Source organism: Ursus maritimus (assembly GCF_017311325.1).
Source record: "Ursus maritimus isolate PB19 chromosome X unlocalized genomic scaffold, ASM1731132v1 scaffold_X1, whole genome shotgun sequence".
NCBI lineage: Eukaryota > Metazoa > Chordata > Mammalia > Carnivora > Ursidae > Ursus > Ursus maritimus.
Genome location: NW_024423319.1, coordinates 92,323,162 through 92,467,340, shown reverse-complemented (window position 1 = coordinate 92,467,340; position 144,179 = coordinate 92,323,162). Strand labels below are relative to the sequence as shown.

Genomic DNA, 144,179 nt, shown 5'->3' with positions numbered 1-144,179 from the left:
GAGCAAGACTGCTTAGGTTTGAATTTTAGCTCTGCTAGTTGAATGATTTCTGGGAAACTATTTAGCATCTTTGCGTATCTGTTTTCTCATCTGTAAAATGAAGATAATAAGAGTATTTACCTAATAGAATTGTTAGAATGAAGTGATTAGTGCTTATAAGGTATTTATACTAGTCCCTGGCATGAAGTAAAAGTAAAATAATTTTTTTTTATCATAAAAGAGATGAGCTGGAGGAGATTTTATCATCCAGTTTCCTTAGGCAAGAAATCAAAATATTTTGGGGAGAAAAACAACAAAATCATTCAGGATCTCTGGGGATTGTAGATGGTAATAATCACATCACACGTGCTATGAATGATGGGCCATAATATTCTGACAATTCTGAGTACTAAACTAGATATAAATACGTATCGAAAGTCCTCAATTTCTGACCAAACATCTGGTACACTGGCAGATGTTCAAGTGAGATTTTGTACCAGTAAGGTCTTAGTCACTAGAACTTTAAAATGTATTTTACAGTATTAGGGTGTCATTCTGGTAACATCGATAGAACCGGTTTTGCTAAAGTGAGCTAAGTAGGGGTTTGAACTATGTTTTCTATTTGGCATTTTGCCAGCATAGGGAAGGAAACTATTTTCTGAAACGACTTCATTGCAATAATGAATGAGTAGTCTTTTTGCCTTTTAAAAATGTAATCTAATAAACATTGAGTGCCTAGTAAGTATAGTAGTAGTGCATCTAGATGTATTTCAGTGAATATTTTTATCGCGGTATAGAAGGTATACGGAAAATTACACTCATCATGTGGGTGAAGCTTGATGAATTATCACAGCTATAAGTAAATGCACCCATGCAGCCCTCCGACCCGGTTAAGAAACAGAAGAGTACCTGCACTCCCCAAAGCCTCCCTTATACCCCTTCTCAATCACTTTCCCAAGCCTCCTTCCCAAAAGGTAATCACTAACAGAAAGCAAACTTCTAACATCACAGATTATCTTTTCCTGTTTTTAAAAAATCCAGTTAATAGAATCAGGCCTAGCTTCTTTCATCTGACACTGTCTTTGTGAGAGTTATTTATGTTGTGCTTGTGGCACAAGTTTGTTCTGTGGCGCAGTTGTGTAGCATTCCATTGTATGAATATACCGCAAGGAACTGATACATTCTTCTCTTTAGATTATTGCCAGATTGGGATTATTAGGAATAATGCTGTAAGAAGACCCTAGTGCGTGTGTTTTAGTATATATACATATGCAGTTCTGTCACGCCTGCACTCAGGAGTAGAATTGCTGGGCCTTAGGGAGTGCCTTTGTTCAGCTTCAGTAGAAACCGCAAAAGTGGTCGTACCATGTTTACATCCGCACAAGCCGTGTATAAGAGTTCCAATGGCCAACACTTGGTTTTAATTGGTATATAGTAGTGTCTCATTTTAGTTTGAATTTGCATTTCCTGATGACTAATGAGCTTGAATTCCTCTTCACATCTTTAGTGGACATTTTGGGGTGTGTGTGTGTGTGTGTGTGTGTGTGATGTGATTGTTCAGGTCTTTTTGCCCATTATAAAAATTGAGTTGTATTTATCCTTTTGGTCCCTGTTCAGACCTTCCTGTATCTTCATGCTTCCTTCCATGTGGGATCAATTTCATTGGACCCAAAATATCACCTTTATTATTTTCTTTAGAGCAAGTCTGCTGGTGACAAATTCCCTCATTTTTGTTTTGTCATAAGATGTCTTTCTTTTACCTTCACCTTTAGGCGTTGTTTTCTTCCCACTTTGAGATGCTTATTCCTTTGTCTTCTGGCTTCCACTATTTCTTTCTTTCTTTTTTAAAGATTTTTATTTTATTTATTTGACATAGAGAGAGACAGCCAGCGAGAGAGGGAATACAGTCAGGGGGAGTGGGAGAGGAAGAAGCAGGCTCCTAGCAGAGGAGCCTGATGTGGGGCTCGATCCCAGGACTCTGGGATCATGCCCTGAGCCGAAGGCAGACGCTTAAGGACTGAGCCACCCAGGCACCCCTGGCTTCTATTATTTCTGTTGAGATGCTTGATGTCCTTGTTACTTCTTTGAAGTTAATCTGTTTGTTTGCTTGAGTGCTTTTTAAGGTTTGTACTTTGACTTTAGTGTTCAGCAATTTTAACATGATATGCTTAGTGTAGTTTTTGTATTTATCCTATTGGGGGTTTAGTTTTATATTTCAGCAGCTCGGGAAAATTATTAGCCTTCATTTCTTTAAATATTGCTTCTGACCCATTCTTTTTCTTTTTTCTCTTTCTCCCCACCCTCTGACGTTTTCGCTTTCCTGTAAGTCTCTCATCCTCTTTGTTTCTCCATTTTCTTCTGACTTGCCTTCTGCCTGGTACTAATTATCTTTATAGCTATTTGTAATCTGTTAAACCTGCTTGTTGATTTTTAAATTGTACTTCCTGTATTTTTCAGTTCTATATTTTTCAGTTTAGTTTTTGAAATAGTTTCCAGTCTCTGGCAAATTCTCCATCTTCTCATATAATTTTGTGAATGTATTAATTCAGATATTTTTAAGTCCAAGTCAGGTAATTCCAATATTTATATCTCTTATTGGTCTGTTTTTATCATCTGTTTTCATTCTTGGGTTTTGATCATTTCTTGGTTTTGTTGCTGGCATGCCAACTTATTTTTAATTAAATATCAGTTATTTGTATTAGAAATAGAGATGATTTGAGGCTCTGGATGAATTATCTTTCTCCAGGAAGATTTAACTTTTTTTTTTTTTGAGAGAGCTAGTGGGGGTAGGGGGTTGGGCGGGGAGGGGCAAAGGGAGAGGGAGAGAGAACCTTAAGCAGGCTCGATGTCTAGTGCAGAGCTCATCTTGGGGCTCGATCCCACTGCCCGAGACCATGACCTGAGCCGAAATCAAGAGTCAGACTGAGCCACCCAGGCGCCCCCAGGAAGATTTAACTTTTGTTTATAGCAGGTAATTGGATTAGATACAAATGAACGTGATTCACTTACAACTTGGGTTGGTTGAATTCTGTACTTCATTCTTTGTGAGGGCTGATCTGTTTCTGGTCACCTATACTCCTAGCATCTAGTCTTTTGGGTTCCCACAAGAAAGCTTTGGGTATATACCAGCACCGTTATAGGGCCACAATGTCAGTATTTGCTCCCACACCCACGAGCTTTGAGACACTGCTGAAAGCTGTGTTCAGAGTCCTAGTCTCATAGTACCCGCTGTCATATGGGCAAATATCTTGAGGGGAAAAGCTGCTTCAGAATTTTTCTTGGGTCTTTTCTTTGAGATCTTGGCGCCAGAAGTACTCACTGCTTTGGTAGTTATCTGATGCCTTTGAGTGGATGTTTTTCCCGTTGTTCTTGGCAGAAATATTAGACCAAAACAAACTAATCTACCATTGCCAGCATGAAAATCCTCTTTTTGCTTTTTGATGTCCTTTTTTTAAGGAAATTAAAAAAGCATGAAAAGATAGAATTGTGCTTTTTTTAAAATGCTCATTGATGGCTCTGGGTAAGGCTAATATATTGTTCTTAAATTAGTCTGTGCAGATCTGGCCTTTGAATTTTCCCAAACTCTTCGGGATACATACGGGACAGTGTGAAATCTATTATGAGTTTGTTCTACAGTTAGGAACGAAAAGCAACTAAGGAAGATAGACAAATGACCAATAAGCACATGAAAAGATGTTTGGCATCATTAGTCACCAGGAAAATGTAAATCAAAATCACAATGAGATACTACTTCTCACCCATTAGGATGGCTAGAATCAAAAAAGTTAATAATAATAAAAATTCAAGTCAATAATAACAAACATTGGCAAGGATGTGGAGAAATTGGAACCTTCCTACACTGCTGATGGAAATATAAAATGGTGCAGTTGCTTTGGAAAACAGTGTGGCAGTTCCTCAACAATTAAATATAAAGTTATCATATAACCCACCATATGATAGACTGAAGAGAACATATTTGTACATGAATGTTCATAAGAGCACTACTCACAATAACTAGAAATGATGGAAATTTACATCAGTCGATGAATGAATTAAAAAATGTAGTATACCCATACAATGGAATATCATTTAACCATAAAAACGAACGAAGGACTGATACATGCTACAATATAGATGAACGTTGAAAACATTATGCTAAGTGTAGGAAACCAGTCACAAAAGACACATATTACACGATTTCATTCACATGAAAGCCCGAAATTGGGAAATCTATGGAGACAGAAAGTAGATTAGCGGTGCTTAGAGCCGAGTAGGGGAAGGGGCTTGGCTAACGGGCACTGGGTTTCTTTTTGAAGTGATAATAATGTACTAAATTTGACTCTGGCGATGGTTGCACATATCTGTGAATGGACTTTTAAAAAAACCCCACTGAATTGTACACTTTAGATCATGAGTTGTACGGTGTGCGACTTATATCTCAATAAAGCCTTTAAAATAAAGAACCAAAGCAGTATTTGTGGGAGCAGCTGGGGAGGGAGGGTGGCGGACGCGGATACAAGCTCATGGCGGTGACGAGCTCTCTCCTCAGCCTCTTGATGGACAGTTTGGTGACCGGTTGTCAGGGCCTGGGGTGGAATTAGAACAGCACACTGGACAAAAAATAATAAAGTAGAACACTGGGTTCTAGAATAAGTGGTCAGGGGTCGCTCCCAGGAGTAAGCTATGGAATCCTGCAAGAACAGTGATCTAGATAAGTGGCCAGGAAAACCCAGCGCTGCCAAGATCGTCCAGAATGGTCTGGCTTCTGGCTGGGCCCCACGCGCTGCAGCGGTGCTTAGCTTCCTTAGTCCCGCCTGTGGTCAGAGCATAGCGTACTGTTCCTACATCTCCCTGTTTTGCAGGCCTCTCGTGTACCTCAAAGAGAATTTTTTTTTTCAGAACGTAGACTTGAATCTCAAAGACATTTTCTAATTTGGAGCCGACCTCAGGAAATGTTGGAAACAGGTGCCACTTCTTGATTGAGAAAGGCACGTAGAAGCAGATGTATTTGCATAGGAAGCCCATAAGCGCAGAAATCACCCTCTGGTAAGGGGCTTTGAGAATTCGCTTTGCTCACTTCAATTATAAGTCTGTGAGAGAGCTGGAGCTTAAACTCCATATTCAGCGCTGAAAAAAAGGCTTTTCACAGGTTGTGCAATTTTAATTCATTTATTCATTCATTCATTCAGCATACTGTATCCATTACCTGCTTTGTGCCAGTCACTGTGCCAGGTGCTGGTGAAAAAAATCTGTATGAAACAGTGGCTACACCTAGGAGATCGTGCCAAACCCAAGATACGAAGTGATGGAGTAAAAGTCTGCGTAGGTGCTGGCTGCGAGATCTCCGTAGAGGGGCGGTTAATGGAGCTCGGAAGAGTGAATGTAGTCAAATAAAGGCTGAGGAAAGGCATCATTGGCGACTTAACACTTTAACTGAACCTGGAAGAACAAGTAGGGTTTATCCAGGCAAGGAGAAAAGAAAGACTGCTGGCAGAGAAAGACATGAGTTAGGACCCTGTGGCAAGCACCGTACGAGACTTAACAAGTGATAGAACCAGGGAGGCAAGAGGAAAAGAACTTGCGGCAGTACTCCTCAAACTGTAGTGGTCGTACAAGTCCCCTGGAAAATCCTGTTAAAATACAGATTCTGATTCGCCAGGTCTGAGGCGGAGCACGTCTGGCAAGTTCCCAGCGTCCATGCTGCTGCTCCATGAGCCACGCAGGGCAGCAACAGTTCAGAGATCTACTTGGCCGTGAGGGGAGGGGAAGGTGAAAAGTCCTCCTGAATACATAGATTTCTGGATAGGGTGACCTGGGGTGATGGGGTCATGGGCTGTTAAGAGGAAACATGAGAGGAGTTTTCAGAAAAAGAAGTTTTGTTCTGTTTGTGGTTTTGTTTTGTTGTTTGTTTTGTTTTGAGGCACCTGTAAGATATCTAGGAAGAGAAATCTAGTAGGCCCTTGGATAGAAGGAGACCATAAAACCATGGTTCCTGAGTGGAAGAGAAAATGATGGGGCTATGAATGAAGTTGAGAAGAGGCTGCAAGGAGAGCGAGAGGGTGATTAGGAGCAAACAGTGTGGTCACTTCTACAGGAAAAGTTTCAGGAAGGTGCGAGTAAGCAACATCCCATGTGACAGGGAGATCAGGAAGGACCCAGACCAGAGTCCAGACGGCAAGGAGTTGAGAATTAGAGTGAGTGTTTCGATTAGAGATAACCCAAGAGGATTGACTGCAAAGTGTCAAGGAGAGTGGAGTAGTAGAGAGAAGTTCAGGGTGAAGGAGGGGTCCTTCCTCTCTCCCGCACCCTACTCTTCCTTCCCTTCCCTCCCTTCCTTCCGCCCTTCCTCTCTTCTTCCTTCCTTCCTTTTAGCATTATTATTATAGCAATTTTGCAGCAGGCGAAAAGATTGAAAAGCTATTATAACGAGCCACCCATATCCACCACACAGCTTCTACAATTATGTTGGTTTTTGCAAGTGAAGAATGGTTTTTTAGAAGCAGCTGACTTAGGCATATTCATAAGCTCAAGAAACAGAGCCAAGATAGAGGGAACAGCTGCAATTTTAGAAGAGAAAGACGATAATTGATGGAGCAAGGTTTCTGAGAAGGAGGCAAGCGGTGGAGTGCAGTACCGGCGTAGAGCTTGGCTCCAGACAGTAAGGAAAGCACTTCTCAGCTACTGAGTTGGAAGAAAGAGTTAAAAAGTACTGCCCTTCAGAAATCTGGTTAAAGGGATCCCCGGGTGGCTCAGTCAGTGAAGCGTCTGCCTTTGGCTCAGGTCATGATCGCAGGGTCCTGGGATCGAGTCTCACGTGGGACTCCTTGCTCAGTGGGGAGCCTGCTTCTCCCTCTGCCTGCTGCTCCCCCTGCTTGGGCTCTCTCTCTCTCTCTCTTTCTGGCAAATAAATAACTAAAATCTTAAAAAAAAAAATCTGCTTGAAATTCCAGTTTTCGGAAGCTTCTTGTGCTGACCCTTTCAGTTGCCCTCTGCCACCATATACCTTCAGGGTGCCTCGGTTCCTTCCTTGAAGTCATTCACTAATTTTTTGGGAAGTATCTGTTCCACGTAAACATTTTGTAAGTTTAGTCATTTTATTTGAAGACCCAGTGTCCATGGAGAGTGGTCACATCACAGAGAACAGCCATCTACCGTCTTCCATCTGGGCAGCAGCCTCTGTTACCTCTGCAAAGCAAGAGAGCAGCTGTTCCTCTCCTCCTGCGTATAGAATTCCCCTCCTAAGAGGAATCCTGGGGAATAAAATATTCTTCATCACTTAACATAGAGATTCAGTTTTTGGTGTCAAGTCAGGAAATGAGTAAATTCATGCCTAATAACAACTTGTTTCTCTGTGAAATAGAGAAAGAGTTTGTTTGGAAGGAGGTGATTTGGCGGGAATTGAGTGGGAAGAAGCTTTATAAGTGTGGCAAGAGTTTGGAATAGTGCCAAAGCCTTCTATTCAGCTTTACCTAAGGTGATGTCTTCCTTCTAATAAAAGATGAGAGTGGCAAAATGCCACCCCCCCACACGCATAGAAAATGAGAATAGGATTCTTAAGGGAAGTGAGACTTCTATGACGTGCCACTTAAATGGGCAGGACTGCCAACAGATCCCATTTTGTGTTGACTGTGGGAAGATAAGGTTGGGAAGTGGCATCAGCGAACTTTTTTCCATTTAAGTCTGAATAAGTAGGTATTTGCATGAGCGTCAGCCTAGCCATTCATCAGGTAACAGCTTAATTCAAGAGGTAGAAATGTGCGTTCCAAGCATTTTGAACAAGCTTCTCATCTTCCAAGTGCATCTCTCTTCTTGGACCTCTTTCTATCTGTGACATTTTGCAGTGAGCACCCAACAGTGGGAGTGACGATTGAAGTCAGTGATTTTATGACAATTTTTTCGCATTCTCAGAAGGCTTCAGGGGGCATCAACTGGGTAATCATTGGCTCATTCTCTTCGTAGAGAAATAAATGCAATTTGGAAATAATTGATCTAACAAGAGAAAAATGGGTAAATGCTTAAAAAATCGTTTGGGTCATTGCACTGTTGAAAGTAATAAATAATTTGAAGTACCAAAAATATAACAATATAAATATTGTATGTGTATGAATACACAATTGACATTTTAATTACTTATGCTTAGCTCATCTTCTGCATATGAAGTATTTTTCTTATAGTGGGGAGAAAACAGAAGGACTAAAAGAAAAAGATTCAATGTTAGATCCTTAGGGTGTAGAAATTTGTAAAAATAGAAAATATATAAAGCATATAAAAATACATCACTGATATGTACTGCTTTGCAACGCTCCACTGCGTTAGCCTCTCAGGAAAAATAATTCAGTCCAGTTGCTGCCCAGTCTACTCCCGTGATAGTGTTTCTATCTTTTAAATTCGATCAGTAGATGACAGTCTTTCCAGTGAATGAATTTGATGATTTAAATCCGTGCCAAAAGACTATAAAAAAAAGTCGATGCTTTGAGTAAAGTTGAGCTTTCCCCGGGCAAATAAGTACCAAGGCTTCAGAGCTTTTATGTCCACCAAATATAGATGTTTTTCCATTGATTGATTTAGAACTTAAATAAGGAAAAAACCCTTTATTCCCATGCATTTTAAGTCATACATTTCGGTAGCAACAATTATGTTATATGGACATTGCACCTTATGAAGCAGACATGGAAGGTATTAACGTCTCAGTTTTATGGGTGAGAAAAGAGAACCCAAAGAGATCACCATTTCCCTAGTGTGGCCTGGTGGGATAAGACTAAAACCAGAGCCAGACTCTTGGTTCCTAACCCCAAGCCCTGCCTCCAGTCTCTCCTTGCTCCAGTATTTGGAGGTGGTGCCGGCCTGTTGTAAGGGATTGTATTTCAGTTTCGACCACACAGCTTGTATTCATGGCTTGGCGGCACATTTCTGAGATAGTAGCTCACAGCCACAGTGTTGTGCTCTCGTACACGGTACCATGTCCCATTTATTATTTTTTTTTGAGATTTTATTATTTATTTGAGAGAGACAGAGAGAGAACAGAGGGAGGGTGAGACGGAGAAACAGACTCCCCGCTGAGCAGAGAGCCCAAATCATCCCCAGCCCAGGACCCTGAAATCATGACCTGAGCCAAAGGCAGACGCTTCACCGACTGAGCCACCCAGGCGCCCCACCATGTCCCATTTTAAATGAGCCGTATCTTGTCCCTCCCCCACGCCAAACTTCTGCTTGGTATAAATTGAATAAACCCATTAACCATAGGTCATTTTAAGAAATAAGCAGCTCGAGTTGAGACTTCTTGAAACACTAAGGCCTTTCAGCCCAAGACAGGATTGTCATTAATGGTGAGGTTCTCGTTTCTTCAGCAGTGCGCAGTATCGGCTTAAGTGTAACTAAGAGTAAAGGAAAGGGAGCGTTCCGTAGTTGGGATACAAGTTGCAAAGGTCACGCAGATATAGAGGAACGCGGTGAGCTATTTGTTATCGAGACCTTTCTGTTTATGTACCTACCGCTGGCATACGTGGAGAGGCACCAAGACAGAACATCAGACTTGGTTATTCTTGACTCCGCAGGAGCTTTTAAGCTAAGTGAGGAAACAGAACACACCATGTGAAGTACCTTACGTATTCCGACAGAGCAAGATGGCATTAGGAAGGCGTTTCAATCTGAGCTGACCCTGAAGCAGACCGAGACAAGGCTTTGAGTGCTTGTGTTTAGAGGAGGGTGTAAGGAGCCTGGGAGGAGGGACTAAGACAAGGCAGGCAAGGCGGCCAACAGAGGGTGCGTGATTGGACGGCCGTCAGCACGGGTGACTGGAAAGTAGCCCTGCGAGGAAACACTGGTAAATAGGAGAGGACACACGCCTTGGAGTTATGCTGCCCAAGGTGTCGGGGAGCCAGGGTAGTTCTGTTCTCGCTCTTATCAGGGCTAGACTAGGGTATGGAGGGCTCTCCCAGGGACACGGATTCTCTGGCCCGTAAGCCTCCCCCGCCCCTGGGCACAGCAGCCTTTCGAAGCCCGAGAAAAAGCCCTGAGGCACAGTGGGCGGATACGGACTGCTGGAAGTCAGCCTGTGAACAGAAAAGAGAGCGGTCCAAGGAAGAGGGGTAAGGAACGCCAGATTGTCTGTGAGAGCCGGATTCTTGGTGCAGGTGAGACTCGACAGTGCTCTTTCTCTCCTCTCCCCAGGTCTCTTCATGGTCCTATCCCTGTTGTCCATTGTGTACGGAGCCCTGCGCTGCAACATCCTAGCCATCAAGATCAAGTACGATGAATACGATGTCAAAGTGAAGCCTCTGGCCTATGTGTGTATCTTCCTCTGGAGGAGCTTCGAGATTGCCACTCGAGTCATTGTCCTGGTCCTCTTTACCTCCGTCCTGAAGGCCTGGGTGGTAATGGTTGTCCTCATCAACTTCTTCAGCTTCTTCCTCTATCCCTGGATCCTCTTCTGGTGCAGTGGCTCCCCATTCCCCGAGAACATCGAGAAGGCCCTCAGTCGGGTGGGCACCACGATTGTGCTGTGCTTCCTCACCTTACTCTATGCCGGGATCAATATGTTCTGCTGGTCGGCTGTGCAGCTGAAAATCAACAACCCTGACCTCATCAGCAAGTCCCAGAACTGGTACCGGCTCCTGGTGTACTACATGCTGAGATTCATTGAGAACGCCTTCCTCCTGCTCATGTGGTATCTTTACAAGACCGACATCTATATGTACGTGTGCGCGCCTCTGTTGATCCTGCAGTTGCTCATTGGCTACTGCACGGCCATCCTGTTCATGCTTGTGTTCTATCAGTTCTTCCACCCTTGCAAAAAGCTCTTTTCCTCCAGTGTTTCTGAAGGCTTTCAAGAGTGGCTGAAGTGTGTTTGCTGTGACTGCAGGCAGCAGAAATCCCGTGAGTCTGCAGGCAAGACGGATCTAAGGTCAAGCGAAGACAGAGATGAGACACCTTCTAGTAGTAAAATAAGTTCTTTGCCCAGCCAGATTTTGAATACTGATGAGCTCTGCTCTGCTTAATAGGACCTGAGTCTCTCAGCGTTCAGACATACTGGTTTCTGGGTTGATCCTTGTTCTTCATACAAGTGATGGGCCCTGCACAGTTAACAGAGAGGGAAGTTAGCTCCCAACTCCTTGTGAGTTGCTCCCCTTTAGAGAGCTCTTGGGCACGTGGCAACTATGGAGAGAAGCCAAGGAAACCCCTGAGCGTTGGAGGGGAACCCAAAGTACCACCGTTTGTAGTTGACCTTGTTCTCCCAGGCATTACTGGCCTTTTCACTGACAAGGTCCCCATGATATCTGAGTTGGGCTGGTTAGACCCATCAGGTAGAATGCGGATAGGACCTTTCTTGTTTTCTAGGTTTTTTTGAACTGCTGGTGTAGGTAGCCTCTTGGTTTTTTTTTTTGTTTTTTGTTTTTTTTTTGTCTGAGCATAGCTTTCATCCAAGAGCTGTCCTCATGACCATAGAAGGTTACTGCGGTTTTGTCATCAGCAATATCATTCCTGTCAGAGTTTTCAGAGAGGGCTGTTCAAGTTTGCTTTTTGAATAGACAGGTATTCCACTTTCTCTCATTAGGGCTCTTTGTACATAACCAGCTGTAGCCACCTTGGCTTGCTATCTCTGACTGGTTCGAAAGTCTAGACTTGGAAACTTTATTTCCAAGGATCCATGGATGCAAAATTGAATTCTGAATTTGGCTATGGAAGCCCTAGAATTTTAGGAAAGTTGTGTTCTTTCAGTGTGTTCAAGAAATTCTAGATTGAGAGGGTTGTTAAAATATCAAAATGATGTAGACTTTTATAAGCAGAAATCTTACCTTCTTGGGGTGGTTGAAGATAGATGAATCTGCTGGAAGGTAGGTTTAAACCTCTTCAAGGTTCAGTCCCATCCTACAATTCTGGGAACTCTCTAGTTGAATTTGCTAGGATTTGCCTTCTTAACAAAGAAGAAAATAAAACTCATAGTCTTCTCTTCCCCTCTTCTTCCTTGCCTGTCAGAGAAGTTTTAGACAAGAGTTACATTGGTTAAGTTTTTCTAGAAAACTCCTCAGAAATCTCTCAACCAGGCCTAACTATATAGGGCATTTTACTTTTCGTTATTTGAAGGAAAAGGGTCTCCTCTCCCAAGTTAGATATTGACTTCAGAAACTTTTAAATTATACAAAGAGATGAAATGACCAGAGGATTTTTGTTTTTAACTGAATGTACTTTGATTTGGCATGATTATGAGTTTTTTAAATGGTATCTCCAATTTTATGCTCCTATGCTCTCCTGTCTCCAGTATAATTTCTCCTTTAATCTCGAACCATATTCGTTTCATTAAAGAATTGTATAGCATATCCTCAGTTGTCTCGGAAAAATGTCTGGGTCTAGTGCCATTATGTCTACCATAAAAACCTTGATAATGAAATATCTGGAAATAGGTGACCTGTCACTGACTAGGCTGGACATTGCAGGGCAGTCAGGGTTGATGGTCTAAGGACCCCTGATGGCTGGACTTTCTGACCCACCCATTTTCTAATAGGCAGTCTGTTAGGAGACAGGTTACACATGGTGAGTCTGAGCAGGAACCGTGGTCGGAATTCGACAGGGATGGAGGGACGGATACATCCAACCTTGGTTTGGAAGCCTGTCTCAAGAACCGTTACAAAATCTGAGCCTTCAAATGTATTTTAAATCATTTTAATATAGAAGATAGCTAAGCATCTTAAATGACCCCAAACCAAACTAACAGTGATGGTCTGTCAGGCTCCCATAACCCAATTATAAGCCACATTTATAAGGACAAAGGGGTTTGCTAACTGAATTGGACATTTTGTCATTTTTAACCCTTGATAGACAGATATCCCTGCTCTGGGACCCTGTGTGTCCATTCACTTTGAGAGAGAGAAACCACTGGTTGTTTTTCTGTATGGTAAAAATTTAAGTCATGGTGAACTCTGAGAATTTTTGTTTTAAAATTATTTATATTATACCTCTGAAATGATAAAGTGATAGTTCAGACTGCAGAGCTAGGTTGCCCTAAAGACAAGCAAACAAGCAAATTCCCTCATGTGTTGAGAGTTAAAGTGTTTTTCCTGATAATTCCAATTTTTAAAACTCTCCGTGCTTTGTCTAATTAATTGCATGCCGTAACTTGTCATGACAGCTGCTCCAACGGAATCCTGATCATTTAACTCAATGGAGGTGAAGTATTTCATCAAAATATGTTGAAATAAGATCATCAAACACATTTAGGCTTTGTCTCTTCATTACCGGAGACAGCACAGTGTAGAGACTGGCACCTCCCCGTGTAGCCCCACAAGTTAGTTAATTGTTGTATGCCTCAGTTTCTTCACCCACCAAATTTGGATGATATACTTGTCCGGCCTACCTCACAAGGTTGTTGGTTGAAAGATCAAATTAAATAATAGATGTGAAAATGCTGTGAAAATATTTTAAAGTGCCATGCATATTTAAGGAGTTGTTAGCATAGTTATTCAAGTCCATAAACAGGTTGTTACTATGTGTTTACTGTTAGAAAAGAAACAAGCAGTATCATCCACAGGCATGTCTTGAGTGAATACGTTGGCCTTTGACCTTAGGGAAGGGCAAGTGTAAATGGTCTTTATTCTTGGAGAGAACTCAGCAGTTGCCCTTTGTCTTGCCATCGGTTGCTTACAAAAATTAGCACCCAAACACATGATACTTGGAGGAAGAAAACCCATTGAAATCTGAGAAATTGCTTTTGGTGATCATGAGTTTATCATTTTTGTATCTTTCATCTTTCATGAAGGACATAGTAGCTAGTGTCTTTTGACTGTTGTGCTTTACAAGTTGAATGCCTGATCTTGTTAGACTTTAATTGAATGTGGGTTTAATCTTTTCAGTCTTGTAAATGGGAAAATAAACATTAAAATTGTCAAATACAGCATTTCCTTGGCAACCAGCTTAGAACACTAGAGCTGTAGTTATGAGTGTTCTGTGTCAGTACTTCTCAGTCAATAAACTGTGGATGTGAGCTTTTGCAGGCTGCTGCTATGCAGCCATTAACTCTAATAAATACTGTTTATGTTTCTTCGTATAATAAATTAATTTTTCAGTTTCCCCTTGTGTTTCATTCCTTATACAGTCCTTTCCTGGCTTTTTGATGTCAGGGACTATTTTAAAAACAGAAATTTGAAAATGGTTTCATCGTGATTAGTTATGGTTTTGTCACCTCACCTGGAAATTCCTTCTGCAGGCTGGGAAATTTGAGAGTGCTAGGACCGTGACTTCCAAGACACCAACAGTTCATGGAACCCTCTCTGTTTTATAAGCATTTATTCCATCTGTTGAAGCTGCACTGCTGGATACTAAGATTCTGCTCAGCTGTCTGTTGATTGCTGTGTGTGATACCAAAAAAAGAGAGGCAATACAAATCTCTTCTAGACAAACACAAAAGGTATACTGATTCAGAAATACAAACGGGTGACTTAACATAAATAATCAAATGTAAATGACAATCCATTTACAAACTATCCATTGATAGTTTCGGTAGAAAAACTATCAGTTATTGAAGGGGTCATTTCAGAGCGTGAGACAGATGTGGATTGAGTAATTCCTTTTCTTCTGAAGATGGCCTGCAATTTGGAAAGACTTAGCTGTAGGTTAAATCTTTTCAAAGAGAGCTCTTGGCGTTCAGTCAACCCCTTGAGAAAACTGAATGTCAACAAGTATAGTGTTTAAGTAGGTCAACCTAAAATTACTTTATTTGGTGTTTGTAAATGTTTCATTTTGAAATGATTTCAAACTAAGAGAAAAGCCTCAAGAACACTGCAAGGGATTCCTTTATATTTGTCCCTAGGTCCACCTATTAACTTTGCCCTTTTTTTCTGAAATACTTCAATGTGTGTTTCCTAAGAGCAAAGGCATAGTACAATGACCGAAGTTAGGAAATTTAGCACGGACACAATACTAGTTACCTAATCTGGCGTCCACAGTCCATTTAACAATGGTGCCAATCACTTCGTTTGTTTTCACAAAGCTTCCCCAGTGATGTGAATNNNTCCTCTTCTGGGGGGGGGGGTCTCTTTATTTAAAGTTATGAGTAAGTTTTAACTTCTCTGTGAACACTGGGACGTGTTATCAGTACTGATGAATAGCTTAAAACCATACATTTGGGATGTTTACTGTTAAACTGAGTAATTTTTTCAGGGATGTGTCCATGTTAGGCATCAAGTTTTGCTGCTTAGTATGTGAGCCTGTAGTTTATTCCCCTCCCCCACCCCACCGTGATAGTTCTGTTTTACAGTGTTTAGGCCCAAGTTTGTAAAGATGAGGAAGGAGATGAGGGAAATATATGTGATTCCTCTAGGGCCATATTCCTCTGGGTGCCCCCCTTCCAGGAGACTATATGCTCTATGCATATCTTTCCAAATGGTAAAGAGCTCAGAAATGTCAACTCTAAACTGTAATTAAACGAGTGACATTTTGAACCTTTTTTTTTCCCCCCAGAAAAAGGCACTTCATAGCAGCAGAGATTTATACAGAGCTGGGATTTCAGAAACATCCCCAATCCTGTCATTCCCTGCACACAACAAACCCTATCAGGCTAGGCGCTTACCCTGCTAAGAAGGTGTGTCTGTTGCAAAAGCCTGCCCTAGGGAATGCCCCTCTCCTCCTGTCACCCCCTTTGCATGGTTGTTTCTCTGGATGTGATAAGGCTGGGGCGGGCAGAAGCAGTGTCGGTTTCGGGGGTTTCAGGAGCCAGAGCGTCTGTGGAATATATAGCGGTATATGCCACAGCACTTTCCTGCAGCGGGCTATCCGGAACCCTCCCAGCTGGACTCCCCTGCAGCCTGCACCCCAGCGTGACACGGTCTGCCTCCTCCCAAGGACAGATTCATCCAGTTAGATCTTGAGATTCTGCCTGTGCTTCTGCTCCCTCCCTGCCTCCCATCCTGAATTAATTCTTTCTCTCTGAATGATGGGTTCCTGATTGAAACCTGATTAGCCTGCTTCCTCGAGCCCTGGGAATATCATCCCCCTTAGACATCTGCATTATGCATACTGGTTTCGTTTCCTATCAGTCAGCTTCCTGTTTTAATTACCTACGCTGTACAGTTCATGAGTCAGGTTTTCAGGAGCGATAGCACTCAAGAAACCCAACAGGATTTAGGAAAGCCTATTTTGGAGCGGTGCTGAAAAACCATCCCTGCCAGCACCCCGTGCAGAGGACCATGGTTTCCTGGTGTCACCTTCTTGTAACAAGGTGACTGTAAGTAAGCGGAGTGGCAGAATTTTCTAGCACAACGTGCCCAGCCGTAGGGCTGCAGACCTTTAAGAATTGGGCAGGCATTGCCCTCCTCTACACTAATGAGAGATGTTTGCACGCTAACTAGAGATGTCTGGCACACACTTGTGTGGTTAATTTTCAAACCATTGGGGCTGCTGTTGGCAGTGATAGCACAGGGCTGATTAAATGTGTTGCTGTATTTAAAGTAACTTTGTCATCATCCCCCCAGCCACTACCATGAACAGGTATTAAAAATTCAACTGTCCTGTGGGAGGTGACCTTAAAAGACCTCCTTTGTAACTGGAAATGTCGGGAATTACTACCCTAGAAAGTTGTTTGGGGTTTTTTGTTGTTGTTGTTTTGGTTTGGTTTGGTTTGGTTTGGTTTTGCTCTGCTGGAATATTTTCTCAAGTATACTTATGCTCTTTTCTTTTGGAAATGAAGCTTGTTCACATGCAGATCACTTGGCTTCTCTCATTTGCAGCTTGATTCAGGAGATGAGAAAATAGTTTTAGTTTTAAAATGTAATGTGAATGTTCTACCTTCACAAATTATCCACCTTCACACAAAGTATGTTATCAAGGTGAAATGTGTTTACACTTTCAAAGCACTAATAGGTGTATATGTTAGCAGAATAATCATCACAATGATGGACTGATTTCTGTGCGTTCTTCAGTTTCACCTCCCAAGTCACCTCCTTGGACTTATTAGGAATTATATCAAGGTACCTTCAGCTACAATTTGTAGAACACCTGATTAAAAATGGTTTTTAAACAATAGGATTTTGATATCTGACCTAACAAGAAGTTTGGAGAGAGGTGGTTCTAGATTCCAATGGGCCCAACAGCCTCAGGCCCCAGAGGCTTTCCAGCTTCCCTTCTGCTGTCTGCAACTTGTCACTTCACCTTCACGCTTGCCTCCTTCATTGCAAGACGGCAACCTGAGTCGCAGGCTTCACATTCACACAACCGAGTCCAGAAGTAGAAAGGGGATTTCCCTTTGGGTAGCTCTATTAGTTCTGGAGAAAAAACTTTCCTAGAAGCCCCCCAGCACCTACAACAGAACTTCCCCCATTTCTTCCTGGCTGGGCTTGAGTCACATCCCCACCTCTAAAGCTTTCTCCGGCGAGGAGAGTGCAATTGCCACGCTTTCCTAGACCACCGCACGCACTCTGCGTTCACCCCCGGAGGCTTGCAAAGGGGCCACCACCCATTAGCTTTTGGGAGGACGAATACCCATAAAAACAGGGTTCTGCTAACAACAGCAAGTGGGGGAAATAGCCATTTGCTGGGCAACCTGCAGTGGCTCTTTTTAAATTGAAGTATAATTAGCATGAAATGTTATAGTAGTTTCACGGTTACAACACATGGATTCAACAATTCTGTTCAACGCTCAATACTACTCACGATCTGTCACCGTGCAATAGTATTGACTGTATTCCCTGCGCTGTACTCTTCATCTACATGACTTGATTTTATAACTGGATGTTTGTACCTCCTAATCCCCTTTATTTCTCCCATCCCCCCACCCGCCTCTCCTCTGGCAACCACCAGTTTGTTCTCTGTATTTGACAGTCTGTTTCCGCTTGCTTGTTCATTTGTTTTGTTTTTTAGGTCCCATGTATAAGTGAAATCATATGGTATTTGTCTTTCTCTAATTTATTCCACTTGGTATAATGCCCTCTAGGTCCATCCATGTTGTCACAAATGGCAAGATCTCACTCTTTTTATGGCCAGGTACTATTTCATTGTATATATGCCACATCTTCTTTATCCATTCATCTATCAGTGGTCACTCGGGTCACTTCCATATCTTGGCTATTGTAAATAATGCTGCAATATATATGGGTACAGATAACTTTTAGAATTAGTGCTTTCATTTTCTTTGGGTAAATATGCAGGAGTGGAATTACTGGGTCATATGGTATTTCTATTTTAAATTTCTGAGCAATCTCCACGCTCTTTTTCCCAGTGGCTGCACCAATTTACAGCCCCACTAACAGTGCACAAGTGTTCTTTTTCCTCCACATCCTCACCATCACTTGTTATTTCTTGTCTTTTCGATTCTGATCATTCTGACAGGTGTGAGGTGGTATCTCATTGTGGTTTTGATTTGCATTTCCCTGGTGATGAGTGATGTTGTGCATCTTTTCATGTGTCTGTTGGCCACGTGTATGTCTTCTTTGGAAAAATGTCTATTCCAGTCCTTGCCCATTTTTTAACTGGATTTTTTTTTTTTTGGTGTTCAGTTGTGTAAGTTCTCGTTGACATTTTTGAAAATCGAGACTCAGCTACGCTGATGAATTGGGGAAGAATGCAAAAGCTCCCTATCCCCTCTTTCCAAAAAGAAAAATCCTGTACTTATCTCCTCTTGCATTATGTGTCCCTGGTTAAGAAGCTCTCTGGGAGAAGTCATGTATTGAATAAATAGTGACGAATACACCCGGTTATTCCGTGAGGGTGCCTACTAGTGGGGTTGTCTCAGTGTCATAAGATTGAAATCATGGAGCTGTGGGCCTCTAGAAGGAGTAGGAAGAAAACCTCTCCTCAGCTTGGGAGAATCAGGGACCCCAGGGGTTCAGTGGGGAGAGCCAGATATTCATTCATTAGTTGCAACATATATGGAGTGCTCCTGTGTGCCGGACGCTGCCCTAGGCACTGAGTGTGGACCGGTGAGCAAGAAACTCATCTGGTTTTCAGAACTCATTGTCTATTTGAAGAGACCGATATCCAACCTGATGACTTCAATGCACGGAGGTCAGAGTTATGATAGCGGTGTACCTAGGAGGTCCTAGGGGCAGAGATGAGGAGTCCAGATCTGGTCTTGGAGGTTCAGACGAGGTACAAAGAGAGAGTGACATAAAATCTCAGACCAGGGGTAAATTTACCCTGAAGTCTATAAAGCTTAAGCCTCAGGCCCCCCAGTGAATGCTGGGAGGTGTAGCATGTTCTGGGTGGGCAGGAGAAGTCAGGGAGCAATGGAAAAGCATATCTACTAAGCATTTCTGCCACATTGTCTGAAGAGAGCACAGAAGGAAGGGACCTGAATCTCCAAGTAATTTGCTGTGATTCCTGTTTCATTCTGAATGTTCTTTCATGTTGTACCAAATTTGAAATTAATCTTTTTTCATGCTTTTTTTTGATTGTTTTTCAAAGCCTCTCCCCAGACCAAATCATCTGTTTTGGGCACCATAAAATTTGGATCTGCCCTGCTTGAGATCTGAATCACGAGGAGGCATTTGCCTGATGAAGGCACTGGAAAGAATGTTCCTGGTAAAAGGGACATCACATGGAAAAGCCTGGTATCAGTACAAAGGACATTTATAAGCAGCAAAACAGCCATAGGTCTGTGTTGCTGGGACATAGGAGAGAGGTGAGCGGCAGAAGGGAAGATAGTGTTGACATGAGCCAGGCCTACGCTAAGTGTCCTGTGCACATGGTCACTTCTATTCGTCACCCTCCGATGCAGCAGTTACTACAGTTATGTCCGTTCTGTAGAAGAGAAAGCTGAGACTAGTGAGCTAAAGGAACTTTCCTCTGATAGCACAGAAATTAGCGGGATTGGGGTTCAAGCCCAACGAGGTCTGGTGCCAAAGCCCAAGTGTTTAATTCCTACACTCTCGTGGCTCCTAAATTGTGCCCAATTTGTAGATGTGGTTAGGTCTGGCAGATGGCAGAGACTGAGGGAAGAAGCAAGCCTAGTGGCGTTTCCTGGGATATCCTGGTACGAAGGAGCAGGAACACGTGTACGGCAGCCCTTACTTAGTAGGGAGGACTTGCTCCTGCCAGGATGCCCTCCACAATCCCAGCACTGGAGCTGTGCTCTGAAGGGCCATGAGGGGGTCACTGGCCTGGAATCATGAGGGTCCCAGAGGAAAGAACTCTGGGGTTGAAATCCCATTCTTCTACAATATTCGTGCTCAGGGCCACTCTCCTCTTTTCCTGGAAAAACAGATAGGACATACCGAAGTCCAGCTGATGAATTAGAGCACACCTGAGCCTAGAACCTGGTTTATCAAGTCTTGGTTCTTTGTTCTTTGGAACCAAAAAGGTTACCACTATTTAAATAGATCGATTAGAAAAAAATTTTTTCAATCTGATATTTTAGGAGGGAGACTATTAAGTGCTTGCATTGCGGCGGAAGGCAGTTGGATCAAGGGGTCATAGTTCCATGGCATTTGATGGTGTCAGGCCAGGGAACAAGAAATACTTCAACTTCTACCCAGACCATTCACCTCTTTCTTCAAAGTCCCCGAGGACAGTGTTTCCCGGGAGAAGAAAGGAAGACATTTCATTATCTCCTCCAACCCTGATGCGGAACTCTAGTTAGCTGCTCTGACACATCTGGAAAGATCCTTCTCCCCACAGTAGAAACGTTTTAAGTAGCTGCAATGTTTAACCGCAGGCCGTGTATTTCCTCTCACTGCCAATACTCAACTCTTAGAATTACAAGGCCGAACAGCTCAGTCACCTGTAAAGCATTTCATGTGCGCGAATCCTGGCCCAGAAATCTGACCAATTGGCTCTGGACATCTTAAATTACAGAGTGGCTCCCAGGCGTTGCCGAAGGAGGCAGAGTGGTCTTCAGCGGCCGGGCTGACGTATCTCTAGTACCATGGGTTACAGGGCAGGGGAGAAAAAGATCCTAATTCTCCTGCCTGAACGCTGACATCACTTCTTAGGTCTCGAAACTCCTTGGGATTGCTTTACATTCCTCTCCCACCTGAATTCATTCTCTGCTTCCTCTGGAGAACTGATTCTGAAGGGAAGGGATGAGCAAGGTTTCTACTAGGTCCCAAAGAACTACTAAAGGCAAGGTGGGATCTGTACCTGACAGGGGTACCTGGGATTATAGGAGGAAACAAACATTACGTTCTCGGGCCCCGATATCGTTGACAAGTTTCCAAAGGGAAATACACTTTATGCTAAAATGTCATCTCCTTAGATAGCACTCTGATAAGGCATCCAATGCTCGTGGCCACCCGATGTCTACACCAGCATTGACCAGGATTAGCAGCCTCTAGCTAGGTGTAACTACTGAGCGCTGAAAATGTTCCTAGTCTGAACTGAGATTTGTCCTAAGTATAAGGGAGACACATCAGATTTCCAAGACTTAGTACAAAGAAGAATGGAAAATATCTTATTAATAATTTTTATATTTTGTTACATGCTGAGATGATAGCATTTTTGGATATATTGGGCTAAATAAAATGTCTTAAAATTGATTTCATCTCTTTCTAGTTATTTTTAGGATGTGTCTATTATGAAATTTTCAATGTCATATGTGGCTGGCACTTGTGGTTCGTGTTATATTGGACAATGTTGCTGTGGACATTTGGATAGATACATTGAAGACCTGCTTTTCTACGATGAATGCTAAGCGCACCAGAAAAATGCCGGATCAGCCAGGTCTGCTCCTTGGTTGGCATTTTCCTCCCCTGTGTGAGTAAAATTGTATTTACAGTAAGAACAGGTACTCCTCACTATTATTTCTGTATTCAAAGAGAGTGCCCTGAGCAATGGGGAAAATGTTTTTCTATAGAGCAGTTCTCAAACTTGGCTGTCCATTAGCATCACCTGGGGGGCTTTTAAAAATTCCGAAGTCAGGCTACACCCAGACTAATTAAATGGTAATGTCTGGGAGTGGGACCCAGAGATCAGGGTTGTTTTTTTTTTTTTTCTCCATTCCCTAGGTGATTACAATGTACCTGGGCTCTCCAGTATTCCAGAAATCTTACTTTATAAGCAGAGGTAGGTGTCTGGGGCTTAAACAGGTGAATCTTTCATTAGATATATGTGTCTAAAGGTAGCGAAATCACTGATTTCCCCACACTGTGCTCAGATGTCCGAATAAAATGTATCTTTTTAATAGAATGGATCTGAACTTCCTCATGATTCCCAATCCCCATTTGGCACACACACACACACACACACACACACTACCCACAAAACCTTGCTAAGCTTGGCTTCTCTGCTAAATTAAAGTTTCTTTGAACTAGCTGCACATGTTAGACTTAAAATGCTCTCTTTCAGAATGCCCGCCCTGCCCTCCTCCTTTACTAAGATGGCAGCACCCATGTGTGTGGGAGAAAGACTGTGTGACTTCATGGCAGAGGACCCTGTGGTCTGAGGCTGGTCTTGAGGCCAGGTCAGCCAGTGTTAGCTCACACCTGGGCCCTACACATTCTGCTGGAGTCTGCAGCTGCGGGGGGCGGGGGGCTGTCCTCTGTTTGCTTCCTCGGCCTTCCTTGGCTCGCTGTGAGCTGCAGACGCCAGAGCCCATACCATTCCCTCCTTTGGGCCCAGGCACTGGGCTGTTCCCTTCTCTGGGGCAGCATTCTCCCATTCTACCTGCCCCAGGCTGAAAGAGTGTCCTCTGTGCTCTCCAAGAGCAGGGTGGCCCCCGCCCTCTAGGATTTGCTTTTGACGTGCTCAGTGAGAGCCAAAGGAACTTAGAAAACGGTTGTCTCTCACAACAAAGCCTGACTTTCAAGATCATATCTTCGACTCAAAAAATCTTTTTTGCCAAGTTCAAATGGAAACACTCTGCCTTCCTCTCCCCAGTTCTAGCCCATATTACATCCCTTAATCCCCCCATCCCAAGCAGATGCTGCCTCAGGGTGACTAGGGACAGGGTCAGCCGCCTGGAATGCAAAATGGAAAAGTCCATTAATATGCATCTCAAGATATAGTTATTATTCTTACCACAATTATATAGGAACAGCTTACTAAGTGCCAGGCCCTCTTCTATGGGCTTTACACGAATCAGAATCATCTTAATCCTGGTGACAACTTAATGAGGAAACAGGCATAGAGAGGTTAAGTAACTTGCCCAAAGTCGCACAGCTGGCAAGGTCAACCAGGGATTTGAATCTAGGCTGGCTCCAGAGTCCATGCTCTTAACCACCCTAGCTCTTCTTTCCCTCCACCGACCCCTTCCCCTCTGCGGCTCTTCATTTCTCTTCTTGGGAGACACAAAGGTGACAAACTGCGAGGAAGCATTCTTTCCACATGGGAGACCCGAGAGAGCTCTCTACTGAAATGCCTCCTGGGAGGAGTTGGAGTACAATATTTGAAAAGGAAATGAACGCTTGGGAAGGCAACTTCAACTGTATTTACTATCAACCAGTAAAGCGCCCCCTCCCCACAGTATTTAATCTGTCTCTGAATCCTTTGCTTCAGGCCCTTTTGAATTCCAGACACTTCCATTAACCTAGAGTTGTTTATTATGCAACGCTCCCGTCCCCACTCTGGGAACTCACTCATTACCGCCTTCTGATTTCTCCCGGCCATCACCGATACTTGGCCCTACACAATTTACAACATGTTTTGATGCGATTATATGTTGCTTTCTGGTTGCGTCCTCCATGCGCAGTTTACTTCCTCACCTTGACTGGGAACTCCTGGGGGGGGGGCGTTCTACATCAGACTCGCAGCCCCCCCTCCCCGCAATGTAGGAAGTGCGGAGTACTAGTTCAGTAAATTTGCGGAGTGATTCACTTGCAAAAAGGTAAATTATCTCTGTGACTTCGTTGTTATTTCAGCTCCTTTCCCTGCTTGCTTACTCTTAACATCTTTGAAAGTCACGTGCCATCTCTGGGTTCCTTTGTATTTCAAATATATGCAGTGGGCTCTGTGCTGAACTGCTAGCGTTGAAGTGTTAGCGCTGCCCGCATTCATCCCTCTGTGCCTCGGTTTCCACACCTGTAAAATCAGGATACAGTTGTACTATGTCATAAGGTTGACATTCAACCTTAGACTAGCGCCTGGCGTGTTGTGAATATGCAATACATGTCCGCTGTACAAAAATAGATGCATTTTCTTCATTTACTTTTTAATGCCACTTCTGCCAGCCTCGGGTTTCTAGACCCCGCATCTACCCTCCCGTGGTGAAACACGGTATTTTGAATATTTTACGGTTTCTATTCATTCACCCGATTCCTCACATTTCCGAACGGACTCCTCGGCTGACACGTGCACCTTGGCCACCAGGTGGCGGTGTTTGTTCAGCCAGGTACAAAGCGATGGCAGTCCCCTTAACACTGGAGCCCAGCCTGAGCTTAGCCTTCTCTTTTGGAAGTCACACACCTAATTTTTCTCCCTCCGTGTCCTGTGATGGGCTGTTCCTTTCCTTCTGCTTCTTTTCCCTTGGACTGCTTGACCCGCCTGTGTTCTACATCTAACCACCTCCTCAAATATGCACCTTGTAGACGGTGGCCGTGAAGAGACATGGTTGAGGCTGGCATACCAGCTAGCAAGGTGCCTACCAGAAATAATGCTTTCAAAAAGAGCTGCTTTTGAAAATTCTGGAAAATTCAATAGTAAGTCATCAAATATTCAATCAGTAAAGGGGCAGGAAAGGCAAATGCTCAGCCGGTCTCTCCACTCCAAACTCAGCACTCCATTCCAAGCCCACAGCAGGCTAAGATGGCCAATCATGACATCTGTTGTCATCCTGACACTTGCCATGACTTCAGGGTCCTTGTCAGCACAGCTCTCCAGGAAGTTTCCAGTACACAACAGGCCAGCAGGACAAACCCACGTTTGCCGTCCTAGGTAGGGCAAGTTTCTGGGTTTGAGGGTGTATACGTGCAGTTCCCAGGCATTACATCCTGCCCTTAGGGCCTCTGCCTAGACCTCTCCAAATGATGTTCCATTTCTCTTTCCCAATATGAGAACAATAGCAAAGCATTCGTAACAGCAACGATCACCAATGAGCCCATTCTCTGTGCAAGGCATTAAGTAAGTCACATGCGTCATCTCATTTCATCTTCAAAACAGGGCTGAGAAGTAGCAGCTACACATGTGGAAACCATGGTTGAGGTTAAACGATCGGTCTAAGGGGCGTCTGGGTGGCTCAGTGGGTTAAGTGTCTGACTCTTGATTTCGGCTCACGTCATGATCTCAGGGTCATGGGATCTAGCCCCTTTTCAGGTTCCGTACTCAGCAGGGAGTCTGCTTGGGACTCTCTCTCCCTCTTCCTCTGCCCCTCTCCCCCCAAATAAATAAAATAAATCTTTTAAAAAATTTGCCTAAGTCATGCAGCCAGGAAGTGGAAGAGCCAGAGTTGAGTTCAGGCCATCTGACTTGAAAACCCTTGCTCTTAACCTCCCACTCCCTTGAGGGCCTCCAACACATCACATGTTCTTGCTTCCGCGGCCAAAAGTAGAACAATGCCTGCCATCACCCTTGTGCCCACCCCACACCCACACTTGCCAGATGTCACTCTCCCTCACCACCCGTGGCTCACAGCTCTGCAGAAAAATCAGAGTTGGCAACTTGGCCTGCCACTCCAGAAAGGCTGTGCTCCTTTACCCTGGGGTCCCATCTCCAGCAAGCTGGGAAAGAGTCCCTATAATCCGCACATAGGCAAGTTAACACAATGGCAACAGGTGGTTGGGCATAAGGTGAGGGAGGTGACACTCACGATCTGCAGTGCGGAAGGAGGCCAGGTGAACTTGGAAATATGGGGAAAACATAAAGGGCGGCTTGCAAGGAGGCATGCCAATTCAGGGCTAGGGTTTGGCCTCTCTGAGTAAGCCAGTCATTCCCCCACACCCTGGGGAAGGGCTAGCTCCTGAAACGGCCCATAAAGAAATAAAGAAATTATCCTCCAAGTGGCTGCTGAGGTGAGGGAAGGGGTCAGCCCTTCCATAGCCTGGGTGAGGTAGGTTGACACACCATTTCTGAGACATGATGCCTTGGACGAAGGTTGGCGACGGATTCCGCATGCCTGCTGCTGTAGTCTTGTGCTGCATTTACCTCCCCGTTCTGATGAAGAAGACGGGAAGAAACAGGTTGCCATGCTAGTGCTGGTTCACTGCATGGTGCTTTATTGGCCTGAAAAATGAGTAGTGGAAGGCTTGTTCTGGAAGGGCCCACTAGCCTAGTGTTGCCATCCATATCTTTTGTAACTTACATTCCAGACTTCTTTTACCTGTGGCTTGCAAACCACCAAGGGATCCCCAAATCAATTTAGAGGGGACCACAGTCAGAATTTTTTTTTAAAAAAGGGAAATAGATTAGAATTGAATACACAGGAAAATAGAAAAGTGCATTGCACCTATCACGTCAATTACTCTCTTGGGGAATTTTTGTTTCCATTCTATACATTTATGAGTATACTGAGTCGCAACATAAAATGTGTTCTTATTGTGACTGTGGTCAGAAATGTTTGTAAATCTCTTAACCCAAGTCTCACCTTGACAGAGTGGAAAATCCTCCTTTTTTTCAGAGAAGGATAGTATTTGTAATAGTCAGACACTGGACACAACTCAAATAGCCACCAATGCTAGAAAAGAAAAATAAATTGTGGTGTAATTATACAAAGGGAATTTTATATATACAGCAAAGAAAGCGAATGAACTATAGCTATCTGTAACAAAATGGATGAATCTTACTAATGTTCTTTTGAACATAAAAACATGAGACAATGCCTACTTTACGATTCAGTTTATGTGAAATTTTTAGAAGGCAAAATTAAACTCTGTGACTTAACCCATAGGTGGTAAAAGCATGAAGGAAAATGATAATTGCATGAAGTCAGGCACCTGGTTACCTCTGAAGGGAAGACAGTTAGACTTGAATCAGGAAGGGGTAGACCAAGTGAGGGTTACCAGAGTACTGATGATGTTCCATTTCTTAAACCTGGTGGTGCTTACATGGGTGTTCACTTCAAAATTATTAGTTAAATTGTACATTGATTTTTTAAAAGATTTTATTTATTTAATTGAGAGAGAAAGCACAAGTGGGGAGGGGGCAGAGGGAGAGGGGCAGGAGGGCAGAGAGAAGCCCAATGAGGGGCTCGATCCCAGGACCCTGAGATCATGACCTGAGCCAAAGGCAGACACCTAACCGACTGAGTCGCCCAGGAGCCCCTGTACATTGATGTTATATGCACTTCCAGATATGCATCTTTCATGATTTTTAAAGAGATTTTCAAAAATGATCAAATTGGTACCTTCAAAATCTACATTTTCATTAGTTTCTGTAAAACATCTTGTCAGTGAAAGGTTCACAGAAGCAATGATACAGTTAAATTATGCCAGGGCCCATTAGTGTCGTCCAATAGAAATGTCAGCGATAATGGAGGTGTTCTACAACCGTACTCCCCAATACGGAAACCACTAACTACGTATAGCTATTGAGCACCTGAAATCTGGCTAGTGCCACTGAGAGATCCAATTTTAAATTTTATTTAAATTTAATTGTTTTAAATCCAAAGACCCACATGTGGCCAGTGGCTACCATATTGGGCAGTACTGGTCTAGACCCCTTTGCTTGGTATTACCGGAAGTACTAATGCTTTGTCTTTAGACCACCCTAAATTTGAATCCTACCTCTTTGACTACCATCATGAGACTTTAGATGAGGTACCACATTTTTCTAATCCTCAACACACTGATTTGTAGAATGGGAACGAGAAGAAATACTTCTTTTTTTTTAATGTTTTTTTATTACATTATGTTAGTCACCATACAGTACATCCCTGGTTTCTGATGCAAGGTTCGATGATTCATTAGTTGTGTATAACACGCAGTGCACCATGCAATACATGCCCTCCTTACTACCCATCACCAGCCTATCCCATTCCCCCACCCCCCTCCCCTCTGAAGCCCTCAGTTTGTTTCTCAGAGTACATAGTCTCTCATGCTTCATTCCCCCTTCTGATTACCCCCCTTTCTTTATCTCTTTCTTCCCCTACCGATCTTCCTAGTTCTTATGTTCCATAGATGAGAGAAATCATATGATAATTGCCTTTCTCTGCTTGACTTATTTCACTTAGCATTATCTCCTCCAGTGCCGTCCATGTTGCAGCAAATGTTGAGAACTCGTTCTTTCTGATAGCTGAGTAGTATTCCATTGTATATATGGACCACAGCTTCTTAATCCAGTCATCTGTTGAAGGGCATCTTGGCTCCTTCCACGATTTAGCTATTGTGGACAATGCTGCTATGAACATTGGGGTGCATATGGCCCTTCTCTTCACTACGTCTGTATCTTTGGGGTAAATACCCAGTAGTGCAATGGCTGGGTCATAGGGTAGCTCAATTTTTAACTTTTTAAGGGACCTCCACACTGTTTTCCAGAGTGGCTGCACCAACCTGCATTCCCAACAACAATGTAGGAGGGATCCCCTTTCTCCACATCCTCTCCAACAATTGTTGTTTCTTGCCTTGTCTATTTTTGCCATTCTAACTGGCGTAAGGTGGTATCTCAGTGTGGTTTTGATTTGAATTTCCTTGATGGCTAATGATTTTGAACATTTTTTCATGTGTCTGTTAGCCATTTGTATGTCTTCATTGGAAAAGTGTCTGTTCATATCTTCTGCCCATTTTTTGATTTGTTTATTTGTTTCTCGTGTATTGAGTTTGAGAAGTTCTTTGTAGATCTTGGATACCAGTCCTTTATCTGTAGTGTCATTTGCAAATATATTCTCCCATTTCGTGGGCTGCCTCTTAGTTTTTCTGACCGTTTCCTTGGCTGTGCAGAAACTTTTAATCTTGATGAAGTCCCATAAATTCATTTTATCTTTTGTTTCTCTTGCCTTTGGGGATGTGTCATGAAAAAGGTTCCTTTGGCCGATGTCGTAGAGGTTGCTGCCTATGTTCTCCTCTAGAATTTTGATGGATTCCTGTCTTACATCGAGGTCTTTCATCCATTTGGAGTTTATTTTTGTGTTCTCTATCTGTTCCATTGGTCTATGTGTCTATTTTTTGTGCCAGTACCATGCTGTCTTTGTGATCACAGCTTTGTAGTACAGCTCGAAATCCGGCATTGTGATGCCCCCAGCTTTGTTTTTCCTTTTCAACAGTTCCTTGGAGATTCGGGGCCTTTTCTGGTTCCATACAAACTTAAGGACTATTTGTTCCAGTTCCTTGAAAAATGTCATTGGTATTTTGATTGGGATAGCATTGAAAGTGTAGATTGCTCTGGGTAGCATGGACATTTTAACTATTAATTCTTCTCCAATCCATGAGCATGGAATATTTTTCCATCGTTTTGTGTCTTCCTCAATGTCTTTCAAGAGTGATTTATAGTTTCTAGAATATAGACCCTTTACGTCTCTGGTTAAGTTAATTCCAAGGTAACGTATGGTTTTTGGTGCTGTTGTAAATGGGATGGATTCCCTAATTTCTCTTTCTTCAGTCTCATTATTCGTGTATAGAAATGCAACTGATTTCTGAGCATTGATTTTGTACCCTGCCACATTACTGAATTGCTCTATAACTTCTAATAGTTTGGGAGTGGATTCTTTTGGGTTTTCCATATAGAGTATCATGTCATCTGTGAAGAGAGACAGTTTGACTTCTTCTTTGCTTCTTAATCTTGATGTGAGCACTGTATTGAATTAATGAATGTAGACCACCTATCACAGACCCTGCCAGTAGTTGATGGTCAAGCAGTGTTGTTTTCCTTCCCACATCTATGTGGCCATCTTGAAATTGTGTGACCTTCAAATAAGGAGTGGGTGAGAGAATTCAGATAATGTGGTGCAATCGACTTCTCACCTCTGACAGCCGTTCTTAGCACCCTCCTTGGAGGGCAGCAGCACCGTCATTGAAGCTCTTTGGCAGAACTTCTTTCAGAGCTCCAACTCCAAAGAAACATGTCTACCCACGTTTCCAAGAAGAAATGTGTTCAAACACCAGCCCAGATCTTAAATGCAGAGAGAGAGACCACCGGCTCACGTGATTTGTTTTGTTTTGTCTTGTTTTGTTTTGTTTTTTAGACTCAACAGTTTATAAATTTTATCTGTATGGAGCAGGATGCATTATTTATTTCTTCCCTCAGTGAATAATTTTTCAAGGTTTTCCCCTTTTGGTATGAATATTATATTAGTAGTAGTAGTACATGTTACTGAAACTTAGTTCATATCGTCTCAACATTTTTACTTTTGTGGGTTTCTAACGTGTCTTAAAATATGACCAGAAGCCTTGACAAATTCGTAGTGTTTTAAAATAGAATTCTCATTTACTAATGATATGGGATGAATTGTGTCCCTCTCCAAATTCCTGTGTTGAAGTGCTAACCCCCAGGACCTCAGAATGTGACAGCATTTGGAGATAAAGTCTTTAATGAGGCAATTAAGTTAAAATTAAGCCATTAGGGTGGGCCCCAGTCTAGTATGACTGGTGTCCTTATAAGAAGAGACTAGAACACAGGGACGCATGGAGGGAAGAGGCTGTGAAGACAAAGGAAATGATGGCGACCCATAAGCCAAGGAAAGAGGCTTCAGAATGAAACGGACTCTGCCAGCACTTTGACCTTGGACTTCTAGCCTCCAGAACTGTGAGACAGTACATCACTGTTGTCTAAGCCCCCCAGTCTGTGGTATTTTGTTATGGCCACCTAATACAACAGCCCTTCCTCCCATGAGGCTTCACAGTTTATACATACTCGGCCTGAAATTTTTTATCCCATATCTCAATTGTTGCAGTTTCTATTAAAATGGTCTGGTGGTTGAAATTGATTGCACATTTCTGTGTGAGCCAATAATGTGAGGCAAGTCTTTAAAAGGGTAGCACAATTGGCCAGAGATTGCACCACAGACATGCTATCTTTAAAACATAGGAAGTCAAGATCCCCCTTCACCCTTGACTAGTCAGACGAGGCCTAGAACATTTTTCTCAGTTCTGTGCACCACATTTATAAGGGAGGTCAAACGCATGCATCATTGAGCACTGTGCTGTGTGCATTGTTGCCCTTTTTTATCCCCTCAACCAATGAAGTGGGTATTAATACCCCTCTTCCATTTTTCAGATGAGGAAGCAGAGAGTAAGAAAGGTGAAATAGGTTGACTGAGGTCATACAGCTTTACATAGAGGGTCTGGATTCAAACGAAGTCTATGCAATTTCATTAACCCCTTTGCTACTAGAGGAGGGCCTTCATTCTGGGTGACTCACTGGATTCAGAACCCTGCCTCACTCTTCCTTTGCCTCCTCATTCAGAAATCTTCATCCCCCCCCCACTTCACCCACCCTGTCTCATAGCCATGCTCTGAGCCTGGTCATCTCTCAGAGGTATGCCACCTCTAAAGTTTCCATCTCGGACATGACCCCTTGGATCACCACTTTCTGCTTCTCTCTCTTCTTCATTCACTCACACCCGAGGTGACTATCTCAACCTCATCAAAACCTTTGGTTTCTCTTTGATTCTTTGACTTTGCCTCCCTCCTGTGTGTTCACTTCCTGGTGTTCTACCCATCTTAGACTCTATCATCCATCACTTCAGTGTTCTCTTGCACACGTCCTGAACTCCCTCACACACTGTCCTTCTGTACCCCCTGTCAGGCAAAACCCAACCAAGATCGCCTCAACCGCCTTCTTCCTCTACACTTGCACATAAGTTGGGAAGGAGAGCTACGAAAATTACCCCAGATTCATAGCACTGCTGATATCAGGGCCAGCTGGGTTCTTAACTCTGTCTTGAATCAGTTTCTCCTCTGCAGCCGAGCCCTACGTCTGAACAGCAGACACAAAACTTGAAAGCTTTCTTCATTTTCCTGATATGTCCATTAACCACTTCATTTTCAACAGAAAACCCTTCCTGTTCTTTCACAAAGAAAATGGAAACCACAAAGAGGAAGTCCCTTGAGCCCCTGCCACCAGCCCTACAGACCTTTTTGCATCTGCACCTCCTTTTACAAGAGAAGAACCCCTCCCCTTCCTGCCTAAGGCTCCTTCCATTTCCTTCCTTCCAAGTACTCAGGAAACTTGTTCTATCAATGATCCTCCGTGTGTAGCTCCTTCCCGTTGTCCTAGCTCGTTCTCAACAACACTTACGAGCTCTTAATTAAAAACAAAATGAAAACCAGATCTCACTGGTGTCCACATTTCTTCCTGATTCCAGCCATGCTCTCTCTTCCCTATCAAAGCCAGCCATTTTCAGGTGACTCCGATCCTTCATCTGAGCCCGTTGACATCTGGCTCCCCTGAGATCACCTCTGTCTACTGGTCACGCTCTCTATTGAAACCTCTTACTGAGGTCACTGATAACTTACACTTGTTGCTAAATCTGGGGTCACTCACTGGTCTGTATTGTACCTAATCCTTGGCATCCAATGACTAGTACCTGAAACTCTAGTGGCTGCCAAGCCCCACAGTTGCAGGTTTGCCCTGTCTTCTCTGACTGCTTTTCCTCTTCTCCATTTCAGACTCATCCTCTTCTGCTAGCCTTCAACCCAAAGTCTCCAGGGAATATCTGCCCTAGGCCTCCTTTCTTACTGCTGTATTTTCCTATGGCCTTGTTTACTTTCTACTTACGTTTGACACTCACACCTGTCTCCAGCCACACCTCATTAATGAGTTCCATATTTATACATTCAACTAACCAGCCAATGGGTCCCCTTGGAAATTTCTCCTTCCCAACCCACCTAAATTCAATCCTCTACAAAACTGAATTCATTACCCTTCTCCGTATAATGGTTTTCTTCCTGGCCATTTTCCCCATACGGCATTACTGTTAACCCAGCTGCCCAAACCCGAAACCAGAGGTCAGACTTGACTCCTTCCTGTTCCTCAGTCTCATCCAACTAATTCCTCAGTCAACAAATCCTGTCAATATTGCTTCTGAACTTTTCATTTCTCTCCCTTGCCATTCTCCCTAGTCTATTCAGGTCTAATTCACATCACTACCGTCTCTCACAGTGGTAGGATAGTGTCTGTTTGCTGTATTGTTTGAGAATATCCAATTCTGCTGTAGAAGACAAGAAAACAAACGGGACAGGTGAAACTCATACGATGTGTTAAGCAGAGATCAGTGTCTGAGTCAGCTCGGGCTGCCGTAACAAAGTACCATAGACTGGGTAGCTTTACTAATAGCAATTTATTCTCTCACAGTTCAGGGAACTGAAAGTGTGAGATCAGGGTGCCAGGATGATTGAATTCTGGTAAGGCCTCTCTACCTGGCTTGTAGATGGCTGCGTTCTTGCTGTGTCTTCACATGGCCTTTCCTTGGGGTGCGCGCATGTGTGCGTGTGCGTGTGTATGTGTGTAGAAAAAGAGAGCTCCCTTTCTCTTCCTCTTTTTACAAGGACACGAATCCTATCAGATTAGGGTCCCACTTGCATGATCTCATTTACCCTTAAGTATCTCCTAAAAGTCCTATCTCCAAATATGCTCACACAGGGGCTAGGAGCTGCAACATATGAATTTTGGGGTGACAACATTCTGTCCAAAACAATGAGTAAGTTATTAACCTGGAAGGCATGTGAGATAAGTAAAGTAAGTGTGGAATATGTGTATGAACCTAGGTAGAAAAGAATGGAAAGAACAAGGAAACACTAGTAGTCATGATATAGATGATAAATATATGTGAGCTACTTGAGGCATACTGTTTTACATGAGGATGATGAGGGATTCCATATTCGTGAAGTGTTAACGTTGGCCACTCACTGGTGACACCTGCCTGGTCCCATCTCTCAGAGGAAGTGTGTGCCATTGGTCCTAGGCACTTTCTGTCTGTGGACCCCTGACTCAAACCTCAAGTCTAGTGCTCACAGCGACACCGTCAGCAGGGCAGGCTGACACAGCAAGAGACAGACATTCCAGGATTCCGGAAGTGTGGGCCTTCTGCTTGCTTGCATCCTGTGCACAACGTGTAAACCTACCTCATCTCTTTCCCCTTGCCATTTGCTGTGTGTTTTAAAGTTTCTCTGATAAACTATGTCAATCAAGCCTTTTCATGTGGTCTGTGGGTCTTTTCTGTGATCTCTGGGACAGTTTGGCTAGTAGGGTACTTGGAAGCCACTATTAAAATGGTTTCCCACATGACGGGTGGGTTGCGTTAATAGCCTCCATTCCTCACCCCTCCCTATGTGCACGCCCTTTGTAATGTGACTTTACAGTTCCTCTCAAGAAGGGAGGGAATGTATTTTCCTGCCCTTTGAAATTGAGCTCAACCATGTGCTTTGCCCGATGGGATGTTGGCAGGCATGACGCTAACAGAGGCTTGAAAGAGCACTTTTCTGCTTGGGCTTGCTCTCCGGCACCTCTTCCATCTCTAGGAGAAGGACGTGCCCATATTTTCCCACTCCCTAGGTGAAGGGTAAAAACCACAGGGTGTGGAGTCAAGGCCGGCCAAACGCAGTCTAGATCAGCTGACTCCCAACTCGCCCAGTCTCGATTAGTCATCTGTCAACTGACCCACATACTCGCAAGAAATAATACCGGAGGCTGTTTTAAGCCACTAAGTTTGGGATATTTCCGATTTGCACACTCGCCAAGACAAATTCTGGAGCCTCCTAACTTTTATTTGTGTCTACAGTGCTCCTTCCCAATCCATTTCTTATGGAAGTCATAGTTCTCTTCTAAGACGCGAATCAGATCATCTTATTCCCCTTCTTAAACCTTTCAGTGCGTCCTGTCTTTATCTTTAGGATAAATTATAAACTCCTGTATAATCTGGCCCCAGCTCATTCATCTACCAGCCTCGTTTTTGACATTCCCCTCCACTCTCTGTTAATTTCAAATACATTGAGCTATCTGCAGATCCTTGACTGAGCCACGTTCTCTGTTGCTCTAGGCCTTTGAGCGTGTTGTTTTCTCTACAGGAGGCATATATTAGTTTCTTAGAACTTCCATCACAAAATGCCACAGATCAAGTGGTTTAAACAACAAGAATGTATTGTCTCACCGGTAGGTAGAATTCTAAAACAAGTTGTCAGCAAGTCCCTGCTACCTCTGAAACCTGGAGGAGAATCCTTCCTTGCCTCTTCCTAGCTTTTAGTAGTTGCTGGCAATTCTTGGCATTCCTTGGTTTGCAGCTGTTAACACTTCTTCTCCCCTCATGTCTTCACATACCAGTCATATTGGATGAAGCGTCCATCCCACACCTGTATGACCTTATTTTTCCTTTTCTGTAGCTTTATTGAGATATAATTGACAAATAACATCGTGTAAGTTTAAGGTATACAACATGATGATTTGAGACACGTATATATTGCCAAATGATTACTACGATAAAGTTGGTTAACACCTCCGTCACTTCACATAACTAACGTTTCTTTTTTGTGGTAAGAACATTAAAGATCTAGTTTTGTAGCAACTTTCAAGCATACAACACAGTATCATTAACTACAGTCACTGTGCTTCACATTAGATCCCCAGAATTTACTCATCTTACATCTGGAAGTTTGTACCCTTTGACCAACATCTTCTCATTTCTCCCAACCCCTAGTCTCTGGCAACCACCATTTTACTCTTTCTGTGAGCTAGACTTTTTGTGATTTCACGTATAAGTAAGATTAGACAGTATTGGTCTTTCTGTGTCTGGTTTATTTCACTTAGCGTAATGCCTTCCAGATTCATTCATGTTGTTGCAAGTTGTAAGATTTCTTTCTTTTTTTACGGATGAATACGTTTTCTTTATCTATTCATCTGGGCCATACTTTCTTCATACCTTCTTGTTTCTATGCGTGCCTTGTAATTTTTCGTTGAAAACTGGATATTTTGAGAATTATGGTATGGTGACTTAGATTCTCCCTTATTCCAGGATTTGTTGCTTGCTATGGGTCACAGTTGTTTGTTTAGTGACTTTCCTAGACTGCCTTTGTAAAGAATGTATTCTTTGCCATGAGTGGTATATAACTTCTCTTTCCTTTAACACACTGGTCAGCTAGTTATTTGACTGAGTTTTCCTTAAATACCTGAAGCCGAATTGAAAAAGAAAGAAAAAAAGGAAGGAAGGAAGGAAGGAAGGAAGGAAGGAAGGAAGGAAGGAAGGAAGGAAGGAAGAGAGAGAGAGAAAAATATACTCTCCAGGTCCCTTAAGATTGGCTCTGTGTCGGGGCAGTCCTTCAATCCTTAGCCAGGCCATTTCCAGCTCTGCCTTGGCCTTCACTTCCTACTTGCTCACAGCCTAAAGATCAGCCAGAGGTGGAAGCTTATGGTTCTCTTAGGTCTTTTCTGAGCATGTATCCTGCCCTGGATGCGTGCATGCATGGCCTTCTAGTTTCCCCAGTCTACACAGCAGGTTGTCAAAACCCTTATTCCCCAAAGAATCTCACACTCCAGCTTCTTCTGCCAGGCTGTCAGTGTATCTTTTGTTTGCCCTAAGTCTTATGTTTTTGCCCCAGGTGACAGTGGATTTCCTTCCAATGTCTTTGAGGGAGGACCTTTGCTTAGGCACCTCACCTTGAAAGAGCTCCGATTTAGGGGAAACAAAGTGCTTATGTCCCTCAAGGAACCCCCAGATAGGTCAAAACAGACAAACGTTCTTCCTCAGGAGCAAGGTCTGCTCTCGTCCCACTACAAACAAGTACCTGCAAAGGGAATGCAGCCTGCTGTCCTCAAGACCACTGCCACACGGGGGAAGTGGATTGGACAAGGGAAAGTGAATATGCCACAAAGCTCTCCTCCTATGTTTTAGTGGCCGTTCTCTTAGTTAAGCATTTGCTCCGTTGCTAGAAATCTTTCATTATCTTCCAGAGTTCAGATAAGGTTTATCCTGTCCGGTTTTCCCAGATTTTCCAATGATTCTGGGCATGGACAAGCCCCTGGATTTACTTACTTGCCTATATTAATCTTCTCAGGCTGCCATAAGAAAACATTCCAGACCGAATGGCTAAAATAATTGAAATGTATCTTGTCGCAGTTCTCAAGGCTAGAAGTCTCAGATCAAGGGGCCATCATGGTTGATTTCTAGTGAAGCCTCTTTTCCTGGCTTGTAGATGGCTGCTTTCTAGCTCTGCCCTCCCGTGGCCTCTTCTCTGTGCCCATGCAGAGAAAGAAAGAAGTCTCTGGTGTCTCTTCCTCTTTTTATGAGGACACCGTCCTATCAGATTAGGGCCCTACCCTTACAAACTCTTTTAACCTTAATGGCCTCCCTAATGGCTCTATCTCCGAATATGGTCGCATTGGGGGTTAGGACTTCAACATACGAATTTTGGAGGGACACAATTCAGTCCATAATACCATCATTTTTGCTGAGTTCATCCCTGACTTTATTATTGTTTTTCAATAAAATAAAAAGCTTTTTGGGGTGCTGGGTGGCTCAGCTGGTTAAGCATCGAACTCTTGGTTCGGCTCAGGTGGTGGTCTTGGGGTCATGAGATCGAGCCCCACGTCGGGCTCTGTGCACAGCACAGAGTCTGCTGAGACTCTCTCCCTCTCCCTGTGCTCCTCCCCCACCTCAAATAAATAAATAAATCTTTCTTTTTATTTTGTTTTTAAAAAAGCTTTTCTGGTAATGATTTGTTCCCTGCCCCCTGGAAAATTTTATTTTAAGGCTACTTGCAAGGAGTTTGGGGAAGTTTGGGAGACCTAGTATTTGTTGTTTTCATCCTCTGTATTGGAAGGCAGCAGAGAAGGAAGTTGAGCAAATCTTTGGGGTAGTCAAAAACAATGCCTGTTAATGCTGGTATTTAACAGACTAAATCACCCTGCAGAAATGTGAAGTGGATACAGCCAGGGAGTACCTCATTTTGACTCTGAGCTTGCATTACTCATGGTGCCCCTTTGATTTCAGCTGTTTCATTAACGATAACAATTTTACGCAGTCACCTGAGACCCAAGCATTGCTTATCATTGGGCCGTATTGCTAGAGAGTTTATGAGAGTTTTGGCATCTATATTCATATGTGTACCATATTTCCATGTACACTGCTGTTTTTGAAGAGCAAGTTTCATTATTAAGCCAGATCAATAGTTATAAATTTGAATCACACTCACAGGACTGAGTTATCCAATTATATACATATGGATATAGATATTTAAATTTCAAAGGCAATTGAAGAAATTTTAAATGTCATTCCTAGTCTTCAAATCCATTTTTAAAATTGTGGTTTCATTTCCACCAAACTGTCTGCCTTTGTTCAAAATTGTTAATCCACTGAACCCAGGGAGGTTTAGAACGGGAAATGAGTGTGGTCTCTGATTTATATTAAAGTCTGTCTTCAGTCTGAATATCTTCACTTCCTTGAACTGACAGCAATATTCACATTTTTAGCCTGTAGTTTCAAGTTCAGTGCGTGCAGATGTCTTCCCATGTTGGTGAGAAAATAAAATCTTATGATTCATTTGAGCCCTTGTTGGTTGAGTTTTGTAGACTTCTTTAATTACTGAGGTCTCAGACTCAAGAAAGAATTTTGGTAAATTTCACAAATGACCACAAATTAATAATCTCACTGCATTAAATTAAAATAAATGTATTTATTATCTGCTTAATTTTTTTTTACACGTGGTCCCTAAATTAGCAGAGTTTGAAAGTGCACACACAGGAAAATTCTCGTTCTTAATCTGCCTCATCTGCAATGGATGACTTTACCTCGCTAAATGAGAAGTTCTTCTCTCAATGATTGTTGCAGTAAGGGGTGGCACACCAACCCTCTCCTTTGGACTTGAATAAACCTTTGAAACATGCATATATATATTTACCATTTACTGTATGTGATTCCATAAGTGGCGAAAGAACACTGCTTTCCTGTGTGCAATCAAGTTCTCCAGGGTTCTGCAGTCGTCTTCTCTTTAATATGCAAATCACTACAAACCAAACCCCAGAGAATGCCTGCGAGTCCAGTGTGTTTTCCCAAATATTTCTGGGGATTTTTCAGCTGTTGGTAACCTCCTGGTTGTCTCCTGCTGCTCCTGGGGGGTCATCTCTGATCATCTCATCAGAACTTCTCCCTGCTGTCTCAGCCCCTTCTAGCCTGCTTCAGCCATGGCCAGCATCTGCCTTATCCTCCGGGATGACCATTAATTCAAGCTGATGCTATGTTGTGCTGTTAATCACACAAACAGCACGAAAGAATTACAGTATAGGAAAGGGAAAACCAGCCGTCATTATTGTGTGCCCCTGTTCTCTAAGATCGTCACCATGAGCAGGAAAGCCCCTCATTGGCCATGTTCTCTCTTGGGCCAGACATTTTGTCCTGTTCTGGGGCCTAGTCATCATTTCGGTGAGAACCACTTGTATCCACCAAGACTTTCTCTTTCATAATCTCCAGTGTAAACTTGAAATCACCTAACACTGTAAGTTTCTCCACGCAAGAATGTCACCCTTTCATTTTACTGTGCTGAGCAGTTCAGCTCTTTCCCGACTACACCTCTGACACCTAGACCAAGCAGTGCCTTTGAGTTACCAAAAAGCCCATCAAAGCGTCTTCCCCAGCAAAAGAGCAGCATCTTGCCAAAATGTATTCTGCCCCCAACCACCAGAGAAATCTGTACACGCTGAAGACAGCTTCGAATGTCGGGCTTTAAAAAACTTTTTATCTTAAAATAATTTCAAGCATGCAGAAGAATGACCAGGATAGTACAAAGAAATCCAGTATGTACTTGACCCAAATTTATCAACTATTTGTATTTTATCACATTTACAGTATTCTTGTCTCTCCATATTATTTTTTTCTGAACCACTTCGGCCTAAATTGCCTACATTTAGTCTTAAACACTTTTGTGTGCATTTCCTAAGAGCAAGGCCATCACCAGGAATACGACAAACCAATGTCACGTGCACACACCACTTCTAGGAGATTCCTGCCCAAAATGCATAACCTGAATCTAGTCATGAACAAACATCAGACACACCTCCAATGACAGACCTCCTACAAGATAACCAGTCTGCATTCTTCCAATGTATCAATGTCATGAAAGAAAAGAAAAGGGGAGAAACTAGTCCAGATTAAAAGACATGGAAGATACATGACAACTGGATCCCATGCATGATCTTTGATTGGATCCTGGGCTAGAACAAAAAGAAAATGTTGGTACTTGTACTGTGGTTTTGTGTGCTAACAGATCTTTGCATGTGACTACATGTGTTTTGCGAAAAACATCTTCAGTTTCTCACTAGCAAGCAGGTAGACCCTATTAGTTAGTTTTGTTAGGCCAAACATTATTTGCTGAAAGTATTGAGGGAGCTAGACCCCAGGGTCATGTGAAATGCATACACCTTTCCTGTTACACGGCCGGTACTCCTAGGAGAGCTGACTCTTGAATCCCTCAGCTAACACTTAACTTACAGGTTGCCATCTTCACAAGGATGAGCCTTTGCTAACCGCCCAGCGTGGAACTGTGGGGGAGCTCACATACATTCTGGGGCAGGGAAAAGTGATGGAGAAGACACAGAGACAGAGCTTTCCTCCTTCATTCAGGTCCAGGTAAAATATGCAGAAACTGGTTGTAGGGACCTAACACTTATTGTTCAACAAACTTCCTCGGGCTTCTTGGGCTGAGCTGGCTGGTTGTGCGTGCGTGTGGTTACTGCAGGAACCTGTCAGTGACACTTAGGCTGTCAAAAGGGGACAGGAGACCAAGGACGAGTCTATCGGTCTTGTGACAAAGAATTATATTACATGTTGCAAACAAAAGCAGGATAGCAGTGTTCAAGTCGGGGCCTTGGGTGGCAGCTGGTACTCATGAAATGATTTTATTATTTCTGATGAAGCCCTAACATTACAAAATGGTTCTGGTGGCTCAAATAAGCAGCAGTGCCACAGACTTCCCCGATTTCAATCTCGGCTCTGGCATCAAGCAGCCATGCGACTCTGGGCAAGCTACTTTATCTCCCTGGGGCTCTCATCTCTCATCTGTAAAATGGTGTATGAGTTTCCTATTGCTGCTGTAACAAATTACCCAAAGCCAACTGGCTCACGAGAGCGCAAATTTTTTTTTTTTATAGTTCTGGAGGTCAGAAGTCTGAAATCAGTTTCAGTGGGTGAAAAGCAAGGTTATCAACGGGTTTGTATTTCTTCTAGAAACTCTAGGAGAGAATCCATTTCCCTGTCTTTTGCAGATTCTAGAGCAGCATTCCTTGGCTGATGGCCCCTTCCTCCATCTTCAAAGTCAGCAGCATAGCATCTTCTCTTCTCTGATCTCTGCTCCATTCCTCACATCCTCTCTCTATGCCTCTGAGCCTCCTGTAAGGGACCTTTGTGATTACATTGGGCCCACCCAGAATAATCCATGCTAATGTCCCCATCTCAAAGTCTTTAATCACATCTACAAAGTCCTTTGAACCACATAAGGTAATGTAGTCACAGGTTCCGGGGATTAGTACTGTTGGGGAATGTGATCAAAACAGACGTGACCGCTAATCGACCCGTGAGTTGTTCCTGAGCACTTGAGGGCTCCTCACCCCTTGCTCTGTCCTTGGACTGTGGGTTCTAGTTGCCTTGCCCGCTCCCAGCGGCTGCTCCAAGGACAGAGCCTTGAGATGGTGATGCGATGTTGAAAACACTTGCACAGTATACATGAGTGAGCCCAGTTAAGGTATCTTTCTATACACTTTTAAGATTTGGAGGTCAAGTGTGGGAACCTATTCCTCTCGCTGCCACCCAAGGCAAGCCCCGTATGTAAGTTCCTTTTGCTATTATTAAAATGACCACTTACTGACACCGACACTGTGTGGCTGCCTCTTCTGCCTCTCCCTGACCTCTGCCTACAGGGGCCGGTTTCAGATTACACCAAGAACACTCCGAGAGAGGGTTGTGAACCTACAAGTACCTAAACATCTTTGGTGGGGGGGGGACCCATATTCATCATACTACAAATGGATATGATAATTTTACATACCTGCAGGGTGTTTATGAAAAATAAATGAGGTAAATCACATAAGGCACTTGGCATGTATAAAATGCTTTACAAAGCTGTTATGAAGACCAAGATAAATCTGTGAACATTGATTTTTTTCAAGAAAGACAAAGAAAATAGCCAATTGACTATAGGAGGCATACTGAAAAGTTTCAAATTCAGATCAATGATTAGTGAGAGAAGCTATGTGAGCTTCCCTCATTTTCTTCCTTATTCTGATCAATTAATGTATGCAAGTCACATTTAACTTAGAGTTAAAAATTTAAATCTTCATCACCAGACACACTAGCTTTCTATTAAATGAAATGCCAGTTAGAAATCATGTCCTTAATGCCTTCAATTACTTATCTGACTAAATGTCTCTTATTTTCTCCCTCGAACAGGGGCTAGAACATGTGAATCCCCTTCTAGCAGCTGTATTCAACTTTCACTAACCTGTGGTTGCGGAGCAGAAGTGGGTTTCATTATGCCATGCTTTAGTAGGAACCCTTCTAGGTAGAAGTGGTGGAAAGTCAACTCACACTGTTTTTTAAAAGCAGGAAGTGGTAGCGGTGGGAATTAATGGCTTATGTAACTGGGTTTGATACTATAATGTGGCCACCAGGTCGAACGTCAGGAACAAAAGCTTTACTCCCCTGCTGTCAGCACCTACAGCACCAATTGTTTCAGTGAAGACGGCCATCTTGTGGCAGAGCATTCAGGGTCATCCGGGCTTCAGATCTCCCCACAGGGTTGCTGAGGCTTTGCTGTGACCACACACTGATAATTCAACTTCCCCTTCTGCCCACCCCTGCTTTCTTATTTTTCCTTCCTTTCCACAGGTGTTTACCTCCAAAGGCACTCTCTAATAAAAGTCCTGAACGCTAATCTCCAGCCTAGGAAACCCACTCTGTAAGAGTAACTAAGATGTCCAAGTGTCCCAGGCAGATCAGACCTGAGAATTCAAACATTGTCGTCGTATCTGTCTCCAAACCTCTCCACTCTTCCCTAGCTTCTGATTCGATTTTGTTTGTGTCGGCATAATTCTCATGCAACTTCTTAGCACAAGACAGTAGAGAGAGTCTATGGCAGCAGCCAGCATACATCATTCACAAAGATAGAAAAGTTTCACCCTCTGTACTCCAGAGTCCCTAATGACTCTTTCCTCAGGCAAAGAACTCTAAATGGCCTTCTTTGGATGGAGAACCCACCCCTGGGACAAACACTGTGTCCAGGGAGATGAAATCCTCTCACTGGTCATCCTTAGGCAAAGAAAGTGGGGCCACATCACTCATAGAAGCATACAGAGAGGGAGCATGGCAGTTCTTGAAAGAACAGCATACACAGCTGAGAAAAAAGGAACAGAAATCAAGGTGCCTGGGTGGCTCAGTCGGTTAAACACCGGATTTTGGCTCAGGTCATGATCTCAGGGTTGTGAAATCGAGCCCTGCCTCTAGCTCCACACTGGGCGTCCAATCTGCTTAAGATTCTCTCTCTCTCTGTCTCCCTCTGCCTGTCTCCACCCTGTGCCCCTCCACCCCTGCCACCCCCTCCATGCTGTCACTCTCTCTCTCAAAAAAAAAAAAAAAAAAAAAAAAGGAACAGAAATCCATTTCTGCTCATCACCAGGAACAAAACACATTGGAAATCTTGGTGTGGTAACACACCTCCCTTTCTTCAGCAATTTCACACATATTTCTGGGAATAAATTAGGAGGCTAATTTAATTTGAAAAATCAAGAAGGAATTATACTTGGGATGCACAGTCAGGAAATTTCCTGGAGACTTGGGTCTGCTTATCTCCCTTTTTTTCTCAGCCAGAGGTGTCTAGGATTTCAGTTACATCTGAGGGTGTTACTCATGACTGCCTCCTGGGAGGGTGAGTACTGCCTTCTGTTCACCACAGTCTGGCTTGACACTAAGAGCTTAGCAAACTGTGGAAGCCAAAGCGGCTGGGAGAAGATACAGAGGTTCAATTTTCTTTATTCTCCATGTCCAGTCAATCCCAGTCAACCATTACCTTTTGCTTTTTCATCAAGCCCTCTGTCTTTCCAAGTGCTTGAACAGTGTTCTCAAAATGGAAGGTATTTCCGTAAAAGAAAGCTTTTACTCTTTTTTGCAACTGATCTCTCTTCTTCCAGCTGTGAAATTGATTGAGGTCCTTAAGGCTCTCAGGAAATCACTACTCACAGCCCTGTGATTACTTTTACAAAGGGGGGATGAAAACAATGGGAGGGAATGGTTGATTACCCACGGAAAATATTCTTTCTCTTTTGCGTTTTCTCTCAACTCATGGAGGGAGGGGAAGGGAGTTGGAAAACGGTCAAGAAACAGGTTTATGTGAAACAAAGAGCATTATTTCTTAGCATATGAATATTCATGGTCCCCTTGGCATTGCCTCCCCAGCAGAGCACAGGCATCAGGACGTCGATGAGAAAATGTGGGAGAGGCTTGAAGATGTCCATGGGATAAAGGAAGATGAAGCGGCAGGCTGGGGAGGAGATGGGGGGAGGAGTAGAGAGGAGAAGATTTCGGTACGTTTCACAGAGCTCGATGGAGCTGCAGTTTGCAGAACCCTCGCCCCTCACCCCCGTGGAGGAGCCTGAGCGGGGCAGAGAGGGGGAGAGCAGATGTTTAAGCTGATTTATTCCTCCTTGCCTCACTTCTTTAATTACGTGAGAAAATGAGTACATGCCTCAATTATATTTTGTGTATCAGGCAAAGTCCAGGCAGGAAAACAAACTACATTTTATTTATTTTATTAAAAAAATTTTTTTTAAATTTATTTGACAGAGAGATAGAGCCAGCGAGCACAAGCAGAGGGAATGGCAGGGAAGGGCAGAGGGAGAGGGAGAAGCAGACTCCCCGCGGAGCAGGGAGCCTTATGCAGGGCTCGATCCCAGGACCCCTGGATCATGACCGAAGCCGAAGGCAGACGCTTCACAGGCTGAGCCACCCAGGCACCCCCAAAGCACTCCATTTTAACACAGGGAATTTCATCCTAGGAATTTGCTGCATGGATGACGGGAAAGTGCAGAATCCCCCACACGGGTGTGGAGGCAACAGAAGATGAACAACTACAGGAAGTGGTTGCCGCCCTCTGGGTTGCAGGGGCAGGGGAGGAGGTGGTAAGACTCACACCCAGAAGGCAGGGCCATCTGGCAGGAGCCAGAACTGCCGCGGGGGCCATGGTCCCCAGGAGCTCAAGCTCTAGAGGGAGAGGCTGACTGGTGGGAGCTGGAGGCTTCGTGGAAAGGCAGCCACTTCAGAGATGCTGCTTGAAGCAGAGAGCTGGGGAGAGAAACACCCTGGCTTCTCTCCTGCTCCTCATCGTCCCATTTGGCTGACCATACCACAAGCCGGAGGGCCAAGGAGCCCGGCAAATGCAATTCTCGCTGAAACGGAGCAGAGCAAGGAAAGGTGGGGAGTAGATCTCCGAGCAAAGGGGCAGATAACAGGCGCACGTTTTCATTGTCTGCTTCTTTGAACTCACCTCCGTGTGGAATGGAACCATGAAGCCGTCCGGCCTTTATGTGGGTTACTCATGATCCAAGAGCAATGGAGAAGGTCACGGTTTAATACCTTCCCTTAAATATTAAGTGAAAAATAATATTACTTGACAAATTGTCCTAATTCCGTGGGCTGTCTCAAGTAGTTCCGAAATAAACAGCCACCAAAACGGGCCACGCTTCTCCTCGTGTCGGTGCTCTCACTCCCGCTTGGCCCTGCTATTTCTGCTTTCACCTCTTCATTAACTACAGCGGTTGTACAACCACCCGTGTGTGATTAGTCAGCTTTCATCTCATCCTGGAGTTACCATCCTACCCTCCTGTCTCTTTCGTGTCCTGAAGACAGAGTAGTAGTCAGGGGAAAAAAATGTGAAATCTGGCTTTGGCATCGGCCACATCTGATGGACGTCTGTTTTGAGCCTGTGTACGTACCTAGCCTAGAGGATGTCATGTCTTCCCAGGAATACTATAGTCATCCAAACATTTTGCTATATTTGTTATATTTTTATTTCCTGTAGTTGTATTTGAAGTGATTTTGGATGAGGTTGACACAGTTAGGCCTTTTGGTTTTTTGGGTTTTTTTCTGGTATCTGGTTAGAAGTATAGCCAAAGTGCTTGGATTTCAAATCCCAACTTTACTATTTCCTAATTGCATGACGGTGGCCAAGTAACTTAAGTACTCTGGGTCTCAATTTCCTCATCTGTAAGTGTAATCATAGTAATAAAAACTACTTTCAGGGCACCTGGCTGGCTCAGTTGGTAGAGTGTGTGACCCTTGATCTCGGGGTTGTGAGTTCAAACCCCACGGTGGGTGTAGAGATTATTTAAAAATAAAATCTTTATGAATCACTGAATTCTACTCCAGAAACCAATATTGCACTGTTAACTGACAAAATTTAAATAAAAAATTAAAAAATCTTATTAAATAAACTACTTTATAAGGGTTGAATTGTTAGAATCAAGTGAATTTATTTGTACACTTAATTTAATATATGTGTGTATGTGTTTACACAGACAGATATGTATCAATTCTTATGGAAATATGTTTGTATATGTATGCATATGTATATATGTGTATGCACACACACATATGTATCTTAGAAAATTGGCACGATGTAAGCATGCTATAAATATCAACCATCATTATTGTTATTATTCTTCTCAGCAAGACTATAAAATGCTGCTCAGCCTGGCAAAAGATATTTAGTGATTTTTATCCAGCACAAAGTCATGGCTAGTTGAGTGACTTTTAAAAAAATTGCTACTTAATAACTGATTAGTCAAAAAGTTAAGTCCATGTGTAAAATATATCCCATCATTGGACTGTTATTTGTCTCTCAGTTGTAGAAAACAGACCCTTTTTCTGCAGCTTTTTTTGTGGTTTAAAGATTTAAAGTTCTTATGGAAATAAGATTTTCAGTTGACCAATGATTAGCTAATTTCTGATAATAGAAAAGGAAACTGATTGCCCCAAGCCTGCTGTTTTCATTTCCTCATGGGAAGAAGAAGCAGAGCAGAGAAGAAAGGCAGACACAAGGCACTGAACCTCTGTCACCATGGGGAACTGGATTGAGAATGAGGGGCTCTCCATCTTTGTCGTTGTAAGTACCAATGAGAGAGAAATGATAAATTTTCAAACTTGTCTGGGTTCTCCGGGAAACTAAAATATGGCAAAACTGTTTGTTTGTTTGTTTGTTTGTTTTGTTTCTTTGAGAAATTGTATTGAAACTGATTTACTGTGTGAACACACGTCTATCTGTAAGTGGGACTGAGTGCACTCTTCCAAACTTATTAATGGAAAGAATGTATCTGGGGGCTCACTTCACCTGCTTTATTTCTTGAGTCTTTGGGAGTACTAAATCAGCCAGCATTTCACAGAGTGGGTAGAAGACATTTCATGCTAATGACCTCTAAGTTGTTTATTAATATTTACTCAGAGGTAAATTCTCTACCTTTTATGTGCTTATACCATTTAAAAATGGGCATTCGTAATTTTACACCATTGTCCAAATAACAGGTACAAGACTGGCTTATGTATGGGAAATGGCCTTTATTTCAGTGATTACACCAAAAATAATTGAAAAAGTACCTTTTTTTTCTCTGAGGTAACTTGAGTTGTTTACAAGGTTTATAAAAATTCAAGGGAAGGAAATTGAAATAAACTAGACTCATAGATACAGTGGATATATTATATATATTATATGTGACTATATATATAAATCAATCTAATCTATCTTGAGAAACAATTTTTGGAAGTAAAGATGGGCTAATTTTCATGTTAATCTCTTTAGTTTTTTAACCATAACAAGGATCAACTATTATTTTAAGATGGCAGTCTCAGGAAAGCAATCACGGACAATTGGGAAGATAGAAATGTGATTTATAAATAGCCTTTCCAAATAGCCAATGAAAGTATTGTACTGATGTTAAAAAGAACACTTGTGAGTAGAATTTTTGAAAGATTTTATCATGAAGTAAATATTGAGTCTTTGAGGTGTAGACATGGAGAGGAATTGGGGGCACAAATAAAGGAAAAACAAGAAATATTGTGTCATTAAAAAATTATGCCAAACCAACATTCTAATGCAATATAGGATTCTTCTGAGGACTCAGAGCTGTTAGCTTGATTTCTTATCACAATTTTGAAAACAGATTACTCCTATAGAAAACAAGTTCATATTATACTTTTGGCTCCTACCACAGTTTTCCCCAGGAGATGACCCCCTCCTAAATTGCACACACATATGCTTGACAGTAAAGACACAGTCTGGAAAGCAAGAGTAAGAGTAACAAGGTTAGGGAATGGAGAAGTTGCTTTAATACCTTCTTCTTCATAAAGAGATCGTTCTCGAGCACCTATGAACCTTTAATGGTGTTAAGGCACAGGTAAGAAAAGATCACTATGGAGCTGAAGGTTCGAGACTGGGCAGTGCCACCACTTGATGCAGTCAGTGCTTGGGATGAAATGAGCAGTCAAAAGGTAGAAGGGTCACTTTAAAAAAAAAATCCCATGCCCCTCACCCCCTCGTTCATGTTCAATAGTCCCTCTTTCAGAAGTTAAGCGAAACTTACCAAATAGAGTTAAAGGCTTGACGTTTTAGCTGATGTGACTCCCACTAGCTGGGGGAGGGGAGTGCTGTGTGCTGGAGGGAGGTGATGGCACCCGTGAGAGTAAAACACAGTGTCTTATGGGCGCAGGGGACTGCACAGTAACCTATTCCTTTCCCTTCACTTTTTGAGAAGACTCACCTGCTACTATCCATCTATCTAAGGTTAAGAAGAAAAGGGGAGGAAAACAACAGAGGGGAGATAGATAGATAATAACCTGGCATCCTGCCAGTAGTAGAACAATCATGGGGGACAAGGCAAGGTAGAAAGGTGAGACACAAAGTGTAGTGGCACTGTTGTAAGAAAGAGCTGACTTGCAGCCAGTTACACCCAGATGTGTAACCACCTTTGTTGAAGGCTCGACTGGGGAAGTCCTGACCCTAGTCTGACTCCAATCTTATGTGAAATCTACCCATTGAAATGTGGAAACTTCACGCAACTATTTCTCTTTTTGCAGCTGGTATGGCTGGGGTTGAATGTCTTCCTCTTTATCAAGTTCTACGATGTCTATAACCATAAGCCTAGGTACATGTACAGTCAGAAACTTCTTGGGGTAAGTATAAGTTCCATCTCTTACAATACTGACTGGCTTACATTTCTTTTTTTTTTCTTTTCTTTTTTTTTTTCTGGCTTACATTTCTAATCAAAGATTCTGGTTCATATTCCTTTCAACCCTTTAAATAAATATTCTGACCAACCCACACACCACCATTAGCCTTGTTCCCTCCGTTGCAACCACCTGGGCAAGAGTCTTTAGGCCTTCCGGTGTGAGACAAACGAAAGTGTGTCAGAGAGTCCCAGCAGCATCTGTCCCCTCCCAAGAACTACTGTGCCACTGTTTAACTTAAAGAAGAAATCTAATGCCAACCCTGGAGTGGCAGGCAAAGTTGGAGAGATCGATCTAAGGGTGACACAGGTGGGACAAGTGAGACTTTCTGTATTCTTTAAATCATCTGGTTCCTGACAACTTTGGCGCATGGAGAGCCCTGCTCCTAGTGACATGTTGTGAAACAACCTTCAGGAAATAAGCCTCTCCCTCCAGATGGAGCCTTTGAGGAACTTGCCCCAGGGTCACATTCATTGACTGGGCCAGCAGAATGAAGGCCCCCAACTTTTCTTGGGTCCATTAGCGTTCTTGATTTCCTTGAGCTGCCAAGACTCTTCTTCATGACAAATGAAAATAATCACAATGACACCTGCCCCCACAGGATATCGTTTGTTACATCATGCTGAAACCGTGAATTCATGGCTTAACACTAATTATAATATGTATTATATATCATATGTATAAATAGTTATAATACACAATAATACTGCACTATTATAATTACTGAGAAGGATGATTTCCCTTGGCTTTCCCTTCCAAAATATGCAACTTCTTCAGGTGTTAGAAAGAATAATTATAATGCCAAAGCATTACATCAGACCAACTTAAGTTACTGCTGAAGTGAGTCTAAGAACTAAGAAAGTCTTCTTTAGAAAGCCCCAGTTTCTATACTGAACTCTATTTAATGATACACATGCTTACGTATTTAGGGGGAAGTGAACTGAGGTCTGCAATGCATCAAAAATAAGATGTACAGATGGATGGCTGGAGGGATGGGTAGATGGATGGACAGATATGTGATGGCAGAATCTGGGAGATGGGAAGACAGTTGTTCATTGAGAAATTATTTCAAATTGTCTTTACATTTGAAAATTTTCATAGTAAAATGTGGGGGTGGGAGAGAAGGGCCAGATTAAAACAAAGGATCCCAGCAGGCCCTCAAGGCAGACTCTTGGTTCTGAAGGCCCTTCCTTCTCAGATAACTTGACGTCTCTGGTGGGCCTCATGCTGGGAACCTTGGAGAAGTGGTGGAAGGGTGTTCTGTGCTCACAGGAGTTACCTGCTTCCTATCTCGCATCTTCCAGTTTGCGCTGCCATTGGCCAGGGCCCCTGCAGCCTGCCTGAATTTCAACTGCATGCTGATTCTGCTGCCAGTCTGTCGAAATCTGCTCTCCTTCCTCAGGGGTTCCAGCGCGGTAAGAGCAAACATGTACAAAGTTGACACTTCTCAAAATTGTCAAAGGTCATCAAACTAAATGTCCTTCCTAAGGAAAAGCAGACTAATGGTTTGTGAGGATTCCAACCTCTGTCCAATATTTGTGAACCAAGCAATGTCCAATTCTCCATTTTATTTCTATATTAGTTGTTGATGGAGCTCCTTGGGGCAACCATTTAACTTGGAACAGATATTTTTTTAAAAAAACCGATCAACCTACACCTCAAGAAGAGCCATAAAACACTTGTGTGCACGCACACGCGTGCACACACACATCAGACATACATAATATAATATATTAATGGACTTTATTAGGCTGACATGGGATTTGGGAATTAATCCTACAGCACCATGTTTTTCAAAATGTTTCAGTCAGAGAAAATCTCTTCGTGGATAACATCCCAAACAGGTGGAATCAATGAGCGATGAGTCATAGTATAATGAGGGTGACTAAGAGGTATTGAGTCCATGGAATTGAGGAGTTCGGAGCTTTCTAAATGCCCAGGGCTTTTTTTTTTTTTACCTTCATTTCAACAATTTGGTGAACCACTAAATGTACTGTGCTAGAAGAAAGAAAATATTATGTAAGAAGAAACTTTGTAATCTATAAAATGGCATATGAATTTCTTATTGCTGTTATCTTACAAAGATGAGAAACAAGGAACTTAGAACCTACTTAGATCTGTGTACTCAAATAAATACTATGCAAAGCAAAATCTGATGGGTCCCACAAAACATTAGAAATAAGGGGCTATGAGGAACCAAAGAAGGGGGGATTGGGAATGAAGGTAGGGCAGGGAATGAAGAAAGGCTTCTTCGAAAAGGTGGCATGAATTATGGGCATATAAGGATCAAACAAGCCACTAGGCAATGTAAATAAGAGAGAAAGACATTCTACATGGAGAAAATGGGATGGGCCAACACAAATAGTGAGGAAATTATATTCTTGAAAGCCCCATGGAAGTGTGACATGTGGCTTCTCTTTGGATTTGTTTGCCGTTCCTCATCCCACCAAAGAGGGTAGCTTGGAAAAGTTAGAGATTGATGTCTTGGTGAGACCCATTCTAGTGGATCACGAGTAACTACTATCTTCTGTTTTCCTTCTTAATAAAATGTATATGTTTTATATTAACTAGCTTTAAAAAAATCGATTAAGTAGAGATAGTTTATAGACGACAGCCGTGAGCAATCTACCTTGATGGGGGATGTAGGGATTGTCAAGGGCAGGTGTCTGAGGTAAAGCTGCAGAGGACAGCTGGAACTTGGCTAGTAAACTAGGACCTTAAATGTATAGCTGAGAAGTTAATACTTAATTTGGCAGTTGTGGAATATTTGGGGGAAGGAAAGTGATCTTAACTGTCAATCACAAGTAGAATTCGCCTTGAACTCTGCCTTACTTTTCCTACTCTCATTAAATTTACCAGTTGATTTATGAATATAGGATTAGCGGGATACAACTAACAGTAGAACACTGATGACAAGGGTTTCTAAATCACCTTCTCAATCTAAGAAACCGCAGAGGTAAAATTCCATTTGATTTAAAGTTTTAGCAATGAGCCACGTGTAAAGTACAAGGCCTGGCATATGGTAGGTGCCCAACAAACATTTGCTAAACGAAGCTCATGTATGGTAGCTTTTTGTTTTTAGGAAGGCACGATTTTTTTTTTAAGCCTTCCCCTCTATGCCCTGTTTGAATACTTTCTATTTAGAGGAAGTAAACCCTGAGAAACAGGCAGCGTTTTCACCAGGATGGCTGGTTAAGAAATCCTTGTTACCGCCCAGGCCCAAATTGCACTGACGTTGAGCGGCCATGCCCCGTGAAGAGCACATGTTGTAATGGCCGCTTTCGGGCTTCCTGTGGCCCAGGAGGGAAGATCTTCATGAGGGTCTTTAAAGATAGGGACGAAATAAGGCTGCTCTTCACATTGCAGAGAGGTTCTGCTAATCGGAGAGATCTGTATGTAAGAGAATATATATATTTTTTAATTAGCAGCAAGCAACATTCTTTTAGAGACGGGGAGTGTCCCTCCTTCCGGATTTCCCAACCTGAAATGTGAACTTGGCAAACGAAACTTCTTTTCTGACTGGGATTAAAATGAGTGACCATGCTGTGACCAAGGCTGGAAATCCAAATAGCTGCCCCCTACTGAGTCTTCATAGAGCTCACCTCATAAAAGCTGCACGTCAAGTCAGTCAGATGGGGCTGAAATGAAATGGCAATGTTGGAATTCAAACCCAGCTCTTTGTGCCCCCAGAGCCCATTCACTTTCCTACATGCCACCTAAACTCAAAACTGTCTTCTTGTCATATGACGGTCTTAAAAAGTCTATCATATATGTGAATGTTGGGACATGATTGCTATAACTTCAAGGATTTGTTAGTACGATGTCGTGCACACTACACAGTCGTAGAACTTTCATTCACTTTCTAGTGGTCTTAATCAGTTAGACTTTGCTTTATAATCTATCTGATTATTTGGAGAAATGAAGCCCCAGTATTGGCCCACCCCAGGGAAGGTAAAGGTAAAGGCTCCCAGCCTACTTTTTGAGGGGAATGGGGAAGGATGGGGCCTAGCATGCAGAAGTCCCTAAGGAAGACTTAATAACCCCACCTTGCCATGCAGAAACTAAATTCTAATTGGATGGGAGGCCTAGTCTTCAGATCAGAAAGAAAAAGTAAGGTGAGAGAGTCAGCTCTTATCTGTAACCTTATATAGTCTGAGAGTCAGAGGCCCTCAGTGTGGCTCTATGTCTAACCACATGGTCTAGGGAAGTCTCTTGGACTTCCTGTCTCATGTGGTTTTTTTTCTTTGTAGCTGAAAAGCAGGTGAGACAATGCAACTGTAAGAATGAATATAACATTTTCAAAGTATATTAATTGACTAAGCTGTCAACTGCTGAGTTGTCAGTCAACAAACATTTGTTGAGTGCCAACTATATGTTAAGTACTGGGGACGCATGGTGAGTAAAGAGTAACATATGGATGGGCCATGAGCTCAAGGAGCTTAGAGTTTTGTGGAAAAGATAGAGAAGAAACATGAGACTTCAAAGTTATAAACAATGCTATACAAATAAGGTGAAGTTCTTACTTATCACATATCCTACTGCCACCAGGTTTGGACATTACTGTCAACTTCTTTGCCTGAGTTTTATAGATCCAAGGGTGGCTTTTGTAATTTCTCCCAACTTGCATATAAACATCTAATTTAAGTGAATTCATAGCATGTGTGGTGAGGCCAGGTGTACATAAAATAGAACTTTTTAAGTTTCTGTAACAGTCATGTTACAGAAACTCATGTTATACCCCATTAAATATACACTCCTTTTTAGTTCCATTTCTCACTTGAAAAAAAAATTTTTTTTAGGGCACCTGGGTGGCTCAGTGGGTTGAGCATCCAACTCTTGATTTCGACTCAGATCATGATCCCAGGGTCCTGGGATCAAGCCCCACATTGGGCTCCCTGCTCAGCAAGGAGTCTTCTTGTCCCTTTCCCTCTGCACCTCCCCCTGCTCTCCCTCTCTCTCTCTTTCCTAAATAAATAAAATCTTAAAAATTTTTTTTTTCTCTTGCAGTTTGAATGCAGCATAGAAATTTGCTGAGATGACTCAATAATCTCCCTTACATTTGAAGCTTAGCTTAGTGAGATCGGGCTAGGTTCTAGATGACAGTAACAGAGAAACTTCCCTTTAGGAGTCAATGGCAAAAGGGGTAGTTCAGTGAAGAAACCATGGGACATGATGGCAGCTTGGGTAATTAGGAGGTAGCTGGCAATAACTCAGAAGCAATTTAAAAGCATAAAAATGGTCTCTGTGTGATGAGGAGGAACAAACAAGCCCTAGGCAGTCACAGGCAGCAAAGCCCTTCCTTCCCACCCCACCAACCAGCTGCCTTGCTCCCATTTCAGGAAATGGTGAGGAAATTGTACTTGGAAGCCCCATATAAACATGACTTTGACTTCTCTTTGGATTTTTTTTTGTGGGGGGGGGCATCCTGAGCATAGCATAGAGGGCAGCTGGGGAAAATTAGGGATTGGTGCCTTGGTGAGATCCATTCCAATGACCCAATGGTGACTAATGGCCTCTGTTTTTCCTTTTTGCGAGATGTACATGTTTCATATTAACTAGCTTTTAAAAAAATTACCTATTAAGATCAGAGTATTATTTCTCAAGCACATCTCTCCATTGTTCTGGCATTCGATTTCTTTTTCTCTCTCTGCTGCTCAAGTTGATGGGAGCATCAGAATCTGTTCCATATTTTTGATGATCTATATTGATGATGGTAAGGGTAGAGCTATGGAGACACTGTAGAGGCCACATCAAAACCATATTCCTTTTCTTCAAATTCAGCATGCAGGAGGCAGTGTATTTTCCCCTGAAATTTCAAAACAGTTTGTCAGAAGTAGAAAAGAAAACAGTGTGGCAAGTATAGATATATGGGTAAATACATCTCTATAGGTTTAGAATAATCATCTTAGGTTCTAGAACAGTGAAAATGTAATTCATTTAACCAGATAATTGTGAAGGGATTTTTTTTTAAAAAGATTTATTTACTTATTTTAGAGAGAGAGAAAAAGAGAGAGAGTGCATGGAGTGGGGGAAGGGCAGAGGGAGAGGGCAAGAGAAACTTGAGCAGACTCCACATTAAGCATGGAGCCTGATGTGGGGCTCGATCTCACGTCCCTGAGAGCAGGGCCTGAACCACACCAAGAGTTGGACACCTAACCGACTGTACCACGCAGGTGCCCCAGGAGATATTTTTTTTAAGCATATGATATATTGCTCTGCATATAGGAAGCTTACTTTCTAGCTGGGGAGCCAAGCCATACTAGCTGAAAAGTTGAATAATGATACAAAAAACCCTCAAATATTTATTAAACACTTCTTAGTGAATCTAGGAAACAGACCTATGAGAGAAGAACAACGATAAACACATAGGTGAGCAAGTTAGAAACGGAGCATACTGCTCGAAGTCACACAGCTAGGTGGTAGGGCTGAGATCCAACACATGTATAACTGATGGCAAGTTTGGCAGAACTTTCCCTCCAAAATGTAATTCAGTACTGATTTCTGATCCTACTGTTCCCATTCTCTCAGTCTTAGGACTCCAACTGTGTTCCATCACTCCAATAAGGACTATATTAATTATCTGTGGCTGTGTATGAAATTTCCACAAATTCAGTGGCTTAAAAACAACCCCAGTTTATGAGCTCACAGTTCTGCCAGTGAGAAGTCCAGCATCCTGTGTTTGGTTGGGTTCTCTGCTCAGCAGATTACAAGGCTGAAATCAAGGTGCTAGGTGGGCTGAATTCTCAAATGAAAACTCTGGGTAAAAACGTTCCAAACTCAGTCTTGTTGGCAAAATTCAGTTCCTTGCAGTTGTGGGACTGAGGGTCCTGTCTCCTTGCTGACAGCCATTCAGGGGCTGCTCTCAGATCCTGAAAGTCCCTGTATTCCTTCCATGTGGCCTCCTCCATGTTCAAGCTGGCAACATTGCACCAAATACTTCTTGTGCCTTGAATCTCTGAGTTCTTCATTTTCTGAGTTCTGTACCCAGATTTAAAGGGCTATGTGATTGGCTCAGGCCCACCCAGATAATCTTTCTCTTAAGGTCAGCTTGGGACTTTCATTACCTCTGCAAAGTTCCTTTTGCCATATAATGTAACAAACTCATAGGAATGACATCCCATTATATTCACAGTTCAGGTCCCACCCGCACTCAAAGGGAGGAGATTATATAAGATTATTAGGGATCACCTTTGAATTCTGCCTACCACAAGGACTCCGAGAAACTATGGAGGAACCTAGCAATTGGGAAGCAGGAAAAAGATATTTCCTTAAAATTGTAAAGAATACAAAGTAGAACAATGTACAGCATTTGAAATAACCAGAAAAGACGACAAAGCTATATAAGAATCCAAAGAAAATTTTTCACCAACAGAAATGTAAACTAAGTGATTTCAAACAGGAAACCCTTATTTTGAGAGCCTGAGTCACTGCCCACCTCCACCAATGGACACTTAGTTGTAGCTGATGCTGTTGGTGTTTCACTCATGTTCCCTCCACACTTATGGTTCCACAGCACATGGGGTAGCTGCCTTCTGCAAGCCCCACTCATTCTCTGCCCGAGAATTTTCCTTCAGCCCTCTCCTGGGGCAAGCCTGAAATGCCAGGGAGTTGATGCCCTGGGACCAGCCCTTGACCTGTGCCTGATGGGAGTCGAGGGATGAATTCCTAAGCTTTCTAACCCCTCAGGTAAAAAGATGAGAAGAGAAAAGAAAGCCTCTGGAGCACTTTCTCTCTCTCTCAGAGTCTTCTAATCAAAGAGACCACGGTATGATATGACATGATATGATATGATATGATATGATATGATATGATATATGATATGATATGATATATGATAGTGGTAGCTGATCTGATAATACACCCTTCATTGATTGCCTTCTCTTCCCAGTCTCACTTCCCCTAACCTTGTTTTCTGTGATCACCTTGCAGTTGAGTACTTAACACTTAAACTCTTGTCTTGGGTTTTTTTAGACATGTAGAATAATAGTGACTATATCTTCGTATTTGGTTTGGTGGAAAAGGGTATGTACCTTAAAGACAAATAGACTTGGATCCCAGCCAATATGAGATTTAGCTTTAATTTTTTTTTAATCTGTAGAATGAGTTCAACAATCCTTATCTTGTTGCCACTGAATGAGGTAATGATTATGGGTAGACTGCCTGGCTCACAGAAAGCATTCAATAAAGCCTAATTCTTTCTTCCTTTGTCTGGAATCCTCTGTGTATTCCTTACTAGTAGTTCTGCAGTCCCGGGAATCTGCTCTCATGGTCCTATGCTCTCTGTAGATGTAGCTGACTGAGAGATAGTGAAGTAAGCACAATTTCCCACACAACTACATTTTTTCCCTATAAAATCAGAATATTTTATTAAAAATAACTAAGCCACAGGGCGCCTAGGTGGCTCAATCGGTTAAGCATCTGATTCTTGATACCAGTTCAGGTCTCGATCTCAGGGTCGTGAGTTCAAGCCCCATGTTGGGCTCCATGCTGGGTGTGGAGCCTACTTAAAAAATAAGTAAGTCAGATATTAAACACCCCTAGATTAAGTTGAATATGTTTAGAGCCAGATACTTGTAATACCTAAGATTTTTCTGGGGGGCACTTGGTTCTCCTTAACAGCTCTCTGTGTCTCTATGGCAGTACGTTTAGACTTGGGAACAAGGTAGCCAGGGCAAGCATTTGACCAGTTTTCAGGAGGACAAAGCTTTGATTCAACCATAAAGCAGAGTTTGTTTTTTTTTCTACTTTGGGCATTGACCTGAATCAAGATTCAAATCCACATTTTTTTTCCCATTTATTCATTTATTTATTTTTATTTTTATGTTCAATTAGCCAGCAAAATCCACACCTTCTAACATGTATCAGTAGGACAGTCACACTTGAGTACTGACCAAAAGACTATTTTTAATGTCAAGGTAATCATACAAGGTATGAAAATATCATAATATTGACATTCTGGCATCAGATAGCCTGGGTTTAAATCCCAACTCTGCCACTTATTAACTATGTGACCTAAGGCAAGGTAAACTCTCCACACGTTTTTCCCTAACCTGTTGCACAGTGATAATAATGGTACCTCCCTGCTAGGACTGATGCAAAAATGAAGAGTCAGAATGCATGTAAAACACTTAAAACAGCTCCTTGCACAAGCTCTTTGTAAATATTAGCTATTGTTCTTTTTGCTATTAATATTTGGTTAATGATATCTCCTCGTGATGTTGTCTCTGTCAACAGAGGCCAGTGGACAATTTTTTCTCCTCCCACAGTGTATGTCTTAGAAGGGTGTTGTTCTAAAACTATTCACTTGTTCTAGAACTCTTCACTTGTCTGTGTCCCCATTAGACTTTCAGGGTCGTGTGAAATGCATAGACCTTTCCTGTTACACGGCCAGTATTCCTAGGAGAGCTGACTCTTGAATCTCTCACCTGACTAACACTTAACTTACGGGTTGCCATCTTCACAAGGATGAGCCTTTGCTAACCGCCCAGCGTGGAGCTGTGGGGGAGCTCACATACATTCTGGGGCAGGGAAAAGTGATGGAGAAGACACAGAGACAGAGCTTTCCTCCTTCATTCAGGTCCAGGTAAAATATGCAGAAACTGGTTGTAGGGACCTAACACTTATTGTTCAACAAACTTCCTCGGGCTTCTTGGGCTGAGCTGGCTGGTTGTGCGTGCGTGTGGTTACTGCAGGAACCTGTCAGGTAGGCCACTCACTGGCTGTTTGACCTTGGGAAGATGACTACAAGTATCTGAGCCTCGGTGTTCTCACCTATCGAATGCATAGAATGACACTGGTTTTAGGGTGGTCATGACAAGTAAGATGATACGTTTCTACTGCCTAGCACACAGAAAACCTTCTTGTTAACAATTACTATTTTGTTCTTTTCCCTTTAATCCAAAGTGCTGTTCTACAAGAATTCGAAGACAACTGGACAGGAACCTCACCTTTCATAAAATGGTGGCATGGATGATTGCACTTCACACCGGTAAGTTTATTAAGAGACTTGAGATTGCAAAGAAAACTTGGAACCAGAGAGTTCCCTCTATTCCTAGATACCTTTTATTTTTAGAAGAGATCAGCCTTTTTAGGTAGATTAGGTGGTGATTGGATATGTTGTATTTTTTTAATTTATTTTTTAACTGAAGTATACTTAACATACAATATTATATTGATTTCAGGTGTACGACATAGTGATTCGACAATGACATACATTATAAAATGCTCACCACAATAAATGTAGTTGTCAGCTGTCACCACACAAAGTCAGTACAGTATTATTGGCTATCTTCCCTATGCTGTACTTTACATCCCTATGAGTTATTTGTTTTATAGCTGGAAGTTTATATCTCTTAATCTCCTTTAGCTATTTTGCCCATCCCCTCACCCCCAACCCCTCTAACAGCCATCAGTTTGTTCTTTGTATTTATGAGTCTGTTTCTGTTTTGTTTGGTTTGGTTGGTTTGGTTTTTAGATTCTACATATAAGTGAAACCATATGGTATTTGTGTTTCTTTTTTTCATGTAGCATAATACCCTCTAAGTCCATCCATGTTGTTGCAAATGGCAAGGTTTCATTCTTTTTTATGGCTGAGTAATACCCAATTATATGTGTGTGTATATATTTAGGTTGCTTCCATATCTTGGCCATTGTAAATAATGCTGCTATAAACATGGGGGTGCATATATCTTTTTTTCAAATTAGCGTTTTCATTTTCTTTGGGTAGAATTACTGAATCATATGGTATTTCGTTTTTTAGTTTTTTGAGGCAACTCCATAGTGTTTTCCATAGTGGCTGCACCAATTTACATTCCCACCGAGATATGTTGTACTTTTTGAATGAATTATGTTAAAAAAAATATTCACCACACTTTCTTCCATCCCAATATTAGCATTTATTCCTTCAAGTCTTAAAACTTTTTTATCTTGGGCTTTTCGGACAAAATCCCAGTGTCTTCACCGTTTTCCACGCTTTTTAATATAAAAAAAAGTTAGTCCACAACTAAGAGCTTTTATTTATCCATTAAAAAAAATACTAGGGTTGAACATGTAGATTTGTGAATTTCTTGCAGTAACCCTATGGGGGCCACAACCCATAAGTTGAGAAGATATCTTAAGGGTAAGATAGCCCTTATCAGCTAAGCATCTTCTTTATTATGATTGCTATTATATATCTAATAGGTATATATATGTATATATGTATTCTATATTATGTGTTATTATTATAATTATTAAAGTGGTGGTGTTGGCACAAGGCGTGTATCTGGGACCCTTATCGAATCTTCACTAATTCACTTAACAAGTAAGTGATGTGCTGGGTAATAGGCATGCACACATGCACAGTGATGAACAAAAGAGACTTTTATTCTGCCCTTAAAGAGTTTCCCCATAATTTGAGTAAAATAGGCTTAGATTACAGGTGTTTAACTGGGTTTCTCTTCTATGCAGGCTTTCTGAGCCGTGGCGAGCAAAATGGTTCAAAAGGAAAATGCATGACAAAATCTTATTAGAAAGCAACATGGCATAATGGTTAGGAGCAAAGATTCGAGTACCAGATTGCTTGGATTTGATTTTGAACTCTGCTGCTTCCTAGACTGGTGATCTTGGACAGGATATTAAAGCAATCTATGCCTCAGTTTCCTCATCTGCAGGATAGATGATGTGAATAGTACCTGCATCATTGCCTCCATATAAGCATTACGTAATTACAAAGCACTTATAACAGTTCTTGGCACCCAGTAAGTTGTACGTAAGTGCTTGTTAAGTAAGGAATGCAATTTTCAAGAAGATATTCACTCTTATGGCCCTTGGTTTATATCAGCTCGATAAAATGTTGTTATCTCTGTAGAGTCATGTCAGAGTCCAGTGAATGGGCCAGCCAAAGGCATACATTACATGAGAGTCTTCTTGTTTGAACATAAATATATCAGGGGGAGAGAGACAATGGGAGCACACCAAAATATCCTCCGAGCCCATGGTTGTTTTGTAGAATCTCAGAACTTGACTGGATCTTTAGGACAGTGTCGTTTAACATCTTCATTTTATAAATGAGGAAACCAAGACCAGAGGGGTCAAGTGATTTGCATATGATCACACGAGTAGAGAATAGCTTACCTACTAGAGTTCTAATATTGTCCCTCTGGGCTGGAGACCCAGTTCTTGTTTCCAAGTGTCCTGGGCCATCCTGTGTCTCCCTGTATCTTATCACAGAGTCGGGGGCTATAGGCAGAAACCCAGCTTACACGAAAATTGTCCACACCCTTCACCTTGTTTGTTTCTCTTCTCTGTCCTTTTTAGCGATTCATACCATTGCCCATCTGTTTAATGTGGAGTGGTGTGTGAACGCGCGAGTCAATAGTTCTGATAACCTTTCAGTAGCACTCTCTAACCTTGAAGACAAACCTGGTGAAACTTACCTCAACTTTGCTCGAGCAAAAATCCCGGTAAGTCTATTTCCAGATTCAGATGGTCCCTAGGCCGTTAAAACTGAGGACTAGATTTCAGTGAGTGAAGAACTCTACTTGGGCAGAACACCAACAATGGTAAAAGGTGACGATCAGTGGGCCAAGTCTGTAGTTTCTAAGAATGTGGGTACAGAGAAAAAGTCTTCCACACTTCTGATCCCATGTGTGGAGGGTCTCTAGATGTTTTTCAGTTCCTTAGGCTCACCTGTGAAATCTGGAGTAACTCAGGCTCACCCATGACAATGCCCACCATCAAAGAAAGACAAGAACACACATCTAGTCAAACAAAGTTGAGTTTCTTACTTACTGCAGCAAAAGAGGCCAAGCACCATGAGAAAGTCTGGGACGTTCCAGGAAGGTGTTCACAGAGGCGCATTATAGGACATGGACCTGCATTAGGTGGTTTTGGAGGGGTTTAAGGAAGCAAGGATTTGCTCTGCATCAGGTATGATCAGGAATTGGAGGTCTTTCTAGGATTGGGTATCTTAGCAGCAGTCACCTGTGTTGTTGTCTTGGCTCTGACATAATTCCGGAGTGGTCTTGTTTTTGTCTCACTCCCTCACAGTCATGGAACGACCTCGTCTGATGTGAGTGTTCTATGAAATTGTTTATGTGAATTAGGGAGCACTCCAGCCTCGGTGTTAGTACCAGGCCAGCCACCAGCTGACAGCTGACAGAGGTGTTTTTCTTCTTTCTTGCCTACAACATCTGAGGGGTGGCCTCTGTCTGCTGATTATCATCCCATGGGAAGCCCCGTGCACTGGGAGTAACTCCGTGGGCTTCCGGGGGCAGCTGTTTGGGGTAGCCACAACAAAGACTGCTTCCCTTCCAGAAGTTGTTAGAGCTTCCTACACTCACAGGGAGAAGCTTCGAGTCATCTTCATGTGCCCAATAGCTTGCGAGCATGGCTAAGTCACATAAGTATACACTGAATTCCAAACGTGTTTCCTCGTGTTTAGAAAAGATGAGAAGAAAAGCCCCTTAACGTTGCAGAAATAATTCTCCTCAGACTAACATGGAAACAATTCGCATAAAAGAAAACAGAAATTCCTTTTCTGTAACTTCTGGGATAATTTTTCTTTCATGTTGTTCATTGTTCGTACAATGATCGAAGGAAGGCAATGTGAACATACCAGGTGAGCCGACGCTGTCATGCTCTGCCTGGATCTCTTTGGACCCCTTGTACCCTGTCTGTGCTCCCCACTCCACCTTTCTGTGTTTTCACTTTCAATTTCTGGTACCTGCGTTTCTTCCTCAGAGGACCACCCTGGGGCTATCGGAGTCCCTTTGCCCACAAGCTCAGAGATCTGGAAGGGCCTGGATGCCTACCTCTTTGTGGGCAGCCGTGAGGCAATAGCTGATGGGTGCAGGCCATGAAAGCCCAGCTTCCTTGCCTTGAGTCAGGATGAACTGTGAGGTGTGACCTACCCTCCACAGTTCCTTCGCCGCATCAGGCGGAAGCTACCTTCTCTAAAGACTTGACCTGAGTTCGCCCTCTTGTTTGACTTGTTCTTTCCTGTCCTATTGCCCATCTTCTTACCAGGTTCTTCTGCAGCACACCTTTTTAAAATCACTTGCTCATGAATGCTTATCTCAAGGTCTGTCTGCTTCAGGGGAGCCCAGCCTAAGATAGGAGGCATGTCCAGAATACATTTGCCGACTAAACACCGTGGCCCTTTCCAAACCGAAGGGAGAAGGAGCCTCAGACCTTTTTAGGACATCTTATAGTTGGCTCATGTGCTTTAACTGATACTCCCTTTGGGGCGCCTGGGTGGCGCATTCATCAAGCGTCTGCCTTCGGCTCAGGGAGTGATCCCGGAGTTCTGGGATCGAGCCCCGCGTCGGGCTCCCTGCTCTGCTGGGAGCCTGCTTCTTCCTCTCCCACTCGCCCTGCTTGTGTTCCCTCTCTCGCTGGCCGTCTCTCCCTCTCTGTCAAATAAATAAATAAAATCTTTAAAAAAATTGGTACTCCCTTAGAACTATTTCAATGTATTAGTTAGTACTTCCTATGACCTCTCGACCATGTAAGACAGTTTTAAATTGAGAAATATCTGTTCCAAGTTTACCTCACTCTGTGAGGGATGGTTAGGGTTATCGAAAAGGGGAATGAAAATACCTCTTGGACTATATGCCAGACACTTTATAAATAGGTAGTCTTGCATTTGAGAGCCTACGAGTAATGTGTGTGTGTGTTTTGCAGAATCCTGAAGGAGGCCTGTATGTGGCCGTGACCCGGTTGGCGGGCATCACCGGTATCGTGATCACCCTGTGCCTCATATTAATTATCACTTCCTCCACCAAAACCATCCGGAGGTCTTACTTTGAAGTGTTTTGGTACACACACCATCTTTTTGTGATCTTCTTCATCGGTCTCGCCATCCACGGAGCTGAGTGAGTGTTTAATCTCTGAGGGCAAGTATTTTAAATCCTTTCGTCTCCAGGCGTGATGCTGTTAGAGGCACAGTGACCTCCTCGTCTGTGTGTGGTCAGCCTGTCTGCGGAAGGAATATGAAGAGACATCAGAGGCCAGCTGGATAGAGACCACTCAGCAGCATTTTAGTTTCTTGCACCCGATTCATAGCTATGATTTCTGCAGTAATTTAACAATAGCTATGATTAATGCAGTTAATTCTAGCAAGCTTGAAAAATACACCAACTTTTGAGCACCTCTGTAAGTGTGTAAACCATGTTAAGGGTGCTGGAGAGGTTACGGATGTCTGCAGTGGTGTTTCTCTTGGCTTAATCACTAGTAAATTAGACAAACTTCCAAACTAGAGGGGCTAATGATTAATCAGGTGAAAGGGTTTGCTGTAGTTCAGTAAGCTTTGATTCAAGCTGGATATTTATTGATTTCCTACTGTGTATGAGGACTGATCTCCGGCATGGTGGGGAATCCTGGAAGGAAAAACACATGGTTATTGCCTTCCAGCCTTCTAATACAATAAAGGTAAGAGCTCAATTCTATTGAGCACTCGTTATAGACATGAAATGTCTCTTTTAGGTAGAGATACTCTTACATTCCCATTTCCTGGGGAAATTGTAGACAAGGAAACAAGCTAACAAAGGTAAACCATGCAGCCCAAGTCACCGAGTTCGTGAGTGGCATAGCTGGGATTGGGGCCCAGGTGATCTAAGCCAGGCTGTGGCAAAGACTCCCCTAGAGACTCAGAGTGCCTGCATATATAGTCGGGACAGCTCGTCTTACGGGGAATCCTGTTGAATACCAGATTTCCTTTTTATGCTGTTTCACACCAGCTGATTCTCCCACCTGCACACAAAAGGAGGCCTGGGGAAGTTCCCTGGTGGGTTTGGGACTCCACATAACTAAGCCTGAAGAGAGCGCATGCTCAAAGCTCGATGAGTCTGCTGGGAGCCAAGTTGGCCTAGAGATGACTAAGGCCTGAGTGTGAAAAGGGGAAGGGTGGGAAGAAGCAGCGTTGGGCAACTACTTATATGCATTCTTGATTGACTTGCTGGCTCTGACCCCTGATCGACTCTTTCTAAGCACTGAAAAAAATCTGTGTAGGCAAAGAATCTCTTGACTCTCTTAAAGCAATTGAGTGTCTTTAAGTGGTATTTGGTCATAACCCAGGTGTTTCAGAGGATCCTAGAGACAAAAACTGAATCTCTTCCCCTCTCTAGCTTAGTAATCCCACCACTTTATGCTTGTACAGTTTCACAGCTTTGCCCCACTCTCCATCTGAAGAGAATCTGCTACTTACACTGCTTGGCTGATGGCCCACACTCTCATGGCCAAGGCAGCAGCTGAACTGGGATTAAAATCCAGGTTTTCTGACTTCTGGTCCTGGCTGTGAGTAGAGGGGAGAATCCAATTTTGTTTTCTCTCCCTTACTCCCCAAGTGAACTTGGGCCTTAGGAATTTTGACAATTATCATTTGTTGGACTCTTACTTTATGTTGGCATATTTTATGCATCAGGCCAATTGGTCACTAAAATAGGCCTTTAATTAGGTATTATTATACTTATTTTACAGCTGAAGAAACCAGGGCTTAGAAGAAGTTAAATAACTTGCCCAAGGCCACCAAACTAGCAAGGGGTGGACCTGGGATTTGAAACCAAGGCTGTCTGACACAGGCTCAAAATTGTTTTCTCCAAATCATTCTGCTTCTAAGTTACTAGTTTCTCTAAGTCTCGGTGTTCTCATATGTCAGATGGGGTTGCCAATACTTACCATTCAGGCTTGTTATGAACGTCCACCGAGATAATTTGTGTAGAGTAACTTTCCCCAGGCCTGGCACATAATAGATGCTCAATATCTGGTAACTCTCTGCCTCAAGACCTAGGGATAGAAAAGGATGGTTACAGCCATGAATTAAAGCATTCACAGAATATGCCAAGTGGCACAAGAAATTTTAGGTCCCCCATACAACTCTTACAAAGGGGGCCTTCTGTGTCTCTTCTTAGTGTATTTTTTGAAGACCCTGCCATTTATGTTCTTTGAGGTCAGGACCATGACTTACCTGACTTTGTGCCCCGCTTCCTCTGTTCCTACTAAACCCACATTGTCTTGTGTGTGTCAGCAGTTGCTCAATTGAAATGTATAGAATTGAAATGAATGGGCTCTGAGCGCTTCAAAGGACACACCGTTAGTGTTGGTATCTGTGAGAATGTTGTAATCTCCACAAAGTCTCCTTAAATTGATTTCAACCCTTTTGGTTTAATTTAGACAATTTTGGAACAACAATTGAAGCACTTGGACTAAGCCTCGGAGTTACTGTGTGTGATGGTATGGGCTGTCAACCACACAGCGGTGCCTGTCCATAGGGTGTAAAATGAGCCCATGCTTTGCTGGCCAAGCTCTTTGCTTCTAGGACTGTCCTCTCAGAGAGAGCAACTTTTTGTAATTTGCACAAAACCACCGTATGGGTGCGCGGCTGCTCTGTTAGATCTGCAGTTTTCCTGTTTTTGTTTGTTTATAAATGAAAATGATACTCGAAACAGAAGCACAAATGCTCCCTTTAAGAAAACATGTATTGGAGGGGTGCCTGGGTGGCGCAGTCATTAAGCGTCTGCCTTCGGCTCGGGGCGTGATCCCGGCGTTGTGGGATCGAGCCCCACGTCAGGCTCTTCAGCTAGGGGCCTGCTTCTTCCTCTCCCACTCCCCCTGCTTGTGTTCCCTCTCTCGCTGCCTGTCTCTCTCTCTGTCAAATGAATAAATAAAATCTTTATAAAAAAAAGAAAACATGAATTGGTGATCCAAAACTTACATATTCTTTGTGCCATTGTACATATTTTTTTTTCTATTGCTGAAGAAGACATATCTTCTTTCCCCTCCTCAAATCTACTCAGAGGGGTCAATAAGATATTCCTGTTAAGTGGAAAGTGGAGGATCTGTACTAGAATACTTGAAATATGCCCAGAATCTCAAAAAACTAAGAACTTAATATCTTGCTACTAAATGGTCTGGACTTATATTTCCTCCCTAGGAAAATTGTTCGCGGGCAGACAGCAGAGAGTTTAAAGGTACACAACCCTGAAATATGTGGCAAAGACCCCTCAGCTTGGGGAAAACCAGAAGGATGCCCAATCCCACAGTTCTCTGGGAACCCTCCTATGGTAGGTACAGTTCATTGTTACTATTACAATTTCATTACCAACAATCTTCCAACCGTGTCTAAGAAATATGTACAAATGTCATAGAGCTGTCCATTATGAATGCCATGGAACTGTTAGAATGTTATAAGTATCTACTTTTTTCTGCTATACTTATGGTCTAGAATTATTTCTTGAAAGGTAAGGATTGCATTGGTCTATTATGAACATCCTGATGTAAAACTTGGAAAAGCATTGTTTTTGAAAGTGCTACTGGGGTTCAAGAAATCCCATCTCTTCTCTTCTGAATGTGAGAGCCACAATTATATCAGTTAATAATTTCAGAGGGATTCCATTCTGAGCTGAGTTGGATAGCTCAGATAATCACTTCTAAGGAGCTAAGGGCCTCTTCAGACACCAGGAAGTAAGATTTTCTATACAGCTTTCAAAGCTGGGAAGGAAATTGATGAAGTAACACATCGGGCTGCCTTTAAGCATCAGGAGGCTGTGTCTACACCACATAAATGATGCTGGACAGCCAGGTTTATACCAACGCAAGAGTATGGCAAGGATGACCACGGGAAAACATGGTAAATATTCACCTTCTGTTGAGAGCTCCTGTTGCGTGCTCTGCAAATTCCGTTCTGTGTGTTCTCAGTAACTCCGCTCCATTGAGTGAGATGTGGGCCCTGTGTTCTTCATATCCTTTCCTCTATTGGCAAGCAGTGTACCTTATTGGTTACCGTGCTAACCACTGGTATAAAGCTAGGCAAAAATCAACGTTGGTACAGGGCTTCTGAACAGGATTATTATTTTTTTAAGCATGGTATAATGTAAAGGCAAATGCCCCACCCCATTTTCTCCTTTCTTTTTTCCTACTCTCTTAACATAGGAGTTTTCTTCCTCTAAGATACAGTCTGCTATCCAGGGACTTAACATCTTTAAGCGTCCTTGCTCATTAGTGAAAGCAACCAGATGTATCAACAAACTGCCCCCACGACATGCACACATCGATAGAGAAGATGAAGAAGGAACTACATTGCAGGTCCTCTTATGGGTTAGGGGAAGGCACATTTCCTTGAAGACAGCTGGAATCGGGGTACTACTATCTTAACAGGCACCTACCTCAAAGCTTCTGGATTTCTGGGATTAGAGACGATGTCCAACACCTCACTCCATTCAATGGAGCCCCATTGCGGCACCCAGGAAAGAGATGGATGCTGCCAGCCTATTTTAAAAACCTGCCCTGTGAAAACAATGGCCAGCAGTGGAATATTTCTGACTTTTGAGGCAGATAGCCTTCAACTTTGGCTAGAGGTGGGGACATTCACGTGCTCTCAACTTCCAAACAGAAGTTTCTTCAGAACATTTAATAGGAAAGATCATACGTGAGACTGTAGGAAGCCCTTTGTGGTTTCTTTTTCTTTCTTGGACTCTATTCTGAAACGCCATCTTTTAAACGGTATCACTTCCTAAAGCTCCTTACTACTTCAGGTATCAAACTAGGGACCTAACTGACTGAGTCCCTGGATGGATCTGTTTAATCCTAAAGGTTTTCATATAGCCAATAATACTACAGGGTAATTCCAGTGTTGTGAAACACTGAAGATTCTGACGAGAGAGAGGAATCTAAAGAAATCTGAAAATCTTTGGGCTTGTCCCTCTTCGGCAGGTGCATTGCATAGGTTCTAGCACTTACCAGCATATTGGAGAAACAGTAAATTCTTGCACAAAATTTCTTATCTTGCAAAAGATTAAATTTTGACTACATGGTTGAGCGAAAGCAGCTGCAATGTTGCATTAAAAAATATGGTGTTGCAGGGGCACCTGGGTGGCACAACGGTTAAGCGTCTGCCTTCGGCTCAGGGCATGATCCTGGCGTTATGGGATCGAGCCCCACGTCAGGCTCCTCCGCTATGAGCCTGCTTCTTCCTCTCCCACTCCCTCTGCTTGTGTTCCCTCTCTCGCTGGCTGTCTCTATCTCTGTCGAATAAATAAATAAAAAATCTTTAAAAAAAATATGGTGTTGCTGAAATGCAACAAGAGAAATGTTAATTCTGAAACTAATCTTGCTCTGCTGTGGGGTTACTGCAACTGCTGTTGCAACACCAGGAGGAAATCCCATTCCTGTGGGCAGTTCCTCTTGGGAAAGTTTTAAACTATAGGTAGAGTTCCCCAATGTGGCCAAGGAGAATGCTCATTTCTATTGGTTCAAAAATTTATTTTAATTTTCGGGGCGCCTGGGTGGCTCAGTTGGTTAAGCAACTGCCTACTGCTCAGATCATGATGTCGGGGTCCTGGGATCGAGTCCCACATCGGGCTCCCTGCTCACAGGGAATCTGCTTCTCCCTCTCACTCTCTCTCTGTTCTCTCTCTCTCTCAAATAAATAAATAAAATCTTTAAAAAATTTATTTTAATTTTCAATATTTTTCATGCATTCTATTGTATAAGAAATTTACAAATTGGATATCAAATATTTAAATAAGCCTACAAAGATTAACTTGACTTCTAAAATGTTTTGTTCCCATTAATCTTATATTAGCTATTACCCCTTAATACATCCTGTTTTCACTTTCTGCTCTGATTACAGACGTGGAAATGGATAGTGGCTCCCATGTTTCTATATCTCTGTGAGAGATTGGTACGGTTTTGGCGATCTCAACAGAAGGTGGTCATCACCAAGGTATTGTCTGGTTTAAGAATTACTAATAGCATCTAACTATATCATGGACAAGTTTACCCAAGTTCTCTGTAGCATTGGTCAGAGCTGTTCTTTCACTTGGTTTCTTTTGATTAAACGTAGAGAGAAGCCCTACAATTGAATTCAGTCAGTATACTTAGCTTGATAATCAAATGGTTGGACCTTTTAACTGGGGGAAGTACAAATTAACATTTTCTGTTGAAAAATAAAGCTGACTGTTTTGTATGCACGAATCAATCTCTCTCTCTTTCTATCTCTCTCTCTGTGTGTGTGTATGTGTGTGTGTGTGTGAAGAGAGAGAGAGAGGAGGAGGAGGAGGGGAGCATATAGTGATGATGTGAGCAGGTAAGAGTGAAGAAGCAAGACACATGAGTTCAAAAGGGTACGCACTGAGCCTTAAATACTCAGATGGGAAAAGAACCAGAGAGCCAAGGGCAGGTCCGATTGAGGCTGAGGTCGTTTTCCAGGTCTCCCTCTACCTCCTTTTCTGTGCTGTGTATGTAATCACAGAATATTAGAGTTGAAGGACCCAAAGTCTCAAGGAGGTTAGTAACTAAAATGCATCTAGATGTGAGTCTGTCGACTCCAGGTATATGGCGGCTTCCCCCCCCCTCAACCCCCACGCTTCTATGCTGCTTCTCATTACTAACTAAATAAATATCCAACTCAATAAATAGAAATAGAAACTCCTGGTTATCGTTTCAGGAAACAAGAGACAAAACTAGTTTTATGAAATAAAATTGAATTCAACTCAATACAGTTCAGAAAGTGTTTACTAGAAGCCTACTACGGGCTGTTCTTGCAAAACACAGGAATTCTTCCTGCCAGCCACCCTAGCTTTTCTGTCTTGGCATCCGTGGAAGGCCAGAGTAAAGTTAGGCCAGCTGGCACTGGAAATCTTGAAATATAGGAAGCTACCGCACTTCTCCTTTTATGATACTTAGACTGTATTAGAAGAAAAGGCCCACAGAAGAGCAAAAAAGGCTGCCACAAAATTTCCCTTACTAGGCTAGACCTGACTAGGCAGGCAAGTATTTCCCTTGAACATATTTTAAAGGCAAATTTGTGTTCCTGTGGAGAAAATAGATACTCGTTTTCTTCTCATAAAAACAGATATTCATTTTCTTCTCAAAAAAAAAAAAAGAAAAGAAAAGAAACAAGGTGTCATCCAAAAGTATGCCAAGGTCAGTTCTGCAAGTGCATTTTATTTAGTTTAATCCCAATTTCACCCGTGGCAGCAAAATTACAATAGGGGAAGAAAGTATTTTCACCATACAAAATTGCAACATGGTGAACATCATTTTCAAAAGAATTTTCGTCAATTTTATTTTCTGTTTTCAAAATGAGGCTTTAAGGTTCTTTATTTCAGTGATGAAAGGATGTTGTGTACTGCTTTATCATTTAAGACGGAGTGAAATCACAAGTTTTGCAAATGCTTGGCAATACTTATCGAAAGGATTTCCCATCTTACCCCTCCTCACTCGCGGAAAGAAAAGCTTGGCACTCTCAGTCAACATGGAGGGAGCTGCTATGTTGTTTCTATTGATTTTTCTTTTCCTTGATGTCCGTTGGTTTGTTTTTCAGTTGTACATAGAAAGTCCTGGGTATCTCAGAGATCGTCCCAGAAACGCTGTATTGCTCTCTGTATTGTAATGACAGCTTTTCATTGTGCTGCTTTGTTTTTTAAAATTATTTACCACCTCACCAGCTGATGGATGTTTGGACTGTTTCCAGCTGTTTGCTGTTATAAACAAAGCTGTCATCAACACTTGTACACACGGACAGTGAGGATGGCAGTGGGTGGGTGGGGCCTGGCTTTGGGAGACATGGATGGTGCACTTCCCAGGTGGGTAGAAATGTAAACACAAAGCACGCGACCAGGCAAATTCAAGGTGTGACTCAGGACAAAGATCAACCAGTACATTTGACTTGGTTTGGGGGATGTTGCTATATACCCAGCCAATGGGTCTCCTTCTTCTATGCAGCTGCCAAGGCTCTCAATCATGCCCTGGGGAGACAGGAAGGCTGAGTAGGCAGCCATCTCTTCTTCCTGTTTATAGCACATGCCTTGACTTCTTGGAGAAAAAAATATCACAGTTGCTGGTGTCTTAGGCTGGACTCCCTGGCAAAGACTCTGAGACAGAGAACTGCAGACAGAAGGTTGACTGGGGCGTGTTCTCAGGAGATGAACCTGTAAAAGGAAGAACAGTCAGGATCAGGGAGGAAATGAATGACCCTCCATTGGTGGCCCCTGCAGCCTCGGCTGATCCCACAGGGAGTGGGGGCGTTGGGATGACGTCTGGGAGTTGTCTCAAGTTGAGGAGAGGGGCCAGGCCTTTGTATCCCTGCTCATCGCAGGCCATGCACTCCAGCTGAGGGCAAGTCGCAACGAGAGAGACGCGTCTGCTCGAGGAAATGCCACGTTGGGCCTGAGGAAGGGATGTGGGTGGGGCATCTTAGCTCAGCCTTTTGTCCATACGGACACTGAAAAGGCAAGTAAGTATTTGGGGAAATTGTAGTTTCCAGAGACATGTTTTGTTCCATAGGTGGTCACTCACCCTTTCAAAACCATTGAGCTACAGATGAAGAAGAAGGGATTCAAGATGGAGGTGGGACAATACATTTTTGTCAAGTGCCCCAAGGTGTCCAGGCTGGAGTGGCACCCTTTCACACTGACCTCCGCCCCTGAGGAAGACTTCTTTAGCATCCATATTCGTATCGTTGGGGACTGGACGGAAGGACTTTTCAATGCTTGTGGCTGTGATAAGCAGGAGTTTCAGGATGCTTGGAAACTACCTAAGTAAGTGCGAAGCTCATATTTACAGAAGTGTACGAGTTCAGGAAAAATGTCACCAAATAGCTCCCCTTTCTCACTACACTGTCTCCTGGGTCTGAGCGAACACCCAAGTTCTACAAATATAGGTGGCTATCTCGGTGTTTCCCATTTTATGTGTGTGGTGCGTTTAGGCATATACTTATAAATCTTGTGTGAAATATAAAATACTTGAATCAAATATTAATAATGAATATTTCCAAAATCCTTTAAATATGTAAGGGTCAAGGCCAAGGTACATTAACTTTTCTAACAAACAAAGTTATAGTGTATCAAAGATATTCTTAAAATTTAATTGATGTATGTTATTTGAGGGTAAATGCCGTATATTATTCGCTTCGCCGCCTTCTTCCCACATGCCTGAGATGGTGCCAGGCACTTAGTCGATGCTAAAGAAAAGCTTGTTGGTTGACTCAATGAATAGACAAATGAAAAGTGGAGATATTAAATTTACAAGATGCCATGACAGAAGATTCTCGCTTTACTTCAGTGTGCAATGTAAGCAGGAATTTTAACTGTGGGATGCCCTGGTGTGTGTGTGTGTGTGTGTGTGTGTGTGTGTGTGGTAGGTGAAAGCGTGGAGAGATGAAAAAAATACCGCTGAGAGTTACCAACTGTTTTCAGTTAGCTAAAACTTCTTCTTCTTACTTCCAACCACAATGTTGACACTAAGTTGGTTACTTGAAAGCCATTTCATAGAAGATATGTCCCAGTTTGATGTGACATATTGCACACCCCCAGTAAGAAGCTGTACCCCATCCTAGTCTGAAGTGCAAGGCAGCTCTGTAACCGCCTCCTCACACGCTTCCCCCCAGGATAGCTGTGGATGGGCCCTTTGGCACAGCCAGTGAAGACGTGTTCAGTTACGAGGTGGTGATGTTAGTGGGAGCAGGGATCGGGGTCACACCCTTTGCATCCATTCTCAAGTCCGTCTGGTACAAATATTGCAATAACGCCACCAATCTGAGGCTCAAAAAGGTAAGTCCCTTCGTTTTTTCAGAGGGCTTGGGGTGTCCACACACTCTGCCGAGTGAGGCGAGAGAGAGCCTTCCGGGCAGAGCCTGGCGGAGACCAAAGGAAGTGAAGACCAGTTCCGGGTGCTTCCAGAGAGACAGACTTCTCATAAAAGGGCTCTTGGACAAGTCAAATGTGCTTGGAGATAAGCAGGTCTATTATTACAAGGAATATACTGCACTTGTATAGCGTTAGGAGAAATTGGGAAGAAAGGAAGTGGGGACAGAAAGTGTTCACAGCCCCAATGCAGTAGCTACTCTTTTTGTGGATTCTCTTCCAGTATTTTCCCACATGTTTACATACTCTTAGAAAGTTGTAAATATTGAGTATGCATGCAAAACATAGTGTTTTTGCAGTGTTGTCACAGGCTTTATAATGATCCTTTTTAATGATCTCTTTATGTCCCATTGAGAGGATACAGAATAATTTTTCTATCATCCTGTATTAGATATTGATTCCTTACCCAGTCCCCCCAATACCTTTTTTTTTTTTTTTTGCAAGGGGAGGGCAGGAGACACGTCCTTTCATGAAACTTTTAATTACTTTCTTATGGGTATCTCCCCAGCATAAATTCCCAGGACATTTTTTTGCCACAGGTAAATTTGGTTTCATTGCCCGATAAAGGACATCTTGAATAAAACATGAGTCGTCCGAATAACTTTAGAGATAACCTCGAATAGGGACATTGAGCGTACGTTGACTTTTTATTCTCCCCTTTCTCTCCTTACTATATGGAGGAGGTATGGGGAGAGCGGCTTCTTTTCCTAGGAACTCAGCAATGTCTGGCATTAGCAGGCAGCGAAGTAGTGCTGTGGCCACCCCCGCTAGCCTGGATCTCATTGGTTTTTCTGACAGGAGGTACAGAGGAAGCCAGGGATTTGAGGTGGGCAAGAGCAGACCCCGAGGGAAAGTGGCGAGCTAATGCTGTTTTCCTCAGCCATGCATTTCTGAGACCAAGCTCTTTGTTTACTGCCCACAGGGTGAAGGCTTGTGCGGATTCATGTGAGCTAGCTTGTGAAGCGTCCAGAGCTTTCTAAAAACCTGTGCTTCTAGGTGTCCTGAGCAGCAGGAAAAAGTTGGGGGGGGGGTAGAAATCCATATGTCAATTCTGATGAGGCCTATTTACTTATAATCTGCCTCATGATCTCTTGCTCTTACAGATATACTTCTACTGGCTGTGCCGGGACACGCACGCCTTTGAGTGGTTTGCGGACTTGCTGCAGCTTCTAGAAACCCAGATGCAGGAGAGGAACAACGCCGGCTTCCTCAGCTATAACATCTATCTCACGGGCTGGGATGAGTCTCAGGTGAGGGCGAGATCCCAGCTCTCGGGTCCTTCCCACAGTGCCCGGAGCTGACTGATTTCCCTTTGGTTATTGGAGTGTTTTGTGTACTGTTTTTACCAAGAACCGTTGATGGAGGTGGGTGACCCGGCCCGTTCACGCTCAGTCAGTATCCCCACATGTTCAGACTCCTGAAACTAGATTCAAAGCTGGTATTTGTGGAACCTAAGGAGTCACAGGGGAATAAGAGCCATGCCTTTGACCTTATTAGAGTCGTGTTCGTACCAGGGGTCTCGAACCAGCTGGACAAGACAATCCACGGGGTAATGGGAAGAAAATATTAGTAGTCGTTCTCCCTCTCTTTATGCCTCTCTCTCTATCTCTACCTCTTATCTTTACATCTTTACACACATACATATTCCTTTAATTTTATGTTTATGTGTATTTAACAACATGCACAATACTTTTAGTGAGTAGTAATAATAACTGCTCATAGTTATTAAGCGTATACCATGTGCTGGGTATTTTTATTAGTGTTCACATAGATTGTCTAATTCAATCCTTACAACAGCCCTATGAAGTAGCTACTACTATTATCCACACTTTACTGATGAGGAAACCAAAGCCCAGAACAGGTTAGGTCATTTGTCCAAGGGCACCCAAGTAGTAAGAGGCAGAGGCAGAATGTTCCAGAGCCTACACTCTTAGCAATTCCCATTAGTTCATGATTATCATTTATAAATAAATCAAAATGTATTTAATGAAGATGATATATGTGTGCATATGTGTGTATGTATATGTGTATATAGCATATATGTATGTGTATATATGTGTGTGTGATATAACATATAATGCATAATACATAACACATTATATATGTGTGTGTGTGTGTGTCACCCCCCTCCCTCCAGGGACATGGAACAATGAAAACATTCTACAATTTATAAGACAGCCCCCCCAACAAAGAATTATCTGGCCTCAAATGTCAAAAGTGCTGGGGATGAGAAACTCTGAAACAAGTTAATGATTCCCAGGGGATAAGATCTTTCTTTCCTGTTTTTAAAAGATTTTATTTATTTATTTGAGAGAGAGAGAGAGAAAGCACAAGCCCAGGGGAGAGGCAGAGGGAGAAGCAGGGTCCCCGCCAAGCAGGGAGCCTGATGTGGTGGAGCTCGATCCCAGGACCCTGGGATCATGACCTGAGCCAAAGGCAGCCGCTTAACCAACTGAGCCACCCAGGAGCCCCTAAATCTTTTTAAATAAGCAAACATCAATGACTTGGCTTGGAAGCAGCAGACGCAGCATGAGCTCCCCCTGCGTGAGGAGCTAAGGCAAGAGTCTCTGCCTATCCCTGGCCGGTGTCTCAGCTGGTCATGGCCACACATTGCCTCCTCCATCCTCAGCATCTTTCACACGCACCTTGGATTGTGAAAACTGACTCTTCATTTGGGTTTTGGTGTATTGTTCATCACAGATCCTCCGAGTCTTAGAATGAGTCTTGTTGCAAATGCAGATCCAGGAACACATGACCGTGAACATTGCTGCTCCAAGAAAAGGGATTTCAAGATTCCATTTCTGCAATTTAAAAACAAAACAACAACAGATATTTGATTAAAAAAGAAACCCAGGGGGAAAAAATCTATAATATATAAGTTACTTTGCAGTTTTATTATTTAAAAAGCCAGACACAGTTTTTTAAATGGGAAATTTACTTGCATTGAAGAATAACTATTTTGCTTTGCAAAACTGGTTCCTACAGGATTATTAAACCAGCGTGGTCACCCTTCTTAATGTCCTCCATGATCCATCCACTGTCCGGTGAATTTAAAATCTGTTTCAAGTTTTAAATAAATTTAATTAACCGCTTTTATGAAAAATATCTGTTGTTGGAACTGAGGCCCCCTAGAATGGTAGCAGAAAACAGCATGTGACTATGTATACACACACACACACACACACACACACACACACACACACACACACACACAGACTAGCTTTAGGCTTGATTTGTTGTCTCATTATGTTGCCAAAATATGAGTGCATTTTAATCTGTGGTTGTTTCAGTTCTTAGCGATTCTCCTAAAGGAGTGGGAGTCTATTAAGGCAAAGGGAGAAAGTCACGTGTAGAACAGAGAGAAAAGCAGTGAGAGAGAATTAAATCCTACCCACACCTTCAACGCCCAACGCCAAGTGCTGCCAACCTTCAATCCTCCTGTACCCTTGCATTTCACCTTCCTGCTTTGCTCTCAGTGAGATATTTGTGCCTCCCCACTGGCACTCATGATACCCGATTCTACGACTAGGATTTTTCATGTTGGCACTTCAAGGTCTGCCCTTCTAGATTGTAAATTGCCCGAGGAGACCCAGTTTGTCCATCTTTGTGTACCTTCTCGCCTTCAAATATATATATGGTTAGAATGGGTAGTGAGAGCTTGGCTTGTGAGATGCAGAAATATAGCTGTGTTTTTCTTAGAGGATGTCTCTTTTTTGTGAATTCATGTCCTTTCCGACAGGCCGATCACTTTGCCGTGCACCACGACGAGGAGAAGGATGTGATCACGGGTCTGAAACAGAAGACCTTGTATGGACGGCCCAACTGGGATAATGAATTCAAGACAATTGCAGGTCAACACCCAAAGTAAGGAGTCCCCCATCCCCCACCAAGGGGTTCTTAAGGCTCGCGGTCTGCTGAAAGCAACAGCTCCCAAGCACAGCTAGATTTGTGTATTCTGAAAACTAAAAATACCCAGATTACTATATTCACACCCAATAAAAGCTTCTAGATACGTATCACTTTACGAGGGAGGCTTTAGATCACACCAAAATTACCTGGACAGTGATTCTATAGAAAGATGCTGGGGGTGGGGGGGCCTTTCTGAACCCTGCTTCTCCCAAGTGGGGCCGTAACTCAGTTCTTTCCTTTCAGCTCCTAAATCTCACTGGCATAGCTACTTCTTTTAATTCAATACGATTTAGACTTTTATCATTAAGGAGATACAGTCCCCACTTTCAGTTTTAGTTTTTGGGTCTAAAATCGTTAAGTTGCCAGACATCCTAGGGTCCTCTCTGCCTTCATTAAAGCTTTACCCATTCTGGAAGGTTGAGGGGTCCCTCTATCTTGCTAGAACACGTGATAAACTTAAGAAATCACCACAAATGTACCCTTCACACCTTTGCTTTTTATCCTTTAGCGAGCATACGAATCACTCGGGGGTCCTTTCACAGAGCAGATGCTGCCTTAGTAGGTTTGGAGCGGGACCTGAGAACCTTCATTCTCTTTTTTTAAAGATTTTATTTATTTATTTGAGAAGGAGAGAGAGAGAGCACATGAGCAGGGGGAGGGCAGAGGGAGAGGGAGAAGCAGGCTCCCCGCTGAACAGGGCTCGATCCCAGGACCCTGAGATCATGACCTGAGCCGAGGGCAGACGCTTCACTGACTGAGCCACCCGGGCGCCCCTGAGAATCTACTTCTTAAAAAGCTGACTAGGAGGCCACTGGTCTGGGACCACACCTTGAGGAAGTAGGCTTTAGCTTCTAAAACAGAAAGGGATGAAGCCCCGCCCAGCCGTTGGCAGAGTCCTCGAACCGAAAGCAGGTTTGTTCCTGATTTCTAGACGCTGGAGAGGGTTTGGGGATATAGAGCCCTGAAAGGAACTAGTCCACAGACTCACCACTTTCTGTGTGGCAGAGGTTTCTAGAAACTCTCCTCGAGGGCTATTTCCAAGGGAAGTCAACTGCCTTTTGCAACTGTCCCCACAACAGGGCTGAACCACTCTCCCACAGGGTAATCTGAACAGGGCCCATAGTGGAAAAGACAGAGGAGCAGGGGGGATGCTGCCCTAGAGCCTAAAGTCAAGAGGAAATACCCTCACGTGCTGTGTAGTCTGTCTCATCCAAAAGCCTGAAACGGTTTTATTTTTCCTTTCTTCCCCCCCAAAGTACCAGAATAGGAGTCTTCCTCTGCGGACCTGAAGCCTTGGCTGAAACCCTCAGTAAACAGTGCATCTCCAACTCTGAGTCTGGCCCCCGGGGAGTGCATTTCATTTTCAACAAGGAAAACTTCTAACTGGTCTCTTCCCATGAGATCAATGCAGGTTATGCCGCCAAATACCTAACCCAATAATGCTAGTTGATCATGTAAGTTCCCGCCTTAAAAAAAAAGAGAGAAAATGAATCTATAAGGGGAAGGTTTTCCCTGAAAGATGTGTTAAAGATTGTTTGATAGTGATAATTTGCATTTGTATGGGCTTTATGGTTTTCAGAGCACTTTTACAAACGTGATTTCATGTTTCACTCACAATATTGCCAGAGGAAGGTAGGACCAGGGTTCCTGGACTCAGCATTTAGGATAAAAAAAGAAAAACATAGGGACTCAAAATGGTGAAGTAACTTCCTGAAGATTATGAAGCGTGGACCAGATCTAGTTCGTGTGGCCCCAGGTTTGGTGGTCTTTCTGTGATACCAGGCCACCAGAAATAGGGTTCATATACTCCCAATAAGAAGCAACAGTCCAGGGAGTGGCCATTCATTTTCCGTTTTGTGTTATCTTTGTATCATTACTGTCATAGTGAATGAAATCTTCCAAATACTTAGGAGATAATATATGCTGAGAAGAGCAAACACTTAAGAGTGACAGGATGGCCATGGGGCAGACTCCAGCTTAGCTTTGCTAATTTATGTATTAGTCAGCATTTACAATGATGCTTGGTAGAGTGGATACTCAGTGAAAGTTTGTTGAATGAATGAATGAAAAGACATTTAGAACCATACAAGGCCCGGATAGAAATACTTTAAAGCCTTAAACTAAGAATTGTGACAAATATGTATCTGATATGCCCAGCTGCTTTAAATAGCATCTACCCCTTGTTTTATTTAAATACACACACAAAATGGCTCTTATTTGTGTGACTACTGGTTTATTGTTACATCATCCTCATCATCATCATCAAATTGATGTCCTAGAAACCAAAATCCCCAGCTTACTGTGTAGGTATTGAATTCACACCCAGTAGAACGTTCTAGATACCCATGAGTTCAAGAGAGAGTCTCTAAATCACTGTTAGTGTGGCCAGAAACAGGGTTTGGGTTTTTTTTCTTAGAACCGCTCTTATTTCTGGAAACTAAAAATAGCTTTATTTGCCCCACCCCGTGGAGCCACAGATATTTAGAACTACTTAACTTTGGTAATGATTAAGAAAGAGAAGAAAGCCGGAGGCAGGGCACAAGACTGGGTTAGGAGAAAAGGGAAGAGCAGGGGGAAATAGAACAGGAGGAGAGTGAGAGAAAGCAAAAAAGGCAAAAGGGAAGGGGAGAGGTGAGGGTCTCACCCTGGTCACTTTCTGCCCCAGATTCCTTAGTCTTGTATGTACTGAATGTCATTGAAGGGGGCTTACGCCTACTCATTTTCTGTTGATTCCATGTGGCAATGAATCTCAGATTCTGGCTGCAAATTTTGATGCTGGCTGGGCACATTCAGAGGACCGGGATGCAGTAGTAAGAACTCGGTTGTTCCTTTGGGCTCCCGGGATTCGCAGGTCACTGCAGGTCCGTCCTGACAAGCCAGGCTTGCCGTGGGCATGTTGTGTCCCCAAAATGTCCCAGCAAGGCTTTTTCTCAGAGAAACTTGGGTCTGGCCTGTTCACGCTGCTCCCTAGGTATCTGTTCATTCATTCACCAAATTTTTATTGTGCTATTACTCTGACTTCAGGCTCTGGTGCTCACAGTCTCAGTTCTTCCCACCAGAGTGTGAGCGGGAGGCAGAACCACAGTTCTAAGGAGTCTGAGAACCTTGGCCCTCTCTAACCTCCGTGGCACAAGTAAAACCAACTCCATTTGTTACTCTGAACACGTGTCTCCAGGATTTTTTTTTACCTTGATACCAACGTAGTTACCAGGACAGAGAGCCCTGCCCTGTGTTACCCTGGTTCTGAGATGAAAAATGAGTGTAAGAGTGCTCGTCATTACTCCATTCTTCTCCCAAGCCGCCGGCTGCCAGCTGCCAGCACAGCTCTTCTGGCTTCTAGTACTTAGCGCTTAGTATCAGGGACTGAGAGCATGATTAAGCATTGTTTTTAATCTCAAGGCTATGAAGGCTTTTCTTAGTTCCCCTGCTTTTGCAATATTGCATTTATGAAATTTGAGTACTTGTAGCTGTTGTATTTGAATAGTTTGTGGGGAGGGCGGGACCCTGGGAGATAATTCCTAGGAAGAATTAATAAAACTGTGCTTGACTATTAAAACAAATGAGCTCTCTTGGCGTCTGTGTTATCGATCTTCTTCGTATTAAAGGGTGGATTCACACAGCGAAGGTGTGCTCTGCCCCAGTGGGGCGGAGATTCTCTGTGTTTTTGCATGTGACGGGCCAAACCCGTCACGATTTATGGGTTGGGAAGGGAAAGCGGAGTACCGAGTCCGGTGCCCACGTCCTGGTGACCCTCACGGCACTGGTAGGAGACAAGAGTGTCACCTCACGGTGTGGACACAATCTCAGAGGCAAAGAAGCCCTAGTATGAGACCTCTTTTTTTCACTCCCACTCGTTTTGTAGGCTCTAACTTTGCAGTTAGGTGTCGTCAAGTCAGATTGTGAATATTTACATACGCTCACGGTTCTGTCTTGGCCGCTGCTCTGAATGAGTCCCTCAGTTATGATCTGCACGGTCTAGGAAATGGGTAGACGTGTGGGCATGTGTTCTTCTGGGGAGTTGGCAAGAGCTGCCACAAGGGGAGAGGACAGCACCTGAAACTAATGTCAGTGGGAGAAACAGCTAACATTTAGCAAAACACCTTCGAGTAAGCCAAACATTTTCCATACACTTCAGCTAATCCCTTAGGACACTGCAAGGTAGCCATTTTATCCCAATTTTGTTGATGAGAATGAGGCCGAGGAACGAGGGCAAACAATAGGCACAAGCCACCTCACAACTACTGTGTAACTGTGTCAACGTTAATGCACACCTTTCCGGTGAAAAAGTCCATGTTCTTTACACTACATTAGCAGATGAGTCAAGGTCTAAGTGACCAAGGATATATCCAAAGCTATCGCGCTAGGTACAGGTTATGCACTAAGAACAGATGGGTAACAGTGGCGGTATAAACCTCTAGTTTATGCCGTCTAAATATCTTGGCATCTTAGTTTAGAAGCGCTGGCTAACCCAATTTATGCCCATTTTTACTTTCATTGATTTATATTTATTTTATTTATAATGTTTCTTCAGCTTTATTGAGGTGGAATTGACCAATAAAATTGTAAGATATTTAAAGCATTACAACGTGATGATTCATCAAATAATGATTTTCCAAAGAACAACTTTTACCTATATAACCACAAGACAATGAACAAATCCAAGAAATTTAACACTGATACAAAACTATCATTTATTCTAGCGTCTATGGACAGGAGAATTTGTATCCTCCGTGCATCGCCTTAGGGTATAGGTACTGTCAGTTTGTCCTGGTATTGGTGGTATTAAGTTTGATCACCAGATTTCTCTGTTACAAATGTAAAGGTTTCATTTTACTTTTGTAACTAGGAAGTCACATTTGGGTAATACTCTGTGACCATATGAATCTCATTTTCTCCGATAGCCTTTTGCCCAGTCATTTTAGCATAAAGTAATGACATTTCACTGAATCCATTTTTCTAATGATGGTTACAAAATATCCGGATTCTTAAACCTCAATAATCTGTACAATATACAAAAGGTTGATTTAATACATTCATATATTGCAAAATGATTACCACCATATCCTTAGCTAACTGTCCCGTTACTTAATTACCATTGATTTTTGGGGATGAGAACATATAAGAGTTAGTCTCTTAGCAACATTCAAGTATATAATACAGTATTATTAGCCATAATCTCATTCTGTACCTTAGATCCCCAGAACTTGTTCATCTTGTAACTGTAAATTTGTATACTTTGACAAATATCTCTCAATGGCCCCCACACACCAGCACCTGGTAACCACCACGTTACTCTGTTTCTCTGAGTTCAGCTTTTATAGACCCCACATGTATGTGGGATCATACGGTATTTGTCTTTCTTTGTCTGACTTATTTCAGTTAGCATTATGCCCTCAAGTATTATCCAGGTTGTTGCAAATGGCAGAATTTCCTTCTTTCTCATGGCTGAACAATATTCCATTGTGTATTTATAAATCGTCTTCTTTATCCATTCCCCTGTTGCTGGGCACTTAGGTTGTTCCACTTCTTGGCTCTTGTGAAATAATGCTGCAGTAAACATGGGCATGCAGATATTTCCATGAGGTACTAATTTCAATTCTTTTGGATATATACCCAGAAGTGGGATTGCTGGATCATAGGGTAGTTCTATTTTTAATTTTTAATTTTTTGAGGAATCTGCATATTGTTTTCCACAGTGGCTGCACCAATTTACATTTCCACCAACACTACACAAGGAGTCCCTTTTCTCCACATTCTTGCCAGCTCTTGCTCTCTCTCATCTTTTTGATACTAGCCATTCTAACAGGTGTGGGATGATAGCTCATTGTGGTTTTAATTTGCATTTCCCTGATGATGAGTGATGTTGAACACCTTTTCATGTACCTGTTGGCCACTTCTATGTCTCCTTTGGAAAGCTGTCTATGTAATTCCTCTGCCCAATTTTTAATGGGATTGCTTGATTTTGCTTTTGAATTATAGGAGTTCTTTATGTGTTTTGTATATTAACCCCTCACCCAATGTATGATTTGCAAACATTTTACCCCATTCAATAGGTTGCCCTTTCATTTTGTTTGTTGTTTCCTTCACTGTGCAGAAGCTTTTTGGTTTGTAGTTCTGCTTAATTTTTGCTTTTGTTGTTTGTGGTTTTGGTATCATATCCAGGAAATCACTGCCAAGACCAGTATCCAGGAGTTTTCTTCTTATGTTTTTCTGTGGGAGTTTTATGGTTTCAGATCTTATGTTTAAGTCTTTAATCCATTTCAAGTTCGTCTTCGTGAGTAATGTAATATAGAAGAATTTCATTCTTTTCATGTGGTTATCCAGTTTTTCTAGCACGACTTATTGAAGAGACCATCCTTTCCCCCCATTGAGTATTCTCGGATCCCTCGTCAAGTATTAGTTGACCACATATGTGGGGATTTTTCTCTGGGCTCTCAATTCTGTTCCATTGGTCCATGTGTCCGTTTTTATGCCAGCACCATACTGTTTTGACTACTATAACTTGGTAGTATAGTTTGCCTCTGGCTTTGTTCTTTCTTAGGATTGCTTTGGCTATTCGGGGTCTTTTGTGGCTCCATACAAATTTTAGAATTGTTTATTCTATTTCTATGAGAACTGTCATCTGCATTTTGGTAGGGATTGCATTGAACATATAGATGGCTTTGGGTAATATGGACATTTTAACAATATTAATTCTCTTGATGCATAACATGAGATATCTTTCCATTTGTTTTTATCTTTTTCAATTTCTTTCATCCAATTCTTGTAGTTGTCAGTGTACAGATATTTCACTACCTCGCTTAAATTTATTCCTAAGTATTTTATTATTTTTGATGCTATCGTGAATGGGATTGTTTTATTTCTTTTTTAGATGGTTTTTTTTAGGTATAAGAAGTAAAAAGGACCACAAACTTTACTAAAAGTAAGTAAAGGTAACATATAATATGTACAGATGGCACATGGTGCCAATTTTATTTGCAGTTACTATAATACTCCAACTCATGTTTACAAGTTGCACCTTTGCCACAGCCTTGGCTTAATCTTGAACTAGTGCAGAATTTAGCTGTGCCGGAGTGCTGATCCTAGCATGCTTAGATGCGGCATACTTGTTCTTATAGTCATGGGCTTCGTAAGCCCGCGATTCACCATGACTATATTCTTAGCCAGGTGTTGCATAACATTTAGAAGGGATTCTTCAGTGTATGACAGATAATGCTGTCAAGTTGGTGTCCTTTCACGATTATTGAGAATTTTCAATGCTAGGCACAAAACTCCTGCCGCAATCTGAGAAGGAGGAAAGTGCACCATATCGTAGTCCAATATAGTTAGTTCCATCAGGTATTTGGCCAAAGAATGTTTCTCATCATCAACCCTCTCCAATCTTAGATGCTCTCTGAAGGAAATGCAGGGGTACGGGGCCGGCCCAGACCAACATTTAAAGATCTTAGAATCTTCATTCCCATCTGTCTGATTTGGTGCTTAGCGTAAGTGTTGTCAGTCACAAAGGCAAAGTCACCAATTTCTGGAGGGTACATTTCTTCATATTGGCTTGCGATAAATATGGAAGTGACACCAACCAGCTGCGGCATCTTCTTGGGCACACAAATATTCTGCATGAACTGATCGATAACGGAAACAGTCAGGTACACCGTCTCCTGCAGCAATCTGAATTTCATTTGAACCTGTTCTAGCCAGTCAATAAGGATGACTCTCGTGTGTCCAGTGACTTCACGACACAGTAGGTATTTTGGTCTGACTGCTTGCTCTTCCTCAAGTTGTCTCAGATCAGCATAAATATCTTTCGCGTATTCACTACAAAGGTTTGGATGAGCTCCATCTTCTGCATCCACATCATTCACTGCAAGAACACATCAGAGAATGCCTGACAGATATTCTTCCGCAGGGGCACATCCAGATGTCTCCACTGGGCTTGGAGAGGGAGTATCAACCAAAATTGGCTCAGGCAAAAGGTTTGCTTCTGGCTCTGGTTCTAGCACAGTCTCGGGGGCCTTTTCCAGAGGTTTAGGGATTTTTTTTTAAGCAATAACTTTTCCAGGAACCAAAGTTTTTGCTTCCTTTTTCAGAGGCAGTTTGGCCTGTGGTTGTTCACTGACTTTGTTACCCACGTCTCCGAGAGCTGTTCTAGGCCTCAGTCCGGACTTGGAGGCCACTACTGTGGCACATGCTTTGCTCCTGCCATACCGATCTTCACCTTATTTTCAACATTAACTTTCGTGTTCCTGGTGACCCGAGCACCATGGCTTCCTCTTCACCAGGCAGCAGCTCAGTGGGGAGAAGAGGAGCGCAGGAGCCACCAACGAGCCGGGGGCCTGAACCCACTGCAGAGCAACAGCCGTTCCTCTGCAGCACACCGGGCTCTTTTTTAGATGTTTTGTTGTTAGTGGAGGTTGATTTTTGTATCCTGCACCTTTACTGAATTCATTGATTAGTTCTGGCAGTAGTTTGGTGGAGTCTTGACAATTCTTTCTACGCAAGATCATATCATCTACGAACAAAGACAGCTTTACTTTTCCCTTTACTATTTGGATGTCTTTTATTTACTTTTCTTGCCTGATTGCTCTGGCCAGGACTCCCAGTACTTTGTTGAATAGAAGTGAAGAGAGTAGGCACCCTTGTCCTGTTCCTAATGTTAGAGAAAAAGCTTTCAACCTTTCACCATTGAGTATGATGTTAGCTGTGGGCTTGTCATGTTATGTCCTTACTGTGTTGAGGTATCTTCATTCTATAGCCAATTTGTGAGAATTTCTATCATGAAAGGATTGTGTATTTTGTCAAATGCTTTTTCTACATCTGTTGAGATGGTCATATGATTTTTATTTTTCTATTAATGTGGTATATTACATTTATTGATTTGTGTATGTTGAATAATCTTTGAATCTCAGGGACAAATCCCACTTGATCAGGGTGTATGATCCTTTTAATGTGCTGTTGAATTTGGTCTGTTAATATTTTGTTGAGAATTTTTGCATCTGTGTTCTTTAGGGTTATTAGCCTATAATTTTATTTTTCTTGTGATGTCCTTATCTGGCCTTGGTATCAGGGTAATGCTGGCTTTGTAAAATGACTTTGGGAGTATTCCCTCCTTCCCACTTTTTTGGAAGAATTTGGGAAGGATTGGGGTTAATTCTTCTTTTTTTTTTAAGATTTATTTATTTATTAGAGAGGGAGAGTGTGCATGCATGAGGAGGGAGGGGCAGAGGAAGAGAATCATTAAGCAGACTCCCTGCTGAGCCAGGAGCCGGAGGGGGCTTGATCTCAAGACCCTCATATCATGATCTGAGCCGAAACCAAGAGTCAGACTCTCAACAGACGAGCCACCCAGGCACCCCAGGGTTAATTCTTCTTTAAATGTTTGGTCCTAGAGTTTTCTCTTTTTTTATTTTATTTTTATATTTTTTTATTTTAATGTTTTTTTATTATATTATGTTAGTCACCGTACAGTACATCCCCGGTTTCTGATGTAAAGTTCGATGATTCATTAGTTGCGTATAACACCCAGTGCACCATGCAATACGTGTCCTCCTTACTACCCATCACCAGTCTATCCCATTCCCCCACCCCCTCCCCTCTGAAGCCCTCAGTTTGGTCCTAGAGTTTTCTGTGTTAGGAGGTCTTTGATTACTGATTCAATCTCCTTACTTTTTATTGGTTTCTTCAGATTTGTATTTCTTCATGATTCAGTCTTGGTAGATTGTATATTTCTAGGAATGTGTCCATTTCTTCTAGGTTGTCCAGTTCGTTGGTGTATAATTATTCATGGTGTTCTCTCATGATCCTTTGTATTTCTGTGGTATCAGTCGTAATGTCTGTTTCATTTATGATTTCGTTTGTTTGAGTCCTATCTCTTTTATTCTGAGTTAGTCTAGCTAAACTTTTGTCAATTTTGTTTATCTTTTACAAAAATACCAGCTCTTAGTTTCATTGATATTTTGTTATTTCTCTGGTATTTGTTTTATTTATTTTTGCTCTGGTCTTCATTTCCTTCCTTCTGCTAACTTTGGGTCTAGTTTGTTTTTCTATTTCTAGTTCCTTGAGAATTAAAGTGAGGTTGTTTATTTGAGTTGTTTCTGTAGGCATTTACTGCTGTAAACCTCCCTCTTAGAACTGATTTTGCAGCATCCCATAGATTTTAACATGTTGGGCTTCCATTTTTGTCATTTTAGGGATATTTCCTAGATTACCTTTGATTTCTTCTTTGACCCATTGGTTATTCAGGAGTATTTACTTAATGTCCACATATTTGTAAATTTCCCAGTTTCCTCCTGCTATTGATTTCCAGTTTTGTACCATTATGGTCAGAAAAGACACTTAGGATTTCAATCTTCTTAAATTTGCTAAGACTTGTTTTATGACCTACCATTTGATCTATCCTGGAGAATGTTTTGTGTGCATTTGAGAAGAATATTTATTCTGCTGCTTTTGGATGGAGTGTTCTGTATGTGTCTGTTATTTCCATTTGGTCTAAAGTATGGTTCAAATCCAACGTTTCCTTGATTTTCTTTCTAGATGGTCTATCCATTGTTGAGAGTGGGGTATTGAAGTCCCCTACTATTATTGTATTTTCTATTTCTCCTTTCAGATCTGTTAGCATTTGCTTAATAAATTTAGAGACTCTAATGTTATCTGCATATATATTTATGATTATTATATCTTCTTGACTAATTGATCCCTTTATTGTTATATGACCATCTTTGTCTCTTATTACCATTTTTGGCTTAAAGTCTTTCTTCTGATGTAACTATAGTTACCTGTTTTCTTTTGGTTTCCACTTGTGTGGAATATATTTTGCCATCTCTTTCAGCCTATGTGTGTTCTTAAACCTGAAGAGTCGCTTGTAGGCAGCATACAGTTGGATCTTATTTTTTATCTATCCAGCCACTCCGCCTCTGGATTGGAGATTCGGTCCTCTAACATTTAGCATAATTATTGATAGTCAACGATGTACTAATGCCACCTCTGAAATTGTTTTCCAGACATTTTGTAGTTCCATTTTTCTTTGCCTCCTTTTTACTGCCTTCCTTTGTAAATTAATGATTTTCCATAGTGCTATGCTTTGATTCCCTTCTCTTTATCTTTTGTGAATGTATTATAAATTTTTGCTTTATGAATCCCATGAGGTTTACATAAACATGATATATATACATACATATCAGTCTATTTTATACTGATAAGAATTTAATTTTGATCACATACAAAACTATATGCTTTTACTCCTTTTGTTTTCGATGTCATCATTTACATCTTTTTATATTGTGTAGTCATTAATAAATTGTTGAAGCTATAGCTATTTTTAATACTTTTTCCTTTAACCTTTACTCTAGAGTTAAGTAGTTACCATATCACTATACTACAGTATTAGAAGATTCTATATCTGACTCTGTGCTTACCTTGTGTGTTGTATATCTTCACATGTTTTCATGTTGTTAATCAGCATCCTTTTGTTGCAGCTTGAAGGATTCTTTTCAGCGTTTCTTGTAGGGTAGATTTATTGGTGATGAATTCCTTTGGCTTTGTTTATTAGGGAAAGTCCTTATTTGGCCTTCAGCTCTGAAAAGGAGTGTCGCTGGGTAAAGTATTCTTGGTTTGCACTTTCTTTCAGCACTTTGAATATATCATTCCGTTCTCTCCTGGCCTGTAAGTTCTCTGCTGAGAAATCAGTTAATAGCCTTATGTGGGTTTCCTAGTATGAGATAGTTTTCCTTCTCTTGCTGCTTTTAAAATCGTCTTATTGTTTGTTTTTTTTTTTTTAGACGGTTTTGTTATTATGTGTCTGGAAGAAAGTTGTTTTGGATTAAAATTTTTAGGTGACCTATTAGCTTTATGAACTTGGATGTTCAAATCTCTTCCCAGAGTTGAGAAGTTCTCAGCCCTTATTTCTTTAAATAAGCTTTCTACCCCTTTCCCCATCTCTTCCCTTTCTGACCTCCGATGACATATACATTATTTCTTTTTATGGTGTCCTATCACTTACTCTTTTTTTTTCCTTTTTTGCTCCTGGACTAGAGAATTTCCATTGGCTTTCCTCCTAGCTCACTGACTCTTCTGCTTGCTCAAGTCTGCTGCTGGAGCTCTCAATTGTATTCTTCGATTCAGTCATTGTATTCTTTAGCCCCAAAATTTCTGTTCGGTTCTTTTTAATTTTTTTAATCTCTTTGTAGCACTCTTCATTTTGTTCTTGTATTGTTTTCCTGATATTAAATTGCTTATCTGAGTTCTCTTGTAGTGATCTGAGCATCTGCAGAATAGTTTGTCAGGCAATTCCTGGATCTCCATATCTTTGGGGCCAGCTGCTGGGGTTTTACTCTATTCCTTTGTGGTGTCATGTTTCCCTGATTCTTTGTGATCCCTGTAGCTTTGCATTGGTGTCTGCACATTTGAAGAAGCAGTCACCTCTCTTAGACTTTATGGACTGAGTTCAGTAAAGGAAACCTTTTGCCTGTGGGAGGGGGCACATTGGATCATGTAATCCACTAGGTCTGGGGGGGCAAGGTGCCAAGCGTGGGGGTATGTGGCAGCACCAGGTCTGGGGAAGTGTGCTGTCTCTTTGGCTCAGGCCACGGGGACCCACAGCATCAATAACTATGTGGTCCTTGTGGGCACTATGAGTCTGCAGTGGCTGCAAGTGCTGTTGGGGTCTTAAATGGCACCTCCAGTTCTAGTAGTTATGGATCAGGGCAGGCAGTGGTGGTGTACAGAGCTGGTGGCATACACCCACTGAACTATGGGGGCCAGCTGCAGACGCTTTGCCATGGCTGGGGCCAGTGGCAGACACACTCGTAGTGATGGGCACCAGGGCAGGTAGCAAGGGCTGGGGCTAACTATGGGCTCACTAGCAGCTGCAGAGGACCTGACTGTCGCCGTGCTGTCCTGTGGCTGCATACTCTCCCCGCAGGAGTGCACGCTGGTGACAGGTTCAGGCTGGGGTGTACATCTACAAAGCTGGTGGGGCTAGCTGTAGGTAGGCATGGGGGTCCCTGCCAGTGATGGGAGACAGGGCTTGATCTGGGCCCGCAAGCAGCTGCAAAGGCCCCAGTTGTTGGTGCAATCACCCATGGCTGGGTACACTCCCCCCTGTGCTCTACAGTAGAGGCCGATGACTGGTGTCAGGCCAGGGGTGGGCAGGTACACAGCTGAAGGGGCTAGCCCTCAGAGCAGGCACGGTAGGGAGGTCAGCTAGGGGGACCTAGACTGATGTGTTGCATTTGTGCAGCTGCAGAAGCTAGAGCTGGCTGTGAGCGTGGCTCCTGGGCTCTGGCGGGGGTGGGCAGGGACTCTAATGGGTGGCGTCTTCCAGTTGCCCAGCCACAGAGACTTCAATGGCTGCGGGTGCTGGTCCCGGGCCCCCGTGGGGCAGCGAGGGGCAGGAGAGACTCAAGCAGCTGGCATCAGCAAGTGAATACCCGTGGGGTAGAAGCTGCGGAGACGTGCACGGGGTCCGTGGCAGCCGTGCTGACCCTCGGCTTCATCAGTGGCAAAATCTGCTGAGTTTTTCTGCACAGCAGGTCTCTATGAACACTGATTGCTGCTGCTACATGTTTGCTAATAACAGCCTCTGCTTTTCTTCCTTATTCTTAGCTGGCTCAACACATCTGCTCTTTGCAGGTCTGGGTGGGGTGAAACTGAAGCGGAACCTTCGTGCAGTGTCCCAAGAGGCTGGGGAAACTGGTCAGTCAGCCCGCTCTTTTCGGGTGAGAGGAACTTTATAGCTGGGAAGTTCCCTCTTGGTGTTAAACAACGCTGGCCGGGGAGATGGGGTGATGTAGGCAAAAAGAATCTGTTTTCCTTCTCTCTTTGTGTGACTACTCTCAGTGTTTGTTCCACTGTGTTTCCAAATTGTCCCACGTGGACTCTAGAGCTCTCGCAGAGCTGTTTTGGTTCAGGTATCCATGTGTCTAATTATCAATCTTTGTGGGGAGGGAGACTGGGCAGCCGGGTTCTCCTAGGTCACCGTTTGTTCCGTGTAACCTAATTTTTACTTTAAATTAAGATCGCACCTATCAAGCAATGAAATTATTTTGCTTGGAGAAAAGAAGCTTCAATAATATTTATGACATTTACTTTTTGATATGTATTTTGTTTATCATGTGTTTCTATCTGGCAGAGAATGGCCAGTTATTGTCCGTGTCATGTGGTGTGTGCGTGCGGGTATTATGAAATAAAATTGCATGAGGAAGAGGCTAAGTTATAAAAGGAAAGAATTTCACAGATGTGTGTGTTGTTGGGTAAAAAACAAATTGCTGATGAAGGCTAGGATGTCGGGCCCCTAGAGATTTCTAAAAAATTCGACGAAAGAGCAACCAGCTGGCCTGAGATTTTCTTAAAACTGTCGTCTTTATCACCGTGATGAGGAATGAGGTGGTGTCAGCAATTGGATATTGCAGTTAATCCTAATTCTTGCTAACAGAGTATCAGTTTTCAAGGAATCGGGGTACCATAGTTAAAGAAGAAACTAAATTTTGATGTATACTGCGTTGTGGTAAAAGGAAGTACTAAGAAAGACTGGACAGGAAAAGCAGTCACTGTGAGTTTATTTTCACATCTTACTCTGAGAACTAAACGATCCCGGAGACTGTGCCTCTCTGACTTTTGCAAGCAGCCCAAAGGATTCTATCCTGAAATGTATCCTTCAGAGAAGACTACTGCAAATACAGTAAACCTGATTTATATTTTAAAAAATCGGGCTCGAAAGTTCTTCATAAATTTTAGAATTGCATTAACAGATTAAGTAATCACTGTTTACCATTATGTTAGATCACTCGATTGCTAAACATTGCTTCCTCTTTTCAGTCATGCATTTCCCAATTAAGTAACAATAAATTCTCTAAGCTCCCACTCACATGGAAACAGCTAAACATCACTCTTTCGGGTCAGATGGGGGGAAATTCTGGGCATAAGAAATGAGTCACCATTGTCCTTCCTGAGGGATTTTAGAGCAAATTTCAGGGCTCCTTGCATTGGTTGATAAGAAAAACCCCCACCATGCTCTCTAAACAGCTCCCGAGGTAAATTACTGCACCTGGCACGCAGGGCGCACCATTCACATGGTGGCTGTTCCAGGTCCAGCTACTGAAGGTCCGCAGAGCTCTCTGACCGTATCCTGTTTCCCAGTTGGAGGTTCTGCATCACCCACAACTAAAACATTAGACTCAGATACCCGCGTTGTCAACTTCGCGCTGCCTCTGTCACCTGGTGTTTCGTTCTGCTAGGGCAGAGGTGCCTGGGCCTTTACTGAGATCAAAGGCAACAGCAAGTTTGGCTCCGTCCAACGCACAGTGGATGCAGGCCGTCCAACACCCTTTAAGAATAGGAGTTTTTGCACTTTTCTCTTTTGTAGCGAATGTTCAGCAGACTTTACTTTCCATTTGGTGTATATAAAAATGCATTTTGAGACATCTTCTTTAAGGTATTACATACCAGAAGGTATGGAGATGGGAACAGGGAAAAAAATCAAACATAAGTCTGGTATCAGCATTAACTACAGGGAGTGACACAAAGTAGGGAATATTAAAATAAAATGGAGTGGTTATTTTTCCTTGCTTTTAAAAAAGTAAATAATGCTTAAACTGATTTCCGTTTGGCCCCAGTTTTCTACTTCCCTCTGTATCCATGTCCTCCGTAATGTGGCTTTGCAGTTCCTTCCATCAAGAGGAGCAGACTGTTTGCTCACCCCTTGAAGCTGGCCTATTCTTGTGACTCGCACTGACCAGTAGGATGCAGCAGAATTGATATGCGAGTTCCAGAGGCTAGGCCTCAAGAAACCTGGCATGCTTCTGCTCTATCTTTTGCTCTTTTACCTTTTCCATGATGGTGTGTCTGAGCTAGCTTGCTTGGGGGTGAAATGTGTAGGGCAGAGCATTTTCAGCCTAGTAGCGCCCACCAAGACACCAGACATCTGAGAGAGAGCCCAAGATTAAGAGAATTTTCTAGGCAACCTACAGCTGACTGCAGATGCGTAAGTAAGCCCAGCTCACATCACCAGAACCGCCCAGATGACCTGCAGACGCGTAGAAAATGTAAATAAGTGTTGTTTAAAGCCTCTAACTTTGGGGTAATTTGTCATGCAACAAAGCCACTGATATAAATAGCATCAAAAATTGACGAAAGAGACGGACAGGTCCAGCGTGAGAGTTTAGGTGATCATACCCATGCTTACATTGCGTGGCACACTTCTCTGCGGATTACCGTAAGCAACATATTGACTTTATTTGGAGAAAAACAGTATATCTTCTAAATCGTCGTGACTTACATGGAGTTACGCTTGCTTTGAAAATCCCAGTGCTCATAGAGCCTAAGGGCTTTGCCATCTAAAAATAGAGGTGATTTTTATTAGACAATTCTATCCCCATAGCTAGCACATTGTTTCATCCATGTAGAAATAAGCTAGCTGGCAATCTTACTATCTGAAATAGAAGTAAAAACTGGGGATGAGGACAGGAGGAAGTGTCTGGGCAACCAAAATGGAACTAAAATCCACAAACGTTACCTTAAACTCTGGCAAAACCAGTCAGAAGCTCTCTCAGAGCTTTTTCAACTTGCCATAACGAGCTTAGTGATCTTGGTCCCAAATCCGTGCTTAATGAGAAGTGGTGAGTTAAAAGAAGAGAGAAGGGGTTTTAGAGGAAGGTATACATGCAATGATAACAAGAGACACAGAGACAAGAGAACCTAAAGGAAGGGCAAAGAAGGAACACTACAAGCAGACTCAGAGACTCAGAAGCACAGCAGTCTGGGGTCATTATAACAGGAAAGCGTCTCCTACCTCAACAGAACCGAAGAGCATCATCACACTGCATTTCTTTCTTTCTTCACTCATTCATTCAATCGTTCATTCATTCATTCATTCATACATTTATTCAACAAATGCTATGTATACTGAGCTTTTTCTCTGGTCAGTGTACTGTCCAGGACCTAAAGGACTGAGAATATTAATTAGAACTTACAATTTGGTACAAGAATACGTGTAATGGCAATCATGTTTTGAACAGTCCACTGACAAAGCATGGTAAGTCAGCTAAAATAGTCATACATAATGGTTAAGATTTTTGCCCACGCCCATGTTTAAAAGGTAAATCTTTAGTCATCCGGAAAGTGCACACATTGAGAATGACTTGTGTCAGGTGTTCCCAGATGGCTTAAGTTTCGTATCATTAGTATGTCCATTTCCAGTACAGTAATGTTCAGATTTCTGGGGAAGAGGAAAAGAGAACTTGTGTAGATTCTGCCTAAATAAGTAAAATTTGTTGGGTGCCTGGGTGGCCCAGTGGCTTAAGCGTCTGCCTTTGGCTCAGGTCATGATCCCAGGGTTCTGGGATCCAGCCGCACATTGGGGGGTCTCTGCTCAGCAGGGAGCCTACTTCTCCCTCTGCCTCTGCCTCCCTCTATCTGTCTCTCATGAATAAATACAGATAATCTTTTTAAAAAATAAGTAACATTTGTTTATAAATTAAAGGTAAAAATAAAGAACTAGGTTGCTTTAAAATCAGGGAGGGAAAATAAAAAATATATGATGTTTAAGGCATTAAAAGAAGAAAAATAGAGTTTTATTTTTCTAAAAGTAAGTCCTTAAATCTTCTGCTGGAAGTGAAAAATACAGAATATATTAACAACTTTTTCACTTGCCCTTTTCTTTACGGTATTTTAAAAACGCAATTAGTTATTTTCATAAATGGAGATGTGTTGACCTGCTGGATAAAGTTTGGCTGCAGGTGGTGCTGACTGCTTTGAGATGGCAGATAACTATTAACTTGACTCTAGAAGTTTACACTGGCCAAATGAATCAAAAACAAGCCTAACATTTAGAAAAAGATAGTCCTGTAAAGCAGTCATGAAACACACAAGTCACATGGCAAACACAGATTCAACTACGTAATAAACATTTAGAGGCTTCCAGTTCAAGGTGGCGAACTAACCCTAAGCAATTTTCCTTCTATCTCCCCCAAGGTTCTTAAAGTGCATTTTAAAAAGAGATAATAGTATAACTACCCATGCAAGAGACTAGGTGAGGACCTCAAGGGTTAAAAGGTTTCAACATATTCCTAGAAGCTGAATAATTGGTAGAGAAATGATAATTCATGAATTAGGAGGAAGGAAACCAAACCCAGAAGTATCTGAAGAGGAGGCCAAAGCTTAGAAAGATGCCCTACTTATCCTGAAGAATGCCAGGGAGTTTAGGGACACGGGAATGCCAGATACAAAGGAGGAGAAGAGTGACATGGAACTGAAAAGAGTGGAGTTCGTTATTCAACCAACAGAAGTTCCAGAAAGACAATACAGAGATAGCAGGTGCAAGAAAAGTAACAAAGAAAATAAAAGATAATTTATCTGAGCTAAATAACACACATCATCATGTTGATAGGGTCCATTGAGTAACTAGTAGACATGACATATATGTACATATATATTAATAATATGTTACTATTTTTAATTTGGGGGCTGAGTTGTGTGCTAGGATTATTTTTCCTTCTTTATGGCTCTAATGTCATGACTATAACTCTGAAAAGGGAATATTCCTAGAGTGATATTTAAATAGATTCCTTTTTTTTAATCTTCCCATCGTATTCTTGTCTGTTTTCCATTGGTCAAGTTCACTTCAAGGGAATATAAGCCTTTGTGATATTGGGATATAATAAGAAATATACATACTTTGTTTTTTGTTCCAGGCTTCTGGCCAGAGCTCTTAAAACCTTTGTAATTTCCTAAGCAATAAAGGTGCTAGAAACATCTTTGGTTCTAACATTGGTCTTTGACCCAATTCCTGACAGAGAACTCCCAAATCTTTTGGAATTTCCTGAGTGATAAGAACATGTTTGGTTCTAATGACATGACTCTTGATGGGCTCCTGGGTGGCTTCAGGATGGAGGCTGGTCACCTGAAAGACTGCGCCATGATTAGAAACTTGGAACTTTCAGTCCTACTCCCCATTCTCCAGGGAGGGGAGAGGGGCTGGAGACTAAGTTAATAATTGATCCAGGGTATGTGATGAAGCCTCTATAAAAATCTCTGAGCTACAGAGTTTGGAGAGCTTCCAGGTTGTTGGACTCATCAAGGTGCTCAGAGGGTGACACAGCCCCAGAAGGCAGAAAAACTCAGCCCCTCCCACACGCCTGGCCTTTTGTGCTTCCTCCACCTGGCTGTTCCTGCCTTGTATCCTTTTGTAATGAGCTGGGGATCTGATAGGTAAATGGTTTTCCTGAGTTCTGTGAGCCCCTCTAACAAATGACCAAACCTGAAGAGGGGGTCATGGGAACTCTGACTCACAACCAATCAGTCCGAAGTACAGATGACAACCGGAGACTCGTGACTGGCATCTGATATGGGAGCAGTGTTGTGGGACTGAGCTCTGAACTTGTGAGATCTGAGTTAACTCCAGGTAGATGGTGTCAGAACTGAAGTGAATTGTAGGACACCCAGCTGATGTTGGAAATTTGGTCAGTATGGGAAAATGTCTACACATTTGGTGACCAGAAGTGAAGCAGTGTTGAGAGGAAAAACAGTTCTTCCTTTTCATCACTCCCCCCACCAACACACACACACACACACACACACACACACACACACACACACTTTTGGGTTGCTTCATCCAGCCTCAGTGGCAGGTCAGAAACTAGACCTCCTGTGCTGTGTTGGGACATTTCATTGAGGTCTGGAAGAAAAGGAGCGATACCACACAGATGGGGCTCTGCCCAAGATGGCCATTAAGGAGGCATTTGAGGCAACCGGAGAGGAAGCACGGTTTGTGTCCTTTAACCCAGCTAAACACTCAACTATGAGGCAGAACAAAAATATTTTCAGACTTCCATTTCCTTTTTTAAATTTATTGAGATATGACATTATGTAAAGTGAAGTGTATAATGAACACTGATCTTAAATGTATAACTCAAGAAATTTGTGCATACATAGGTACCTGTGTAACACCGCCCAGATCAATATATAGAGCATTTCTGGAACCCGATTTCCATCATGCCCCTTGACAGTCAATACCCTGCCCCCTAGAGGTAACCACTGTTCTTGCCTTCTAATATCATATGTTTGGTTTTGCAAGCTCTTGAATTTCATAGAAATAGAATCTTGTAGGATATGCAGTTTTGTGTCTTTTGCCCAAAAAGATTCCTGAGATTCATCCGTGTCATGGGAAGCAGGAATTTGTTCTTTTTTATTGTGGTGTAATCTTCAATTGTATGACTCCACTAAAATTTATTTATCCGCTCTCCATTAATAACATTTGGTTTATTCTCAATTTTTGGCTATCATGAATAAAGCTGTACAAACATTCTTCTATGTCTTTTGGTAAACATATGCATTTATTTCTCTTGGGCAAATATGTAGGAGTCAAATTCCTAGATCATAGATAGGGTAAGTGTATATTTAGCTTTACTAGACACTGCCAGACTTTTCCAAAGTGGTTGTCCCAATTTATATTCCTGCTAGCACTATGAAGGTATAGCAATTAAGATAGTGTGGTATTGGGGCAAAAATAGAAAAGTCAGCATATATATATATTTAAATTTACATATATTCAAGTTAATATTATATATTATAAGCATATATTAATGTGCCATTACAATTAAGTCAAGGGAAAGGATGGTCTTTTTTTATAAATGGTGCTGGAGCAATTACATATCCATATAGAATAATATAAACCTTGATCACTATTTCATACCACACCCCAAAATTAGAGAAGTAATAGACCTAAGTGACCTAAATTGAAAAGGTAACAAACAAAACTTCTAGAATAGAGCAGAGGAGACTACATTTGTGATCTTGGGGATAGGCAAAGATTTAATAAACAGTATACAAGGGTCACTAACCATAAAGAAAAAAATTAAAATCAGACTTAATAAAATTAGGAACTACTGTTCATCAAAAAATATTGAAAATGAAAAGACAAGTCACAGACTGGGAGAAGATGTTTGTAATAAATATGTCCATAAAGGATTCATAGTCTGAATATATGAAGAACTTGTACAGATCTATAACAAAAAGACAAAAAAAACCCTAAAAATGGAAGAACCACTTGGGCAGCCACTTCACAAAAAGACATATCCAAATAACCAATAAACATGAAAAATTCTCAGTAACATTAGCCATCAGGAAAATGCACATTAAGATCACGAGGCAATACCACCTCATATGCACTAACATCACTTAAATGGAAAAGTTTTGGTGTCGGTGAGGACGTGGAGCCGTTGAAACTCTCAGATGTTTTCAGATTTTTAGGTTTACTAAAATTAACCTCCCATAACTCTTTCATGAGCAGTCACTTGAGGCTGTATTTTTGAAAAATGAGGAAGTAATCTAAAACAAATGAGGAAATAAGATCTAGAGCGAAATGTCTCTAACCCAAGGAAGCAGGGCAAGAATGCCTCAGGATTACGGCTATGCAGTTTTTCAGGCTGAGCAGCTATTTCAGATAGAAGCAGGAGAAAAGAACACTCCAACGTGATCTCCGGGAAATAAAGAAACGTGATGGAATAAGCAGGGTTGGAGAGTTGGGCTTCTTGAGCACGTGGTAGAGCATTTGAAAGGAGTTTCAAAAAAGGAATGCATTCAAACATCGGTCTAGGAATATGCCCTTTTTTGTGGTATAATTATGAGCTTAGATCCATAGAGAAGGAAAAATAATCCTAGCACACAACTCAGCTCATAGTTTAAAAATATACATATTATTATTGTTACATAATATGTGTCATAATGATGTAAATATTGTCTAATTGTTTTTAAATTTTAGAATTAATTAATAGACAAAGCACAGAAGAACTAGCTGTGCTTAAAAAAGGGAAAGAAAGTTGTCAACCTTCACAATATAAAATTACAGGTACAACAGAAGGGGTGGAGTATTGGCAAGACCTGACAGAGAAAAGGGATATGCCATCCAGATATGTGGATATGCCCATGGAAAATCTCCTGGAAAGTATTTCATGTGCCCAGACGTGGGACAGGAATAGCTCAGAGATACCAGATCTGATGGGAGAAATGGACAGATGATGGGGGGAAATGTCCAAATGCTGCAGGCCTCTTGGCTTGTGTAAGGTTCTGGAACCCAAATTCCATAGGTGGCAGTAAAGTCATAACCCTTAAAAGACTGGTTAATCTTACTTCTATATAATATAAGGGGCTTAAAAGAGAAATTAAGTTTTGTTAGGGGGAGTCATACATACTTTAAAGGGAGTCATACATGGCGTACACTTTGGTTTGGAGTCAGACTTTACAACTACACTAGATGTATAGAAGGGTATTTATGCAGTATTGGAAACATCATAATTGGACAACGGTAAGAAATTATAGTGTATCCACACACTGGAATACCTATAATACAGTCATCTAGTTAGATCTATATGTATGATTCCATTAAGGTAAAAAAAAAAAAAGAAGCCTGTGTGTGTGTGTGTGTGTGTGTGTGTGTGTGTGTTTAGGCGCATGGCAAAGGTCTGGAGAGGTGCACACCAAAATATTGATATAATAGTGTGGAGAAGAGAGGGATTTGGGGTTAGGTGAAAGGGAATTCTCACTTTTACTCTATATTATGTTTTGTTATATTTGTTATGTTATATTATGTTACATTATGTTGTGTTAAGTTTTGAGTATTTTAATGCTTTTTCACATGATCAGATTTGTGCATATTTATTGTTGACAAAACGTTGCCTATTCTAAGTTTTGGTGGGGAATGCAATTCTGGCCAGCCCATCTTCTGTCTTCCCTCTCTTAAAAACCCTTCAAAGTTTCCTACTGCTTCAGGATAGAACCCCAATTTTTAAAAAGATTTTATTTATTTGAGAGAGAGAGAGAGCAAGTAGATGGAGGGGCAGAGGGAGAAGGAGAAGCAGGCTCCCCACTGAGCAGGGAGCCCGCTGTGGGGCTCGATCCCAGGACCCTGGGATCATGACCTGAGCTGAAGGCAGATGCTTAGCCAACTGAGCCACCCAGGTACCCCTAGAGCCCCAAGTTTTTAACAAGACTTAAAAGGGACTGTGTCTACTTCTGTGCCTTCCCTATACCTAATATTAAGGGTCCTAGAAAGTGCCATCCTGCCATGTGCCTATAAGTAATACTGGACAGTTTTAGAAAACAGCACTAGTTCACCATCCTTTTTGTATGCGAAATACACTCAGTCCTTGCCCAAGGTTGACAACCCCAAAGACCTCCCATCCTGTCACAGCATTAAGCTCAAAGTCCAGGAACGTTAGCTGAAACTCAGGAGTTACTGTAATTTCTACTTGCAAGCCAGTCAATTCTCAGCTAACAGCCAACAACACACTATTAGCGTTAAGCTTTCCATCTTTCCCACCTGGACAGGATTCATAGATATATGAGTTTCTTCCCAAGTGACTACAGGCAACATTCTTAACCCATGTTTTGCCTCTGCACAACAGAGATCGTCACTTTTTCAACCTTTGATATCTCTTTCTTTGCCACCCACACTATGCAGAAAGTCACTAATTTTAGGTTTTGGTACAGTATGCCCTACTTCCAATCTCAATTTCTGTCAGTCAGTCAGGATTAGGTTATGCTGCAGTAACAACTCCCAATCTCAGTGTCTTAAAGCAATAAAAGTTCACTTCTTGCTATGCTACATGACCATTGTATGTTGGTTGGGGGTAAGAAGAGGTTCTGTTCAACATTTTCCTTCTTTACAGACCCAGGCTGGGGCAGGCTCCAGCTCTCTGCTTCCACTATGTGCAGAAGACTTTATATGCTTCATCTCCTTTAATCCTCATAGTTATTATTCCTGCTTCTCAGAGGAGGGATCGGAGGCATAGAGGTAATAAGCAATTTTCCCAGAGTTACACATCTAGGAAACAAAGGAATGAGGATTTGATTCTGGACGGTATGTTTCCCACGAAACTTAAGTACGACCCTCTATCTTCATAGAGCAGTGGTGATCAAGGTGAATGGACAGAGATACTGAAATTCACTGGGATGCAGGGTAGGAGTTTACCTCAAAAGACGATCTTGCAAGAGAATTCCACTTTCAAACCCAGAATTTTAATTAGTGACAGTATACAAAGTCAAAATTAGGTTATGACGTTAAATAGTTAGTAATTGAGAAAAATGTACATCTATTTTAGTAAGTCCATTTACTTCAACAAAATATTTAAAGCATAATCATTAAATTAAGTACAGTATGGTTTCCAGAACTAGGGCCACTGTGAGCCCTGGAGGGCTTGAGATTCTCTAGGAAGACTGGCCATGAGGGTGTCACGGCCATGGAGGGGGAGCTGAGGTAGATGGTCAAGCTGAAGCAGCATTCTAGGTGGGAAAAAACCACTCTGAATGGAGAGAGCTGGATTCTTCTTATTAGACTTGCTCCAAGAGCTGAACAGGTTGTGCTGGGGAGGAGCCTTTTGAATGTGACTCTTCATGGTGTGTCCCTTTGTCTCCTGATGCAAGATGAGAGTTCCGTTGTCCATCTCTAGTGGAGCTCCAAGAGACTAGGAACTGAGAACGAAACACAGAGGACCATCATCTTTTGAGGTCAAGTATGAGAATTGTCTCCAACTCTCAGGAAAGGAGGACCATCTTCCAACCCAGCAAGCATTGGACGCGGTAGAAATGTCCACTGATGTCAGGGAGACCGTGAGTCAGGCAACAACTGTAGCCACAGCTACAAAAGAAATGTCACCCCCCCCCCATTCGTGTGTGACACGGTTGATCACACTTTCCTTCTTACAAAACTTTCTTTCCTTGACTTTTCAGGAACCCGCATTCTTGTAGTGTTTTTCTTACTTCGACGTCTATCTCACAGTCTTTCCTATTGCAGTAAACGGAAAACTTTTGCTTTGTCCAAAACCATAACCTACCCCTAGTCCTCTTTCTTCGAAGTGCCACAGGCAATTTATTATCAAATCCTGTCAACCCTACCTTTAAAACGTTTCCAGAATCTGACCACTTCCCATCCCCTCCGCTGCTACCACCTTCCTCTGAGCCACCGTCTCTCACCAGACCTATGGCAATGGCCTCCTCACTGGGCTCGTTGCTTCTGTCTTTGTCCACCCACAGTGTCCTCTCAGCACAGCAGCCACAGAGACCACATCACATCAGGGTTGTATCATCTCACGCAGAAATGGTCCTGTGTGATCGAGTCCTCTATTATCTATTTGGTCTTATTTCCCATTGCTCTCTCCCTTTCTCACTCAGCTCCAACCACACTGGCCATTTTGCTGTCCCGCAAACATACCGAGATTGGTTTCACTTCAAGATCTTTACACTTGTGTTTCCCTCTGCCCGGAATGCATCTTGTCTCACAAATCTTTATGACTCACCCACTTACCTCCAGATCTCAGCTCAAATATTCCCTGTAGTAGAGAGGTCTGCTCTGACCACCCCATCGAAAATAGCAGCCCTGCCACCGTCCCCCCCTTGAATCCCTCCCTATCCCTCTCCCCTGTGTGAGGTAAGCTTATGCACTCCTTGCATGCTGGCCTAAACTCCGTAGTTTGTAGCAGAACAAGCCTCCTTCCCTTGAGGTCCTGCTGGCCGCTGGCCTTGAGGAATAGAGGACCAGACTTTCTGGAAGATAAGACCTGACTGCCCTCAAAAACAGCTGTCGCTGACCATGGTATCCTCAATAAGAGATACCTGGGAGCCTCGATCACTGGCAGAGTGGAAGAATCTGGAAGCCTCGCAAAGACAAATGATTAACTGCTGAGCACCAGCTTGTCCTGCGCGCAGCGCCGTCCCCATTTCCCGCGCCTTCCCCTTTAAACGCCTCCTGCTGTTCGGGACAAGCTCTCGGGCATCAGTCCGCCATCTTTCTCGGCTGCCCCCTTCCTGAGTAAAGCAACCTTTCCTTTCCGAGCATCACTCTTCTCTCCAGGGTTGACCTTCGGGCGGCGAGCCGCGGAATCTGCGTGTGGAACCAGTGCTCTGGTAAGACCTGCATTGCTTCTTATTTATTATGACTTCTGTGTAGCACTTACTACTGTCCGAAGACGGCGTTTACTGTTTGCCTCTCCCCTGGCACGTCAGCTCCACGCGGGAAGGGTTGTGGTCGTTTGTTTCCCCCAGAGCCTGGAACAGTGTCTGGCACGTAGGGAACGCTAAGCAAACCTTTACCGCAGGAGTTACTGACCTCTCCCCGTGATGCGTTGGGGGAAGAGAAGGGGAAGGAGAACAGGCGTTGGGAGGCTGGCAAGAGGAGGCCTGGAAGGGCCACCGAGGAAAACAAACGAGACACGGTCCAGAAACCTCCAATGGAACAGCAGGATTTGGAATTCCAGTGACTTCTCTGAGGAAGAGTTGTTACAAATCAGACTGCCACTCTTTCTCCTGCTTCTATACTCGGAGGCCTGGAAAATGTGAGTTCCAGGGTGAAACGTTTAAAACTTGACAGATTTTAATCATTGGAACGAAGGGATACGTTTTCCAGGCAAAGCTGGAGCTCTGTGGCTAGACATCTTGGGTGAGAGATCAAAGCTAGCAGAGCCAGTGTTTGAATCTCGGGGAGCGCAGGAACTTTCATGTTCATAATCAGGACAGAAACCGTGGCATCTTTCTGTCCCCTGGTGGCAGCACCGCTAACCTGCACAGGGAGCTAAATTCCTCCGAGAAGAAAAGGCAAAACAAGAATTTCAATGTTATATCTGCCAAAGACTGTACCAACCCTAAGTGTGTGCACGTGTGTATTTGCTCAGGAGAAAGACCTCCCAGGGTTTTTCCTCCATGAAATCCAACCAACTCTTCCTTACTCGTGTGACTTCAGTTTCAAAGGGGACACCCCCTAATCCAGGTCCTACACAGTGTCCCTCATAAGCCATCTGCCAAATGTGTTTGTAGAAAGAATTTCTGTTGTGGCCGGGAGGTTAGCACAGGCAACCTCAAAGTCCCCTCCAATTCTAGGATTCTACGACTTTATGATGAACCCTTCTCACCCCATTCCCTTCTAGTCCATGAGTCTGGGCGTTCCTAACTTCTCCACTGCCAGCTTCCCCTTGCTGGAGCCATCTACATCCCCTGGATGGCTTCTTCACCATGTGCTTCTTACTTCTGCCTAGTAACACACTTTTTTTTTTCTTTTTTGCTACTGAGTTTCTTTTAAGAGCTGGCCCAGGATCTCTTTAACTATATTTGTGTACATTGTATGGATGTCCACGGGAGGGAAAGTTTCCTCCCATGTGCAAATATATTTGCTTGCTATTTTCAAGAGTCTGAATTGTTTTCTGTCTTAAGACAGACTATTTTTAAATTACAGAAGAAATGCAATATATTAATATTTAAAAGGTGTACATGTTAAAACCCAATAACTATTTCTAAGATATTTTTAGAGAAATATTTGCACACAGACACAAAACGGTTTGGGCAAAGATATTCAGGTCAGTATTGTTTGTAAGAGCGGGACACTGGAAATTAGCCAGTTGCCCACCAGGAGGGAAAGGAATAAACTCTGGCCTACCCATACCATATGATGCAATATAGCAGCTAAACTTAACAAGGTGGCTGTGTGTGTGTTAACATGAAAAAAAATCCCCACAATATACTGTTGCCTAAAAGGAGCAGTCCGGAGAATCATATCTATTATATGCAATTTTCCAGTGGTACGTGCACATACGTATATAAATGTGGAAAAAAGCCTGGAGTTATATACATCAAAATTACAGCAATTATTACCTCTTATTACCCTTGAGAGTCGATGACAAGGTGGGGAATCGAAAGGGGACAAGATGGAGGGCAAGGGGCTTGTTAAGCTTTTGTTATATTGCAAGGGCTTCACATAAAAATGTATTCATGTGTGATTTAAATTAAGTTTTAAAAATTAATATGTAACTGTTTGTTTTTAACCTATAATCCAAAAAGTCCAACGTGATACCTCCTCTTTCCTTCTCCATAACTTATTTCTTGTCCTCGTGGTGAACGTTTTAGTTGTTTTCTTTTTGTAAATTTACTTGTACAAACAGTATGGCAAGGAAAATTCTTGGGTTTTTTTTCTTAATCCATTAATGTTATTATTTCTGTTGTATAGATTCTAAGAAATGTACTCATGGGATGTAACACTTAGACATTGGAGAGATGCTGCCGAACCGCCCTCTGAAGAGAGCATACTAACAATTCCTAGAACAGTGGCTCTGCAGTAACTCTGCAGCTCACGTCGTCAACGTTGCAGTAATAGCTGCTCCCAGACATACTGACTTGGCCTTAAGTCTAGACAATGGCTGACTTAATTTTCTCCCCTTGCCTGTTGACCATTGTGGAGCAAGTGCAGAGTCTGGCCATTAGCCAAACAGTGGAAGAGACTGGGATAGCGTGGAAGGGGAAGGTAGGGCCTGGTAGGCCATGAAACAGAGACAAAGCTAATGACCCATGGGCCATATTGACCTACAGACATGCTTTCTTCGGCCTGGACAATGTCAGGCTACACAGAGTTTAAAAACCTCAGAATACGGGCGTGTGGGTGGCTCAGTTGAGCGCCCCACTCTTGGTTTCCACTCAGGTCATGATCTCAGGGTTGTGGGATCGAGCCCCTCGTTGGGCTCTGTGCTGAGCAGGGAGCCTGCTTGAGATTCTCTCTACCTCTCTCTCTGCTCCCCCCCTAAAATAAATGAATACATCTTTAAAAACCTAAGAATCAGTGCCAAGTGTTAAGGGAGCGGAGCTGAATTTCCACTCATGATGTTTCCTTTCATATGGTTCCCCATGTGTGGAATCATCAGTTCATATAACATTACTGATTTTTTCTTTGCTCCCTTACTCATTCCTGCCTTGGGAAGTGGAGTAGCTGCTTCTTACCTTCCTCTTTGCAGCCGATTCCCAGGAGAGAGTATGTTTCTGCTTGGGACTCGGGGGTAATTCAAATTCTGAGGTTCAATATTAAAAAGACCAGTTGTCCTCAGGTAAGTCCTATTCTCCAACAGAAAGGTGATGTTTTGATTGTATCCTTTTTTTTCTTGTCTCTTAATTTGTTCCAAACTCAAGTAGGAAAGAGATATACAATTTATTGGGCCCCATAACTCCAAAATCCAATGTTGAAAAATACTGAGATTTTGAAATTGAGAGATTTCACAGCATACTTGATATTTCTGAATTTCTTGCAAAACTGGAGGATTAAGGAAGCCTGAGACCGTGTTTCTAAATGTTGACGGTGGCTGGAGCTGAGACGCAGCTTCCGAACTCTTTGAAGGGGCATGCGCGGTTCAGTACCTTACAGTCCCCATTATCCCTATTGCTTTTCTGATACTTAGATCAAGTCCGTTGACACTCAGCATGTGATAATCGAGTTGTACTGGACAAAATAATGACTTCCCCAACTTATCCACATGCTAATCTCTAGAACCTGTAAAAACGTTACACGACAAAAGGGATTTTGCAGGTGTGATTAAGTTAAAGAATTTGGGAGGATGAGATTACCCTGAGTGGGCCTGATATAATCACAAGAGTCCTAGGGAGGGAAAGGTGGAGGCTGGAGGCTCAGAGTCAGGGGAGGAGAGGACAGAAGCAGGGGTCAGAGAGGAGAGAAATTTGAAAATGCTACACTTCTGGCTTTGATGATGGAACCACTAACCAAGAAATGTATGTAGCCTCTGGAAGCTAGAAGAGGCAAGAAAACAGATGCTTTCCCAGAGCCTCTAGAAGGAATGCAGCCCTGCTTAAACCTTGATTTTTATCCCAGTAAGACCATGTTGGACTTAAGACCTCCAGGACTTTAAGAGACTTCATTCGTTTTGTTTGGGGCCACCAAGTATAAGCAGCAATAGGAAACTAATATAAGAGTTAATGAGAAAGTAAACCATTTTTTATATGCATATCTCTCCCTAGAGGGAAAACAGAAACTATATCAAGATGGCTATATATTTCAAAATAATGTGGGAGTGCGTTTCTTTGTGGAAAGGTAGTGGGCATTGCTGATTTCTTACTGGCATCCCATTCAATACTCACTGCACCTTTCACACTATATGACCCAGCAATTACACTCTTAAGCATGTACCCAAGAGAAATCGAAAATGTATGTCCACAAAGAAACTTGTTCAAATGTTCGGGATGACAATTTCATAATATCAAAAACTAAGAAACAATCCAAATTTCCATCGACTGATGGATGGATAAATAAAATATAGTATGCAAAAAAAAGTACCCCGATCTTTTTGGAAATAATTCAGCCCTCTTCCACACTTGTGATAGACCAGACAAGTGTTAGCTTTCCATAAAGTCTAAGTGTAACTATATCCCTGCTACAACAAATCATTCGGGAGGCCAAATTTAAGGGAGTCAACACAGAATTTTCCAGATTGAGAGACTGGCTTATGACAGAGCAGCTTGGCTATTCTGGCATCCCACTTTTTCTTTTAGTATGTCTTTATCTAGTGGTATATCCTGGGGAGTAGTGGGAGTGGTCTTCCCTGGGAGTAAGCAATAAGAGGGCACGTTGCTGGTAGAGAATTTGCAGTCATGAAAACCAACCAAAAGTCGACCTGCCTTTTTAAATGTTTTTTGTATGAAATTATGTTTCATCTTCATTTTTAATTGAAATTTTTACTGATGTAATTAAAATTCATATGCAGTTATAAGAAATAATACGGATAGATCCCCTGTGTCCTTTTCCCAGTTTCCTCCAGTGGTAGCAGTTTGCAAACCTATACTACAATATCACAACTAGGATATTGCCATTGATAAGTCCATCAACCTTATTCAGATTTCCCCAATTTTACTTGTACTCGTCTGTGTATATTCAGTTCTACACAATTTTATGACCCGTAGATCTGTGTGTGCACAACCACAGCCAGGATATTGAACAGTTCCAACCCCACAAGGATTCCTCATGCTGGCCTTTTACAGCTACATCTTCCTCCCTCCTGCCTATTATCTCTGCATTCGGGCACCCTCTAATCTGTTCTCCAGTTTTTAAAGTGTTGATTCAAGGGAAGCCTGGGTGGCTCAGTTGGTTAAGCTTCCGACTCTTGGTTTCAGCTCGGGTCATGTTCTCAGGGTCAGGAGATTGAGCCCTGCATCAGGCACTGCGCTCAGTGGGAAGTCTGCTTGAGTTTCTCTCTCCCTCTGCCCCTCCTCCCACTCATGTGCTTTCTCTCTCTCTAAAATAATCTTAAAAAAAAATAAGATGTTTCAAAAATGTTATGTAGATGTAATCATATATTATGTATTCTTTTAGGATTGACATTTTTACTCAGCCCACTTCTCTTGAGATTCATGCAAGTTCTTATACCAATAACGTATTCCTTTTATCTGAGTATTATTCCATGTAGGTACCATAGTTGGTACCTACTTAAACCATTCACCCACTGAAGGACGTCTAAGTGATTTCTAGGGTGGTTTTTTTTTTGCTATTATTATTAAACCTGTCAGGAACATTTGTGTACAGGGTTTTTTTTTTTCTTTTTATCACCCTATGTTAGTGATTCTAAGCCAGACCATCCCATCGACCTGCTCCTGGCCTAATACACCACTCTGTCTGCCAGTTGCTGCTGGTACTGGAGTTTGGTCTGTCTTCCAAGGACTGAAGGATGGTAGACAGAGGAGAGGGCAAGCTGTGGTGATTGTTCTTCCACCAGTCTTTGACAAGACTTTTGCTTCTCTCTCTGCTCCCCTTTCCTCCTGTTGACTAACTAATGCTCCTGATCTTCTGATCCACAGAGGGAACTACTTTGCTTGACTTAATGTACCCCAGCAATCCTGTGGATTAAGAATCAATCTATAGATAAGCCATCATTGGGTCAGATGTTCATGCCAATGCAATACATAGCCATTCCTGGGTAAAGAACATCCCCTTTCCCAAATCATGAGGCAGGGTTATTTCATCTGTGGGCTATGCACTTTCTCATGTGTGATTTCTGCTAACAGGAGGCATTGAATGGGCCATGACTGCCATGTCTGGTATGCGTGGAAGATTCTCTACAATCTTCACCACAAAAAAAGCAAAAATCGATAAAATACAAAATGTTGACTTTTTACAATAATGTTCTTTAAAGTAAGGCGGTAAAATGAACTCCCATAAGCTATAAAACGATCTGTCAACTAGTGAAAAGTTAGATGATATATATCAAAAAGGAATACTTTAGTTTTGGAAACGTTTTGTAGCCCTTCTTTCTTTTTGTGAAGAGTACAGGTTTGGCTTACTGATAAGGTCCCTCTGAGTCCAAGATAACAAAAACATTATATAAAAATGCTTTGCGTCCCTTTGTTTGTAACTGAGAACAATAAAAGGGAAAAAAAAGTTCTCAGATCCATTAACATCTAACTTTTTAAGTGGCCAGGAAACACTTCTTCCTCTAACGCAGGGGTTGGTAAACTCTGCTAGCCTGGCACCTGTTTTTGTAGTTTCCCTGGGACACGGTCACACCCATTCACTTATTCATCATCTGGGACTGCTTTCATACTCCGACGGCATACCTGAAGAGCTGCAAAGCCTCAAATATTTACTAGATGACCCTTTACAGAAGAGATTTGTTTTAATTTGATGAAGAAACCATTACTCTAACCCTGATCATTTTGGGTGGTTATCTGTATGAGCATTAACTGTGGAAGGCTATGTTCGCTCATGCAGCTTAACTCAAATTCCTGGCCTACAAAACGAAAGGTCGGTACATGCCAAAATCTAGTAATTTTCATGCAGATTTTCTCTGTAAGGTATTAAAGGGGATGAAAATGAGTTGACAGAACTTTCATTACTGGCTCATGTAAAACTCTGCCCTGAGAAACCCAGACTGAACTATCTCATTAAAAGCTGGCGTTCACATTAAAAAAAAAAAGTACCTAAAAAGATGAAGCATTCAGTAAAATAAAAAGGTATGTATTTTGGCATAAAGAAAGTCAAACATACATTACTGGATAAGCCCAGGCATCAAATTCCCTGACCTGGTGAGGCAGAGCTGCAAAGAAACTTCCCCATATAGTCTACACCTTTAAAGGATCCCAGAGTCGGGGGGTGGGGGTGGAGGTGGGGGGGGATTGCCCGGTTCGTGTCCTGTAGGGAAGATACGTTATCATACCAGTGGTGCTGCAAGTGTCTCTTCAAAGTCCCAGCTTCATCCCTGAGATCCTTAGAAGCCATTTTGGAAAGAGACACTTTTCATGAAGCAGTGCGGGTCATTTCTAAGTAGTCCTGGATTGTCCCTATATCCTACATACCCAAGGATGTTATAGAGGGACATTAAGTGGAACCTCAGTGAGAATTACAGGGTTTGCAACTAGACATGGTGGACTAGAATCTCCTGGACCACTTAATGTATATGGATGATGGCCACGTAAATCTTGTAAGAGCTGAGTGTTTAAGATCCTTTTATAGAGGGCTTCAGAGGGGAGGGGGGTGGGGGATTTGGATAGCCCTGTGATAGGTATTAAGGAGGGCACGTATTGCATGGTGCACCGGGTGTTATATGCAAATAATGAATCATGGAACATTGCATCAAAAACTGGGGATGTACTGTATGGTGACTAATATAACAAAATAAAAATTATTAAAAAAAAAAGCACGAGGTAATAAACACCACCTGCTTTTAGAGTACAGGGATCCTGAAAAAATAAAAATAGAAAAAATAAAAAAGATCCTTTTATAGAGAATGTCACAAACACACAAAAGTCAATTTTACTGAATCTTTCTAGCCACAAATATAGCTCCATCTTCTGGATTTTAATACAAATTCCCATTGGGTAGATTCTAACACATGGGCTGCAATTTTCAATTCATCTCTCAAACTTTGCTTTGGCGTCTGCTATATGAAAGAACTGCTTCCTGTGTCATACAAAGTCAGAGTTTTCTCCCACTTTTAAGAGACCAGGAACAGATGAGGTTTTTTTTTATTTTTTACTCACAATTTGAAAATAAAATCTACAGTATTTTAAGATTACTTTAAAAATGTGATGATGACTGTAGGTGGTGAAATGCTTTCAGTGACTCATAACTAGATAACATCCAGCTTGGGGAGAAGAGCAAACAAAGTACTTTTTACTAGAGAAAATGTAATGAGATGTTGCCATCAACTTAAGGCAGCTCACTAGCACTTTACAAACATAAAATTGCAGCTTTACAAAAATCCAAGTTAGTACTTACATTTGAATACACTAATTTTACATACTTAAAGTCTTTAATTAAAAAAAAACAACTCAATTGAAAGTTGACAAACAGGACAAAATTCCTTGCCAAAAATAGTCATTAAAAGCTAATAAATAGTTACAGAATGTATTTTACATTGACTTTTTAAAAGTAAAATTTTGTGTTAAGATCACAGAGTAAAAGGCGTAAAATGGAAGCTATTAATTACGTTGTAATGTTGAATACTGGGTTTGGGTTGCTATTTTAATGGTATTTATTCTGTTCGCTGTATCTATGTGGTCTGACATTCCTTTCCTTTATTTCTATTTAGAATTTTTTAAAGCAAGCACAATGCCATTTCTTTATTCAATGATCACGCAAGAAGCGAAAGCACAGCACAGGAAGATAATCTTTATTGTATTTTAAATAAAAACAGAGCAGATAGCAAGTTCACGAGGTATATCTGATTATTATTCCTTTAAAACCAGGCTTCAATAACAATAATCAAAAGCAAGCCTTAACCGAACAGATATTTTGGTCACTATGATAATATTCAAGGGCACAAAAGCCAGCAGCGCAAAGTAAAGGAAAGGTAATGGCTATGAGAATTTTTGATGTGCCAAAAATGTAGATCACCGCACGACTCTATCCTTGTATTTTCTTAATATTCTTCTTAAACACTGAACAATTATTCAGCAATATATCAAACATGCACACAGTATTCCTACAAGAATACTATCTACTATCTTAATATTGTCAGCTAATATTAAACCTTTCTCTCCCCTCAAAATGCAATGAACTGTGGTTCCACTCCCTATGTATATTAGTGTTAGTGGTAATATGCAAAATTAATTTTGTTTTCCAGGTTAAATAACCAGATTGACTTCACATTTGGTGACCAAATGTGTACCCTAATTTTTCATCTTTTATTTTCTTAATAAATTTAACTACATTTCATTAAGCCCTGAGATATTCATTAACCTGCTAATGATTGTATACTTTTAATTTATACTTCACTCAATTTGAACCCCATGTAATAAGTATTTAAATTATTTACAGATGGTTATAACTAAACCAATGACAAAATTGACTATCTGTATAGTTACACTGCTAGTAAGGCCTTTAACTAAGAGTTGCATATTTTATGCATTTTTTTACTTGCTAGGAGCAATGCTTAAAATGGTATCGATAATTCTCTGTCAGCAATAAGTGCTTTTCATCTTGCTTATTTTCTACATGGATAACCAGATTCATTTTCCTCTTGTAAAACAATTCTTTATTTCTTCCCCAAACATGTTAGCTGTTCAACTGAACAGGTGCCAAAAGTAACTTAGAATTTGCACAGTACGTTGATAATTATAATGCTAAGAGAGAAATATGCATACAATAGGGATTCCATAAATGTTAGCTCTATGTGAAACGATTCAGTTGTAAGGCAGCTGTCAGTGTCATGTACTTTTCAGCACACACTGTCACGAACTTTGTTGAACTAGGGAATTCAGGTTACCAGATTTATTTGGCCCTCAAATGTAAATCCAAGAATTTAAAATTTAAACAACTGTTTGGACAATTGTCAGAAAAATTAAACAAGTCAATGATGGTTGCTACAATAATAGTTGGTAGAGAAAAAAAATGAACAGAATTATTTTCCACTAAATGATATGTACAACTAAGTGAGGAGAAGAAATGAAAAACTAAGAAGTGTTAGCTAGTTAGTATTTTCTCCACATTTACTTTTGCAGCTTTTTTTTTTGGTCATATATTTATTCCTGTTAACTTCTCTGGATGAAAGAGAATTTTATTATCTGAATGGATTGCCCCATCTTCTTAGGTACATGGTAGTGAAAAGCCGGTGTAAATATAAGATTGTATTTTCATGTCATGCCATATTTTTGTTTTTTGCCAACAATAAATTTTTCCTATTTAAATGATGCTGGATAGAATATGAGATAATCTTCCAACTTACTATGAGATTGCTTGCTTATAATATTCAGTTTTCATTGGTAGCTTCTGAAGCATATTGCACACTTGTCATCTAACACATTAATAAGTAACTACTACTCTTTTTAGAAAGAATACACTGACAAATTCTTATGTTAATGGCTTTGGCCGAACATTTTTAGTCTGTCACAGAACAATAGCAATGGCGAAAACATTGACAATACAGTTCATGGTTCGGTTCTCCCATCTTACGGTACAGGTTCCTGAAACACACACAAAAAAAGGACTTTGAACTATCAGCAAAATATCAAAATTGCCAGGGAATACACACACACACACACACACACACACACACTTTTCATCGGTTTTAATATCTTATTTCCTGCAATCTGTTATATCTTCACATTTCACATTTGTCTGAAGGCATACTTGTTGCTAGGTACAAAGCGATCCTGTTGATAGCCTTTCTGAAATTTAATTAGAGATAAACAAGTGTTTGATAATAAGTGTACTGTTTTACCCTGCAGAAGTTGGATTTTGTATGAATCAGCTTAAGGTCTCTTACCATCAGATGTAGTATCCCAAAAACACGAGCTGGCTGTGTGAAAGCCATAGGCACTCCTCTGGACCACGGCACAGGTCACTAAAAATAAAGGTGCAGCGTGAGAACACTGACAAAGGCAAAGATATCTAAGATATCTAAGTGTTTGAGTTCAGAGCTCTACAAGCTGTAAAAAGAACAGTAAACAAAGCATTCAGCAAAGAGATTAAAAAAATAAGTCCTCTTGGTTATCTACCACCACAATTTTGACCCCAGTGGATCCAGTCAGTTGCCCACTGCCATAACCGCTGGTGATTATGCCGCAGGAAAAATCTGGGCCAAATCACATGCCTCATTCCATGGGCATAATCCAGACACAAAAATGAAGAAAAGATTACACTTTACAAACAACTACTACGTGGCGCTTCACCGTTCTGAGGCACGGAGCTCAGACGGTAGGGCTGAGTGGGTTTCGGTGGAAGGCGGCAGCTGATTCCAATGTAAAAGGCGCTGCTACCAAGGACAGGTGGGTGGCTGGCAGGAGCTTCAACGGCTTCTGCGTAGCGAAAGAGCTCCATCTTTTAGGTATTACCAAATATTATCTTTGGATGAATAAGCCTGAAATCCTTCATATCCTATTAGAATCCAGCTTGTCTATCACTCATCTACATCCTCTAAGTTCAGAGAAGACTGTGAGGACAGAGGGGAGTAAACTAGTGAGGAAGGACACTGCTACTTACCAATATATTTATAAGCTTTTCCCAACTTAACCAAATGGGTCAGGGATTGTTCCACTATGCTTGCAGTCCATTGGTTGATGTTGTTCTGGTTATAATCTTCACCACCCAGGACCCCATCTATACACTAAAAGGGCAGAGGACAGTTAAAGACATATAAAAATCACAGCAAAAATTTATTCAAAACAAAAAATAACCCCAAAAAGCATCTTAGAAAATATGCATCTGGTAAATATTTATTATGCCCTATCTCTAGCTGTTTTAGAATTTTCAGAGCCTTCCTGCATGTATTATCTCACTCTATGAGATACTACGGGCCATATAATGATAAACAGGACAGGGCCTCTATTGTAAAGAACTAGCAGAGAAGCTAACAAAAGAAATCTGCAACACAAGAAAGACTAATCGAGGATGATAAGCTATGTCATAAAAGGATTCTGGAGCCGAGTGGAGATTAAGAAAGGGTGATTGGGTAATTGGTTAAAGGCTGGCTTTGAAACCGCTGGGATTTGAACTCAGTTTCAGACGCTAGAAATAAAGAAGGAGTCCAATTCAAAAATAGAATTCTCACGTGTAAGAATTACATTTTTGTTTATATTATGTAATTACTTAGCTAGAAAGCTACCACCTCCTGCCACTAAAAGTAGATCAACAAACACCACTTTTCAGGTGCTCTAGCACAAGACAGTTGAATAATTTTCCAGTGCTTGCTCACGTCCACTTCTGATGCCTGATTAAGAGCACTGGTTTAGTATCACAAACATAGGCTGTAAGGTCACTTCTGCCACCTACTCACCGTGACCTTTTGCAAGTGACTTAACCTGTCGGAGCCCCTATTTTCCTAATCCCTAGACATAAGAGCCTCATCTCATCAGGTTGCAGTGAGGATGGAGTGAGATCATGAACGTCAAGAGCTCAAGTACAGTGACTGAGACAGAGTAAGCACGTACAGAGTTACAGATATATAATAATGTGTAAGTTCAAGGTATACAATGTGATGATTTGATACATAGATACATTCTGAAATGATCACAATAAGGTTAGTTGACATATCCATCCCTCCATGCAATTACCACTCTTTGCCTTTGTGGTGGAAACATTTAAAATCTATTCTCAGCAGCTTTCGAGCATACAATACAGTACTGTTAATTAGAGTCATCATGCTGTACTACTTAGTTCTAATACGTGAGTCTGAACTATTCAAATACAGCAGGATTTTCAGGTGCCTGTCTACCTTTCTCAGACCTCGGGTTGATCTAGCTGTACAAGGCCATTCCTGGATGAGTTCTGGGTGAGCCTGTACCCTAGAACATTCAGACAGGTGAGGCACTGTCTCAGGATGGGCTGAGGAGGTGCTCAAAGCCCAGGGGGCAAGCCAATCCACCCCAGACTAAAGGCAGATAGGGCTTGCTAGGACACAGACCCAGCCACCATACCTACAATACAAGGTTGTCTTCTAGGCCAGCTCATTTTTTCCCTAGGATTTGGCACAGTGAAAAATGACTCAGGACTATTAAAAGCATTCTTAAATACCTTACCCATCGTGTAGTCTGTATGTGATACCACTAGAGTAATTCAAGTTCCTCTACCAGAATTGATTCCCAAATAGAACTTGTCTATTTGCCTACTAGGAGGACCAGATTTCATGTCTCAAATACTTTTCTTAAGGTTTTGATTTAGCATCATATCAGTGTCTATAAGATGTTAAGTGGTTATTTTTCCAATTGGGCTAAACTTATTTCTAGTGTCTTTTGACATATATTTGACATATAATTTACCTATATAAAAGTATGTGTGTGTGTATCTCTCACACACATTAACATTTAAAATAATATTTGACCTACTGGAATAAAAGTTCTTTTATTCAAAAGACAGAAAATCAATTTTACAAAACAGCAAACCAGTTTTCTAGACTAATACTCCAATATCACTTTCAGAGTAAGCTCCAGGATGCCTGATAGCACACCTTACCACCTTTCTAAGGCCCGTCTCTATGAAGCACCCCTATAAAAAGTGAGTAAATATTAAAAATCTTGTTTTAATAGTAAGGTTTCTAACTTTGTACTGGAAGTCAAAACAGAGCTTTTTAAAATTTCAATTAGTGTAGCAAGCTTCAAGATGAACGCGATGCATAACTCACCTCTTTAACGATATTGTGCGCTTCATCAGCATTGAAGCCAACCTAAAGGGAGGAAACAAAAGATACAGCTGCTTTCAACAGATGTTCTTTTATTTATAGTTGTGACAAACACACAGAATACCCTAGGCTGGTCTGGGCAGGTATTAGTGACAGCAGACCATAGTGATATAGGGAGTCAATTCTACCGACGCTGCTAATCCCACCGAGAACACTTCTAAAATTGCAGAATGCTTTCCCTCCCTCCCTCGAGATTTTGATTCATTAGGTCTGGGGCACAGCCTGGGCAACCACATTTTTTTTAAAGGTGCTTTACTGGTGAATTTGATGAATGTCATAGATTGAGAATCTTTGTATTGTAAAGCTCAGGAAATAGCAGGAGGAGGATATAAAGATGTATACACATACATCAGTATATAGGAAAAGGCCACACCGAGTACGAATGAGGTGGTCAATGAGAAGAGACTAATAGACTGTTTTCAATTTTGTTTTTTAACTTATGCGGGGCAAAAATGTGGCTTTCCTGAGTTAAAGATTATGAAAATGCTTGATCTAAATTAATGTCACCTTGATACTATAATAGGCCTGGCAACTTAATCTTTGCTGTGGAGTGGCTTGACAGAATTCTTAGTTAAAAGCAACTATTAATGACATCCAAGTGTCCTAGGGTAGAGAACTAGGCTATGTGATAAGATTGCAATCTAAACCTAAACTCTTCAGGTAATACATGATTTGTTTCCATGGAGACGTTTTAGGTGCTTTATGACATCACCATTTTTGTAAATCCCACTGTGCAACTTAAAATTAGTTCAAAAAACAATCCTGGAACTAAGTATCATCTTGAGTATAGATTTAAAATATTTTCAACTCATTTAATTACACCAGAGAATTCCCCAACAGCAAAGGAATAAAATCCTAAACAATTAGGATTATGAAAACAGGTCTCACATTTTGACCCTCTCAAAATTATCATTTTACCTTAAATTAAGGTCATTATCTATTTTCAAAAGTGGCCTACAAATTAAATGATGTCCATTTCACTTCGATTTGGAAGGTCACCAAATAATCAGGTAGTACTGGCTGGCCATGGTAACACATGTAATTTTATTTATTTTAAAATATATTTAGGAAGTACTGCAGTACAGAACCCTCTTAGGAGTTAAGAGACTACCACTTGTTGGGGGATAGTCTGAGAGTGAAACTGCTTGTGCCTCAATTTCTAAAATCAGAATACTTTCCCACTAACCTACAAGTGTGTGTGCTACCTGCATCACAGAACTAATGAATTTATGTGTGGTTATAGCTTCAGCAGAATCCCACATAAAGATGGATGGACCAGAAGCCCTTTCTAGGGGTCTAATAACACACCATTTTCTGTGGCACCTCCTCCAGGTGCCTACTTTCATTTCACTGCATCATTCACCTGTGGCTACCACTGGACAGAAAATGTCTTTGTTTTTTCTGCCCTTCAGGCCTGTCACAGGTTACGCTGGGATCCAAAAGGCCTTATCCTCCTTGAGGTTAAGTGGAGCCAGAGTTGTAGGTGTGTCGTGAGAGGCCTGGGTTCAAAAGGAGCATCTGTCATTCCTGGCAGTTTTAACTTTGGGCAAATCACTTAGTCGCCATGAAAGTCAGAGTCCCCATCAGTAACAGGAAGATAACAACCGACATCATGGGGTTCTGGTGAGGTGCCGGGAAGCCTGAGTCAGTAAGCAAGGGCTCGTAATCCATGAAGCACCTCCTTCCAGCCCACCCAGGCGAGGGTGCCGGGGAGCGGCTCTGCCATCAGGGCCTCGCTCGCGAGGCTGCGGCACCTGCTTCGGGGACGCCAAGGGGCGGAGGAAGCCGCCAGGCAGACAGGTTCCTAAGGCCCGTCTCTCAGACGGGCGGCGCCCGACACCCTATCCCCACCCTACGCACCCCGAGTCCGGCCTTCCACCACTCGGCCCCGATTCCCCGCCCGCCCCGCGCGCTCCCAGCCGCCCGACTCGCAGCCCACCCTCAGGGCCTCGGGGTGGGGGGCCGGGGCCGGGCGGGGCGGGTCCCGGCCCCAAGGGGAGGGGAGGACCAGGGCTCGGAGGGCGCCGCACCCCGGCTCTCGACCACCCGGCCGAGACGCTTCGCCGAGGCGGGCGAGGGCGGGGGTCGCTCGCGGGCGGCCGAGGGGCGGTACCTCGTCGCAGTGGCGGTGATACTCCTCCATGGTGGCGCCGATTCTCCCGCGGGGCGGAGCGACGGGCGGGTCGAACTCCGCGGCCGCGCAATGGCCTCCGGGGAGGCCCCGCCCCCGTTTATGTACCGGGGCGGTCCCCACGAAGGCCCCGCCTTTGTGTCGTAGCGGCGCCACGTTGTCGGGAGCGTGGGCACCGTTCTGCGCGATGGGAGGCGTCTGCCCTTTGCCTCCGACCTTTCTGGAAACAAGTGTTGGGTGGTGAAGCGCTGGGGATTGTGACAGTGTGGGTCAGATGGGGTGACCTAGTGTTAGTCTAGACTCCGCAGTATTGGTTGAGTGCCCACTGCTATGTTTATGTGCACGTATTCTTTCATCATCATCTAGCCAATAAGTGCAGTTAATGTAATAATGAACAAGCCGCTTTGATTTTTTCACTTACTAGCTACATTACTTGGGTGATTGACCTCCCACAGCCTCGTATGAAAACCTAAAACTATACCTATTTCATGGTTGATTGTAAGGATCAAATGAAATGTTATAAACACAACTCTTAAAAGTAAATGCTCCTACACCCGTCCTCCTCAATGACTACATAAAAAGAAATAATTGACTTACAGGACACGAGGTGCAAATATCCTAAATTAAATTATAAAATTAGGAGAACAATGCTTACATTTATCTAAAGATTACTAAGTTCCAGATGATCCTAAGGATTTCCTCATGTAAACTCAAAATAACCCAGCAGGTTTGGTGCTGGTGCCATCGTCCCATTTTTCAAGGTGAAACTGAGGTACAGAGAGTCGAAGTCATTTGTGGAAGTTCACCTATCCAGTGAATAATAGAGAAAGATTTAAACTCAAGTAGTCTGATAGTAGCACCCACGTTCTTAACCTAAATTAGTTTCCTATTGCTGCTGTAACCAATTACCAAAAATTTCACAGCTCGAAGTGGCACAAACTTATTATTTTACAGTGCCGGAGGTCAGAAGTCTAAAATGGGTCTGCAGGACTTTGTTCCTTCTGGAGGCTCTAGGGGAGAATCCATTTACTTGCCTTTTGCAACTTCTAGAAACTGCCTGCATTCCTTGGCTCATGACCCCTACCTCCATCTTCAAAGCTGGCAATTTACTATCTTTTCTCCTCTCTGACCTCTACTTCCATCCTCATGTCTTCTTCTGTCTCCAAACGGCTCAAGATCCTTAACTTAATCATCCCTGCAAAATGCCTTTCGCTACATGAGATAACATACTCACAGGTTCTAGGGATTCGGAGGTGGACGTTTTTTGTGGAGGAGAAGTGGGGGGGGGGGCAGGGGATGCATTACTCAACTTATCACAGCCACTATTCTGTTTTACTGTCCAAAATCAAGGTTGGAAGGTTCATTAGTATTCTAGTCCAACTCTCTTATTTTTCAAGTAAAACTGGAGCTCAGAGAGGTGGTGTAATTTGGGCAAGGGCATGTAGTTATTAACCAGACCCAGGGCTTCTGAATCTCAGGCCCTTCCATTCTCTGCTCTCATTTTATGAGCTAGGCTGAACCAAACTGGCCTGTTTACTTGATAATGTGCACTTTGTTACCAGGTTCTCCTAAATTGTGCAGCACGTCCAAGTCACTGCAGAAAAGCTGCATTTGTAATTCATAGAGGAAGACTGTTTCTCCCTTTTTGGGATTTTTTGCATACCAAAATTACAGCAATATGGTGACAGATATTATGCCTACTTGTTTTATAATCACAGGGAAACAGGTAACTCCTATAAGAAACCTTTTCTAGAATTAGAAAGCATTTAGTTCACTCAGAACTATTCATCTTTGAGAACCAGAGTTCGTTTTTCACGTTATGAGGTACGACTTTGGGAATGAAAAATTCTGTGTACTAGAATAAGACACTTAAAATCACAGTATTAATGTTCTCACTAGTAGACCATCATATGTTGTATAGATATTGGTGGACCTCTCTAATTTGTAGTGCTAACCCTGCTTCATTATGGGTTCTGTTTCGGGCATCTGCATCTATAATCCTTTTGTTTCTAGTATGCGAGCTCCTAATAAATCAAGACTTTCACACAGTACTGGCCTTTTAAGGCCTTTATAATATCTGGTCCCAATATGACAACATTATTACAAAAGAAAATTGCAAGGTAATACAATTTTCCTAATTAACGGAACGAATTACCAAGAGTAGAACACTAATTTTTAAATTGCTTTATTTAGGATGAACATGGATCAACAAAAGGGCAGGAAATAGAAGATATAAATGGAGCAAGAAGTTACTATGCTCATATACACTTTCTTTCCTTTCAAAAGCACTGATCACCAGTATAGACATGTGAGGAGAAATGTCCAATCTGTGACGATCGCTATAATATGGAATGAGTCTTTGGAGGATTGAAAAGTACAGGAAGTGAACCTTGGCTGCAAATCAGAATCATAAGAGGAGGTTTTATTTTATTTTATTTTATTTTATTTTTTTATTTTTTTTTATAATGATTTTTTATTATATTATGTTAATCACCATACAGTACATCCCCGGTTTCCGATGTAAGGCTCGATGATTCATTAGTTGTGTATAACACCCAGTGCACCATGCAATATGTGCCCTCCTTACTACCCATCACCGGCCTATCCCATTCCCCCACCCCCCTCCCCTCTGTGGCCCTCAGTTTGTTTCTCATAGTCCATAGTCATAAGAGGAGGTTTTAAAAATTAGGCTAGACCCCACCTCCTGAGATTCTGATTTAATTGCTCTGGAGAGGAGCCTGGCATCAGTAGTTTTTCAAAAGCCTCTCCCGGTGATCATAACATGCAGTCAGGGTTGAGGACATTTGGTGAAAAATCCTTTTTTTCCCCTTAAAACAAGGTCAGTTCGTTTTTTCTGATTAAGACTTAAACATAGTTTTGCTGGAAGTTAGAGCGATAAATTATATTAATTCTTGGGGCTTCTTTGTGACCTATGATTTGGCCCTTCATTCATTCATCAAATGTTCTTTTAGCACCCACTATATGCCAGGCATTTTGTTAGAGCAGCGGTTCTCAATCAGGGGCGATTTTTCCCCTTCGGGCTCCTGCAAACATTTGATAACGTCTGGAGACATTTTGGACCATCATAGCTAGCGTGGATGCCACTGGCATACAATGAGTAGTGGCCCTGGACGTGGCTAAACATCCCACAATGCACAGGGCAGTGCCCCACAACAAAACTTATTTTACACCAAATAATAGTGTTGAAGGTGAGAGACAGGAAAAACTCCCTGTCTCTATGGCATTTATCTATATTTGTATGTATATGTGTATACACGTGTATGGGACATCAGGTAGTGAGAAGCGTTACAAAGATGATTTAAGCAAAGTAAGGGAATGAAGTGTGATGGGGGAGAGGCTATTTTGGTTGAGGTGATAAGGGAAGGCTCCTCTGAAAAAATGTTTAAGCGATCATTTGAATGATGTAAAGAAGTGAGAAGGAACTTGAAAGTTAGATTCGAAGTTGGATTCAAAATTGGAAGTTACATGAGAGAGAACATTGTGTTTTCTCAGAGCAGAACAGAGTGGTCCTGATTTCAAAGCGGAACCAGTTATGGAGGCCTCGGGCTCCAGTCACATTCAGCTCTTGGAAGTGGGAGAATAGTAGGATTAACTAGGGTTGGGATGTTTCCAGGTGATTTTAACTGAGGAAGAGGGGATCGTGGGATTTGAAGGCATTTTCAGAGGGGGAGTGTGCTGATAGATCATGGATTCCAAGCTGAATAAGTAGCAATGAACAGTGAAAAAGCAATAGGATCGTGGCATCCAAGGTCCAAATGGGGTCAAAGAATTACTGCGGTGAGGGTTTTAGGAGAAGTGAGATGGGAAGAAACAGAGTGAGGGTCAGAAAGTCAGATGACTGAAAAGAAAAATAGATCTAAGGAGCAAGGAGGGTTCTCTCTTACTTGGTGCTTTCGTTGTAGCATTATATCATCGTACCGCGGGCCTAGAAGCCGGGGAAGGCGTGCATTCCTAGGAGTATAAGAAGCTTGGTATTGGTGTCACAGCTGGTGGACAGTGTTTTTATCAGCTTCTGGGGCTTTTATCTGATGTCCTTCTCTGGCTTTTTGGTATTTGGGGTGGTCAGGGGGACGTGAGTGAAAAGGGATAGCTGAGTACAAGGCCTAGCTTGCTGCACCATGATTAGCACCCTGGCTAGGGGGAAGAAAGCAGGCACCAGGGAAGAAAAGGAAAGACTTGCCTATACAGTTGATGCCTTTCCTGCAGACTCATAGATTCTATATGAGATATCTAGCTTATGTTCTTTCCTGTCTTTCCTGTTGTAGTCTCTGCCATGAATTTTTATCAGGGACTTATTCATGCAGCAAAAGATGAAATTACATTTAGGTCTCTGGTATGCTCTGCTTACTCACACAGTTGCAGGACAACCATGAGAATGTTTTGGCTAAGGTTTAGGGGATTCATTTATTTGTGTGTTTTGGTCCCTCCTCTTGCCATTTCTAGCGACGGCGGCAATTTTTGAACCATTCGTTAAACAAAAAATTTTACTCACGCTGTGGGTAATCCACGTCCCAGCTCATGCACAAATTACAAACCTGAAACAAATCTCAGCAGTCAGAATATTTCCTTACGTCACAGAGAAAATAAAATCTTATTTAGTGTCTCTCTTTTAGTGGAAAGAAATGCTGACCTTTTAATTCAGGGTATAGAATGTGACCCTGTTGTCTACTATAGTGCTTTATTGCCCTGAAGGGAACCATAAACTGGTTAAAAAATAAATGTACTTCATGAGTCAGTTCTGTACTGATTCAGAGAAAGAACAGGTGCAAGGAAACTATTAAGTCTCACCCAGCTCTTAATTTCTGTGATTCTTCTAAACCATATCTCGTAAAGGACATTTCTTGATGATTTTTGAAGGGCCGGATAAGGTATTTACAAGCATAAAATGCCTCCATTAAGTTTAGTCATTTTTGCTCTTCACAAATCTGCGTCCTTATCAGAGGAAATCATTCATTGTCCAAGTTTATATGCTAATGACCCTCTTCATAGTCAAAGCACATTATAAATATTTATTCATAGGCCAGATGAGAACCTTTAGAGTGGTTAATTTTAAAACAAAGCAACTTTTGTGCAGGGAGAAAATAACACTGAATATGAACAAAATGGGCATTTTGTGCCCTGGTTTCCACATAACAAAGCATTTGCTAAGCGCTAACGCTAATCATGTGCGCTTATTCAACACATGATCCATCCCTAGTTTTCAATGCATAATCAAATATAAACATAGATGGATTGACCTCAGTTGACGTGGAGGGATCGTGCGTATTTTTCTCATCGTAACGATTGTCGTTATATATCCTCCTCCTTAGGTCAAGATATGGACGATACAGATGTTGAACTAGGTGCCAGGACAACATGATTAAACATTTCCCATTCCTCTATTCCAAGCTATAAAACTTAGGGATCAGCACTGATGGAAATATTCGAGGCCCAACTGTCTCTTTCCAGACACAGACAAGGGCATGGAGAACAATAAAGACTGTTCCGAAAGAAGTTTCTGTCCCCCCAGGTCTCACCTCTGTTTCACCCCTACTTAATGTTTGATGGAATGGGGTGGGGTTCAGAGCTGGGAGAGTGCCAGTCATTATGGTGAGGACTTCGAGTCCATGTGGCCCGAATTTGTTCAGGTGGGAAGAAAGCCCTCACTGGGGGGTTTGCACGGGGCGGGGGGACATCTCTCCCAGAGTCATTATGGAATTTGGTTTTGGCTGTTTCTTTAGGAACCATCACGAAGTGAAAAAAGCTATGATTTTCTTCGATTCTTTGTTGGCTAGACATTAAACATTTGAACGGACCCAGCTCACTTGCCTTTTCTCTTCCGCCTACATCAGGCTGGTAGAAAACGCCCCTCAGCGAACCTCTGATACTTCTCCGGTCTGCTCAACGCTGCTTCCCCACCACGGCTCTTGCACACATTCTCTCACTATCCAGCCCTGTGACTCCAGAACTTTCCTGTCACTATCTGCATATTGCTTCCCACTGGACCAAGAAACAGAATGCATCGTATGAGGCCTCCTTTCACTCCTTGCCACCTGCCATGAGAACACACTTGCATGCCTTGCTGCAAAAAATACTTTTCTTCCTCTTTCTCCTTTGTTTTTCATCTCACTCCTTCTAGGGTTTACTGTAACTGCCCACCTGTTTGTCTTGTATCTGTCACACAAGTGTAAACCTCCCAGGGGACCTGGTCTATTCTGCTTCTTGTATTACTAGAGCAGAGAATGCCTGATTCATAAATGTTTTTGTTTTTTTAATGAATGAGAGCTAAGAGGGACGTGTGGTGGGGCCGAATGGTGTTACAGAACCCAGAATGTTCTATGGTTCCACTTCAATTATTTTGTTCCTTTTGAACTCTCCTATGTGAGTCTTTACTCACATAGTTGTCTTTCATCCACAAAGCAGTGGTGCTTTGGGAATAACTACCTGTAGTTGCTTGTTTACTTCTAGGCCAACACAGTCTCTGTCCTTGACCAGTTGTCAAGTTTATGGCATTCATACTGTGCCGTGCTACCAAGGGACTACGAACGTGTAAATTTCTCAGTGAATTATTTATCAGAAAGTTTAGTAATAAAACTCCACTTGAGAAGAGGATGCTGCAAGAGAAAATGTTTCGATAGAAATATACTTACTTATTCCTTCATATTTACTAGAGCCATTACATAGTACATGTTAGATACCAACGACATGGTTGGACATAGTGTGCTTTTACCAAAGAAAAGCATTCAGCCATTTATATAAACAAGGAAGGTGAAGGTCAACTTCAGAAAATAGTATGTCATCCACTAGGGGGAAAAACTGTTTAAGGCCTATCATTTGGAGGTTATATTTGAGGTCAAAATAAAATGAATCATTCACTTCCAGCTATCACATATCACATTGTGAATTTTTTTTAAAGACAAGTAGGAGGAAAAAGCAGTATCAAATCTGTTTCTGTGTCACCTTTCATCTCCGTAGGCTAAAACAAATTTTGGTGGTTTGTCTTTGCCCAGCAGACTTGGATTTTTTTTTTTAAATTTGGAATAAAATTAAATACATATTTTTATTTCAAATAGCTATCTCAACAAATGTCTGTTGATGGCTTGCTATGTTGGACCACTAGCCTGGACATTGAGGGATGGGGGATGCAGGGCAGGTGATGCTTTAGCTGAGCTGACTCGTGAAAGAGTGCAGATGGTAACCAGGCTAAGAGCAGTGAAACTGCCAGGAAGAAGTAACAGAATGTTCAAAAGCATGAGGTATGAAAAAGTACAATGCATGTGGAAGACTACAAATGCTTCCATTTGGCTAGAGAAGGGGTACATGTGGAGATATAAAAGTAGGACTCCTGAATATGGTGGGGAGGGGATATGCAGAGTGAGGAGAAAAAGGAGCACCAAGGTTGAAATACTGGGAAACACTCACATCCAAGGGGTGGGCATCAGAAGAGCCCCTGAAAAAGACAGAGAAAAAGCAATTATAGAAGAAGTGATATCACACACTGAGAAAAATACACAGAGTGACAGAGTAGCTAAATTACACTAATGACTAATTTTTCACCCTCCTTATGTCTGCTCCTTGTATTATGTACATTTTCAGTGCCCTCCCAGTCTAGGCTTGACCACATGACATACCTCACCCAATGGAATGTTAGCAGATGTGACACAAACAGATTTGAAAAGCAGTTTGCACAACTGGGCCTGTGCTCTCACATCTCTGCAAGGAGAAGGACTAGCCTGGGTAGCTCACTGGACACAGCAGAAGGATAAGCCACCACCAGCTAAGCCTAGCCTATATCAACCAACCTCCATCTGACCTGCACACCTATGTTGAAACAGTCAGTGATTATTGTCTTAAGCCACTAGCTTCCAGAGTGGTTTGTGATGCAGCAATAGCTGACTGATACACAGTTTTGAAGAGAGAGTGGTTAGTGGTGTGGAATGTCAGGGAAAGAATTATTAATTGAATTATGCAATTAGAAGGATTCTGCTGACTTTAATCAGAGCTGTTTCAATGAGGTCTCGGGGGGGGGGTCAGAACCACAACTGCAGAGCTTTTGAAAAATATAAGGGTAACACAATCTATCATTGTGTGGTGACAGACTGGCAATGCAGTGTGGAGATATAGAGGGCAACAGCTAGAGGAATATGGATAAAGGGAAAGGGTGCTATCTGAAAATAGTGGAGATATGAGTACTTTTTTTTTTAAGATTTTATTTATTTATTTGACAGAGAGATAGCCAGTGAGAGGGGGAACAGAAGCAGGGGGAGTGGAAGAGGAAGAAGCAGGCTCCTAGAGGATGAGCCTGATGCAGGGCTTGATCCCAGAATGCCGGGATCTCGCCCTGAGCCGAAGGCAGACGCTTAACAACTGAGCCACCCAGGTGCCCCGGAGATATGAGTACTTTTATATGCTCAGGAGACAGGACCAGCAAAGAGGGAGTGGTTGAAAACACAGGGGAGAGAGGGAATGACCTATGCAGAGTGATCCCTGAACAAGTAGGAGATGACCACTAAGGCAATGAGGAAATTGCTTTGGTTAGAAAAAAGGGTACTTAGGGGCGCCTGGGTAGCTCAATCAGTTAAGCATCTGACTCTTGGTCTCAGCTCAGGTCTTGATCTTAGGGTTGTGAGTTCAAGCCCTGCATTGGGCTCCACATGAGGCGTGGGGCTGACTTAAAACAAAAAAATAGTGTACTTCTCCACTGAGCTGGGAAGAAAGAAATTAGAGTGGGAATAAAGATAAGTTTCCAGGAAAGAATGGAGAAGAGGAAGAAAAGTGAAACAAGGAGTTCTCATATTATGGCTTCTATATAAATACAAAAGGGTATTGGCCCAGGCACTTTTGCAAAGTCATGTTACAAACAGTAAGAAGAGTGAGAAAACTTAATTGCTGCTATTAGGTGAAGAGAGGAAGGAGTTACTCCAGTGTGGAGTAAAACTCAGGACATTTTACCTACTAAAGCTGAAGATAAGTTTATATTGGTAAGAAAACATACTTGTATGATTTCTCTAGATAGGCTTTGTAATTCAGGTCTGGGGGTAGGTGGGCAGTTGGAGGGATTCTAGTTTGGAATGCTGCAGGGCGGTGTGATAGAAGGCAAGATATAGTGAATGTAGAAGGACCAAACAGGAAAGGGAGTTGTATCAGTACAACTGTGTGATACAGCCATGAGCAACAGAAAACCTGACCGTATGTAATAGCTCAAGTAAGTAAGAGAGTGTTTTTCTCATACAACAAAAATCCTGAAGAATGGATCTAAAGTCACGGTGTAACTCCATGTCATATATAACATCGATATATCATTCTTTTTTGTCATCCTTGTCACATGGCTTTGATCTTTGTGGGTGCAGTATAGTTGCTGAACAATCATGTCATCACATCTGAGTTCGAGGCAGGAAGGAGGAGGGAGTCAAGGGCTTTCTCTTAATGAAGATTTCTTCAAGAAGGGAAGCCTTCCACTGTGACTTCCCCTAACCTCTTTGGACAGAACTGTGTCACATTGCACCCCTCCTTACAAAGGCAACCAGAAATTCAAGGTCTCAATTTTCCAGCATCTATTGTACATCCCTATGTATTGCTCGGGGAGGAGGGGTTCGATACTGAAGTGAACCAGTGTATAGTGTCTGTTACAGACGCGCTATAGACCAAGACGTAGCTGACACAATGCAGGAACACGGAGGAACCAAAGATAGAAACTTCCAACAAACTTGAATATCAGACATGGTGAAAAATATGAGAAGGCTAATGCTATTGGAGGTTAAAAATTCTGGCGTGAAGGAATTTAGGGAATGAGAGATGGCCACTGAAGAGCCCACAAGGGTAAAGTTTCTTTAAATCGAGAAGGTTAAAGAAAAATCATACTAGAAAGAATCTTCCGTATGGATATTGACATTTCTCAGAATGATGGAGGGACTTGGGGCTTGAGTAAAGTAAAAAGTTAGCATTGTTCATAAGGAAAATAATACCCCTTTCTGTATATTATATCAGTAAAGAAAACAAGTACTGTGGCACATGTTTAAAACCTGTAAGAAATCAGGATGAGTCCAAAGAAAATCAGACAGCAGGTCCACGAGAAGGTTAATATTCACTGATCGTGTCAGTTAGCTACTGCTAAATGTCATCCCTCAAATGATAACCATCGATAATGTTTTGGAAGTCTATTGATTGGCTTGGCGACCTTGCTGATGTAGGCTGGGCTCAGTTTATTTTGTCTTGCCTCATTCATACGTCTCTGGTCAGCTGTCTGGTCTAGGGTAGCCTCAGGTGGGATGATGAGGCCCTGCTCCTTGTGCCCTCTCACCTTCCATCAGATGAGCTAGGACTTATATAAAGGAATGGGTCCAAGAGAGAAAGCAGAAGTGCAAGGTTTCTTGCCACCTAGGCTCAGAATTGGAATGATATCACTACTTCTGTACTGTGTTGGCTAAAGCAAGTCACAAGTTGGCCCACATTCAAAAGGTAAAGGAAAGGACTCCACCTCTTCAAGGGCGGAGCGGAAATATCACAGCCTGAGGGGCGTAGATACAGGAGGGAGAGGACTGGAGCCATTTTTGCGATTAGTCTACCACGTTGTTTATTTTCTTGAGTCATTAAAATTCATGACCACAGTAAGTCTGACTGTATCTACTTCATGAAAATGAGCATAAATGCTTACAGCTTGACTAAGTGGCTTCTCTTAGATTACTGAGATGAGGTGATTTGAAATGGCCGTAGGTGGTAGTCATAAATATGAATGGACATAAGCCACTCAGAAGTTAGAAGAGTTCTCTGTTTCTAGGTTGAATTGTCAGCTCTAGTAGCTACTGTGCATACTGAGCTCTGTTGCCATTTCTTTAACAATAACTTTACTCTCATCTCGCCAGCCACGTAATACGTACAGACTAGCTATTGAGTTGCTTGGCTCCCATGTGCCTGATTTATTAAGCCACTTGTTAGAACGCTGGTGAAGCTCAGGCAGATAGTTAGAGCTTTCTGCTATTTTCACAAGAGCTCTGAGAGAGGGGAGAGATCTTTTTGTAAACCCGGTGATCCTTCACACATCTGACACAAACAATATCAAACCTGGCATTCTCAAAGCTGTGACTACCAAATCTTCTCCTGACTGTTCTCCCGTCAGAGCACACACACATCCATCTGGGTCAGCGTGGTTCCTTCTCTCCCTTCCTCTTCCCCTCTCCTCTCACCCCCTTTCCAAGTTAGCTCTGTGTGAACACAGGTTTCGGAAAGAATAAAAGAACACTCAGCCTGCTTTCCCTGGATGAGTGAGTTTCTCTAACAATGATGCTCCCAAATGCCACAAAGAAGCTGTTGTCAGGTTGTGGAACCAGAGTGGGAACCCAACTCCCTCACCGATTGTTCTTCGATGGATTCCTTCAGGAGCCATGAAACAGAGGAGATTTAAGACCAATAATAGCTCTTCACGGAGTTCAATGAAACGTTTTTTCCCTTGAAAGTCATTTTATTTCCAGTGGTACTTTCCATGCCAGTGTGTTAAAAAATGTCACTGAATCAAGCTTTTTATTAACTTGTCAGTGTATCCGAAGTGTTCTACAGAACCTCCATGGGGGATTTTCTTGTCTTTTAAACCTACACATTGCCACATAGGCTTTCCTCCCTAATTAGCACTGACAGGTTCTCTTTAGAGGAACTATCCCACTCTCAGGAGTACATGAGGGAACATGTGGGTGGAAATAGATTTGGATCATTTGCTAGACACGGAAAGAGAAACCAACAGTGCTAATGGCATATGGCTGTGAAGGGAATATTGAACAAATAAGTCCAGGGCAGTGAAGTCATACAAGTCAATGGTGGATTGAGGTAATAACACAGGCTGCTTATTCCAAGAGAACTGGGACATCTTGGACCCTCTGGGGACTGAGATTTTCCCCAGCTCAGGGCCACATTACTGAGTCCACAACCTTAGTCCACACTGTGGGATCTGAGATTGTTCTGTGGCTACCATTACTCACTTTATGGAAGTCTCGGCCAGTTACTTGGTGTCTGGGTGTTTTCCAGAGTTCACCTTCCTTGATTCCACTGACTTTTATGGCTCTGCACTCTGGATGCCCATTTGGTTTCCTGCCCTTTTCCCCATTCCAATGTACTCAGATTTTGAAGAGATTATGAATATACCTTCAGATCACTAGAAATTCATTTGCTTAGCCTCAGGTAAAATCCAAATTCATTTGATATCTACAGAAATAGGCCAGGAAACTGTTGGCTAGTTTTGGTAGAGTCAGCCCTATTCTTTAGCCCAGAAGATTCCCATCTCTGTAGCATGATTCTGAGGTGTTAGACCCTGTCTACCACTCAGACATTTATAAAAACACCTTCCCAGCAGATCCCAGGTTCCTACTATTAAAGAATCATTTTTACCAGATCGAAGTTTGAAATAAAATCATTTGCAACTTCCATTCAAATTCTATATTTTATCCAAACATATTATTAAAAGTCAAGATAGTATACTGTTGGATCTCTGGTTTCAGCTTCAACATGTAAAGAGTTTTGGACATTGTCAAAAAGCTGAAATAAAAAACCAGTGATTTTTCTTGGACCCCTTAAGAGAACTGAGGCTGCAGGGCAAACCACCACCCCCAAATCCAGAGACACGATCTTTTTACCTAGAGTAGAAGTGGCTAGAGCCATAAACTGGTAGGAACACCAACATGGTAATTTTGAGGAATTCCTGGAGGCTGAATGTGGACCAGGATGAAAAGGAAAAACCCCTGGGTGATGCAATCTTGTGGGGGGCCCATACTTGGGGATTTACCTCTAAGAACCCCACAAGGTTCTCATGATGAAGAACTGGAAAGATCCCCTGGTAGCTCTGACAACGGGAAAGAGTAGCCACTGTGAAATAGGTCCAGAGTATTCTCTAAAATAAAAGCCTACTCTCCTGGGGGTAATTACTTTACCAGAGCCTTATTCCACTTTGATGAAGGGCATTTCTCCAACTCCATTCCAATCTAGCCTTCCTTTCTTACCTAAGAGGCAAAAAATAAAGATAAGAAATGCTTGTGAAGGTCGCAGCCCAGGGATATGGGCCCATTAAAAGACTGGGATTTCATCATAAGCTTGCATGATGCTTTCACTCACCAACACCTTACTACCACACCATCGGGGCTCCAATATAATAATGGTGGATTTCAGCCAAAAGAGCAGGAAGAAGGAGACTCTCTCTGAGGAGGAGTATCTAGGGAAGCCCAAAGTCAATAGGGGAGGCAAAAACTGGTACACTGAAGGCATTTGAAACCTCTGGCCCCTACAGCTACAGGAAAGCATTAAACAGAGCCAGATTAACTCTTAGCCAGATTGACATGAAACCTCATGCAAAAGGCCTATTTACCACAGTTTCCATTATCTATACAGTGTGTCTGGCTTTCAAGAAAAACATTCAAACTATGTTAAAAGACAGTAAAAATCACAATCTGAAAAGACAAAACAAACATCAGAACCCTACTTGGTTCTGACACGGACTTGTGAATGATCAGACAGTGGATTTAAAATAACTACGATTAATATGTTAAGGGCTAGGATGGATAAAATAGACAACATACAAGCACATACAAGATGAGTAATTCGAGAGGTGGCAAGTCTAAGAAACAGTAAAAAGAATGCTAGAAATCAAAAACATTGTAATAGAAATGAAAAATTCCTTTGATGGGCTTGTCAGTAGACTGGATGTAGCCAAGGAAGGAATCAGTGAGCTGGGACACAGATGAGTAGAAACTTCCCAAACTGAAATGCAGAGATAGTGTACTGTCTGAAAACCTTTAGCAACATATAAAACAGTAATTTTCCCCATAATTACATTTACCAAGCAATTAAAACCAATTTTGAGAAGAAATATGAGATTGCATAAGGATCATGCCTCTCAATTAAAAAACCATATTGGTCCATAAAATGTCTCAATAAGCTGATTACTTATAATCAACTAATTTTGAAAGAGGAGGAGGCTTTCTAGCAAAGGCATTAATTAGTGTCTTATTTGAGACAACTGGAATTCTTATGGAAGCACCCTGTTCATATTGGCTCAGCTGTTTTAGCAAAGACTAAATAACAATGGCTTTAACAAGAAGAAAGATTTGTTTCTCTTCCATATGAAAGTCCAAGCTGATAGATAGAACAGAAGGGTAAAGAGGCCCTGGTGAACAGGGTTAGCAAGAGACTCACATAGCTTTCTTCCTGTTCCTGTTATCAACCGCTTAGTTGTTTCTCATCCTCAGAGTCAAAGGAGATGACTCATCACCACATCTGTATTAACCCATGGGTGAAAAAAGGGAATATGAAGTAAGGGGCAGACATCTTCTTTTTAAGGATAAGACCCTAGAGTTGCACACCAGTACATTGTTACCACAACTAGCTGCAAGGGGGTCTGGGAAATGTCATCTTAGCTAAGTGGCTACCTAGTTTCGAAGGGGAGGTTTCTAGTACTAAAAATAAAAAGAAAGAATGAATATTGGATACATTTAGCAGTCCAGGCCCCGGTCTGCTCTCTGGCCACCCAAGTATCCATGAATACCACTTTCCCCAGGAAACAGCACAAAGAGCCATGTAGTTACTTCATCTAACTCAAAACCCAGCATCTCTGTGTGATGCATATTTTTGTTTTGTTTAGTTTAGTTTTTATTTAAATTCCAGTTAGTTAACCTACAGTGTAATATTAGTTCAAGGTGTACATAATACAGTGATTCAATACTTCGAGGTGGTACATGGTTCTGACGTTGAGGTTTGGATGTGACTTCTCATGGTCTGGCAACCTGTAAACGTACAGGCAAATGACCAGCCATATACCATGGTGAGAAGAGATAGGATAACCACAGTTAAAGCTCCCGTTCAGGGAAGAGGAGGAATGGAAACACATGACACTCATTATCCAGGACGGGTAGCAAATTCTGCTGCAGAGCAATAGTGACAAGTTCGTGCCCTGGTGGTGGAGTGCCACCGGGTTCTACTCTGGGCCTAACTCCCTTGTCTCTTATTCTGGAGGGCTACATTTGAAACGGGCATTGGAGAGTATACCCTCCTGGGGGCTTGCACAGCTCTTTATAGCTCAATTGCTACTAGTACAGATCTGAGGGAGTAGGGGTTGTTTTAGGGTTAAAACAGGTTTTGTCATTACAATTCCACCAAGAAAATGAGCAAAGTACTAGTTTGTTTTCAGTCAATTCCATGCGAAAGTAACCAGGGCTAAGTGGTTCTACTACTCTGTGCTCAACCCTCGTCATCTTCCTCAAGCATCTTTCTTCTTCCTCAATATAATGGTGGCTACCTTGAAGGTGCTTGAAGCAGTGAGCTGGGGAGACAAGGCAGAACCCTCAATCTGAACTTTCCCGCTGGTCTAGCTCCTGTTGTCTGGCAGAGAACAATCATGGGAGATGCTCTTGAGAGAAAGAGGCTGAGAGCCACAGTCTGATCTCCATGGTGTTGGGAATGCAGTAACAGTTGTTCCTCCAAAAGTGCCAGACCTCAAACGATCCGGTTCTCAATTCAGATTGTAGGCTACGGGCTGAAAGCATCCCCGAGTGGAACTCTATTTCCTTCCATCTTTGTTTGCAGATTGGTTAACTCTTGACTGTGTTGAGTTCTTGACCGTAGTACTTGGCTCAAAGAAGCCAAGATATACCAACAAAGTGATTTTTGTTAACTCCCTCCCAGAAGCTACAAGATCAGTAGGCAAATGGCCTGCTTTTTGATGCACAGATGACAGTTTTACCAAATGTTGGCTAAGACACAGTAGGGGTCACCATCCTTCCAGTCGGAATTATCCGTTTACTCACTGCCTGCTGCCCAAAGTGCTAAGCAAATAGCACATACTTCATATTTTGTTAAGTCAGCCCTGTTTCCCGTAGCAAATTCAGTGTTAGTGTGTTTGGCCACCTTAACAGAGGTCAGATAACAATGATCTTTTAAAAGATAGACAACTTATTGTTCCCTCACAGAAAGTCTGACCTGGGACATAGACTGAGGAATAGGGAAACTCCTTTAAAAAGTCATCCAGAGGGGCGCCTGGGTGGCTCCATCATTAAGTGTCTGCCTTCGGCTCAGGGCCTGATCCCAGGGTCCTGGGATCGAGCCCCACATTGGGCTCCCTGCTGGGAGCCTGCTTCTTCCTCTCCCACTCCCCCTGCTTGTGTTCCCTCTCTCGCTGGCTGTCTCTCTCTCTCTCTCTCTCTGTCAAATAAATAAATAAATAAAATCTTAAAAAAACGTCATCCAGGGACTTGGCTTCCTTCTTACTTTTTGTTTTTCCAACTCCTTGGATGTCATCTTCATCTATTTTGTTAAAAGTGGCCCACCACCACTTTGCATCCTGGACCGCAGAAACAGGGAAAGGGGAAGTGGAAGGCAAGAAGCTTCCTTTTAAGAATGTGACAAAAGTGTCACACATTTCTTCCATTCAATGGTGTGTCAGAGCTGTCTCACACAGCTTGTACCAGCTCCCAAGAGGCAACTGTTAAACTTTCAAGAATTTTGTGTTAAACACAGCTGTAATTAAAAACTAAATTATATAAATTTACCATTAAACAAAATGTATTTTAAAAAGGTAAATATTCCAAGCTCATCTTAGCTACTTTACTACATTTTACTATTATCTATGCTATTGATGCTATTTGAATCTATGCTATCCATATGACAGGAATATTCTATGATGGTGTTACTGCCAATCTCTTCCCAATTCTGCATTTGGTGACATTGTATCTTGAAGTCAGATGTGGTGGGAGTATTTACACCATAGAAATCAGCAAATGCTACAAATCAAGGCTCTTCTCCCCACCCTCCCACCCCAGGGAGCTGGTGGTTAAACATTTACTGACACATAATTGCTTCCACTATATCTCTTTGGCCAGAATTTACTCACATGGCCCTATCTAGCTGCAAGGGAGGCTAGGACATGTAGTCTCCAGCTGCGTGGCCATATGCCCAGCTATAACACAGGGATTCTATTTCAAGGAAGAAGAAGAGAGCATATTGGAGGACAGTAAGCACTCTCATGTTTTGGTGTAGAAGAGTTAGCTCTGGACAGGTTTCTAGAACTGAGATCCACTCTGTCACTCGTTCCTTAATAGAGATGGTAATAAACTCAAAATAGAGATTTTAGTGCTTGCCTAGTTCACCATCACAGGCTTAGTGAAAATTAGCAATTTCAATTTATTATTGTAGACCAAGCACATAAAACAAGCCTCTACCCTGTGTCCAGCTCCTAGAAAATGAAAAAAAAAAAAAGAAAAATAGAAATAAATCTATAAGTGTTCTGGAAAACAAGAAAGTGAGCCCTTTGTACCTCCAGAAACTATGAGGAGTCACAGAGGGCAAGAACAATGATATAGAATTTAAGAATGTAACTAAAACCCAAAATATGCCCAGATAAGAACTTTATACCCAGCTCCACTTTTAAGGAAATCCAAATTAAAACAGTGAGTATACTCAGATATAAAAACAAGTCTCTGCTTTTGATTTGCTAAGGAATTAGAAATTGGAGGTAGCTAGCCTCTGACTCCTCCTTCCTTCCTCAAAGCAGTTCTTATAAAAGGTGAGTTTTGTTTCAAAATTTTAAGTCTGTAGGTATTTTTTTCTGCTGATATACCAAACTCTACAATTTAGTGCTCAATAGAGACTCCTAAGGCAAGAAAAGATATGACCAGTGACTAGATGAAATGCTTATCTTGGGTATTTGCTTGCAGAGTAAATATCCATGTGAGCTGTTTGCTCTTTCTACATTCAAGTATAATGAAGATGTTTGGACTATGGAATATGGTCAAAGACGTGTCTTATGCATATATAACTTCTATTAAATAAGCATTCTTTCCAAACATTTTATCTTTTAAATCATGTTAGAACCAAGAACAAAAAAGCCAGAAGTAAAAAATATTCGCAGGGTGATGGGTGTTAAACTGTTCACTTCCTCCCACAAAAAAATAAAAATGGCAGGTGTCTGTTTTTAGCAGCATTTTCCACAGGAGATCAGAAAAGCCATTACAGGGTTATAGATGAATTCTTGGCATTTGATGATAAGAATAAGTAGCACTTCTATGGATTGAACACAGCTGGAAAAGGCTGCACAGATAAACAATACTTTAGGATGTTGGACATTTGGATTCTGGCAGGAAGGAATATAAAATTATAAAATTTTTATTTTTTAATTGTTTTTTTATAAAATCACGTTTAAATGGTGTATCTATTTCTCATTCTTTGATCATTGCACACCTTCTTGTAATCATATCGAGTGCCTATTCTATGTCATGTGCCGCTAAGCCCTAAAATACGCACGTGGCTGCCCTCAAGGAACTTATGAACTAGAGGCGAATAAAAGATATTTGAGCTCAAATTTTTGTAAAAATATCGAGAGCAAATACATATTGACTGTCCCATTTTTAAAACAAATGCTGCCTTTCTCAACAAGTTGGGAATGCCTACGTTAGATGTGTGATAGCAGGCAGGAGGTCTGTAATTCCTCAATTTCTTCAGCATTCAAAAAGCACAGCCTGAATGCCCTAGTTTAGAGGGAGAGATAAATCCTTTATAATTAGCCCACTTTTCCCCTAAAGGGGCTGAACTGGGAGAGGAAGGAGAGAGGACAGGACTGAACTAATAGTTTTCCACAAACACCTTGAATCTTGCTTTTAGCTATGACAGGAACCAATTTTAGTGATGTGTATGTAAGAACTGGCTTTAGTGATGGGGCCAATTCCTTCATTTTCTGGATGAGGTGATTGAGGTCAGAGAGGTCCAGGGCCTTGCCCAAGCTCCCACAGAGAATAAGTTGGCAGATCTGGACATGGAATTAGGGTTTCCTAGTGTCTCATCCGATGTTTACTCCACTCCATTCTACTTGTCCATCTTTTTTTTTTTTTCAAGCACAGGACTTAATTGTTATGCCTATAGTAACCGTTTACTGTGGGAACGTCTGGTGATCTCCCATTTGACAGCTGGCATCCAAAATTCTAAGTATCCATTTGAGCAACTGGAACAGAAGGGACAAAGTGAGGGATTCTCTCACTTTTTTAGGAGAATATCTGGATGCGATCCATGATCACTACTTTTTAATGTTGTTAAATATAGCCGTATTCAGTAATTCAAACTATACTGTGCAATGATAAACACTTCTCTACCATGAACGTCAAGATAGCAGATGGGAAGGCAGGGTGTGTGGCAGCTGTCTTGCTAGCCTAGGTGGAAGAGGCTGGCCCTGCCATGTGCCCTGGGAGTGTTACTGGAAGCTCAGCATAGAGACTTCATCCAACTCTTTCAAAGCTCATTCTGTGTGCTTTTAACGTTCATTTAAATTCCCTTCCTGCTTAAGATTCTGAAGACTGACATCTAGAACTTGTCAAATAAACCCACCCAAAGCATCACAGCCAATAAAGGGGGAGATCTGGGCTTGAAGTCAGGTCTGACCCTCTTAAGTTGACACTCTAACTACTTTGATTCTAAGGTCTTAGAAAGAAAAGGGAATGGTCTTCCTTGCCTTTACTCCAGAGTGACTTTCTTTAGTTTTCAGAAGCAATGATACCATAAATTGGGAAGCCTTGGAAAGTGAAAACTCTCCAATCAGACAATTTATTGCAAGGATTGTGGGTTCCGTAAAAGAACTGGAGTTATGAGCAGGACTGAAGAGGACATATGCCTGCTGCTTTTCTCAATGCTGGATCAAGGGAAACTTAGGGGCCCTGGATGTTAAAGGAAAAACATCATGGGGCGCCTGGGTGGCTCAGTCAGTTAAGCATCCAACTCTTGGCTTTGGCTCAGGTCATGATCTCAGGGTCATGAGGTTGAGCCCTGAGTCAGGCTCTGCACTCAGTGCAGAGTCTGCTTGGGATTCTCTGCCTCTCCCTCCCCTCCCTCTGCGTTCTCTCTCTGCCTCTCTCTCTGAAATAAATAAATAAATAAATAAATAAATAACTTAAAAAATAAAGGAAAAACCTCAGGCTGGTAGTGGATAATTAATCATAGCAGCAAAGAGTACTGAGCAGACCCTGCTAGTAAAGGGGACTGTTTCTGCAGAGGTTGTAACAGGAACCCTAAGTGCCCTGAGAATACTTACTGTGGGTCAGTGAGAGATCCTCGGGCCCTGGGGGACTTTAGGCTGCAACATTTGGTTTGTTGCAGATTGTTTAGCAGAATCCTACTTCTGAGTGGCCACGGCTCTTCCAGGTTTGGGAGTTGGTGCCAGGCTACTGAGCAGTGCAATGTAGACAATTCTCCAGGCTCATACAAAACCAAACCCAATCAAACCAAAACAAAAATGAAGCAAAAAAAAGAAAGAAAAAGTTAAGCCGACTCTTTTACAACAGATATCACTAATCCTAGAGAATTTTTAGATGCCGCATACACTTTCTGTTTTCATCATAAGGAAGCCAAGTAACTCCTGGATGTGGAATGCGCTGGTATTGGGGGATAATCAGAAAAGAGTCTTCATTAGAAATATTGAGAAGCAGAGTGCAATTTGCCTAATAATAGCCCACCCAGTGGAATAGAATTGCTTAAACTTCTCTTGGGTGCTTTAATCTCAGTTCTGACAAAATGAACGCCTGTTGGCAATTTAACAGTTCCTTGGTTTTTAGCTGAAAGAAAATCGAATAAATGGAGTGCTGCTAATGTTTGAGGTAAATGTGCAGTCTTGCAGGACTGGAATTAACTTGTTTTCCAAATAGATAAAAATATATTGTAATTATACTTTGAATTAACTTGTTTTCCAAATAGATAAAAATATATCATAATTATACTTCATTGAATCTTTTTTCCTGCATTGTTTTATCTTCATGATGTTACACTGTTGCCTGCCTGATTTCCCCAAACCTGTTATTTGTATATTGGCCTTGTCACTCTGAGAGAAAATTAAAGGGGAATCACATGTCTTTTTAAGTTTTGTATTTTGATTTTGCTCCATGTAGAAGAAGCATCCAAACACACTCCAATTAAAAATGGTCAAAGGATTTAAATAGTCATTACTCCAAAGAAGATATCACATGGCCAGTAAGCACCCGAAAGATGCTCATCACTATTGATTAGGGAGATGCAAATCAAACCCACAATGGGATACTACCTCACACTCACTAGGATGGCTATAATTGAAAAAAAAAAAACAGATAATAGCAAGTGCTGATGTGGATGTGGAGAAATTGGAACCCTCAAAGGATGGTGAAACATACAGTTATCATATGATCCAGTGATTCTACTCCTGGGTGTATACCCAAGAAAAATGAAAACATACGTCTATACAGAGAAGTGTACATAAATATTCATAAGAGCATTATTCAGAGCAGCCAAAAAAGTGGAAACAACTAAAATGTCCATCAGCTGATAAATAGATAAATAAATTGTGGTATGTTCATACAATGAAATATTATTAGGCAAAGCAAAACACAGCTGACCCTTGAGCAATATGGGTTTGCACTACATGGGTGCACTTATATGCATATTTTTCCCTATAAATACAGTGCAGTACTAGAAATGTATTTTCTCTTATAATTTTCTTAATAATATTTTTCTCTTCTCTATTGTCAGAATACAGCATATAATGCATATAATGTACAAAGCATGTATTGATCATGTTTATATTATCAGTAAGGCTCAACAGCAGGCGCTTAGTAGTTAAGTTTGGGGGGAGTCAAAAGTTCCATGCAGATTTTCAACTGTGTAGAGGTTGGTGCCCCTCACGCCCAGGTTGCTCGAGGGTCAACCATAAATGAATAAAGTACTGAGACGTGTTACGACGTGTGCTGTAAACCTTGCCAACACGATGCTAAGTGAAAGAAGCCAGTCACAGAAGACCACATATTGTATGATCTTGTTTATGAAACATCCCAAATCAGCAATTCTGTAGGGACAGAAAGAGATTATTGGTTGCTTAGAACTAAAGGAATGGGGGAAATGGGGAGTGAATGCTAATGTGTAGAGGGTCTCTTTGTGGATTGATGAAGTGTTCTAAAATTGATTGTGGTGATGGTTGTGCAACCCTGTAGTATACTAAATGCCATTAAATTGTATACATTAAATGGGTGAATTGCGTGGTATGTAAATATATCTCATATACAGCCGAGATTTATATGCATATGTATGTGTGATTGTGTGCGCATACTTGAATAATCCAAAGAACTTGCTATGAGTGTATGTTTTAAGGCAAATATCTCAGGCTTACTTAGAAGGAAGAATGGCATGGTTCTCTCTATCCCTTGTGGGCATGTTGGCAATACTTTGCAGCTGTTAGCATCCCCTTACACTTTCTGGGCATCTGGTAGATGCGGGGGAAAGGGACTCTCAGAGCCAGGAATGCTTAGTGGGAACCGTATGCATGCTAAACTCACCCCAAATCGTTCATCTCTTTGGAGAGATAGAAAGTGATTGGAGTGTATGAAGCAACTTCTGCTGGGGTTTAATTCAACAGCCCCTCAATGTGCATCGCATTGAGGTGAGAACTGTGGGGAAACACAGACAGATGGGACAGGGAGATTCCTGTTTAACCGGCCAACAGTCTGTGAGTGGATGGAAATCAACTGCTAATCTGAGAGCTAGATGTACTACCAGTCCTAGATATACTGGTGATGAACGGGGAGTTTAGCACAGCCACAAAGAACAGGTTGCCCTCTGGCTAGATAAATAACAGCAAAAGGGCATAATTCTATTCAGTGGATTTAAAGCATGTGACCTTGGAGCTGGTCACATGTGAAAGCATTTTCTCAGATGTACTGATGATTGTCAGTACGTGTCAAAGGTTTTATTCAAACTTACGGCAAGTAAGGGTGAAGAATCTTTCTGGACTAGGAATCTTGAAATTATTTTTTTGAAGTATAACAATCATACAGTTATGTTTGAATTTTTACTGTTGTGTAACCACAGTCCAGATCGTGGTACAGAACATTCCCACCTCAGGAGAAAGCGCCGTCATGCCTCTTCCCTATCAATGCTGCCTGATCTCATGCAGGTCACCATGGACGAATCTTGCCTGCTCTTGAACTTCACATAAATGAAATTACAGCATATGTTATCTTTTGGCCCAGCCTTCTTTTGCTCCACAAAAAAATGCCCGTGAGCATTATCCATGTTTTTTTGTGCACCAGTAGTTCATTTGTTTTTATTGCTGTGTGGTATTCTACTGTATGAATACACCACAATTTACTTGTCTTTTTACATGTTCTCAGACATTAGAATTGCTTCTGGTGTTTGGTGATTAGAAATAATGCAGTTGTGGGGCTGCCTGGCTGACTCGGTCGGAAGAGCATGGGACTCCTGATCTTGGAGCTGTGAGCATGAGACTCTTGATCTTGGGGTTGTGAGTTTGAGCCCCACATTGGGTGTGGAGATTAGTTAAAATTAAAAAAAAATATTTAAATTAAGAAAAAAAAAGGATGCAATTGTGACCCTTCTTGTACGAGGCTTTTGGTGGAATGTGCACTACTTTCTCTTAGGTACAAACCCGAGAATAGAATTGGTGCATCAAAGGGTTTGCATAAGCATGGCTTTTGGAGATATTGCCAAAAAGTTTTCCAAAGTTGTTGTACACATTTACACTCCTCCCGGCAATGTGAGAGTGCCACTAAAAGAGATCTTTGAATAGGATGAGAGCGTGGTTAGCCCCTGATGTTAAACTAGGTAACAGAAAGAAGGTCTGGTTCTAGGATACAGACAAGAAAGATGGTTGGCTGTGTGGTTCATGCACTGCAGGTGTAAATATCACTTCCCAGACAGGGCTCTAAATCTCATCAACATTTATCAGAAAAGTGCCCAAACATTTTTGTCAGAAATGTAGACACTTTCCAGCAGAGGTTGTTAATGACATCCTCAAAAAGTTCTGCTCCAGTCCATCTTTGCTAAGGTTTGAGAAAAGTTTTGTTCCCACACACCTCAGTTCAATGTCAGGTGAGCCATTTAGTAATTCCATGACCTTTGGCGAATTTCTTAAACTCTTCATGCCTTTGTTTCCTTAGCTGTAAGATGGGCATAATAATATCTACCACAGAAAACTAGTCTAGGGTTTTCATGCTTGGCACAGAGCAAGGGTTCAATTAATTCTAGCTTTCCCCACTCTCTCATTCCCTCCCTCCCTTTCTCAGGTGAGTTTATAAATACCAATGACAGCATTGTGCCTTTATAATATCTTAAACAAAAAGTCTAGGGTGATATCGTGGAAAGTGAGAGGGTGGAGGATGGTTGGAGAAGAGAAAGGAATAGAAAAATGTAGAAGGGAAAGACATCACGTCCCCATCCTTAAAATAAAGTGCCCCATGATAAGGCTGGCGTGGGGGTATGGAAGTGGTCAGCAGAATAGAACAACTAATGAGTCGTTGAACACTACATCAAAAACTAATGCTGTCCTGGGGTGCCTGGGTGGCTCAGTCATTAAGCGTCTGCCTTTGGCTCAGGGTGTGATCCTGGCATTCTGGGATCGAGCCCCGCATCAGGCTCCACCACTGGGAGCCTGCTTCTTCCTCTCCCACTTCCCCTGCTTGTGTTCCCTCTCTCGCTGCCTGTCTCTCTCTCTGTCAAATAAATAAATAAAATCTTAAGAAAAAAACAAACTAATGCTGTCCTCTATGTTGGCTAACTGAACCTAATAAAAAAATTAAAAAATAAAGAATAGAATACCTGATATTTTGAAAACTAAACTTCACAGTCTATATTGGTATTAAGCACACACGTACACACACTAGAAAACAGACTGACTCAGCCTTAATGATATAGTATAAGTAGATTTGAATTGAACTGAAAATATGTCCATGTGAAAGTATATCAAAATTAAAATCTCATCTGCATATATAATATCAGTTAGAGCAAATGTTCATTGCATGATAATGGTTTCCAGGAGAGGCCATTAGGTTGATTTGCATTCATTTAAATGTTCATGTGGGATGTTGATTTTGTCTGTGCAATTGCTAGGGTAGTTAGTATATTGTGCTATTAAAACAGTTAAAAGACTGCACAGAAGCTGTAACATACAAATGTGGTAACTGATGGGCAGACTATCATCCTTGTGGCAGGGATTCAGGGATGAATGGCAAGTCATTTTTACAATCAGCAAAATAAGTAAATGTTTACAATCAGCAAAATACGTAAATGACATGCTATGTTAGAAGATGTGGTAGATTGCAAGCATGGCAACAAATACCTCCCAGCCCTGTTTGTACACCCTTTCCCATGTTATTCTGCGGTAGGACTTTGGA

At 42.0% G+C, this 144,179-nt stretch overlaps 3 protein-coding genes and 1 pseudogene across 3 annotated transcripts in view; 2 read left to right on the top strand and 2 right to left on the bottom strand.

The window, feature by feature from the left end:
* Window positions 1-14,043, top strand: part of XK (X-linked Kx blood group) — a 43,858-nt gene extending 29,815 nt beyond the window's left edge. Inside the window, exon 3 of the mRNA XM_040633058.1 lies at window positions 10,150-14,043. Within this exon, the coding sequence (XP_040488992.1) occupies window positions 10,150-10,976 (827 nt within the window). The 3' untranslated portion in view covers window positions 10,977-14,043. The remainder of the gene's footprint in view (window positions 1-10,149) is intronic.
* Window positions 14,044-46,689: 32,646 nt separating this feature from the next.
* Window positions 46,690-81,038, top strand: LOC103668228 (cytochrome b-245 heavy chain). The gene is made up of 13 exons (XM_008696457.2): window positions 46,690-46,832; window positions 48,797-48,892; window positions 50,251-50,361; window positions 58,850-58,934; window positions 61,244-61,389; window positions 63,611-63,801; window positions 66,858-66,987; window positions 69,555-69,647; window positions 72,212-72,465; window positions 73,314-73,476; window positions 74,673-74,819; window positions 77,309-77,433; window positions 78,735-81,038. The coding sequence occupies exons 1-13, from the start codon at window positions 46,788-46,790 to the stop codon at window positions 78,859-78,861; spliced, it is 1,713 nt and encodes a 570-aa protein (XP_008694679.2). The 5' UTR covers window positions 46,690-46,787; the 3' UTR covers window positions 78,862-81,038.
* A 3,511-nt stretch (window positions 81,039-84,549) lies between these two features.
* LOC103668316 lies at window positions 84,550-88,918 on the bottom strand (annotated as a pseudogene).
* Window positions 88,919-111,863: 22,945 nt separating this feature from the next.
* Window positions 111,864-119,122, bottom strand: DYNLT3 (dynein light chain Tctex-type 3). The gene is made up of 5 exons (XM_040633050.1): window positions 119,002-119,122; window positions 116,832-116,873; window positions 114,695-114,818; window positions 113,979-114,056; window positions 111,864-113,676 (listed from the first exon to the last, which is right to left on the bottom strand). The coding sequence occupies exons 1-5, from the start codon at window positions 119,029-119,031 to the stop codon at window positions 113,600-113,602; spliced, it is 351 nt and encodes a 116-aa protein (XP_040488984.1). The 5' UTR covers window positions 119,032-119,122; the 3' UTR covers window positions 111,864-113,599.
* Window positions 119,123-144,179: the final 25,057 nt, after the last annotated feature.

Coding starts and splice junctions, on each gene's coding strand:
- LOC103668228 (XM_008696457.2), top strand. CDS start 46,788: ATGGGGAACTGGATTGAGAATGAGGGGCTCTCCATCTTTGTCGTT. Junction 74,820..77,308: donor CGGGCTGGGATGAGTCTCAG/GTGAGGGCGAGA, acceptor CCTTTCCGACAG/GCCGATCACTTTGCCGTGCA. Junction 77,434..78,734: donor ATTGCAGGTCAACACCCAAA/GTAAGGAGTCCC, acceptor TCCCCCCCAAAG/TACCAGAATAGGAGTCTTCC.
- DYNLT3 (XM_040633050.1), bottom strand. CDS start 119,031: ATGGAGGAGTATCACCGCCACTGCGACGAG. Junction 116,874..119,001: donor ATCACCGCCACTGCGACGAG/GTACCGCCCCTC, acceptor TCCTCCCTTTAG/GTTGGCTTCAATGCTGATGA. Junction 114,819..116,831: donor CGCACAATATCGTTAAAGAG/GTGAGTTATGCA, acceptor CTGCCCTTTTAG/TGTATAGATGGGGTCCTGGG.